At 47.0% G+C, this 144179-nt stretch overlaps 3 protein-coding genes across 3 annotated transcripts in view; 2 read left to right on the top strand and 1 right to left on the bottom strand.

Annotated features, from left to right (window-relative positions):
• Positions 1 to 9557: 9557 nt before the first annotated feature.
• On the top strand, positions 9558 to 13760 carry LOC115327238. The gene is made up of 3 exons (XM_029988198.4): positions 9558 to 9742; positions 10444 to 10706; positions 12728 to 13760. The coding sequence occupies exons 1-3, from the start codon at positions 9653 to 9655 to the stop codon at positions 13758 to 13760; spliced, it is 1386 nt and encodes a 461-aa protein (XP_029844058.4). The 5' UTR covers positions 9558 to 9652.
• A 5337-nt stretch (positions 13761 to 19097) lies between these two features.
• On the top strand, positions 19098 to 67202 carry LOC8025144 (Krueppel-like factor 5). Its single transcript, XM_040208167.3, has 5 exons — positions 19098 to 19590; positions 39803 to 39883; positions 54469 to 55372; positions 58751 to 58810; positions 63362 to 67202. Exons 1-5 carry the CDS (start codon positions 19396 to 19398, stop codon positions 63547 to 63549), a joined length of 1428 nt encoding a protein of 475 aa, XP_040064101.2. The 5' UTR covers positions 19098 to 19395; the 3' UTR covers positions 63550 to 67202.
• A 75473-nt stretch (positions 67203 to 142675) lies between these two features.
• The window catches only part of LOC121835552, a 5961-nt gene continuing 4457 nt past the window's right edge, over positions 142676 to 144179 (bottom strand). Inside the window, exon 2 of the mRNA XM_042289937.1 lies at positions 142676 to 143876. Within this exon, the coding sequence (XP_042145871.1) occupies positions 142676 to 143876 (1201 nt within the window). The remainder of the gene's footprint in view (positions 143877 to 144179) is intronic.

Consider the following 144179-nt stretch of genomic DNA (forward strand, 5'->3'; position numbering starts at 1 on the left):
ACACGCAAAAAGAGCACAACAAAAGTACAATGTTGAGGTATAAAAACCGCAAACTGTATCAGCTTCCGAAGACCGATCGTCTTGTATGGCCATAGACCCTTCGTTAAGGAGTTGCAATTTTCGGCCAGGGGGACACCCCGCCGAGAACGCCAGACAACGCCAACTATTCCTTTTTACCCCCAATGTCTGCCCCCAAATAAAAAATAAAAGAAAGAATATATCTGCAACAATCGGGGAAAAACAAAAACCAGTTTTCTTTTTTTTTAATTCTCTTTTCGTGGTCCGTTGAGTCTTGAGACATTGCGCCGTTTTTTCGGACCACTGCAGTCTCCTCCGCGTCTTCTGTGCAACAAAAAAAAATTTAAAAAAAACATACGGGGCAGAAAGGGTGTTGGCCATATAAAAACAAAAATAAATAAAAAAGAGACACCTCGTTGGACTCGTTATGCTAATTAGAAAGGTCATAATAGATCCCCGCGTCCCCACTGACAAGGGAAATTACGTGCGCATCGTTTGCTGTGTAGCTCGCGAAAGGAACGCGCGAATAATACGAACACAACGAAAAGGAACGCGTCGCAGACGAACACGAGCTACCAGTCCCTTTTCTACACATCTTGTTTTTTTTTTTGTTTTTTTTTCCTGGAGCATAATGAAATGCGCATCTGTAATTGCGGCGTTCCGCCGGTATTGGCGGTAGATGAGATGACTTCACGCAACGCGAGATATCTGATATGGAGACTGGATCTTTTTCTTCTTTTTTTTTTTGTTTCAGTGCTATCTTCTCACATTGTATCAGAAAATATTTCCTTTTTCCAGGTGTACATGGCTATCTCTATGCCGAATAGGCTTATGGCTCTCAAGTTTTGAGCTGCAGCGCCGCCCGTGCGCAAGATTTAATATATTTAGGTCGCGTTTCGATTGTGCGTCTCACGCTCCCTAACGTTGCTGAAAAGCGCTATGAAAAAAAAAAATTAACTAAACAGCTGAAAGGAACGCATTCTTGGCATTTGGATAGGACTCTGAGGCCACAAACTGTATATTTTTTGTTGATTTTTTTTTTTTTACGCGCATGAACAGACGTTTTTAGGCGCTAGCATTCGAGCGTGGTTCGTGCATAATCGAACACTACAACGCCGCTTTTATTTCGTGTCTGCAAGACGCAATGTCTTGCAGACACCGAGGCCAACGTTACATGGTCGCGTCTTTTAGAAGCGCTCGCGTTCCCTTGGCCGAGTGCAACAGGCCTATACACTTTTGCAAGTGGGATCTCGGCTTAACCTCGAACCGCACACAGAGGTCTCAAAGGTCATATCAAGAGTCTCAAAGCTCCTATCTGAATCGACCCTGAGGCTACTTCCACACCCCCATTGCCGCCATCCAGTGTTCTTCCGAAAGGGCGGACAACCCACTACCAAGGTGCACTTCGCGCTGACGTTTTTTGGATATCACTGCATACTGCTTACTCGCAACAAGCAGAATTCGGGCTACACGTAGAAATGAAACACCTTTATGACCTTTGTCCGAACAGGCCCAGCGATCCACAGCCAGGCCCACCCCTCGCGCGCCCTTGGCCGCGCTGACGATTTTGGCCGCGTTCCAAAATTTACTCGATCTTACTCCAGTGTAAGGGTTTTGTACCTTGGCGTTTCAAAACCTACCCGCGTCCAGCGCTTTTCAATCTCTGATGTCACGTGACACGACCCGCCGGAGTAACTCGGATCCATTTGGGTAAGATTCGGAACACAACCTTCCTCTTTCACGTGCCTACACGTCACATTACTCGTCATGGCTCCAGCACTTCCTGGTCGGTCCACATTCGAAAACCCCAACGACGTGTCTTATAGCACACCCCAACATGGCGGAAACGTTATGCGACGCAGGCGTCGCTTAAAATGGCAACGCACAGGAGCATCTCTTGCAAACGTGCATACACCGTTCCCTCATTTACAAAATCACAGCACAGCGTGGGAACATCGCAGCCCAGCACGCGCATGGTCATCGTTTTGGACAAGCGAGCGAAACACGCTCGACACGCACGAGCTCTGAAAATGGCGCCGACCAGAAGCCCGTTTCTTCGTATGCGCCGAGAAGCTGAGGGAGAGGAGGAAACGAGAGTGCACGGTGACGTCAGAACGCCCAGCTCTGGTTGGATAGAATAGTGGGTAGATCTAAAGCTAGCTGCCTTTGTCACCACTGCACTCGTCTAAAGCCCAACGCCGGACGCTCGGCGTTCCAACGTCCACCGCGTGCTCGCGTCTTCCCCTCTCCCTCGGTTTCTACCCGTATTTTAAAGCAGGGAATGCTTTTTAGCGGAACACCCAAATTCCTTCATTTTGTCCGTCTGTCGGTACATTTCCCCGCTAAATTTGGCGGGAAATTTTCGCGGGACATCATAACGTGGTCCATTTGCCCGCTAAACATTATCGAGGAAAGCTTCTTGTGACATCGGGTAACCTGCCGTCAATTTCCTACTTAAATGTATGGGGGGGGGGGGGGGGGGGGGGGGGGACATTGAGCAGTGTCATTCACGTCCCGAAACGACGGTTTAATGCCTTATAAACAAATTCAAACAATCGGTTGCGGTTATAAAGACACGCCCATCGTTTGCTGCAGGTTGGAACGACTTCAGATGTATGGATTGCAGCGAATCCGATCCTCGTTCTATTGGGCGGAAACTTGCGCCAGCCAGCTTACCTACATTTCCTTTCTCTCTCTCTCTCTCTCTCTGTCTCTCTCTCTCCCCCTTTTTATTTTTTAATTTTTTCTATATTTTTTTAACCGTCTACTCCAGTGGTTCTCAACCACCGATGTTTCGCGGACCCCTTGCGGATCGACGGAAATGATGAAGGACCCCGTCTGTGGTGAAGGAAGGTGAAAGGTATAGGGGTTAAATACAATAATGATTTAATAAATGGATATGACTAACGGCTAGTGTGAAGTAGATTTCTCTTATTGACATACCCACGAGAAAACTCGCCTGAAAACTGGAGCATTCCTTTTCGATCTGAAAACAGAAAAACTTTTATCGCCGGGCTTTACTGATGAGGCGGGGCTTCGCGGAGCCCTAGAATGCCTTGGCGAACCCCAAAGGGTCTGGGACCCCCATTTGAGAACCACTGGTCTACTCTATCAATGTTCTGTGTACTTTTACACTTCCCTAGACCTCTCCCAACGTTTTGCCACCTACATTTCAGATAAGTTCAAGGCACCGTTTCTCTGAAATTTGTGTACCTCAATAGCGGCTGTTCACAAACATGCCCGCGTTTGGCCGCACCCTATAGCGTGGGCGCCGCACGTGCGCAAAAACGCGAGACAAGGCGTCTGCGCATGCGCAGTGCCCACAGCAGCGCCACCACAGTAGCGTGAAGACAGAGCCGCAGCGCGTTGGTTCGTACACCGGACTCCTTTATCAGCGTGCGTGCACACGAGTCACGGTCGGACAATTTCACAGTGGCGGCACTGTTTGTAGTATACGCCGATAAGACGGACGGTCCACCTCCGCGCTGACGGCAATCTCCCCTTCGCAGCAGCTAAGTATATTTCTTCGAAATCGTTGCCCATCACTGTTCGGATAAGACGTCACCGGCGTTTATTCATAGCAGGTCGGAAGGCGACGTTGACGACTCGTCAGAGGCTATTGTGAGGAGCGTCTGACAAGCGCGCCTACGCAAATGTTGCCACCTGTTGCGTGCAACGCCACTAGCAGTTTCACCGGGTGCTAAAGACGCGGACACACTGCCAGTGCGTCATGCAAAAGACGCTCCGGGCAGTGCCTGATTAGGCATGTTTCCTCCTGTTATGATGGTCCTCTCCCAGTGGTCGTACAAAAATTGTCCCCGGACATGTTACTTACAAACATGCCATCGGCAAAAATACGAAAGGGAACCTTTCTTTCTTCCAGTTCCACGGCTCTCGCAGCCTTTGCTAAACCTCGGCTCGTCAAACAGTACGTAGTTTAGGATCTAAACCTTCAGTTCTGGGCATCGTCAGGACCATAACAAGCTAAAAAAATTGTAGGTACATAAAAAAAATAGAGGAAATCTGTTCCCTTTCATGTCGTCGACCCGACCTTCAGGTTTTGGTTTCCTCTTATTCCGCCTATTTCACTACATCATTACTACGGCAGGACAGGCCATTGGCACTTTACGTGCTACTGTCTCCTCTAACTCACCATAGGCTTATGTGAGGACACGTCAACGCCCACTTCAGTGGCTCGGCATGTCGGCGACTCAGGTTGGCGCGCGTTTAAAGCGTCTATACACCAACGCAGTGTTTACAAATGAGCCCGCGTTTGCCCTCACCGGGTGTGGGCATTGCGCGTGCTCAGAAACCAGATTCGCGTGAGGCGGAGCTTTTGCGCATGTGCAGTGCCGACGGCAGCGCCACCGTAGTGGCGTGACGTCATAGACTTCACATACTTCTGTGATTACCTCAGCGAACACCGTAGCTTTTGTATAATGTAAGAGCAGTGTTATTACGGCTTTAAAATATCTGGAGCATCTGCTTCTCCGCAAAGCCTCGTAGAGACGATGGCTGCAAAGTTGGCGAATGACGAGTCTGCACTGTGGCACTGGGCATGAGTTTTAGTGCCACCGAGCAAACTGTGTTTTTTTAATGTTTAAACGTATTTTTGTTTTCGCCATTAGTCGAGCTCCATTTGTACATTACATCAACCCTCCCAAGTGCTTTGTGGAGGAAGTAGAAAACCTAAATATTTAAACTCTTGGGGGAAAAAAATAAAGAATCTAGCCACTAGATTGCATTGGCTTGGGAGTAACTATATGCTGGCTTGGAAGGGGAAAGGGGAACTTGGGTTTATGTTATTCTTTTCATGCTAGGTAGCGAAGCTACCGCCCGTCATAAAGGACCGTTATTATTCATACAGCCACCATCCTAGAAGCGCAAGGCGTGGCAATGAGTTCGAAGCATTATATTATTGCTCCGAAGACAATAAGATTGCGACATGATCGGATAAGAACACACAACAATGAATCACATAGCGAGAAGCGTGAACGCGACAGAGTCCAATCCCAACAATTAATCCACCAGGTGGATGGATGGAGGCTAGCGGATGTACATTTTATGGTGGGCAGTAGCTTGCGCCACCTATGCTCCATCTCAGTAAAACCGCGCAACACAGCCAAAGCTACAGGGAGAGAGTGTATCCCGACCTGTCCAAAAGGAGGGAAAGGAGGAACGGGGAAAAACCCAGTCGTCCTGTCCCGTTCCTTTCTTCCCTCGTCTTGAACAGGTTGGCACACGCACTCTCCCCTGTAGCTTTTGCTGTACTGCACGGCTTAGCAGAAAATGGTGTTCGAAGATTCTGAGAAGGAAACAATGCGCGGATTAGAGTTAAGAAAAAAAAAAAAAAAGGCTGGGAAAAAAAACAGAAGCCACATTAGGAACAAAACAGACTTTGGGGGATCCCAATCTAGGTCACTGCAGCTACATAGAGCCAGTAGAATCTTGCTTCCTTGGTCGAGGGAATGCCTGAGTTTAGGCGAGCTCGGGCAAGTATTTGCAGACAAGAGCCTCCTGAACCAAAAATTTTCTAAACTGGTTCATTGGCCCAAATCCGAGAAATAGAAATATTGCACCGCTCTTTTAATAACTCTTTCCCGCATCCTTAGCCCTGCACTGAGCAAATTGTTCATTTACGGTAAACAAACCAGTCGACCTTTTACACTCCGACTATCTTTGCGAAGTTTACACCTTCCCGCAACACATCTTTCCTGCTTCTTTTTTTTATTTTTCTTATTTATCGTGACTAAATCCGCGAAGGCACGACGTGTCAGCCAGGCGGATTGTAAATACGCGCGTGGGCAAAGTTATCTTGTACGCGATAAGGACACCGGAAAAACCGGATAAATCTTATGTCCACATCCTCAGGGGCGCCAAGAAAGAGTTATAGAATGTCACGACTTGGGGCCGCCTCCTGCCATATGCCGCTGCATTCCAACTACCGTCGCTTCGCAAAATGCACAAACACGAAAAACGACAAGATTTACACATTGTTCATCAAATCAATCAATCAGCTTTTGCACACATCAATGTACAACTTGTCACTTTTTGCGACAATGTTCCGAAACAGAGGTGCGCCTCTTGGCACGTGTCTGTTAAGCCATGGTCGCCCTACTAACATGAAATAAAGAAGACAGCCTTGGTAATTCAAAGAACTGTCTGCAGAAATGTTCGAAGCATGCATAAATATGATCGAAGCTAACATGATTGTAACGTGCGTGAGGCGTGTGTCCACAGTTGACTCAGTCATCTCATCTGCAACGAACTCCGCATCTTTCGCATAATGAATGATTAGTGTGCGTGCATGTGCGTTTGTCAATGAAGTTTCACATTATATTTGACATGCGTCCGCAGCAGTGTTCGTAAGCCGCCGCCGATGACAGGAGACGCAAGTTTTGTTAATGCGAAGGGTTAGTGCGCTTAGAAAACTAACTGCTCTTATATATATATATATATATATATATATATATATATATATATATATATATATATATATATATATATATATATATATATGCGAGGAATAGTTTGTTATAGCTTTTCTTATGAACCTTACATCCATTTCTTTTCAAGTCGTAAAGACGACCTTCGTCCGACCGAGAACGTCGACTCAGAACGAAAGGACCGATGAATTCGAATACACTCACCCCGCGATTGTCTCATTGAAACATCGGTATACGCGCCTTCCGGTTACGAAACTCTTTCGGCGTACTCCGCATATCTCTCCGACCGGAAGTGACGTTGCCCGCACCGTAAAATGTCAACCACCACCTTCCGGCCGAAGCCCGGACTTGCGCACGACCTCCAACGCTCGAATGAAAACCTCGCAAGTGTTCCTCGTTGAGCCCTCCGCAGATCCCGGATGGGGGCAAGGATGAAAAGCCAGGCACATGCGATCGTTTCGGCGGTCTTGAGTTCCGTTTCAACTTCCGTTGGACCGAAACGGAGTCTCCACGCCCATCCCAGCCAATCCAGCACTGTGAACCTATCCGACAACTCCGCGCGTCACCGCGAAGTTGTCGCTCACGTGACAGTCGCACTGCGTTGAATTAGCTCCGCTGGCTACCAGTCTCTAGAGCGGTTCATCCTAGGCTGAAACGGAATCCATAAATAATAAACGCGGCCAAAGCTAATTGGATAGGCAACGCGAGCCGTCTGCCGACGATTAAGCCTTATCGAGAATGTAATCGAATAGATCGTTCTGTGGTGGCCTTTTGGTCAACGCTTTCCTTTCTGGCTGCGCGGATGTCTGTCAGCGGAAATGGGGCCAACCGTTTTTATTTGGTACATATTTCTACATATTTCACTCTTTGAGTCCTTCCTAATTGGAGGAGCTCGGTGGCGGGCCACGAGTGTTCACTTCGAAGCGGTTTGACGCGTACGTCCTTATGGACCCAGAGTTAGTATAATAGCAAAAATGGCTCGTTTGATAGCAGAATAGAACAAAACAGTAAAGTGTTCGGCGGTAGATGCCAATCATTTGTAAAAAAGCGCACTAAAAACACAATAAGCCCGTCAAAAATAAATAAGTAAATAACGCGCCGCTTGCCGTTTTTTGGGGAATTGTGGGTATCCAATGTATATCTGCGCTCGGGGACCCGGTCCGCTTGCGGCTCGGTTCGGTGCAGTCGACGACGAGGTGCTCTTACAAATCACTCGAAGCAGAGGAAACAAACCGTCCAGAACTCGATTGTAGTTGGCATCCAACAAGGTGAGTTTGTGTGAGCTCCATATATTCGGAATCTAGTAAAGATCTGTGCTTTCCGAAATCGCCGTCAGTCTTGTCGGTCACGATGGAGGGTAATTAGGCCTCGAACGTTCGGCTGATGTGCTGGTTGCTTTCACGATAATGTTTACTTGCTGGAGAGTACTACGCCTGTCGTAGGAGTAGTTGAAGTAGCAGTATACGATAACACGTAACGGCAGGAGTGAAGAATGATATCTGTTTTCGAGGGCATACGTGTAAGCCTCCGTGGCGTTCACGACCCTGACGGCCGTACAACTAAGGTTCCGACGCCCCATCGGGCGCCGTAGAAGTGGCCGATGAAACGAGCAGCGACTAAATGTTGTCGATGAAACGTGCGTCGATAAAAGGTTGTTGATGAAGCAACACGGACCAAGCATTGCCAACTCACAACGCTCCAAACATATATGACAAAATGCCGACTTAAGCCTCGGATCTCAAAAAGGTCGAGTCCGAACGCCGTCGTCTTGTGGACGCGCGAAGGTATACTAATCGACTAACCGGATAAACCTCTTGTCCACATCCTCAGGGATGCCAAGAAAGTGTTACAGAATGTCACGACTTGGGCCGCCTCCTTCCATATATATGCCGCTAAATTCCAACTACCGTCGCTTCGCAAAATCCACACAAAAAGAAAACGGCAAGATTGACACATTATTGACCAAATCAATCAATCAGATTTTGCACGCATCAATGTACCACTTGTCGCTTTTTGCCTCAATGTTTTGGAACAGAGGTGTGTCTCTTCGCACGTGCCAGTCTTTGTTAAACCGTAGTCGCACTGTTAACATAAATTGCGAAAGACAGCCTTGGTCATCCAAAGAACTGTCCGCAAAAATGTTCGAAGCATGCATGAATATGATCGAAGCTAACATGATTGGAACATGCGTGAGGCGTGTGTCCACAAATGACTCAGTCGTGGCATCTGCAGCGAATTCCGCATCTTTCGTACGATGTATGATTAGTGTGCGTGCATGTGCGCTTGTCAGTGCAGTTTTACATTATATTTGACGTGCGTCCGCAGTAGGGTTCGTAAGCTGCCGCCGATTACAGGTAAGTTTTGTTACGCGAAGGGTTATTGCGCGAAGAAAGCTATAGCTGCTGTCCTTTTTTTTTTTTTTTTTTTTTTTTTTTACAGATTCATTTTTGTTTTTGTACAAGCGAGGAATAGTTGGCGCACCGCCCGTACATCGGAATTCCCCCAGAATGCCATTATGCCGTGCGGGATCACGTGGGGGGGAACCGGACGTTTCGGTACCGGACATTTCGGTACCGGACGATTCGGTGCGGACGTTTCGGTACGCGGTCGTTTCGGTACACGGTCGTTTCGGTACACGGTCGTTTCGGTGCACGGTCGTTTCGGTGCGCGGTCGTTTCGGTACGTGGTCATTTCGGTACGTAGTAATATCAGTACCGGTCTTTTCGGTACCAGTCATTTCAGTTGAATGCGCCGCTGACCTTGACCTGCCCTGCTGACCTATATATCCCCGTCATGCATACACCAAAAACAAGGAGTGCGCCTTCTTTTTTTTTTTAATTCGTACTTGCGACGTTTTGTCTAGCCTCTGGTTATACATGGCTTCAATGAAGTGATGTCATTCAAAAAACTCTTTGATGACCACCAGAGTAGAAAGGAAGGAGATCCCTTCTTAATAGGATCCTCTTTTGTGCCTCCCGGATTTGCACAGACGTCGCTATTCTCCCCCCAGAAGATTATAGAAGATTAACCCGTTACTCAAGATTTTTACAAAAGCAGCTTCCCTCTCCTCCTCTTACATGGTGGTGAAAAGTATGCGATGTGAAGTCGGTGCAAGCCATGTATATAAGGGGGTTAGTTTTCCTGTCCGTCATTGCCTGTTTTCGCGCATCGGGGCTAGATCTTCGGCGATGGCTTCCTTTTTACCGAGCAAACGAGGAGGACTCAAGCTTTTATTCGATGGGTTCGAATACGACAAACAACGAGAGAACGGCGACAAGGTATGTGCGGTCTTATATTTCGTAAAAAAATACATGCTGTATGACTTGCATTTAAATGCTACCCACTTAAGCACGACTTCTGTAGCTATCAGTGAACGTTGATATTCAAACACAAACTTTTCTATGTCGGCTTACACTGCCAAGTACCCGCTATTAGAAAGAGTCGTCCCATCTAGCTTTCACGATGCAAACTTCTTACTTTATTAAGACATATGCAAATACAAAATTTGCCACGAAAGAAATATTTAATTTACATCTATATTGCCACCCGCAGAGCGCAGAAAGCAACACTTGGTCACGGTCTCCTAGAAGATTCCTGTTCATTCTCGCACCAGAAGTAACTTTCCCTCGGCTTTGTTATTCTCGAAAGTGCCAGTTCATCCTCGCCCCGAGCGCGCGACGCTCGAGCCTTCTTTGTCAAACTTTCGAGATAGTGACGCACGGTAGATAAGCAGCTACCCGCGACCTTGTGGAGTCAGTCTCGCTAGCGCTCTGTAGTGCCGCCGAATCGCCGCCCGATTTTCTGCTGCCTCGACGCTCTTTCGTTACTTATTTTTGTTTGGCACAAGTTCACCAATTCAACCTTTATCCTTCAGTTCACTTTTCGGCTTCCCGTCAACTTCATTCGTGACAATATTAAGACCTTCCATGTATATGGCTCCTGCAAGCGGATACTAATGCATTGCATGACGACCTTGCAGATCTACTGGCAGTGTAGTCGAAAGCTCGAATGTAAGGCCCGAGCTCACACCATCAACGGAGACGTGGTCAAAACGGTGAACGACCATACACACGGGCCATCGCTGCTCGAACAAGAGGCGAAATTTGCTTACGCCGCCATGAAGGAAAGGTCCCAACAGACGGAAGAAACTAACCAGTGCATCGTCGGCAATTTCGTGGAAGCAACGTCTGCGGAGTCACGGTGCTACCTGCCCTCCCAAGCAACCATGAAAAGAAGTCTGAGGTGAGTTGGAGCAGTTAATTATCTTCGATAATCAACTCATTATTTGTAGTTCTATGTAGAAGTGAATGTCTTGCACGATTATTGTTTTTATGCATGTGTAGAAAACGGGTCCCTATCAAAACGCCGAAAATCAAGAGACCGAATTAGGAAAAGGCCGAACGTCAGTACACCGCAGGATTGAAATGCCGAAAAATTTAAATGCCGAATAGTCAAAATCTCGAAAATACATAACGATGAAACCCATGTGACACGAGCCTGTTTAACTCGTTCTGCAAAGACACGAGTATCAGTATATCAAACTGATGTAAAATTTTGTATTCTTCTATCTGTCGTAAAGGTAGGCGTATCAGTAGGACAAAACAGCTCTCATTAGCCAGCAAAAAAAAAAAAAAAAAAAAAGCAGTGATGCCCAGTGTTCAGAGTACAAGAGCAGCAGCAATGTGCGGCAGTAATCATTTTATCGATGGAGCGATCAGAGGCCAACCCCGCCGCTCACAAAGCCAGAAGCAAAAGTTGCGCGAAAATCATTTGGCAGCTGCTCTGGGCAACCGGGACGATGTCAACGTTCTAAGCTTTCTTTAAGGAATTGCACACAACTTATCTGTCTAAAATGCAATAAACACGGAATCGCTCTGCTATGCAACGAGATATGCAGTAATACATTTTTCCTTTTTTGAAGACTTGAACCATGCGAAGGGAAGCTACACTTTGGGACCTTTCAGGGCTATTAGAAAAGAGGGCGAATGAGCGCACATTGGCCGGCGGAACTTCTCCCCTAACTTTGATTACATTGCCAAGAAAATTTATCGTGCCAAGAAACTTTATATTTCTTTATAACTAGGTGATGTTTCGGCATCTTGAAACTTCGATGTTTTGACTTTTTGGTTTTTCGAATTTTTGGTATTTTCGGCTTTTTGAATCTTCGGTGTTTTAAATTTCGGCATTCCGATAATTCGGCATTTTGATTTTCGGCGTTTTGAATGCCACTCGTAGAGGACATTCCTCTATGCAGCGTTTTAATTACATTAGAGAGTTTTAGTAGATCGTTTCAAAACCTCCGATAGCCCCGATAACGATACTATGCATGCGCAAGGGAGGCGGTGGCGGAGTATCGGGTATCGTTACCGGAGTCATGAGGACGATTTACTAAAAATCTATATTATGTACAGAACAATTTATAACTGAGAAGCGAAATCATCTTAAAGGGAAACGGAAGCGGTTCTGTATCAAAAAAAAAAAAAAAAAAAGAAAGAAAAAAGAAAAACATAATTTGCCTTCATTTGGCCTCCGGAATCACGAATATCAAAATTATTTTTCAATTTGGTGCACGGGGGCTGCAGAAAATGTTTTAAAGTACCGTTGAAGCCCACCTTCCCGGAGCGTTACGTCATATTCAGAGTTTTCAGAATCTCCGCTATCACGCATCTTCAGCGCCTATCAAAGGTGTGCACGCGCACTCTTGCTATTTTCAGAAAGGTCAGAAAAAGACGTCACGACTGGTGTCAGTGCTGGGGAAGCTTTGCAATAGCACGCGCTGTCCACACGAGCGACACGCGCTTGGCGACCCAAAGGTCTGCATATGACGTCACGAGTGGTCAGAGAGTTTTCGTGTTTTTTCGCGTTGAATTGCAACTTCGGGGAAAACAAACGTGATATTCAGATTCAAGGGATAAAAATACTCTAGAATTCACTTCTAAATCGGTTTTTTTTTTTCAAGAACATCTTTAGCTTCCCTGTAAGTCGGGGCGGGGCGGTCCTGGGCTCGTGTTGGCGTAATCGCCTTCTCTTTCCTCGCTGGCTGATCACTGCACATGGATGTAAACGATGGCGGATATAAGGGAAAGCAGGAGTGCTCGCTTGGAATGAAGAGCGTGCTGGTAGGGGTAAAGTATAAATAAGGGAAGAACATGAAAGACGAGGATGGACAATATGCCACCCTCCTAGCCATGAAACACACCTCTCCTAATTCAACAGTAGTGGCAATACCTTACTAGTATACTGTTATCTCTTTTCGTTTCAAGGAGACTTCGGGCCCACGAGACACGGCCTCATCCGTTGCCCTCCCGCCTGCAGGACGTCGTGATTCCAGACGAATACGCCGTGAATAAGGATGGAGCACCGTTCCTTCTTCATGATTCCGGTGCGACTGACGCAGAGCGCTTCATTGTGTTCTGTAGCCCAGACATGCTGGCGCTGCTAGGCTCTTCACGGCAGTGGTTTGCAGATGGGACCTTCAAAGTTGCACCTGCTCTCTTCTACCAGCTGTATACAGTTCACTGCAAGGTTAACGGCGCGGTCATCCCTGCAGTGTATGTTTTGATGAGGTCTAAAACAGAAGCTGCATACACTAAGCTGCTCTCGGTTCTAAAGAGCAAGTGTGCCGCTGCTGATCCTTCCACCGTTCTACTGGACTTCGAACAAGCAGCTATTAACGCATTTAGGAGGGTGTTTCCGTCTTGTCAAGCTCTTGGCTGCTTCTTCCATTTGTGTCAATGCGTGTACAGGAAGTTGCAAAGCGAGGGTCTTCAAGAGTCGTATCGGGTCGACGGCGCGTTTAACCTGATGGCACGCATGATCCCCGCAATTGCTCTCGTACCCGAAGGAGATGTCTTTGATGCCTTCGAGGCGTTATCGACGATGCCAGGATTTCCTCCGGAGTTGCTACCGGTCTTGGATTACTTTGAGGACACTTTCCTGGGACGTCTGACAGCCCGCGGCCGAAGGGATCCAAGGTTTCCAGCCTCTCTCTGGAACCACCATGCAACCGTGCTCCGTGGCGATGCAAAAACAACGAACTCTGTGGAAGCGTGGCATCGAGGGTTTCAGACCCACGTTCAATGTCACCAGCCAAGCCTGTGGAAGTTCCTGGCCGTCTTGCAGAAAGAAGACGCCCTGAACCTGCACCGCCTCGAGCGTGTCATCATGGGGGTTGAAGAGAAATCGGCGAAAAAATATAGAGACTCCGCTTCTCGGCTTCAGACGCTTGCGGCGCGCTTTGCAAGAGCGGGCATCATCGGCTATCTGAAAGGTGTAGCTAACAATGTTTCGTTTTAGCATACCGTACCATTTTCGAGATGGTCATGTTATTAAAACTGTGTGCCTCCAATGACTTTCATTTGTTTCTCCACGTCATTGATAATGATCGTTAATCCTGGATAAAATTATAGCACGCCTAATACTTTCTAAATTGGTTAGTTTCTGCTTGTAACATGTATGTATGACAGACAATAGAACTGACAAATACGCAAGTTCTCACATTTGCAGAGAACACGCCCGTTTCCCTCCAGCACAGCCCTCGATGTTTATATCAGAAATTGCGTAAATAACATTAGATATTATGTATTTATAAGAAAATAGATAAACTTGTTAAAGTGTTATCTTTTATCTTGAATGTGAGCAGATAAAGTATATCGGCCAGTAATATTTAAATTGGAAAAAAAGAAAAAAAAAATACCTTCTGGCGCTCTCACAACCAAAATTTCCCAATGCACTGTTCGCCGAAATTTTCGGTACCGAAATGTCCGGTACCTAAACAACCACGTACCGAAATGTCCGGTACCGAAACGACCGCGTCCCGAAACGACCGCGTACCGAAATGTCCGCACCGAAACGTCCGGTCCCGAACTGTCCGGTACCGAAACGTCCTAGACCCCACGTGGGGTCTGAGCGATGCATTGTGGGAATTTCCGGACGGGTCCATTTAGATCGCCAGGATCGTGAACACTTCGAATTATTTTGGAGTCGAATCGCATTTGGAGATTTGTTAAACGCCGGATTGGCTGCCTACGCGTTCGGCAATAAAGTTAATTAACAAACTGTTTTTTGCGTTTATGTAAAACAGCAAAGATTTATAAACGCATGGTCATTTTGATACACCAACGACCGGTTGTGACGTCGCGTCATCACCGTTGGCGCTGATGTCGGCTTGGCGCATGTGCAGACGCTTAGTACACGGAAATTTGGTTTGTGCGCATGCGCAGGCCTCACAATAGGCCTCGACAGAAACGATCAGGAACACGTTCTCTCTGTTCAAAAAACGTCTGAACAGCCTTCCGCGCGCATGTCAGTCACACATTTCCGAACACTGGGTTTTCTGGAAACGTTTTATTATGTGTTAGAAAAAAGAAAAAAACATTTCAAATGGATTGATTTGGAAGCTGTACTCACGAAGCGTTATTGGCGAGTATTACTTCCTGAAGGTCGCGAGAAGATACAAAAGTTAAAAAAAAAAAAGCAGAAGAGCGTAACTATTGTGAAAACAACACTTAGAAAGAAGAAGGAAAATATATCAGAAAAAGGCGACGAGGAGAAAAACTGGACTAAAGAGGGAGAAGTTATAATAGAACGGAACTAACAATAACGGTAAGTGGGGGAGGACGCCCACCCACAGCCTTTTATGCTCTGGACCAACCAAGCGAAAAGAGTGTCTTTGTCTTGAGCGACCAGCAGCCCCCCAAAAATGTTACTCAGGCCAGCAAAAAAGAAAAACAATGTATGTGGTAAAATAAAAAAGGGTCACCCCTCTCGCAATACGCAAAATAACTAATTTATATATAAAAAAAAAACAGTAAAAAAAAGAAAAAGGTCTAATCTCGACTGACTGTTAGGCTTCCGGGTCAGATAAGAGAGCAGGAGGCCGGGGTGGACAATACACCGGATGGATTAATACACCGAGAGACGATCCCTCGCGTATGACTTTGCGTCGGGTTTGTCCAGCGATTCCCGCAACTCTTTGAAAGGTCAAATCACGACGGAAGACCAAAAAATAAAGCTTTCTTCGAGCGTGCTATGCTCGCCCTATTTGCAAAAAAAAAAAAAAAACGATTCGTACGTTTTCTTTTTGTACGGGAGCGTTTCAACAAGCTAAACAAAACCCAGAGCCTCGTCTCCTATGTTCCCGCTTCTTGCTTTTGCCCGAGCCCCGCTAGAGCGACAAACAGAAACAACCGACACCAACGCAGTGCATGTGCACGCGATGAAGGTATCTTTGGCAGGCTTATAACGTTGGCTTGCAGTCTTTCGATGCCCGTAAAGTTGGCGCGATCGATGGAATGCGCGCGGTTCGTTGCCCATACAGCCCGGACTACGATCCACCCCAGCGAGCGCGCGCTCGAGAGCTGACGACGAAACACATCACTCCTGCAAAAAAAAAAACAAAAAAACAACAACATAGTACGTTGATTTTGGGACCATTATTGCAGCATAAAGGCCGGTTCTCACATGCAGCGAAGCGCTGATGTAGCGCTCCTCACGTGCCGTCAGCTACTTATCGTCTGCCATGAGCAACAGTTTTGACGGTGCGATACAAAGCTGGTGAACGCTCCCGTCAGCACGCGCTTAGCGCGAGGTAAGCGCTATGCTTGGAACGCTCCGCTGCATGTGTGAACAGGCCTTTATGTTCCCTCTCCGCGAAAAATTGTCATTTTTCGACTACTCTTATTTGCTTTTATCATACACAAAAGCATGCTCATTTTGTAATAACACCGTTTGCAATCTAAACGAAATGTCACGTTTTCATTGGTCACATGTCGTCCTGGCTCCCGGAACAATGCTCTTCCCATCGCCGAAAACGACCCCAAGTTCAAACATTATTATTTTTTTTTTAGGGAAATCTTCGTGCATTGTTATGATTTATGGATTTCTAGGATGCTTAGAGCCCGCAGAGTGAGTTTTCGCCATATTTAGGCGATCTAGGAGCCTCCTCTCCTAATTGCGCTAAAACAATCAACACTAGAACGAATATTTGCATCGTCATCAAACCATACGTATCTGTCCGTCAAGTTTATTCCAGTCATCAATAGTTTTCGAAAAAACGAATTTTTAAAAACAAATTATATGACACTGAAATGGAACAACATTTAAGGGATGCGATCGCCTTGTGCGCGTAGAAATCAATCAAACCAGGACTCTGCTAATCCGGGCATGCGGGATGAGAAGAAAGCAAGGCATCTCCCTGTGACGAGTAAAAGAATATATAAAAGGCCCTAACAGGGATGATACACTCTAAAAGAAGTCTGTGCGTCTACTTTCACGCACAACACTCGGAGAGCCAATCAACGCACTTTAGGGAGGCAGCTCAGCGAATGACGATGCCGAAAGATATGTTTAGACGAAAAAACGCAGTCTGAGTTGTGACATTAGGCAATGCAAAATTTCACGCTTGCATTGCTTAGTGTCACAAATCAGTCTGCGTTTGTTGGTCTAAACAGATGTTTCGGCATCGTCATTCGCTGAGCTGCCTCCGTAAGTTACGCTGATTGGTTCTCCGAGTGTTGTGCGTGAAAATAGACGCACAGACCTTTTTAAGAGTGTAGACAGTTGCGATTAAAACGTCAGCTTCTCCCAGTGGTGTGGCAAGTGCGAGACAAATCGACGGTTTCAAAGTTCCGAGATTCGAATTGGCGGCGCCCGCGTAAAATAAAAGGGTCTATGGATTGTGTCACCCGCGATCCCTCTTTCGATTCGTTCCATGTCAAGTTCAATACGTCCAACTTCAATCTGTCCTCAAGGCGTGACGCTCTGGGTGAAACTTGAAGAGCGCCGCGTCGTGGCGCCGATATTGATCGAATTGTCACGCCCTTTGTTTATTTTTGGCTACCCTACCCATTTGTTTGTTCGTTTCTTGATCACCGATCCAAAGATACCCTCAGTGGAAATTTCAAGCGCATAGAACAACCACAGCAACCACTAACGAAACGAACCTGTGAAAACTAGGGGTATGCGAAAAGTGGTCTAAATTGAATATTATTGCATCGTACACCCTCTTGTACATATCCTATATATATATATAAACATCGGATAATAAAAAGTTTCAGTACATTACCCGATCGATAAAAATTAAACATTTTTCAAACAGCAAAAAAAATATACACGCATCGCGGTGCGGAAATCTGAAACACCTTGAAAACGTGACGCTAGTGGCAAAATACGAAAGCTTGAGAATCTGAAGATAGCTTCATAAATAATACAAGAGAGAAATAAAATTTTTTTATGAGACGCCTAGTTAAGTTTAACATTTATCAAGCCATACTCGCATTAAAGCAAGCGTGTGTGCAAAAACAAAAAACAAAAAAAACATCATTTTTTTTTTTACGAATATAAGTTTTGCAGGAGTTCACAAGGTTATTTCATGGATTGTTTTTGGAATAAACAAAAACATGTTTTTCTGTCGTATCTTCTGATTAAGGTAACGTCACGTTCTCACACTATAGAATTTTGTCACCACCACTCTAGTATCACGTTCTCATGGAGTTTCAGCTTTCTGCGGTGCGCTGTTTATTTTTGCGGGACGAAAAACCGCGTTTCATGTTCTCGATTGACCCCCGTTGATTAGGCAGATTTAGTGGATCGTTCCAGTGACTCCGATAACGATACCCGATACTCCGACGCCGCCTTTCTGCATGAATCGTGTCGCTATCGGGTGTCGTTATCGGAGGTATCGAAACTATCTAATCAAAGTGTCTATGATATTGTTATCGGAAAGATCTACTAAAGCTCTTTATTGTACCGATAACGATACACAATACTCTGCCGGTGCCCTTAAATACGCATCGTAGTACAGTTATCAAATATCGTTATCGTTAATTATAGTCACTGAAACTTTTTTAATTGTGGACTTCCCTGGCGTCACTCTTGGCGGTTTCTCTAAACATCGAATAAGAAACACACAAAACCAATAATGTACTAAAAAAAAAAAAAAAAAAAAAAAAACCTTCTTTGTAGTGTTTTGCAAATGAACCGCAACGACAGCCGAGACGCCGCACACCCCAGTGCAGACAGACTACTCGCAACCACATTGCACACACTGGCATTTTCCCGCTAAATTTAGCGGCGAAAGGTTTCAGCCTAAGTTCAGCGGGAGGTGGGAAACTCTATATCCGCTAAACCGCGTGACGTCTCGACACCGTGATGTCTCGCGACCATGACGTTCGTGCGTATCACGAATGATCCACATGACCATAACGTCGACGTATCCCGTAATACGGTGACGCACGTGTCACGTCACGCGACATCGTGAAGTCACGTGACACGACGCCCCTTCTCTGAACACAGCCGGGGATCCGCTGCGACCGTAAGAACGTTCCGACGACTCCGATAGCGATACCCGTCACTACGCCGCCGTCATCTTTGTGTATGAATCGTACCGTTATCGGGGGTATCGGAGGTATCAATACGATCTAATAAATGTCATTAAAAACAACTGACGCAAAAAAAAAAAAACACAAAAAAACAGGGTTACATATCAACGCCTCGAAAAGTGCAGTTTCCGTCTTCGAACAGCCCCAAGTTCCTGCCGCATTTCTTTGGACCGAACCAACCAGACGAAGCAGGGAAGCCGCACGACAGGATGCGTCAGTCCAAAGCGCGCGCGTGAGCCACCGGGAGAGGAGGAGCGCGCTTCGAGGGAGAGGGGGAAAGGAGCACGCCGCGCATCTCGCGCCGAGGAAGCGCCGGCCACTCCGGCAAAGCCCGGCCGGCGTTGCGCACCGCGCCGACGAAACTCTGCCGCTCGCCGAACACTTGCACGAGGCTGACCATACGCGCGCTGTATTATGAACACCCAGCAGCTCGCAGATGGCTCGATTATCGACGAGGCGACGACGACGCCTACGACTCCGATGAACAAGCGTTCGAGCGTTTCTCTTCTAAATCGCGCAACGGGTGGGTGACGTTTACGGATGAAGTGCCGATGGAGCAGCTCACCGGGACTGTAGCGCCGCTCAACCTGCGGCTGTCCGTCGACGACCTGTGTGACGACGCCGTGTTCGAAGACGACCAGATCGTGCCCGATTCGAGTCTGTCTGTGATATCGCTCAGGGTGGACCGTATGCTGCTGGAGACGATGCCGGTGTCCGTGGCCACGAGTCAGGTCGGGAAGCTACAGGTAAAACCATCCGACGCGAGTGGAGATGACCTCTGGCTTCGCACCAGTGACATTTCTTGTTTTTTTATGTTAGCATTTATTTATTTTTTTAATTTAATTTAGCCGGATTACTTACGATTAACGGTTAATTGATTTGCTTAATAACCGAAAACAAATTTTATAAAAAATGTAGTGATGAGAAAGCAAAATGAAACAAATGTGATGATGATGATGATGATGCAATACATCCTGAGGATGATGCTAAATGTTTTTGCGGTATCACTTTAGCGAATCCCGGAGAAAAGCTCACCGGAGAAAAGCTCACCGGAGAAAAGCTCACCGGAGATAAGCTCACCGGAGAAAAGCTCACCGCAAAACCGGCGGATGCGGAGAAAAGCTCACCGATTTTTTTTTCTTTTTGTTATATAGAGGCTGTTGGATCATGCATAACATATATCAATTTATTATCATTAAAGTTCGTCAGCTTTGTCAAAAAGAAAATGTCCTTTTTGTATTATTTGCCAGGCTTATTAAGTATATTGCTCCCAAATTAATAATGGCGGGCCAGTTTTTCCTGCGGCTTACTCTCAAGGCAACTAAAGCCTAACTGAAAATTTTATGAACTTGAATAACATGAAAAAGTTCGAAAACTTATGTCTCCCTAAAACTTAAAAATCAAAACTGTAAACACCGAAAATCCGAAAGTGTATGTGCAACAACGCGATGCCTGAAATTCTCTTTGAAGCTTTTAATAACCTTTGAAAACAGGATAAAACAGTCAGTAGGATATTGAGGCTTCTTTCTTCCACGGACATGCACGTTTTCTAGCCGTTCGTGCTGGTGTTTCCGCACGTTGCCTTTGTGTGATAGTGCCCTTCTAAGGTGAGCCACTCATGACTTTCAGAGCTACACACTGGCACCGTTGTTACTCGTGACCTATATAAGAAATAGTTTTCTGTAAGGTAGCGAATAGGGCGAGTTGGTAAACGTTATACATGGTGAAAACCGCTCAAACGGCGACGAAGGAGTGAAGACAACAAACTCGACAGGACGAAGCTGTTCTCGCAACTAAAATTTTCTAAGTGAAATTAACAGAAAGAAAACAGCGTAGCCGACACTGATTGCATCAACAAATACCTACTTAACTATTAGGCACTACAGAATATTTGGAGCTGAAACGGTTCACACACCGCTATTCATATTAGCTCACAAAGAACAAACCTCTTAATTCGACAGAGCTACCGACGGCGCACCCTCAGTTGTCAATGAATTGTTGTCTTTTTTTACCGGTGTACGATGTTTTGATAATATTTTTGCGGCTTCATTATTATACAGAATGGGTGATTACAAATTTCTGAGGAATTAGTAAATATGTTTAATGACCTTCAAGAATATTACAAGAAAGAGGACATCTATATATATATATATATATATATATATTTTTTTTTTTTTTTTTTTAATGAAGTGGCGAATGCGAATTGAGTTAAATTGCCTCTTAACGCAGAATCCGCTAAGTTAAAAAAAGAAAAATCGGTGAGCTTTTCTCCGCATCCGTCGGTTTTGCGGTGAGCTTTTCTCCGGTGAGCTTATCTCCGGTGAGTTTTTCTCCGGTGAGCTTTTCTCCGGTGAGCTTTTCTCCGCCGCCCCACTTTAGCAACAGCAGGTATACGTCCCAATTGCAGACGTCCCCCCCCCCCCCCCCCCCCCCCCCCGGTTTTCCTTTTTTTTTTTCCTGTCCTTTTTTACTTTGGTCCCAGGCTTTAGCATCCGGTTCTCTTTCGATGACGTTTGCCCATCTCTTGCGGCGCTGTTCACTTTTACCTTCGTGAACCGTTATCCCCCACACAAAACTCCGTGACGTATTTTGTACATCTCGCACTCCCCGTCTTATTAAAGTATCTTCGCCGGTAAAGGGTATCCAGTGGAGATAATCAGCTTAGCCTCTTCTCTCTCTCTCTCTCTCTCTCTCTCTCTCTCTCTCTCTGCCTTTCTCGTGGTTTGCATAGCCTTCTTTCCAGTCTTCGAGTCGTAAACTTTTCCTAGTGAAGCCGCCACGCAACTGCCCAATTATTAATGAAGCAATTAATCGAAATATAAATATTTGACATTTTGCGCGGTTTCGGGTTCCGTAAATTTTCGAGCAGCGGCACAGTTTGCTAAAACGCGAAAAAAAAAAATAAATGCTTTACTGCCAAGCTTCGCGTGTCACCACAATTTTGTTCTGCCTAAAGTGTCCATCTTTAAGGGCGTAAGACGGTATAAATATCGTAATGTAAAAAAAAAAAAAAGGACTCTTATTTTTCTTATGATATAACGTGACGTATTACATGACACGCGTTTTGAATCATAAAATCTAAAAAGAAAATGACACGCATCAAGTTGACGCTTCTTCTTTATCTGACTCCCTAGTTTGTCAGGCAGAGAAATAAATGCCGATCGTGGTTACCGCGGGTGCCGAATTTAACGAGCGTATCTGCATCCCCTTACGAAGTTTCGTCCACAATACGCAAAAGTATTTCATGTTTCCGCGCTCCATAGCTGAACATATCAACAAAACGAAGAGGCTAGAAAATTATGCGGGCATGGACAGCTGAAGAAACTGAAGGAGGGGCTTATAAAGTTCATGCTTCGTGATTGGCTCTTCAGCGCTCTCATCAGCTTATTGGTCCCGAATCGATAATGAGATTCACAGAACTCGTTGAGCGTCGCATTTCTGAAGCTGGTCGGTGTCTGTAGTGTTCAGCGTCACCCCAACAATGCTTCGGCGATCGCATCGCTCCCTTTACACCAATCGCAATTCCTTCGAGTCGATACCGAACAAAATGTCGTCACTTTTTTTTTTCGAAAACAGCTGGGAAATAAAATGAAGGGCGCATCATAAGTTTCAGTCGGTAAAGATTCGCGGGCGTGTGTTGTGCAAACCCAACCTTTACCAATGTGAATAAGCTCTGTAACTTTAACATTTTCCGTCTTGTCCATACTGACCCACGATCGAACGCAGGATGTTCTTTTTTTTTTTTTTCTTTTTAACAACAATGGCGGACGCAACACTTCAAAAAATTGTAACCTTTGCTTTCTTTTTTTTTTTTTGTTCTTCTGGGAAGTGGTTTAAGCTGGGTTACCCTGACCTTATAAGTGACATTTAGCGGAGGAATAAAATAACAAAAACATGTAACAGTAAAGAAAAAAATCATCGACGAAAGGAAGTTATTATAGTTTACTCGAGTGATTACGGCTCCCCGACATATTGCTCACGGAAATAGCGGTCAAGGTCGGAAGATGCGGAATATTCCAGTATAGCGACAAAACAATGTGTCATTTACGTGAATCGAGAGCCATCCTCATCATCATCATGGGTCGAAATAAAAGAAATAACGCCAAGAAGCCTGTGAAATCTAGAAGGTATGTCGAAGATCCACAGCCTCTTATCAGGTAAATTATAACGCGCCCACCAACGCATTCGTCTTCGTCTCTACTCTCTTCGTTCCGACTTCGTTGGTGAGATTTCGCGTGCGATTCCTCAGCACTCAGGTTTGCCCGTTTCCCATATTTTTCACCTGGTGGTATTTTAAAGTAAACGAGGTAGTAGGATCAAAACGTTACGGTTTCTGTTATTCGTGACTATACAGGAGGGGTTCGTTCAGCTTGGAAATCACGTTGACTAACGTAGAAGTTTGGGCTAGTTGGTATTTTACGATTAAAAATTAAAACAGCACAAGGACACGGACAAGAAGGTAGACGAACAAGGCGCGGACTTACAACTGAAGTTTATTCGCGCTAACATCAAGTATAAATACTGTAACGTCATGACAAACAAATGCGCGCGGCTCGTTGTTTACCGACGGTTCATAGCCTTGCGTTCCCTTTGTTTCTCATGACGTTACGGTATTTATACTTGATGTTAGCACGAATAAACATTAGTTGTAAGTCAGCGCCTTCCTCGTCTACCTTCTTGTTCTTGTCCGTGTCCTTGCGCTGTTTTAATTTTTAATCTTGAAGTCACGCATCGCGGGAAGAGATATCACCCTCGATTACCGTCGGTGTGGTCAAAGCTGCCATTTGCAGCGGGTGCTTCGTGTGGTTAGAGCGGCGTCGCGGTTCGGTTCAAGAAAGCGACATACATGATGGGAATAACTGGCCTAAACGTACAAGTAAGCATTTACTTGGCTCCGAAACATAAGTAAAAATATCCTTCGCTCATTTTGCCTAGCGGCTTCGACGGACGCGACACGCGTCGTTATTTCCAAGCGACAATTTTGTCACAAATGTCTCGTTTACGGACTGGAAAACAATACCCAAGGTGAAATTTTATGATCGGTCAAATGATTGGGTATGTTTCGCCGCGTACGCGATGATACTAGAATTCGTTGTTTGGATCTTATTATCGCAAACGGGTACCGACGCTACGTCTCCGCGTGCATCGTTTTGACGCTCTGACTAGCCAATAGGGAGTTTTCGTAGACCGCGTTTCGCCCTCCGCTAAGCCCTCCGCAACGAAGCAGCCGCTACTGCGCCGGCGCGCCGATGGCCTTCACTATAGAGGTCCGGCTAGCGTATCTGGTTGCGGAGAGCGTTGCGGGACAGCGGAAACGATCTACGAAAACTCCCTAATACCACTTAGAAGCCAAAGCCTGTGCGCTGTCTTCTAAGTTATGCCGAAGTTAAGTACAGGGAGTTTCTGAGAAGACGGAAGCGTGTTTTTTCAGGCTGGGTAAGTAAACTATGCATCACAGAGAGTTCAATCTCTGTGAGAATATGACGCTAGCGGTTGGAATAAAACGCGAAAGTTTGAGAACCTGACGTTATACCTCCGTCAAAAGATAATTGAGAAAAAACGAAATATCTTTGCGAGCCGACGTCTACCTAAGCCTAATGTCGTCAAAACAAGAAGCAACATTATGGGCGCCTGTAGCATCTATTTCAGGGAAAGAAACTTGTCAGCAAGAAAGAAAACGATATTCTCTTTCTTGCTGCCAAGTGTTGCTTTTTTTTTTCATTTACTTGTGTAAATATTACGGGCGTTCGCAATATTCTGCCAATATTAGGCTTAGGTGTACGTCGGATCGTAGAGAAATCTTGTCTTCCTCAATTATATTTTGGTCCATGCAAAGATGTGAGGCTATATAGACGAACGCACTGCTTGCAAAAAAAAAAAAAGTCCGCGTTTTTCCACACCAGGTGTGTGCATTGCGCCTGCGCAGAGACACTTGATGCGCGAGGAACGAAGCGTCTGCTCGTGTGCGGCGCAGACAGCAGCGCCATCCCAGTGGCGTGACGTAAGAAAGTGAAACTATGCGGGGCACGCGTCCACGAATAGGCGCTTTGAGTCACTGGTTCATGGCCGTGCGTTCTCTTTCACGTACGTCCAGAGGTCGAGGAGATAAAACGTATGACCAGTTCATCCGCAGGCAACGTATCCGAGCAACGCACGCCGAAACGCGAAGATAACAAAACGGCAATTCTAAGAAGCGATCAAATGATCCGGTCGGTCAAAAATGACGTGCGGACACGTGTAGGGCGATAAGATACAGTCGATGCCACGTTAAGAACGGATCTTCATCGCGGACTTACTCCGATTGCAACTCATTTCTATAATATCTCGCACGTCACGACTATTACACTCTAAGATATCCAGTGCGTTGACTTTCCTGTAAAGCACTTGGAGGAGTCAATCTCTGCAATCCACGGAGAGAGAGAGAGAGTCTCGGCGAATGACGAAGCAGAAATGATCTTTCGACCCAAGGAAATCGATTCCAATCGTAACGCTTCAAGTGTTCACGTCACTACTTGGTTATTACGCACCATCTGTAGGTACAAGCGACGTCCGCGACCAGAAGCGTCGCTGTCGTCGAAGTTCGCGTTTGGCCAAATTACAGCTTCCTGTTAACTGGTAATGCCCGGGTAATTGCCGGTTCACGTTGACTCCGCCAGATGGAAGCTTCGGCTAGGCTCCGAGTTACTGCAAAGCTGTGTACAGCGACAATAGACCTTTTTTTTTTTTTTTTTTTTTTCCAAAAGAGTGAGCCATCTAGTAGCAGCTACGGCGACACCAAAGTCCGCCATTGCGGGCACACGTATACTCCCCAGATTGGACGTGTTAGTATTCGGTGCAAACTCGGCTCAGGAAGGTGTCGAAAAACGAGATTGGCGTGTGCGACCTATACTTGCAAATTGGCAACATGGAGGTATGCCGTAGTTTCGGCCCTATACGACGGCTCAAGGTTCTCTAAGGGTTACTCCAGCTTAGCGATGGTTCGTCGCGAACGTTACAGCGACGAGAGAAATCGAGCCGGTCAGGCCGATGGAATGCCTCTATCTCCTCAACCTTATCAAGACGCCTGAAATGGGAACCGCAACACCGTTTACCTGTCCGCCTCTTCTCTCTTTTTTTTTTCTTCCTTTATTCACTTTAATACTCTGCAACGGCGTGATGCAACCAATTGACTAATCCATCTTTTGATCATTGACACGATAGCGTTCTTATCGCCACGCATCTCGTAGATCTTACTCAAATGCTTTACAGCCGCGGTAGCATCGCTAGTACGTCGTACAAACAGCAATCTGCAGGCACTAACTGAGGAGTTTTTTTTTTTTTTTTTTTTTTTTTCTTGCATGACATTTTTTGTTTTTTTTGTTTTTTTTTTTTTACATTGTGCACACGAAAAGTGTCTGGGGATATGTTAGAAGCACACATAAGTATGCGAAGCAAACGCTCTTCGAAGATACTCAGGCATGTCCGCAGACAAATCTGTTATTGTGTCCTTCGTACGATGGCGACCGCAGCGAATGTGCAGCGAAAATGCTACGAAAAAGAGGCGAATTCGCCCTCTACACGGGGCGTCGGCAGAGCGGCTGTGGGCGCCGCGCGAAAGGCGAACGTGCCGCCGGGCGAGGTTCATCAGCCGTTCGCCGCGTTGTCGCTTCACGCTCTTTTAGGGGTGGAACCAGTCTTGGGCAATAAGTAGTTACTAGTAACGCGTTACCGGTAACTAGTTTCTTTTTTCGGTAACTTGTAACTGTAACTCGCTACTGCTTCGTGAAAATAGCCTGTAACTGTAACAGGGTTACTGTCTTTCGAAAGTATAACTGTAAAGAGTAAGGTCGTTACAGTTGCTTCTCCGATTTAAGTTCAAAAAATATTGCAAACACGACCGCCAAATCGTCTGGCAACTCGAGAAGAAGTCCAAAGCACTGATACGGGAAGGGCAAAGTAAAAACTGCTGCTGAAACCGTCTGGAGTGAAAGGGGAAAAAAACAAAGAGAAACTAAATTTTGGGTTACCCTGCTTGGCCAAGCCGGTCCCGCCAACTGGGATGATGGGGACGTTTGTGTCCGTGCCCGCCGTGCATGGTAGTTCGCCCACGGCGCACGGAGATGTAACAAAGCGCAGCATCTCTAAAGCGATTCTCTTTCCTTCAGCTGCCCTCAGCGAGTGCTTTTCGCTGAGGACAGTTTTTGGTGCTTGCCGCCCCAAACGCCCGCAGGCTTACGGCACAACCGATTTTCCGAACCTCGTCTTTTTGCCGCCAAGCGCACGTTTCCTTCCCCTCTAATTGGAATCGTCCAACTCCCAGATACACTCTTGCGGGGGGGGTCTCAACTTCAGGTCCATTTGCTCTTCCTTCCCTTTTTTTGCAACCCAATGGACCTTTTCCGAGAAGCGTTCTGCGCACGCGCGAGCGCCCGATGCCAAGCGGAGGAAGTCGGCACGAAAAATCGAGGAAAATCGGAATGAGGCTTTAGATCGACGAGTAGAACACGTAATTGCAGCATATATATAATTGCGTTACACAAACAAAGAAAGTGGACGGAAAGAAAAATACGGCGTTTCGGTGGACGCTACGGATTTCCCTCTTTAAAGTTGCGTTGGGCGCGCGACGCAGCTCAGAGAGCGAAGCAACTGGTAGCGTAGCTCCCATTATCGATTGGTAGCGCAGGTAGGTCACTTCCTCGATTTTTAGTTCGTGCAGCCACCGCCTGGTGCCGTCGGTTTTTGGAAAAGGTCCATTATCGTCCTTGCCTCCCGTCACTTATTTGTGTTCTCCTATTGCTCTGCTTCTTGAGACGCTGTTCTAGCAAGCCGGCCTTGCGCCGGCTTGCTATAAAAAAGGACAGCGTCTCAGCCGAGACAGGGTGAAAGAAAGCAACGCACAAAGGTTGGGGCGCGCGAGCGTCCTGAAACGCAGTTTGAATCTCGCTCAGCTTGTGCGCTATAGCTTTGGCAGTGCTCTCGTTTTCCCCAGTCTCATGTGAGACGCTGTTTCTTAGCGAGCTGGCCCAGTGGCCGGATAGCGTGCACAATATCAAGAACGCTGACATTGACGAGAAACTGTGACGCCACGTGACATAGTGTCAGATGACAGCGATGACACATAGTCACCCCAAGCTTTGTGGCGTCCGTTTTCCCGCTAAATTTAACAAAGCAACTTTGCCACTCAATTTGGTGAGGAAACGCTACACGTGACGTCGCAGAGTCACGCGACACTGATTTCCCTCTAAATTTAGCGAGCCACGCCGCACACACACAAACACACACGCACACACGCACACACACACACACACACACACACACACCGAGATCCGCTACGAAGCCTAGACAAAAACACAGCTGTCGCCGTTAAAAAAAAAGAAAAAGGACTTCCAACAATCTTTATTTGAGAAGGTGATTAATAGAGACATGCGCGCGCGTGCGCATAGAGAGTGCTGAGAATCTTGTCGACTAAATCGAGAAGAAAAAAAAAAAAAAAGAAAGTCTCGCCTTCTGACGCTCTTTTTCGTTCGCGGCCGAAACACGTGAGCCATCCCGACGAAGTCTCGCCTCTCCGGGGAACCAGCTTCGGCGAAGATAACGCGCTTATTTACGACGTTGAGGGTCCCTCTATTTCATTCAAGAGTGGCAAGTAGGCTTACACGGAGAGAGAGAGAAAGAGAGAAGAATAAAGAGACGAAGAAAAAAAGGATAACCGCAGTTTCGGCGACGCTGGCTTCCAAGGCGCCGAAATACCGACCGGGCCGGAGAAACCGAAATGGGCTTTTCGTTTCTCTTCTTATCGCAGCGCGTCCAAGAGTGAGGATAACACGTGTTTGACATTCGCGACTCACGCGATAAGGAGGCACTGCGCGGGCTAACCAGAACTCCTACGAAGTCGAACACGACTTCCCGCCGCCCGGATGTTGGAGCCAACCGGAACCTTAATTCAAGAACACCGCTCTTCTATAATACGTACCATAATGATAAAGATGATGGAGCCAGTTCGTTTCGGTTATATTCAGAACATTCGGGTACTATTCGGACGAAGAGAGCCTCTGCCGAAACAATTGTGCTCGACCAACTGCGCTGGTGCTTTGTTTTCAAACAAGCCCATCCCTTTCCATATCTTCTTTAGGACGCAGATTCAGCCTACACGTCCTAAGCATTTTAAAAGCCAAAACATTAGTCATCCCGTCTTCTCTTTTTTTAAGCTCGACCAAACATTTCAGCACGTTCTTCTTTGCCCATGAAATATATCTCGTTGTCTCCGTTTCTGTATGTATTCTCTCAGTGACGGATAAGTCGCACAGCAGTGATTCCAGAAAGCCTCTAACGCCATAAAAGCCCTGGCCTACGCTTGAAAACTCAGTGCAGGAGGGGAAGAAACGCTTCAGTACTCACAAAAACTGGGTCATTGTTATTGCAAAAATACTATAAGAATTTGTCCTGAAAAAAAAAATGTTTCAAGCTGTAGTCATTGATAGCTTAAAAAACACAGGGCGTGGTTTATGATGTGGACGCTTTCTTACGTTAGTTCTGATTTGTTGTTTTGGCGGTCTTATCGGCTAATGCCGCAATCTCATTGAGTATGGAGTAACATGGAGCTGCCAGGAAGTCGACGCGTCGGGCCCCTAGCGGCTAAGCTTGGAACTAAACCCGTGAGGACGAACAACATCAATTAATGGTTTGCGTTTCTATCGCGCAGCGGTCGGCTAACACAGCCGCGAACGTCGCGTCAGAGTTCGGATAGGGGCTCAAGCTCAAGCATCGAAGCGCCAAAACGAGCACGAATCCAAGCCCAACGCTGACTCGGCACTCACGTCCAAACCCTGCCCCGCGCTCGATCGAGACAGACGACTCAAAGAACGAGCCAGTCTCATGCTTTCCGCTTGTAGAGTTTGAAGAGTTTTCCACATTGAAGGAGTTTGAGTTTCCATGCCTTTTGTTGATAAACAACGATTAAAACACCGTTGACAAATACAGCGCTCGTTTGCCCACTCCAAGTGTGGGCAACGTGCGTGCGCACGAACCAGATCCGAAAGTTCATCCCGGTGATATTCTCCTGATGTCCCACACCGCCTGGTGATAGTTACGAAATTGCAGAGGGCAGGCGAATTGGCGATGAAAAGAAATCATACTCTTTGTTCTTAATTTTTAGGCTAGGGGGCGCAAGCTACCGCCCGTTATAAAGGGCACAGCCGTTAGCGTCCGTCCATCCATCCAGAGAAGTGAGGCGTCTGCGTATGCGCAGTGCCGACAGTAGCGCCGCCGCACGCCGTATAATTCGATCTTGTCGCTAAATGGTTTTTCCGCAGTAAACGCCTCGCGTCAGCTTCATGCCTACATTTCCGCACCTCGTCGATAAAAGCGCGCGATGCTGTCACCACTGAACTTCCAGCAGCAGTATATAAGCCCTTGATTGCGAAACGAACGCAACGTTCCCGTCTCTTCGGCAGCGCCTCGGAGGCAGGCCAGTCAGTCCTGTGAACTTGGCAGAACGCCTGGTTGCGATTAAAGGCATCGCATCGGCCTCCCCGCTTCCACTTCTCAAGCAGCGCTGGGAAACATGTGTGCAAGCTCCATGCGGCAGCTCTTTCGTTCTTTTTTTTTTTTTAAGTTTTCTTTTGTGTATGCGTTTGCCGTTCGCACGAGTCTCTTCTTGTCAAGATTCCAGCGCCAATGAGCAGCTTTCTTACAAACGGAAGAGAGAACTTTAGACACAATAATAGCAATAAAAAATAAAAGAAAAGAGCGTGCATAAGCGTGGGACGACGAAGGGTTGTTCTGAATCGTCCAGTGTAACTTCCTTCGAGTTTGGTATAGCGACAGATGGCGCTGATGACTAAGCAACGTAAAGATGAATCAGAACCACCATATTTTTTTTTTCTTTCTCTGCGTTTTCTTGTTTTGTGTGAGAATAGTTCGGGTCGAACGGGGAAGTAAAGAGAAACGTAAATGGGGATGGAGCACTTGCTGAAGTTTTGTTCTGGGTAAATTTTGACACCACCCGGTATTAGAATAAGCCTAAAAACGACATTAAAGATTAAAAAAGAGAGAAACAAAAAACGCTTGCGAAGAGACATATTTTGCTTTTGTGCGTTTGTAGATTATGATCGTGCTACTCGCAAACGTAATTTTTTTCTTTTTTTTTTTTAGTCCGATGGATGTGAACATAGTGTTTAAAGAGGTAGAGAATCATTTCCTAAGATAGTCTATTTATGCCGGGGTCACACTACTCCAACATCATACAAACAACAGTCTGCAAACACGAGTCACCGCAATACCCGGGGTTCGAATGCCACTTGGCAAGTTTCCTGCTTGAACTCATCGCCACGCGGCATTCGAAGCACGGATCTCGCGGTGACTCGCGTTCGAATCTGTACGCAGACTGTCTTTTGTATGCTGCATAAGCAGTGTGACCCCGGCTTTTGGGGCCATAACTCAATCTGTGGGCTCTAAGCATCCTAAAACAGCAAACATTACAGTCATGTGTGGCCGATTTCTCTGTAAAAATCGGTATGACTGTTCGATTACATTGGAACTGCTGCAGACGCCAGAGGGCGCCGTCGGACGAGAAGAAGCCCTACTTCTTCTCGTCCGACGGCGCCCTCTAGTGTCAGCGATAGTTGCGACGTAATCAATATTTGCTACCGATTTTAATAGAAAAATATGTCACGCATAAATTCTTTTTTTTTTATGCTTTTCGTTCTTAGTTAGTTGTGACCATAAATAGACTATCGCAGAAAGTGGTTTAGAGCCCCTTTATTATCATGCACCCTGCGAGTATGGTTTGTTAAGCGTCGCTCATTTGGTAAGTCATGACGCAACTGGTGAGAATCGATCAAACAAAAAAAACTTTCTTCGCCAGGCTGTTGAGAAACGCAAGGGTGATAGCGTCGCGTTCTTTCGTAGGAGTCGAGGAGATCTGCAACAATCGAAGTACGAAGAATAGCGATCGGCGAGAGGCGATGATGAGCTTGACGACTGTAAAAAAAAAAAAAAAAATGTTTAAGGATCACGTGATTCTACGAACCACCAATGGAGAATTCCGTCGCAAAACAGTCGTTCTTCAGTCAATCTCTTTCCCACTTGGTTCACGGGCAACAACCGTACATGGATGTACGGCATTTTGTTGACGAGACAGTGTGCTCCGCTGTGAATTGTGCCTAAAAGTGTCCGCGAGCTTAGTGTGTTCTGCGAGGTATAAGAAGAAAAAAAAAAAAAAAAAGGATGGCAGCCGTTATTGCGGCGAGTGGCACGGGGCCTCTGCCCGATTTCCGAATCCCGAAGAATCCGGAAAGGAGCAGAGAACCGGTTTATTTCCCTGAGCCCGGATCGGAGGATATCTTTAACTTGGAGCCTCCTCGGGCGACGGCGGTGACTCAGCGCTTTCGGATTGTCCAGGTATGTTCGGCGCTCTCCGATACGCATGTTTTGCCACGGACCACTGCTTGCGCAGCGTTAACAAGGCGCTTCTTGCTACCAGAAGGAGGGGCGGAGTAGCGTCCCGTGCAAGCCATTCGCTACATGGTTTTATTCGGAATAGCCACCTGTATACCCTGTCCCCTGACCATCTCTTCCTATTATCGACGTTTTCGAAGGTGACTGTCCCGCACGGCCAACACCTTCGCATCGTGTTTAGTCTACTTTAAAAATTGTCTCTTCTTTTTTTTTTTTTTTGAGCATCGGTTGTAACTTGTATATCGCGAGAAAAAGAATAAAAACCCGATACAACGGCGCGATGCCAATGTATCCTGACGGACGGGGGCATCTGGGGGCTGCCTACCATTTATAGTTCGCAGACAACGCGCCAGATGGCGCTCGCTAAAGGTCCATTTTATCATACTGCATCGCAGTAGTCAGTACTAGTACACGTTGCATCAAAACAGGAATGGAAGCTCGTTCCTCGTTCCTTTTTACTCTTGGAACGAGTTTCTCTAAGAAGTTCCTGTGGTTCGAAAGGAACGCGTTCCCGTTACTTTTCTAATATTAGAACGTTAGCGCCACCTTTGAGCATTCTAATGAAATATTGGGAGAGATAATGGATAGATAAAATAATAGGGCGAGCTAGGGAAAAGTACCCACATCTAACTACGTGTCGTGTAGCGACGATCACATTCGTGCCAGTTCTTTGTCTTCGGCGATCGCACGGACACGTGTCCATCCCTCGGCGTCGGAGTTAGAAACAGTCGATAACAGAGGGCCTACATGCCTCCTGAAACCGGGTAACATTGCAAGTATACGAACCACAAAAAAAAAAAAAATAAATAAATAAAAACGAAACGCCGTTTCTCGTGCCGTTCCCTCAACAACGCGACGATTGCCCGTTCCACCGATGCAAAGGGAACGGCGGCGTTCCATCGTTCCTCCTACAAGCGACGCGTTCCACGAACGTCGTTCCTTGAAACGCCGTTCCGTAGAACGCTGCAGTCATAGTCAACACTGCATTTTGCCTATGGCATGCTTCTTTACACTGTGACACTTTTCAGCCGCGTTTGTGTGTTTCCTTCTTCTCTACACATTTCATTGAAAGCCAGTCAAGAAATCGATGCAGTCCGTTCGAAAGAGCGCAAATAGAACATATCACGTGCATGTAGTAGGAAACTAAAAATGAATGAAAAGTAATTTAGAAGTTAGAAAAGGAAGTATTTCTTTTCGAAGCTGCGTGTGTACTTTAATGTAACCATGAAACAATTTTTTTCTCTCTCTCTCTTTGGGTTAGCACCGCAAAAATAAACTGTTTGCGTTCATAATGAAAAAAAAAAAAACAGGTAATATCAATATTGTGTTCACTTTTGAAAAAAAAAAATAAACACGTGTTATAGTAGAGACTGACCCCGCTCTCGTAGTACACGCTTTGTTTATAAACACTCGAAGAGGTTCGTGGGGGAGTGGTCAAGACATCTGTTGCATTCAGCGCCGGTCAGAATCAAATAACATAAAAATCGGGCTCAGCGGCCAGCAGATCAAATAACAACCGGGAGCGTCAATCATTGTATTTTTTTTTTTAATTTTACCTAAGCATTTGCGTGCGCGCCTCCACTTGGCAAATACTCAAATTCCGGAGCCAGACTGATGGCAGATTTATCCGCAGATCTCCAGTTAGTTTTTTGTAACCAATGTGAATCTAGGACAGTCAAACAAAAGAAGAAACGCGCCCCAGAGAGCGGGGAGGTTTAGGGAACCGTATTTGGCACGTCCTATACCGTACGATGGGCCCCTCCGGTACGAACTGCGCATGCGCGAGTCTTTTGTTGTAGCGCATGCGCAGTTCTTACCTGAGGTTCCCTAAAACTCACTAGTTCCCTAGAACGGGTCCCTAGAACTTCCCTAGTGTCTGCAGACCGTCTGTTGTAGCAGGGCGACTGCTGCTTAACGGTTCGAAACCGTGTAAGTGAATTTCGTTGTATTCGTCTTCTTTTTCTTGCATTCGCTCCTACGGAGGAACAATCGATCGAAAACAACACTTGTGCTGTAAAGAAAACAAAAACATAAGTCAATTTTTCCTTGATCGCTTTTTTTTTTTTGCCACGTATCGAATTTTTTTGCTGCATTGGAGTGCAATACGCACGAAACCAATGTTTATCAGGGAGTTTTAGTAGATTGTGTCCGATAACTCTGATAACAATACGATGAATGTGTAAAGGCGCCGGCAGAGTATTAGATATGGTTATATCAAGATTATCGCCTACGATCCACCAAAACTACAAAAAAGAAACTTTTCCAATATTCGTGCTCGCGTATGAATATTTGAGGAGGCTCTAAAAAGATTTTCAAACATCCACATGTTCACATTTCTGCTTGAAGCAGTTCTCAGCGAGGTCATTTCGATGTATTTACAACTGTTTAGATTTGCATGTCCAACATCGGGTCAGGCGGTACGTTTCGTCTGTTTACACGTCATTTCTGTCCAATTTTGGGGGAATTTAAGACTCGTAACAAATGACCAGAATTTAACATTGCTATTTTTATTTAGCTTCGAGATATTAACGTGCACAGAGAACCCCATATATACTTGCATGCCGCCGTGGTGGTCTGCCCAGCTAAGCATACCAAGATCGGTATTTTGTCACAGTTGCATTTCTCGTATTTAATTTGTACACCACACGGTAGACTGTCAGATTATATTTGGCTCGGAAAACGAGATGTTAATAGAATGAGTTTCCTAAAACAATATTCTAGAATCCGACACGTATTTATATTGTGGCGTCACTATTTACTCATGTGCCAAAGCTAGCGCTGCAAAGGAAACAGGCATTGCTTCTTTCTTATTTTTTCCATCCTTACAATAAAAAAAAATACACATAAAAAACCTCGGCTGTTCGATTCGGCCAAGCAGCCAGGCGTTTTTCTACTCTCAAGGTTTATTTTTTTTTTTTTTATCTCTGCACATTTATACGTCAACCTAGAAAACACAAAGGGCTATAAGCGGTCGCGTGAGTTTCGAGCCTAAGGCGCACTTACTCGACAGAAAAATACATTTCTTTTTCCAAATTTTTAGCGAAGAAAATGTACGTATTGTGCACTGAGCGGAAGACCTTGCCATTTAGCCAGATATATTTTCTTATTTCCTTACTTTCGTTGCAATATATATATATATATATATATATATATATATATATAGTTTCCTTTTTTTAAACGTCGTGTTAATTTCAATGGTTATTAGAGGCGTGCGAATATTCGAGTTTCAAATTCAAATCAAATAGCGATTGACCAAAAAATTCGATTCCGCTTTCGAATTTCCATTAATTCGAAGTTTCGGATAATTCGTTATATTGAATATCAGTCCTGCTGGACAAAATCCGGGTCAATTCAAGAACGTTGTCCACGTGATAACATAGCCCTCCCACACCTCTGCTGGATCTAAATTAAGCCTGCATTAAGAAAACCTCGGTTGACTAACTATTTCGGTAGAAGATAGTTCGCTTCTTGTAGTTTTCGAACGAAGCAGTCACTCTTGACTAAAACCCAGAAACTTCAAGGATCCACCAAGCAACATTGGTGATCGCCATTTTTGGCGATCGTCAATGGCTAGGTGGCGCAAGCTACCGCCTTTTTATGATCCGTCCATCCAACATCCTGGGTTACGAAGCGTTTGATCGGATCCGAGTTCACGTCGAAAACTGACGTAGCACCTCGTGTCTGACTCCGCCCAAACAATGACATAAGCAGATAACTGGCGCGGTAAATGGATTACGAAGTAACTGTAGACCTCTAGAGATTTGTAAACTGAAGTGTCTGTTGGGTATATCGGCTCGCTGTAAACGGCAGATATAAGGTGACGATCATTATTATCACCGGTGGGGACCGCCGATTTGTCCTGCTTACTATGATCCGATTCTGTTTGCGATTCTGTTTACCAAGCGAGCAGAATGTCATCGTGGGAATCAGGTTTTAGCGTCCTTTCAGCGCCGTCCACGCCGGGATGGATCGCCTTTCGTGACATTATTTACGCAAAGTTTTGCAGCGCAACAAGACAATTGCCCTTTTATAAAGCAATCAAACTAAGCTTGAAAAATGTAGGATAAGCAATTCCAACACAAAAAGGAAAGTGCACGGGGTGCTTACGCGGACGCCGACATCGCAACCCAGTGGTCTGCTGAAGGGGGACGGGTTTGTTTGCATGAGTGGCAAGTTCAAGGTCGGTGACTGGCCACTATCAGAGCTACGTTTTTTTTTCTTCTTTTCTTTTTTTTTCTGCCTTGTTTGCAAACAATGAAATCTTACGCCAACCGACGTTGGGCGTGTCTACTGCACTCGTACATATTGCGGAAGTCCAGCAACTGTTACTTGTGCTAAAGACGTAAACAAAAAAAACAAAAAAGCAAAAAAAAACCTTGACCGAAAATTGACTACGTCTTGAACAGCTGAATGCCCTCCGTTACGTACGGCTGTACGGAGATGCTTGCAGTAGATGGGACGATGATGTCCACTGTTGCTTCGGACGCAAAGAAGCTGCGAGCTCCTTGATAGGCTTTATATATATATATATATATATATATATATATATATATATATATATATATATATATATATATATATATATATAGCCTATGACACTGTTGGTTCCGGCCCAACTGTCCCAGATTCCAGTTGTGCCAACACGTTCTAGATGATACAGACGTAATTCTGAATTGTTAGCGATTTTGCAATGTTAACGTCGTCTTGGCGTCCAATCACCGCAGTGCAAAATGCGTATAAAATAATTTCCCTTTGTGTAAATGTACACGAAACGAATTCGACATCATCGACGATCGCATTATACCTATAAAGAGGAAACCCCCAAGTTCCAATATCCGGCCTAGGTACGGACCTGCAGACACAAAGCAGACGACGAGAACAGGCACTTTCCTTACGTAAGACGACGTAACCTGACAACCCCCAAACCGTTTCGTCTCTACTTGCTCCGCATTTATTTTTTCTTATTTATTATTCTGCACTTTTTCGGCGACAACAACTCAAGTCAAGATAGAAGAGCCGGCACGCAGCAATACACAAACATACACAAAAAAATATCGATTGAAACAACATTGCATACCCAAGTACAACTTAAAGAGAAGAAAAAAATGGGAATAAAAATATTTTAAGTGGGGAAAGAGAAATTGAATAACAAAACGCAAAAGCCTCCCAGTCAAGTACTGCATAAAATGTACCAAACGCAATTTACAGGAAAAAAAAGGAAAGCTGTCGAGAGGGGGAAGAAAGATTTAGGGAACGCAGAGCCAGATATTGTCAATTTCCGGGGAGCACTGCACGCAAGATTGAGGATACGCCGTTCTAATAATACAGGTCCCGCAGCAAAATCCGCTTTATGCAAATCCCGCCGCAAGGGAGAAAAAACCGTTGCGCGGACGGAGCACCATCAAACAAACGGAGCTGAGATTCTCTCACGCTACGCGAAAGTCTCGCCAGAGAAAGCGAGAAGAGAGAGAGAGAGAAGGTAGAGTAATACCAAAAAGGAGAGGAGGATGCCATAAAAGGAAGAAAGGGAAATGGACCTGTCGCTATACCTGCAGCGTCCCTGGCTGGCTGGAATATAAAACGCAGACCCCGCGTGCATAAATTTAAATCCCCGCTATATCCCGGCGGCGGCGGGAGCGAGCACCCCTAGCAAAGAAAGCTCGGGTGCTGCCAAGAACAATAATGCTAAGGCTCTTAGCCTGCTCTCCTTTTTCTCCCCAGCTTCCTTATCCCCCCTCCCCATCCCTAGCTTCTCTATTTCCTCCTTTCTTTTATATTTTATACTACGCTGCGTTCATCCCCAAGACCGAAAGTGGAGTGGGAGCTGGAGCGCTCGCCCGGCCAATAAGCTGACTCCCTTTCGTCGCCCAATCCCGGTACCTCCGCGTCGGTACGGGGCCAGAGTGGGATCACGTGATGACATACAGACGTTTGATTGGTCCATCGGGCGCCTAACTTCCACCACACTGCCAGCCTTGGGGTGAACGGCAGAACGCGATCCCAACTTTCATTCCGGGGTTTAGCGAGAAAGACCGCGGGGAGAAGGGAAGTTAACAATCAAAAGGTGGTGAGGGTAAAGGAACCGCAAAAATAGAAATAAAAAAAAGAAGAGAGTCGTGAACGAAATTGGGTTTTGGTGGCTTAGGTTTGAGAGAGAGAGAGAGGGAGGGCAAGAAACATTCCGTACCCTAGACCGGGAATTGCCGGATGTTCGCTCGTAAAGTTTCGGTCTTCATTTTAGCCCGTAAAGAAAACAGAAAACGCGATAAAAAATAAAATACATATGCATCTTTAGGTTCGGTTAGATCGCGGGAGACGTCGAAACTTTAGATTGTCTGAGACGCCGACATCTCGAAGTCGGAGGTACCGCGACCAGCAGGAGTGGCGCTCGAGAATCAGTTACCGCGCATCTCACTTTGCGTTTGTTCGAACGGCTACTTAGTTAAAGTGGGTCGTGCAAACGCTCACCTCGCAAAAAATCGAGTTTCTTGCAAATTCTCGTACACCCATACAAATTGGAGATCACTTTGCCTTTTTTCGTGGACGAGTTGTGAGTGCGCGTCGGGTCTGGTCCGCATTTTAGCCAGCTGATCTATTCTGTTTTTAAATCCCCCGCGAAAAAAAAAAATAATAGTCGTTATCCCGAGTCATTGGACTTTGGTGGCGTGCGAGGCGTCCACAGATTCCGCAGAAGAGGCCTATTGCGCATGCTCAGAGTGCTTTTCGCAGTCCAGCAGACAAAGAGATGACAGCGTGCGCACTAACACAAAGTTTAGTAAGTGGTTGGGTTTTATCCATTTACCCAACGGTTCATTCGGGATCCTGCGTAATTGTTTTGACCTATTGCGCATTTGGTAACCGTTCCCCTATCCCCCCTCCCCCCCCCCCCCCCCCTTTTCTGTTTTCTGGAACTGTTGCGTTATTTTATTGCGTTCGTGCCAGTCTTGTACAAGTTACTCGAAAGAAAGAAATCGAATACAATGACAACTAGTATCGGTTAAAAAGTATTCAATTAGGTTACTTAAACAAAACTAATTCTCCGTTTCTTGTTTTTTTTTTTTTTTTTGCAAGGCAGTTGTTAGCTTTTTGATTACTTCAGACTTAAAGAAATCGACACGTTTTTCTACTGGTTTGAAGCTGGTTATTCGTGTCGTCCATTATTCGGCTAGAATCACCGAATTACAAGCTACTTATCTTCTTAATTCACCAATTTCGGTGGAACGTCCTCCCATCGGAAACTCGGTTCAAGTATACCTTGGTAGAAGCAAAGAGTGCCATTAAAAGAGGGAAGGGGAAAATAGCAACGGATAAGAGTGCTAAAAGTAATCAAGAGACTCTCGCAATTACTTTTTTTATTAAACGTATACAAATGATTCCAAAATTACTTTACAGACTAATCGATAACGAGTCATTTGATTCCTTGTTGTAATGAGTAACTTAACAAAGTCCGGTTGATGCACTGAGTGTGTACGCGTAGGTGTTCGTTTCAATTTTTCATCCTGGTCTTTCTTTCCCGCGCAGGATAACCTCCGACCGGGACCCAACAACTCCGCCTGGCCTTACTCCAGGCACCGGGAAGCGTCCTGGCAAGGCCGCTATCGGGTAAGTGGATCCCGTACCGAGATCGAAACATGCGTCCTCGACACTCGCACAACGCACCCCCTCCTCGCAAAACCAAACGCATTCACGGAATTTCCCCCGAAATTCGTAAACTATACTTACTGACAACTAAGCCACGCTTTGCTTTTTTGCTCGAATCGCCATTGACTGTAATCGTGCGAAAGCATAGGGAATATCCGGTGTTGTCGCGTTTCGAAGCGTCTAAAGTGCTTTCGAGATTGTTCTTCTTCAAAGCCCTTCGCGTTCCGTCGAATACATCAAGTGCAATTGATTTAGCACTAGCAGCATCGAAAGCTGTTTAATAAGTTACCCAACTCATTATAGCACCCTAAAGTTACCAAAGAGAGACGTAGTTTTCGCACAGGCGAGACAGCAAAGCAGCTGCGATGCAGGAGGAATGCATTATGTTCATGGTTAACTTACGACCAAGCGGTTATGAAACTAACTTTGTTCTAGAAGAAGCAAAAAAAGAATAGTAAATTAGGCTTCGAAGCGAGAGTGCATTGCATAAACGAGTGGTTATGAAATTATCCGAAGTACGTTCACAGTGACGCAACGAGTTTCGAAACTGAGATTTTATTTTATCTTGGTCTTCAAACTCGCACGATGTGATTATGGGCACAAAGGTCATATCGGCTTTAAACTACGAGTGCGAGGACAATTGAGTGAAGAAATCTCGGAACTCTTTTTGTCGTCCTCAAGCCCCCTCGAGCAACTCCTATAACAAGGCCACAGTGCTCGACGTTTTACGTCATCTAAAGAAGGCCAACACGAGTCCAGTTCGAACGCTGACCCAGCGCTCGCGTCCGTGAGGGGTTAAAAGTAAGCACTAGGCCTTGTTATCCACGAGATGTTGTTCCGCTTTCCCCTTTCAACAGACACTCTGGAATATACAAAAAAAACTAATAAAATAAAACATGTAACACTGCGCAGTGCACGACACTATTAGCATGAACATGACTTGGGGTCTTTTCCGCATTGTACTTAAGAAAATTACCGGAGGGCATCAACATTTAGCACTTAGGTTAGTACTCCAACTGAGCACTTTCCACCACAATAGTAGTTGTGATGGCTAGTCCTTCAATAATGAGGGGTAAAAAAACCGGCGATGGCTTGCTCGCGCGCTAACAGCGTCGCGGTGTGAACAGGAGCAACGAGACAAGAGAAGCCACCGCACTGCCGACAAAGAATCATCATCAAATATCATCCCAAGTATAGACGCTCGAAAAAAAACATTTAAAGAAAAACCGATACACGAAATAAGGAAAAAAAAAAAGAAGAGAAAGAAACATTGAACGAGGGAAATCAACACTTCTTGGAATGGCGACGATGGAATAACCTCTGCAAGAGGTCAAATCTTACTTTCGTAACAGCAGATCGCTTAAATACAAATCAATAAACAAAAAAAAAAGGAATATTGTAAAAAAAGAACCGCAACGAAGTCTACTTGGCACAGTGCACATAACACCAGCTGCTAGGCACCGTTCGCTTTTAAATCCCCCTTCTCCCGTCTGTTGCCTCCGATTCGATAGAAGCTTCAACCCATCGCCCAGACCAAAGAAAAGAGGGGGGGAAAAAACACAAAAAAACTCCCGGTTCAATTGAAAGGAAGACCCATCCAACCCCCTCCAACTTCTTCAGACCCATCTTGTACCATTCCTACACATAAAAAAAAAAAAATCACAGCGATAAAAAAATAAAATACCAAGGTCCTTACTCCGATCCAGTTTGTTTACTCCGCCCTCCGGCTCCCTTGCGTCTCTTTCTCCCGTTTTCCCTTTTTTTTCCGAACTCTCCCTTCTCGAAGTTCAACCCCAAGCTCACACAGCAGTGGAAGCTACGTGCACGTTGGACAGGTAATCCGTGTACCTTTCACCACGTGACCACGCTTCCATACCGCCGCGTAGAAATTTGTTAAGTACAGATAAGGGCCTGGGGCCACGCTGCTAATACATCATTAAAAAGACAGTCTGCAGACACTAGGGAGTTTTAGGGAACCGTTTTCGCGCATGTGATACGGTGCGATGGTACCTCCGGTACAAACTGCGCATGCGCGAGTCTTCTGTGGCAGCGCATGCGCAGTTCGCACCGGAAGGCTCATCGTACCGTATCGGATGCGCCAAAAACGGTTCCCTAAAACTCTCTAGTGTGCAGGCGAGATGGCGGAAGTTCACCGTTGCAATATTAGTCTTAGTAGATTGTTCCGATAATCTCCAATATCCCCCGATAACGATACGACGCATGCGCAAAGGCGGTGGCGAAGTATCAGGAATCGTTATCGGAGTCATCGGAACGGTTTAAAACGCTATTAACCCGAGACTGGGGCGGAAGAAGGAAAAACATTTTACGGTAGTAGGCGAAAAAAAAAAAAAAAAAGCCACAACATGGCGAAGACAACGTCTTGAACCCAGCCCTCGGTCTCAGTATCGGCTTCATGTTCAAAGAGAGGCTGCTGATTGGTCCGGCGGGTGCGTAGCTTCCACCGCACTATCAGCTTAGGGTTAAAGGAGCCTTTTCGTCGCGCATAATATCGCGACGCTGAAACCCCGCCGCGCACCGCCCGCAGTGATCCGTCGCCGCTGGAGAAAGAACCATTTGCCCAAACCGTCGACGATAACGCACCATCTCCAGTGCCCTACGTCCGCCAAGAAAAAAAAACTAAAGTCTTCCCTAGAATTTTGTTTGCGCCACGTTTCCTACAACTAAACCCAGATAAATGCATTAAAAAAAAAAAAAACACTGTCGAAGCGGCGGCAAAGGATCGCCATACGGCAGAGGTCAAAGACGTGCCAACGTCCCTTAGGCACCGCCCGCTGACCCTAAGACTACAATGCCGCGCCTGGATCCCCCTTAAATCGCTCCCCGAAGAAAGCTCGATTTTTTATATAATGGGTGCGGGTGGATCGGGGGAGTAGGGGAGGGGGCGGAGCATGTGGCAGGTAACGTGCGCCGAGCACGTGCACTTGACACGGCCCACTTCTCCTTTTTTACCTTAATCTCTGCAGCGTCTTTTCCCTCCCTCTCTCTCGAGGTCACAGTCCCGAGGTGACCCAGGGGTCAAGACCCGTGTTCACCCTCCCCTTAGACGATATTGACGGCACCGTACCACCTTAGCGTGTCTTGCGTTGGTCCTATCTGAAGCGTAAGCTCACAAAGGGCAAGAAATAAGCTAACGCTGCTCCTGACACGAAAAGAAAAAAAGTCGGGCTCTTGGCGCGACCTGTTGCTTGTTCAATAGCATGTTCTCGGGAGAGGTTGCTTTTCTAAATTGTAAATGGAAGTTGGAACGCCCGCTATGCACCGAGTAAGTACGGGAGGGTAAGAGACGATAGCGTGCCGGGACGTCAGAACGCGGACCTCTGATTGGGAAGGATAGCGGGTAGACCTAAAGCTAGCTGCCCGCGTCTCCACCGCATACGTCGAACGCGTTCGAATGCGAAAGCCAAAGACCGGAGTTCTGCGTTCTGGCGCCTTCGACGAGTGCAGCTTTATGCCTACCCGCTAATCTCTCCAATCGGCGCTCGGCGCGTCACAGCGCGCTCTTGTCGCCTAATCTCTCTCTCTCACTTTCTCGGCGCATATTGCGCACTGACGCCGCGTTCACACATGACGACTGAACCGCGTACGCAAAGCGGTTGCGAACCCGGTCGCTTAAAGACGCAATACAAACTTCACGTGTATTCGATTATGAAAACGAGCGGGCCCGCTTCGCGGTGACGATTCGGACGCTGAAGCGTGTATGTAGCCTTAGGCTGCATTCACACTCACTGGCGTGTGAATCGCCACCGCGAAGCGGGTCCTCCCGCTTTTTCGTTGCGCAACGCTTTGCGGGTACGGTTGAAGCGGCTAATGTGAACGTAAGTGTGAGCGCAACCGACGCTACGGTTCGTCCGAGCCAATCGAGCGGCGACAAAAGTGCACCGTCACGACGGGGCTCTTCACCTTTGCGCGTCCGCCGTCACCGGCTAAACAAATCGCGCACTGCGAACGAGCCGTGATCCTGCGGTTTATTTCGTGCGTGATCATCAGTCGAATTCGCCGTCTTGCGATAGTTTTCGGTAGAATCATTTTTTTTAGAGCGCAGCTCTTAGGGGGCGCCTGTTTCCGGGTTTCGCGGCGTCGGTGTAACCGCGCTAAATTTAGCGGGAAGGTTGACGTCATGTGACCTCAACACCAATTCAGTTTCCCCACTAACTTTAGCGGGGAAAATGACGTCACATGACTTGATGTCACGTCGCCTATACACGAATTCAGTTTCCCTGGTAAATTTAGCGGGAAAATTGTCGTCGCGCGACCTCCACCAATTCAGTTTCCTCGCTAAATTTAGCGGGGAAAATGACGATACGTGACTGGGGTCACGTCACCTATGAACAAATTCAGTTTGTCCGCTAGATTTAGCGGGAGAATCGACGTCACGTGCGGAAGAGGAGGAGGGGAAGGTACGGAGGAGGAGGAGGAGAGGGGGCATACCTTTTCCTCCGTACCTTCCCCTCCTCCTCCTCAAGAGCTGCGCTCTAATTTTACGTTACAGAGAGTTGTAAACCTCTTTAATTTTTTTGGAAGGTTCGATCCGACCAGCAAGCTTCAGGAGCGATCTTCAAAAAGCACGCTTCAAATTAACAGTGAAAGAACTCCCAATACCACTAGCCGCTCCGCGAAAACAGAATCCCTTAAGATTCTCCAGTTTGGTAGCTTCGTAACTTACAATAGACAGCCACATCAATTTAGTCGAACATGTAATATCAGAAACATCGGCTCACCTCAACGTTCTACAAAAATAAATAATAAAAAAATAACCACCAGTTTTCCTTTCGATACAACAAATATCGTTTTAATATTTTTTTTTATTTACTATTCTGGAGAATACCTGATATAAGCGGCACTAAGCGAGATCATGACTTCGGATTTGTGATCTCTACTCTGCATAGGAAACAGTCTAAGCTTAAATAACAAAACTGAAAAAGCATAAAGTCGCAGGAACACTGCTTATATCCGTCGTACAAAAGACACGGAGTTTCTCCGCGGACATGCTGACAGAATTATCCGCGAACAGGCCTCAAGTATCTTCGAAGCATGTGCATGGAAGAAACATGCTTCAGACAGAATCTGCAGACTGCCTCTTTTACAATGTTTAGCAGCGGGACCGTGGCTTCAAGCTTGCACTCGTATTTAACTGCGGATTCTACCGCACGCAGGTCTCGTTTTCTTCTATGTTTAAGCCAAGGAACGTTTCAAAGTCTACGCTTACTCGTGAAATAGCAAAAAAAAAATAAAAAATGGGTTGTGTGTGTGTTAACTTGGTCTGCCTCACAGGGGCGACGAGTCTCCCAGCTGTATATACATGTTGATTGATTTTTTTTTCTTTTTTTTTATGTAAACAGACGATTAGAATGTCCCCCGCGTTTTCCCATCACCAGCCTCGTGCTGCTGCATGCACGAGTAGAAACAATTCCGCGCACCTCACACACTTTACACATGCCTTCTTCCTAAAAGTTACCGATCTAGGGTGTTTAGTCTGTCAATGTACGGCCATAACATTCAACTATGAGGTCCGGGATTGTGGTGCAAGTTGTTTGGGCCCCCAGTCCTTCGAGAGCAGCCAACGCTTCAGGTCACCAACGCACAGACAGACACACACCCTATTTTCTATGGTCTACACATCATTTCGCCAACATAAAGTGGTTAGAGCACGAAAGCATGGCAACTGCGATTTATATATCGACACAGGTGCAGCGAATTCCAAAGGGGAGCTCATTGCACTTTGGTTTGGTATGCACCTACGTGACTCGGCGGCAGATGCGCGATATGTCTTTCAGAGTTGATTGATCTCTCTGGTCGTTGATTCAATGGAATATTTTGAACCGTTTCGTCGAGTACTATTCCATACCTTTACTTTTGCTAGGATAAAGTTAAACTGATCCGTGGTTCGGTTACAAAGACAAGCAGGAGTCAACGGCCGCGTGCTACGAGCTGTACAGTCTCTGACCATCCGAGAACCCATTCGACGATGCACCTTCAGGCGTCTGTGCAGGATTCGCTTTCGCCATGCGCGCCGCGCACGTTGCTGACGGCGAGAAAATAAATGATATCTTTGTCTTATACTCGGTCTGAAAATAAGGTGCCTATAAGCCAGCGTGTGCTTGGTAACACCGCATGAGCTGTCTGTAAACGAATGGGTCTTTCATATTGCTGGAGACTGTACGTCTTGTGCGAAACGTTCCGAGGCTGAAAAAGAGAAGCAGAGCTGACTCGCAAATGCGCTGCAAGTTTTGCGTTCCGATCTGCCTGTCAGGCGCCACACATTGGTTTAGGCTAAAGCACGACGCTATTGCGTGTCCCAGGTGCCGTCTTTAAACACCTTGCCAAGAAAACACGAAAAAGCGGACGCAAACATTACACTGAAGGGCATCCATTGGTCACACGCGTTGTACGCGCCGAGAGCATTCTGGAGAAATTCGCCGATGAATTCAGCGCAAGACGCTGGCGGTTAGCGTCCCATTTCGACATAGTCTGCGAAGTGGGTCGCTGGCTTTGTAAGCCTTCGTGCATGTTTCTCCAGAGCTTTCGTTGTGAGCCGATGACATTCGGATAGAAACCGTTTAGCCTGATTACTGAACCAGGTGTTAAGAGCAACACAGGGTACCTATATATGACCTAATAGATCCGTTGTTTACCGGTTAGAATTGGGACGGTTGCAACGGAAACTCTGCCAAGAGTGAAGGCTGCGGCCCTCCTCGGGTCAATCAGAGTGAAGGAGGATCGAACCTCGTTAAAGCTCTCCCCGGTAAGAGAGTACTCCGACGATACGCTGTCACGCTCCCGTCTTCGACGCCCCAATAGACGAATCTCACCAGCCAGTTTGGCTACGCCACCGCTGCCGCGACGCATCCAGGGAACTTATGGCGGTGACACGCGTGCGCCGAATGCTTGGTGAGATCGGTCTTTTGGCTTACTGGGGCAATGCGAAGCGCAAGGCCGTCTGATTGTTTTGCAGGGGTTGTTGTTACGTCATGGCACCGAGCCCTGATTGGCTCTGATTGAAAAATAGTGGGTAAACCTCAAAGCAAGCTGCCTTCCAGGTCTATCCACTATCCTCAAATCACAGTCAATCAGGGCTCGGTGCTATGACGTCACCAGAGCGCCTGCAGAAGCATACGAACTTAGCGCTCCGCATTGCCTTCGCTGCTTGCCAAGTTACGGTGAAACGGAGTTTAGCTCTGTAAATGAAAAAAAGAACAAAAAAAACACATAAAAGTTGGTTTGGGCACGTGCGCGTTGCATATCTGCGACATACAGCCCTACTCGCTTCCTCCCGTTGTCGAGTTACGGTTCCGTGCGCAGTAGCGGACAACCCGCACTAAACGGGGCATTTCCATTGTTCACTGCTTCTTTCGGTTCGGAGGCCATGCACAAAAGAAGCGCCATTTGAGACGCACACAGCTGCGGGCGTCGGGTTCTCGTCTTGGGATAAATGCGCAACTTGTCTGCCTTCCCGTTGAGACGGTTTCAGTTTTCCCGGACTTTCTTTTTTTTCTTCTTTGTGTAGCTCTCCGGAGACGCGGTACATGCTTACGCGGCTGCAAACAACAACGCTACAAGCAGAAAACATATAATCGGCTGTTATCTCCACGTGTAGGTTTGTTCATTTTCTCTCGTTCACTCAAGGACGCGAGGCTGTTGAGCCCGACTCGCACGGAGTGAGCGATCTTGAAGGCGAATCAAAAGAGTGCATTTATTTCACTTATGCTCCCCCATTAGTCTTTAAATAGAGACTATTAAATGCGCAGGATTCATAGGGGTAGCTCTTAGTGCTTTCGTGTATGCGCCCGGAAAGTAACGTCAATGACGTCGTGATTTCCCATGATGAGACCTGACGTCTCGACGCGTGACCGTGACGTCAGGTGACACCATGACGTGACGTCACGTGACCAGAGTGCTTTCCTGGTGCTCACGTGACGCAGTAACACAGGACGTCTAAATTGTATGTATTTACAGAACCTTCGTAACATACCAAAGAGAGACCGTTTTACAAGCAAACATATTACCATTCATGGTGTCAAACGTATTCGTTGTTGTTGTTTTTTTTTTGTTTTTTTTTAATGAATTGTGACATATCCGAACAAAATGTAGAAGCGTCGATGAGCGCCTGCCTGAGTCCGATGAAAATCCACGCATACTCCCTACAACGAGGAAGCAGGGGCTTGCCTTCCGCTCACAGAAAAAAATGCCGGTCGCAAACGATACCAGATGTCCGCCAACCCATAGCAGAAGGCCTACTGGCCTCCATTCCTTCCAGGCGTCGAATCTCAGCCGACAGCCAATGCTAACAGGGAACACACGCACTCCTTTATCAGCTCAGGGGGAGCGGGACAGAGGTCGTTACGCAAGTGGACGCTGGTCCCAGTCCGTAAGCGGAAAACCGTCAGAGCTTCTTCCGGTTTCCCGCTTCGTGAATGGAGGAGCTTCCTCCGCGGAGCGGCAGATACCGAAACTGCCCAAGAAGAAGCCGTAAAGAAAACCGACAACGTAGCATCAGCAACGTAAAAACTGTCCCGAAAGAGAGAAAAAAAAAAAAAAAAAAGGGGGGGGGGGGGGGGGGGGGTCCCGTGCCGATTGGCAAAGCTGGAGGGAAACCCTCCCCTTTCTCGAGTTCCCCCAAAAACCGAAAGCGTCAGAATGACGAAGCACCGCTGGCAGAACTTTCGCCGACTCCCTCGGAGCCTTTCTGCAGCTAGGGCTTCTACGCTGTCCCCCTTCTGGAACCAACAAGACACAAACAGACTCGCGCGAGCGTAGGTGGGTTCATTCTGTTTTCTTTCAACTCGGCCGGTCCGAGAGGGAGGTAGAAAAGGGAGGGCGGTTGTACGTTCCAAACAGCGACGGCCCACACAATTTAGAAAAACGAGGCTTGTTTGGGAATAGCAGCCCCCCTTCCTCCCTTGAGGAAAACCCGCTCGCCGCTCACCAGGAACAGGAAACCAGTCGCCATACCGGCACGAAAGGGGCTCGGGGACTTTCCTGGAATCCCATTTGGCCATCCCCAAAACACACTGACCCTCTTTCCCTTCCTTTCCCCTTCTTCGTCCAGGGGGTATCCATTGTCACTTTTGCGCCTCGTTCCAGCGGTAGGCCCGCTTCTTTTTTGCTTTTTTGCTTTTGCTTCCTGGACCACAACTGACCGAGCTCGAAGCTCAAGGCCACGGCGGCAACCGGGCGCAGCGTGGCGTCGTTTTTGGTCCCCCTCGTAAAACCCGGTTCCTTCGGAACCCTTTTGTGCCAGAGGCGACCTTGAAGTCCAGAGAGCCGACAGTGCGCGTCCAAATCGGGCTCGGGCTTCACCTTCCGGTCCAGCTGGTCTTTGTCCTTTGTGGGCGCCGCGGCCGCCCCAGAGACCTACTGATCCTGGAAGCGCCCTGGTTCTCGTAGCACCCCTGTGACTTGAGTTTCCAGGCCTTGATCTCTCAGATTGCGACAGCACTGAACTTCGGGCTGGCGCAGATGGAAGACTTGAAATGAAAACATATCGAAGTTTTCTCACCTGCCTCAACTCGCTGGCAACAGCCCTCCCTTTCCATAGTGACCCATCTCAAAACGCGGCTTGAGGTACCGAGCTCTTGGCACTCCCAAAGATGTCATAAGTCTGAGCTGCTAGCTGATCAAAACAAAGAATATGGGGCTTTCTGTCGCACTCTTTCTAAATGGCTCATTCAGCTGTTGATATGATGGTTCGAATTTCATAGTCATCACGCGCTTACATTCGGACACGTAATTATTGCCACAGTGTAAATTCAAAGGGATTAATCGTATGCATGTAAGCAAAATAGTAACCGCTCGACTTCGGCTCACACGAACCGATGCAGAGGTCGAGATCCAGCATCCAACACGATCCACAATCCTGTCAGTGCATACGTGGCTGGTATGGGAGCAGTCCGAGAAGAAATCTCTGCCAAGGCCGACAGTGCGGTAGTACGCGCTCAGCAGATCAATCAGCCGCCTTCATTTCATCACCTAACCCAACTTTCCGCGCGTGGATATGAGGAGGGAACGCGATCACGTGGTAACGGATGGAGGCATGACTCAGCGAGCTCGTAGCTTTTACCGCACTGTCCTTTAATACTATTGCAGACACATTGTACCACTCACACACGCAAACGAGGGTAGAGCGAACAAAATAGAGGAGGGCACATTCACAGGCGGTTCATTGAGAAAACAACCCAAAACCGCAAGTGCGTGACCAAAGTTCACACCTGTGACAACGGTTTCGTCCGTCATGCTTGGCCGCTCCGCGAGACGCGGTCGGAGTCGAAAAATTGACATCGCCCAATTAATTGCGTAAGAAACAAATTCCGAAGCTAAGTTACACCGACCACGAGGTCATTGGCCACCTTAATGAACAAGTGCCTTCCTTTTTCTTCTCTCTCTCGTCGCCTTGTTTTTTTTTTTTTTTTTTTTGGCTTCCTGTATTCTTTCTTCGCGCCTCAGAAGTCAATTAACTGACCTTTCATACACGCTAAAAAAAAAAAAAAGCATTATAACAAATACATAAAAATGGCTCCTCAAATAAACGAAGAAGAAATGCGTCGCAGTAAAAACAGCGCGTGATCGACTATACTCCGATGCTCTGGCCCCATTCGTTCATTATCGTGCTCTTTTACTGTTTCACTGATTTATTGCCCTCTTTGCTTTCTTGGCGAGTATGTCGCTCTATCTTCGCTTTTTTCTCTCTCTTTTGTTGATGTTGTTTCTACTCGAGCCTCTACTTTCCATTCGGCAATTTTCCTCGGGAAGGAGAAAGGAGGGAGGTTAGCCGAACCGAGTTCAAAATTAAATTACCTGTCGTCTGTCATTCAGGTCTCTCTAACCCCCCCCCCCCCCCCTCCTTTTTTTTATTCTTCGTTTCTGATACATAAAAAAATATATCAGGAACGAAGATTGGAAACTGTCATGCCACGGCAGGAAGCCGCCGCAAGGAGCTCCGACGAGCCAACGAGAGCGAACTACCATATAAGCAAAATAGATACACAAAATAGCGGCATCTATACGCAAGTATAGAGTAGTAGTAGTGATGAAGCAACGCCGGCGGAATCTCCTACTAGCATGTCGCGTAAGCGTCGGAAGAAGATCCCAATAAATAAAAATAAAGCTCCTTCTTTCCCAAACCAATCTCCCAACAGGTTTCTTCGAGACTGCTCCTTTTCTTCTATTCTTTTTTTTTTTTTTTTTTTCGAAAGCATCTTTTGTCTCATGGGATCTTAGGTTAATGGCGTCAAACTGGTTTGGCTTCAACGGACTGCCCTTTCTTCTTTACTTTTTCTTTACCGAACTTTTATGGACACCCAAACATAACGCCTTACAGCCGCCCCCCGACCAAAAAAAATAAAGTAATAGAACTTACGCAATTCACAAAAAAAATCAGCGACGGGTATGGAAAAAAAAAAAAGCAACATGTATATGAAATAAACCGGTTGGTCCAACCGGCGTTTTGTGGAAAACGAAAGTTGCCGCTACACGGAGGGGTGTGCCTTTCTCTCGAGCATGCGCGGGCGCGCGTGTGTGCGTGTGCTAACCATCCCCACAGTGTTGGCAACCAGTCTGGCCATTCAACGACCTTGACGCCAGAGGGCCCACTACAATGTCTACACGCAAAAAAAAAAAAAAAAATAGGGCGTAGGTGTTGACCGTTTTGACACGTTTCATGCATGCGAACGGCACGCGTGTTTTATTTATTTATTTAATTAGTTTTTGTTTAAGTATTTGGTCTACAACCTTGCCAGAAACCGAGGAAGAGACAGAAACGAAGGAGGAGGAGGCGATCGTTTCCTCGATCAGTCAGCGAAATAACCACCACCGCAGAGAAGCTCGTGAACGGATTGAATGATGGGGAAGGGGGGCTTTTCGGACTTCCAAGGAACGTCCCACGAACCCCCGCGGGAAGATATCGGCTCCACATGGAAACTCGCTTGGCTGCCGCTGCCACTCGTCAGAAAAGTAAAAATACAAGTACTAAAGGTTGCCGGAGAGAGTTATGACGTAAGCCTAGACGGGACCCTGTGATGAAAGCGCCCCTTAACGACGTTTAATGATTCTCGCGCGTCGCGTGGGGGCGGGATGACGCGGATGTCTCGCCGGGATGATGTAACAAATATTTGCAAATACAGTGCTCGTACTATCCCGCAAAGCACGTGGCAGAACCAATCGCCGTAATCTACAGGGACAGCCCAGCGAATGGCAAAAACAAAAATATACGTAAAAAAAAAAAAAAAAAAAAAGCTTTTGCAGCAGCATTGCATGATGCACACACTCTCGTAGCGGTTGATGAGATCAGAAACATTTGCTGAAAATCCAAAACAGCGAGAGCTTCGCGTATCTGGACGCTTATATACGTGCAATGTAACTAACTGTTCAGTTCCTGCCAAATCGACAGACAAGATGGTTCGGCTAACTTCAGACACCAGTCTCGCGGGGTGATCGTAACACGAGTTCTAGCTGTTCTCTTTCACCTATGCCACTTTAATGCAGACTTGCTGGAGTAGTACGGTTTCTTCTGTTTTCTATGCCCTCCGTCTCACACTCTACCAAGTGACTGTCCATCGATAAGACATGCCTGCTATAACCTACAACCCAAAACGCATATAACGAAAAGCCTAAGTACAGCAACATGACCGCTATCGCAATTCAGCTATAAATTTGCCCCGAAGCAAATAGATGAGATTCTAAAACCTCTAGCGCATGTGTCTATATTACCTTCTCGTGCACGGCATTCAAGAAACTCGCGTAACTAAAATAAGTACATGTTTACCACGCGACAACCAGATTTCCTAAAGATGTCCCATATCGGGAACCACGAGGCGTCGCCCTCGAATTAATCGGTCCACCAGAATGATCAGGTATACACACTCATGTGGTACACGCACCATATCACGTCACACGCTATAAAAAAAGAAAAAAAAAGAACACTAAGAAAGAAGAAAAGAAAAACACAAGCAGAAATCATGCTCTCAGTCAGCGTTTTTGCTCGTCCGACCTGCTCTAAAGTATTGAGTCCAGCGGGCAGCTGTGCGCCCAATGAATCACCATAGGAGAAGTCCAATAAGAACCGTATAGTACTCGGCTTCTGTGTACAGGAAACGGCAGATGTCCGGGCCCACGCACCTCGTGCTCGCTTCCCCGCTAAATGTTGTTCCTCGAAGCTCCACGACATTCCGAACGCGATCACGTCACCTCCGCACATTTTCTCCCCCTCGCGACCCTCTCGGGATCAGCGTCGCCAATTAGGAGCTTAGATTTCTGTTCCAGAAGCTTGCGCAACACCGAAGCCGCCTCGGGGACGCTCTGCGCGTAGGCGTCGAGACTTACAAAAGAGATTATTTAGAGGGACGTTCGCGCTACCTTACCAGAAGTCTGTCGCGCGCCTCAATTTGCATGTTTTGTGACGCAGTATGTGTATACACTCAAACTTAGATAACACCCATGATTCACGCCATTATGGATGTTACGAAAGGAGAAAAAAAAAAAAAAAGCTACATTTTAGGACTAGTCGATTGATTTTATATTTCGAAGAGAGAAAGACAACAGAACCTTGTAGTAGAGCGTACGCTGCGGATTGCGCGCCCATGCAGCGAGGGCGAGAGAGGTTTTAGCAGAGCGCTTCCGCGCGCTTGACAAGACGCTTCGAAATTACCGCGCTAGTGTCCTGTATCTTAGGAAACCTCTTAGGAATCACCTTTCCTTAATCGTTATTGTTCCCCTTGAACGCGATGCAGGCTGCACCATATCAAAGTTGATTCACAGAACGCAATTTTATTTGCGATTTGGCAATTGCAATGTCGCTCGTGCGACAAAAAAAAAAGTATTGGGGGAAGTTATGGTGCCCGACGTCGCAGCTGCGAAGTCGCCAGCAAAATTCACATGCGTAAATCGGGGTTTAGAGGAATTATTTTCTTGCCGTCAAAAACCGCCGTCGCACTGCTCGTACTTCATACAAAAGACACGGCGTTCGTTGCAGATGATGAATACAAAATATTATCTGCTGAAACTCTTCAAGCAGACAGTTTTTGTATCATCAATGTGACACGTCCGTCATACAAAGCAGAAAGACGCCTCAAACAGCGTCTGCAGACAAGCGATAACGCAATCCTTCCACCCTGCCCACCGTCGCCTGTTTCCCCCTCCCCCATGGTGGGAAGGATCTTCTGCCTTGCAGAATCTAGAGTCTGGTCGTAGGGCTTTAAATAGGAAATGCCACAAGGAGACAGAAACATTGCGGACGAATGAAGGAAAACTATTACGCCATATGAAAAACAATCTGCAGACAGTCTTTTATTGGCAATGTGACCGCGGCTTTAGCTAACGCGCAGTTGGCACACGCTCCCCGAATGAGCATAAAAATTGCGTATCATAAGTGTTCAAAAAAATAATGAAGCGAAAGGCAACCACGAGGAAAATATGGCTTCTTCAAATTGCGGGAATTCGTATTTGACGTATGAACTCTCGAACTACGGCACGAGCAAAAGCTGACGCGTTCTGGAGCGCATTCTCAGCCATCACCTTCGTCTCTCTCATTACAGACTTCAGCCAAGCAAGACTTGGACGCTTACCTGGATCGCAACGGCGACTGGACCCAACGGCTGCAGCCGCCACCGACGGCGGCCGATACGAGCGCCCAGCAGAAGGCCAGGCGGGAGAGCGCCTCCCAGGTCGACGAGTTCTTCGAGGACCAGAGCGAACCGGACGGTGGTCCCGCTTCATCGATGGCCTTCGCGGCGTACGCCAACTCCCAGGCGGCCCTCCTCACACGCAACGCCCATCCACACCACCCTTACGCCCACCACCACCCGGTCCGACCAGACTACCGACTCTACCATCCGGCCTGCTCGAAACCATCGCCCGATGACGACGTCTTCGCCAAACCTAACCCACCCCAGCCGGCCTCCGGAACCTTCAACGGTATCTGGGAGGACATCACGGCTAGCATCAACGTCAGAGACCCGGACGTGTCCAGCGGGTCTGCAACGAACCAGGCGGACATGGTGCACGTCAAGACAGAATCCTCGGTGCTCGCACCCTGCCAGTACAGTAGCAACGCCACCGACAGTAGCGGCGGTCCCAACAGTGCGGCTGTGGGAGTCAAGCAAGAACTGGAAGCGTCCTGCTATCCTGGCGGAAGCTACTCGCCGCAGGGTGGGAATGGCGGCGCCGCGGCTGGCTTCAAGTTTACGGCCATGGTGGGACCTCATCTCTCCATGGGCCGGGTATATATGCCTCCGACGCCCCCGAGTTCAGAGCCTGGGAGTCCTGCTACGGACGGGGTGCCGCTGAGTTCGAGAAGAACGCCGCCACCGCCGTATCCGGCGGAGGGACCTCCGGGGCCGCAGGGCAACGGCGGGGCGCCGTGTCTGCAGCCCACCCGGTACAACAAGAGGAACAATCCGGAGCTGGAGAAGCGGAGGATTCATCACTGCGACTTTCCCGGTGAGCGCGTGTCCCCCTTCACTTTTCTCGTCTACGCGAGCTTACAGACTAGCTAATGTGCAGCCTCAGCTGATGAGCCAGCTGATGTACCGGCATCGCGGCTCGCTGTAGTGCCGGCTGTGGAACACAAAATGTCCTAATTTGCCATAAAAAAAACGAGAAAAAAAGAACAGATACTCGCGCAGAAGCAGTGCACACAGATCCTGTGACCAAACGGGCTTGTTTATATCATAAATGTTGGTATACAACGATCACGTAAGGTCGGAGCTGAGAGAAACACAACGAACATCCAGCCGATCTGCACACAGCTCAAATGTATAAGTAAGTACTACTCTGCACCTATATATCTTCCATTTGACCTCACTGCTGAGGGTTAAGTAGATGAGTAGACAGCTCTCGGCAGACCGATAGCGAGTATAAAACAAGACAGAGTACATCTATTCATCGCCTAGATAAAGTACACGGTAAGCATCCATTGACCTGACAGAGCTGAAAACACCGTGCCACCATAACAGGGTGAAAAAAAAAAAGAACAACAAAAAAAAAAATACTACTTTTTTGCAAAAGGACGTTGAGTAACTGACGAAGGTAGAAAGAGAGCTTAACGCTGCGGTTTGCTCACAACATTACTGCTTTTTGCTAGTGTTCATCGTAATAATAATCTTCCTCGCTTAATGAATATCGTATTTAAATACAAAACAAATGTTTCATAGGAGGCATCAAATAACAAACAAGCGGTAAACAAAAATACTATTTTGTGGATTATTTTCGCGGAATATTTTTCATTTAAGCCACGTAGTAAAACTGGTCTGATATAAATCAATGTTAAATAATTTTGATTTTTATTCTTCACCCTGCACCACAGGACGTAGCAAGGAAAAAAAAAAAGAATTAGGCGCCAAACAACGATATCGTGCATTGCATTTGACACCGTGGGCTGACCACCTCGGTGGCTGTGAGGCAATGCGCCGACATACGGATCCCCGGGTGGTGGGTTCGAATCCCAGCCGAGATGCCCGCAACCTGACCGAGGCTTATTGCGGGCAAGGCGCTCTGTTCTGTAATCGAGCTTTCGGTTGCACGTGTAAAGATTATCAGGTGGTCCAAATTCGCCAACATGTCGCTCGTCACCGTGTCGCTTTCGCCAACATGTCGCTTGACAGAAAAAAAAAAAGAAGAAAAAACTTGAATCACATTTTGCTTTGATATCGACGACAATTTCTACGTTCATGCTGACAGCAGAGAGACACTTAGATGTCCTGCCACCCCACGACTGAACAGCGTTCCCGACGCCGTGTCACACAGTACGAAGCGTTGCACGTACAACAACACTCTCATTGGGTCTCAAGGCGGCGAAATCATTCGCGATTCCCACGACCCACCGCCCAAAGGCAAACATCGCGGAATCCAGGCGACCCCGGCAACGCGACTTCATCATCCCCCGGTGGATCAGGAGCAACAGGTGCAGTGGGGGAAAGACACCGCTGCAGGCAAAGATCGGACGGCATTCATCGGGTCAAAGTGAAAGCGGGCGGACACATTCCGAAACTTGCCCACCCATCCGCAAAAAAGACAAACGAACAAAACCAAAACAAAAGTTTACCGCACGCGCTCCGATCATTCTTCGCATATCTCTCGTGTTCTCCTCTGCGCCGCAGAAAAAAAAAACAACGACAACAATTATAACAATCAAAAAGCCATCTACGAAGACCTCTAACACAAAACAGAAACTTGTCCTAAACTGATCAAGGCGTTCGTTGGGGGATCGAGAGCAAAAAAACACGAAAAGAAAACCCCGACAAAACAGAAGCGAGCGATGCCTGCGACAGTCGCGCGAGGTAGCAATTTGGTCGCTGCAAATTGTGCCTTCCGTCGATAAGCATCAGTCGCCCCCCTCCCAAGTTTTCCTCACAGTCCCCAAGTGAGGTGGGGGGTGAAGGCTGTTTCCCCCCACCAAAGGCCTTCTCCGCAGTCCTCTCTCTCTCGGTCGGTTCGGAAGGCGTCGCTCGCCGGACCCGCAGAGCGTACCGCCTTCTCCTCGGCGCGGTCGGACTCGCCAGACCGCGTGCCTCCACGCCACGTCCGAGGATAGCACCGAAAAGTACTTCCACCAGAAGAAGAAGCAAACACTCGCGGCGAGCGGAAAACTAGCCTCGGGTAAAACAGCTGCGCAGTTTTAGGCCCGGCATCTCTCTTCTTTCTCGCCGCGCACCTTTTGTGCGCTTCTCTCTTACTACACCGCGTGTATGTGGACGGAACGGGGAGGGGGGCTGGTTTGGACGAAGGGAGGTGGGGGTCCATCGGCTAAACAGACGCGTCGTTTTTATTCATTTTATTTTTATGAAGTGTCTTTTCTCACTCTCGTCTCCCCTTCTCCGCCATCTTTCTGGCATTCCGAGGAGGACGGACGGGAGGTTCGATTCGCTCAGCGAAGGTACCCCGGTGTTCGTGTGTCTCTAGTACGGCGGCCGGCGCGAGTCCCGACGACCAGTTTTTCTCAATGAACTTTTCACTCTCGCCTTCCTTCTCTCTGCAATGTGTGGTGGTAGACATTCCTTATTTTCGTGTGTGCGTGTGTTTTGTTCGATGTAAAGATTTATCCCTAAGCGCGCGCGCGTGCGCGCAAGCAAGCGAGCAAGCAGCGAGCCGACGATGAGATGAGATTCCTGAAAATTGTTCGGGCGAACGATGCTCGTAGTAATCGCAGACACTCCATTTTCGATCCCTCGCAAGATGAACACACCTTAATAAAAAAATAAAAAATAAATAAATAAGCAGCAGCGCCAAAATATATAAAGATAATGTACAAGATTAGCTTTTAGAGACGCCTAGGAATGTGCGTGCCGTTTTGGGTTGGCAAAGAGGGAACGCTAATGCGCACTTTACCGAAGCCGCTTTTGATGTCGAATAACTTTACAGCACTTGTGGTGCTCAGAAACGAATTCTCATTTGCTAGAAATAATTAGAGCTAACCTTCGATGGGCACAGCACCATAAAATATTTAATCGCAATGAGGAGGCCCCCGGTATGAAAGTGTGGACACTTAAATGTGCTTTGTTCTAACTTTGACTTCATCTACCTAAAACGTGTGCCCATTTTCGCTGTACTTATCCGCTGGAAAGTTTTTCTTATGGCGATAATTAATAGTCGCAATGCGGCTGACATAGTTGTTAAGAGTTATTTGTATTGTGTTATGCGCAGGTGTTTATTGACTCTTCCGCTCGAACCACGACAATTGTTTCAAGAATTATTTAAAAAGACGAACCCACACCCACGCAACCGATTGCACCTTGCTCTGTTGCCCAAAGAGATTTAGTTACTGATGCGCGATGTTTTTTTTTTAAACTAATTGTGCGTCATTTTGTTTCATCGTTGCAGGTTGCTCCAAAGTGTACACCAAAAGTTCGCATTTGAAAGCTCACCAGCGGATACACACAGGTAAGCCATAAAACAAATGCGCACATACCTATATGAATGTTTTAAAACCCCGCCTAAATGACTACGTAGAAGAAAACGACAAAAAATGTTTTCGGGTTGCTCTGTTGACAAAACAAAATAAAATAAACCCGGAAAACACTTATCCGCTCGAGATTTAGCGAAGAGCGTTAAGTTTGTCCAATGCAACTGGTATGTGACCGAACCGCCCCCCCCCCCCCCCGCACATACAATCAAAATAGAATAAATTAAGACAGCGACAAACATGCATAGCCGATTGAAATTAAGTCCAATCTCTGCATTTGATAAATTCTTAATCAGATACAAAAATAAAGCCGCTTGTTACCGACAATATTTTTTAAACGCGCCGCTTCTGGTACTAGTTCTTCCTATTGTGTTTGTTCCGTTTTTATTTCTTGCTCCCATCTCAAGTATTGTTTTGCTTATCCTGGTTCTCCGTGCAACGTCTGCTGTTGAATTATTTGTACTTGACGGCAAATGAACGCTGCCAGCGAGTGGTCCCTATCGATATCAGCTGCACCGAAGACCGCAGGTATACCTATAGAGCATCTCCGCGAGGAGATTATATCATCTAGGATCACGCCATGCCGCTTTCCATTGCCCCCCCAACACGCCCCTCCCCTCCAATTATGGCACAATAACGTTCCACAACAAAACCCAAGAGGGGGAATCGGCCTCATACACCGAGTGAAATCGAATCCGGGCACGGCCACCCCCTCGGACCAACTCTCAATTTCTTGCGATTATAAAAAAAAAATAAAGTAAGCGCTCACAACAGCCACTGCAACAAAGAGAAGTAGAGAAAAAAAAAAAAAATAGAAAAGCACGATGGCTAGTAGAATGCCAGAGAAGGGGGGGTTTTCTGTTGTTAACCCTTTGGGTGATTCCAAAACCTCCAAACTTTCATTCGTCGACTTTCGCGGCAGAATACAACAGGCCCGTTCGTTTGCTGCTAAACAACTTCCCCCCTCCCCTTCTTCCTTTTTTTGTCTTTTTTTTTTCCGTTTTGCTATTCGCGTATTTCACTGATGCAGGGGCGGCTTGTTCACGTGGCAAGGGCAACAACAATAATACCAATAACAGCCCTAAAGCGAACCACATCGAAGGTATACCTGTCAATCCGTCCACTCGCATTCCCTTTCATGCACGTAAAAAAAAAAAAAAATTTTTTTTGTTTGGAGTTTTTTTTAACTTTCCGTGGCGAGCGGCCATCTTGGCTCAGTCACCATTTTCACGGCGAGAAACCATCACGGCTAACGCTTGCGGGCGAAGAACTCAGCTAAGCCTAAACATGGCTGCCACCATACCATACCAGCCTAAAGCTTTCTGTCAAGCAGGGTATTTTTTTTTACTATTATTTTAGTTTTTCGACTTCCCCCCCGACCAGCTCGTAAACTTGCCTGACTTACGATCCCCAACAAAGACGTGAGAAGAAAAACGCAAGAAAACAAAAACGTAAAAAGCGCCGACTCATTGTTCGATGTTGGCGGCTGTCGCGTGGTCAAGCTCGAGCCCGACCGGTTCTGAATGTGTCCGGTCAGTCACGTCACCGTAAGTCACCATCTCCGACGTAAAATAATAAAAAAAAAGGTGAAACAAACGGCTTGCATCTGACCCTCCGGAAGTCAAATGGGGATGCACATTTGCCGACTGGGGATTTCCTTTGTCCGGGACGCCGTTCATTCCACTTAATCCACGTCAAGTCGTTCTAAATCCGCAAACATCTTTTAACTGCCCCCTCCCCTCCAAAAAAAAGAAAAAGGGAACCATAATCTAATACTGTAAGCTTTTGACGTTTAGTGTCGGAAGTTGCCGGACCCACGCATATGTATGGCAGCGACGGCCGTGCTATTTTTCTTGCGACGATCAACGTGGCTACTGGACGTCGGGCTTTAAATCGCAACTGTCCGACAGATGACGTCAATAAAAACGCGATCCGTAGGCTCCAGCTGAGGTTGAGGGATGGCCACAGGGATTACCGAGAGTCACGTCAGCCTTCCCGGAAAATCCTTAGATATCCCCATATGTGGTACGGTCCAAACTCTGCCAGTTCAGAACACACACATCGAAAATGTAAAACGAACACAACGTGCTATGTTTTGTTTTTCTACCTTAATTGCGTTCTGGATAGACCGATACGAAGTGCTCTTAATATTCGTGGGTTATCTTTCACGTGCCGTGCACTGGATTACCCGTGATGCATCAAGAATAGGGTAGATCGTGGATGCGCCATATGTTTCTAGACCGGTCTATATTGAGGAGTAGCGGTTGTACCCATGCAAATAATTTTAATGCCGAGTAGAGACCGTCGAACGTATTGCATTTTGCGCAACTACGTGATCAATAAGGGTTCGGAACGCAAAAAGTAGCCAGCTAGCGCAGCATTCACGGTTCCACTGTGTAGCCAGCACCATCTATGGAATTGGCAAGGTGTGATCTCCTGTAAAGAGCTATGTCGTATCGACGTGTCTTAAACGAAAGGCTAGTTGGACTGAAAATCCGAAACAACGTGGCGTTATTTGTTGTCTCGTATTGTTCGCGCTGTTTTTAATTCGTTTTTAGTTGTAAACCCTGTTTTGTAGCAGAGCGTGGTCAATCCCTGTGGCACTTCGCGTTATGCGGGGTACGAATAATCTGCTCTTCCCAAAATGGGTTTCTTCTGCGCATGCGTGGGGGTTACAGCTCCCGCGTAAAAACGTGTTTCTTTGTTAATTGTTACATACTGTTAAACTATATAAGCCAATTATTTTCACTCGGTTCATAACACCGATTCACGATGGCTAAACGAGAGCGTTTTTCCACATAAATTGGTGTATAACAATAGCACCGATGTAACGTCAATAAACAAGACCGTTTTTTTTTTCTCATTCAACGAATGGTATGATACATAAATTATCGCGCGAGTTTCTGTAGTGGTGAAAAGCGTCTACGCAACAGTCAAGACGTATTCGTTCTAACGCTAGGCTCAACGGCATTCAAATTTCTCTAAAAGTCGATATCAGAAAGTGGGTAAGTTCTCCCCCCTGCATTCGTTTCTAAAAACCCAAACGACAAAAAAGAAAAAAAAAAAAGAAGTGACTGGAAAGCCAACTACGAGTGGGTTGGAGACATGGGCGTGAATGCCGCGGTCTTCTTTTCATCCGGAAAAGATTAGCCTTTCACTGGTCACAACACGCGAGTGCGCTCACAAAGACGAAAATAACGCCTCAAAACGTAACAACGGCGAAAGAGAACTCCCAACTTGGGGAAGAGGCAGAACCATTTCCTCAATTTAGCAGACTACTGGTGCTCACACGCACACAAACCGCACACCGGCAGTCCAATACGCATCGAGGGGCGCTTATAATAATAATACTACTATTAATAATAAAAAGAACGAAATGAAAGCAACACGTGAGCTCTTGATCCCGATCGGCTTTGTAGCTTTGTCGGCTCGCCGAGACCTGCTCCATAAATTGTCTGGCCTTGACGCGAGATGGCGCTACACACACTAACACACACGCAAGAAGAAAAAAAGCTGTCCCCGCAGGCCCACCGCCCTTCGATTCCCCTGTTTCTCCTGTCGTTTTGTCTTCCCTTCGCGTATTTCTCTATTTCTAGTTTACGTCTATAGAAATTTCGCACACCTTTCCTTTTCTGTGTGTGTTCGGTGTTGGTGTTGACGAAGGCCAGAGCGGCCCGGGGAGGGGATTGGGGGGGGGGGATCGTAAATGTTCAGTGAAAAAGAAAAAAAGGTAAAACACCGTGGGAGTAGGATTGAAAGGAAGCTCCGATCGGGCGTGAAAACGGAGGGACACACAGGCCCAGACCACATTATTCCATTAGGGGTAACCATTGTGCAGGCTCCTGGTACAAATGGTGTCCACCTCCCGATAGGTATTTTATTTCTCTCGCTTTGCTCGACGTGATTTTGCTTTCTCTCGCAAGAGTGAGTCCCTTTGGATCCGCGGACCGTGTCCCCTCAATTTTCCCTTCTCTCAAAAATAAAAAAAGAAAGAAAGAAGAAATTGGTTGAATAACGGGGAAACGGTAGCGTCGTAAATATTTTCAGGCCACCATCCCTTAATCCCACACAACTGTGGTACACATCGCTAAATACTTTCTTTTAAAAACGGCTATCGAGCGGTTTTCCAGAGTGTCCTGAAGTGCACACTAACGCACGGTTCTGACGTCGCATCGCTGCGGCGACGCTACTAAATAGCTTTAGGGAACCGTTTCTGCACACCCGATACGGTACGACGAGCCCTCCTGTGCGAACTGCGCATGTGCGAGTCTTCTGCGGTAGCACTCTCCGTATATCGGAGGACCAACCATGCGTAATCGGTTGTAAAAGGACGGTTCCCTAAAACTGTCTACTATCGGAGCGGCGCGCAGACGCAGACGCTTCCCTTCTTGCGATTCCGGTTTCTGAGGACGCGCAGTGCCTACACCTAGTGCAGGCAAACGCGAACTCGTTTGTAAACAGCTTGTTCGGTGTGCAACTGCTTGACTTAAAACCTGCTTTCCTTTTTCTTTTCTTCTTTTCCTGCGCAGGAGAGAAGCCCTATCATTGCCAGTGGCCAGAATGCCAGTGGCGCTTCGCGCGGTCCGACGAGCTGACCCGCCACTACCGCAAGCACACGGGCGCCAAGCCCTTCAAGTGCAGAATATGCGAGCGGTCTTTCGCCAGGTCGGACCACTTGGCGCTCCACATGAAGCGGCATCAGCCCAAGAGCAAGTGAACCACCGCCGCCTCCACCTTCCAAGGCTCGACGAAGACGCTTCGTCAAAACAACCAAGCGAGATGAAGAGAAAAAGCATCTGCGCACAACGCAATGTACAACAAACTGCTCCCACGTCACGTGTAACATAAAGACTCTGGTACACCGTGACGTACCAGACGCGCGCACGAGTGTTCCGGAATGGTACAGCTCACATACGCGAGCTCCTGGAGACGGCAAAGGACGCTGGGGACTCGACAGTACCCCAAGTCACCCACGACCTGTCCGCCCAGCTGGTGGTCATCAAGATTGGGACGCCCGTGCACCAGACCGTGCCAGACATTTTGGTCGTTGTGCTTTCAACTAGAAACCGAAAGCGGACGGTCGTGCCAGCAGCGTGCCACGTCATCACCGAGTCCAGCTCTGCAAGCGTCCAGGAACGGGCATCAAAGCACCAGGATGTCTTGGACGTTCCCTACATTGCCTTCCCGATGGCCGACGCTGTTGCAATGTTTGGAGACTGAGGCGCCGGATCATGTATCTGCTGTGTCTCGTTCACTTTTTTTTTTTTTCCTCAATCAGAACATGCGGACGGTAATATTTGAATCCGTGTTCTTCGAGAGATTTTTCTGAATTCATCACGTGCCATCAAAGGCTATTTTGCTGCCACCACAGTGCCAATCTCCAAGTGCCGCGACGCTGGCGAAAGAGCATCTCTCAATTGTAATTAGTTATCTTATTGTTCGTATCTTTACTGTCTTCCATCGTTGACGTTGTTTCTGTTGTTGATACGCTCGATTGTGATGTTTGTTTAATACTACGGCCCCGTTTGATGCCCCACGAACCTTTTTGTACGGCTTCCACTGTTATGCAGAGTTTCTTACTCTCTTCTATTCGTTCGGGTGTGTGTCGGCAAACGCCGGTTGTCTAGCGACAGTAACATGCTCGTACATGGTGCAAAACACACGGTATTTGCTGTTGACATGACGACAAAATCATGTGCGGACACGACTCAAGTATGTTCGACGCATATTTGCTTGATACATATGCATGCTTAGAACATGACTGCATACTGTCTTTTTGAATGATGTACTAGCAATGTGACCGCGAATTTAGGAAGGAATGATGCAGCGTTCAGTACTTAAAACGTTCAAGGGCTAAGCCTTTCAATGCCCCATCATATATTCTTCTATACAAACCGTACATTTCAGCTTGTGGGATCTGGCTTGAACTTCGCAACATCAAAGTCGAGGTGAATTTCGTAAAAAAGAAAAGAAAGATTGCAACTCTGGCAAGGAAAAATGCGCGTGTAGCCTACCAAGGTAATAGTAGCGAATGATTTTAGGTTTTATTTATTTGTTTTCTTTTATTTTTTCTTCGGATACGTATTCGCTGGCTGCGGCTAAGGAAACACACGCGGCACTTTGTGCGCATATGTGCCACGTGTAGCGTCTCTGCGCACTACGCGACGTCAAACCCCGCGGCGTAGATAATTGTTTCTCTCGTCAATCCCAAAGGCCATTGTTAGCCATCAAAATTTCGCTCGTTAACTGTTAAAAATGTTGTTTTGCTACGACTGTTTCCACCTCGCTGAAAGCCGTCAAAATTTACCATTGTTCGTATTGCGTCAAGGTGCAACACCAGTAAAAAAATAAAGACATTGAAAAAACATAAAAAAAGAGCAACAGGTGTTTAATATACCGCCACTTTTACCGCGAGCCTTGTACACTGTTACCGCCTGATCCGAGCCGAGAAAGAATCCAGCTTATACCATCTTCCGATTGTACAACAAATTCGCAGCCGCCTTCTCGTTTACACACCAAGTGCCATACCACAAAACGCATCAAACGCTGTGGACTATTGTTCACGTTAAGCCTAAATATGTTCACGAGACTTTCCACGTGTGCCTTATGAAACACTCGCGCCTGTACGTAAAAAAAATGTTCCAGAAGGACTTTAAACACAGTAACTAATTTAAAGATCTGCAGCGATTTCAGAAAGCATGTGCCTGACGAGGCGGACGCCCTTCTTCTCCTGTGACGTCAGAAAAATATGCTCTGAGTGGCAGAGTGATGTCGTGTTTCCTTGGGAATCCAAGGGCAAGTTGTCTCTTGCCACTCTTTTGGGACAGTTTTCACACTATTCATTCCTTTGTAGTCTAATGAGAATCTAAAAAAGAAGTTTAATGGTCCTAAATGTAGCTTGAAGGAGCCTTCAGATCAGCTGAACCGCACTTTCTCCTAACTATTTTAAAAATGTAAAAAAAGCAAATTGCAAGAATAAAAAATATGTCTCATTTCACTGCCCCCCCCCCCCCCCTTTTCCCCCCTCCCCCCGGAAGGAATGGGACACCTGCAAGATTGCACTAAAAATTGTACTGGTGAATATTATAGGCAGGCGGGTCTTCATCGGGCATGGCGCCCGGTTGCAGTCGCCTTTTTCGCTTCGATCGTCTGTTTTTGGCCCGCGGATTAAGAGTGCGGTAACATTTACACAGAACAAGTAATTGGTGACCGCAATGCAACATTAAATAAAATTAGATGATTCGCCATTATTACGTGTTAATCTTAGTGCTAATCTACCAATCAGAGCACCAATCTTCATAAAGGGACAAGTGAATCACAGTCCTTGCACACGGTAAGTTGCCAATTGTGGCAACAGGTGAGATGTTAAGCTTAAAATAGCGGTAGTTAAAATCAACCAATTAACACATCCTTTTCAAGGTTATTTGTTGGCCAAACCGTTTTGGTTCAAGAATCGAGAAAACCGAATGCATACCGCTTGCTTTTGTCGAAGTAGCAACCACTCACTCAAACCGCGTACACAACGTCAATCAAGTACGCCATTAGAGTTGAAAGTAACGCTACCACAGCGTCCTCAATCTAACTCTTCATCAACTATTTTCGAACCGCTCACTAAAAAAATATGTTGACTGTCCCACTCCGCCTACCATCCCCTTTTTCCCCACTCTCCCCTATCAGTCGTTCAATTTGATGGCCTACCGAGAAAACGCCGCACTCTTCTACACCTCCCGAACAGTGTGACTCGCGCCATTTTGAAGCCCCAGTTCTTGGCTTTGTTTCTCCGAGCAGTTTCTACCCGACCACGCTAGAGAGAGTTAATAAAAAATAGATGACTGTTGTACCGAATCATTCCAAGCTGCCTCCGTAACATGTTATCACATGCGATCTCGTCTCTACGTCATCGTGTCACCGGTCACCATGTTGTCATTTCGACATGCATCGAGAAATATTAGCATGTGTACATAAAACCTGCCTTTATTCTATATATATATTTTTTTCTTGAGAATTGAGTTGAATCTTTGTGCGAATCACACTTGCCGCGTTTTTCGACGCTCAATGTTTCGTCGATGCTCAAGTTGTACTTAATATTTTTCTCTGTTTTTACACGGGTTGTGTACATACTTTTGAGCACAGATCTTTTGGGACTGCAGAGTGAACCGTATGTATAAAAAGGAGGGAAAAGAAACTTGGTATTTTCTCTTTTAAAAGTGGTGCCTTCGAGGGTTTGCGTTGATTGCTCATTCTTTATTCCCTACCTTTTACCTGATGTCCTGTTTTCTTAAAGCCATTCTGTTGTTTTTAAGTGTTGTGTAATATACGACTGTTGTTGCCCAAAACGAAAATAAAAGAGTGCCATTTTTTGTCTAAAAAGGTGCCACTGTGTCTACGTGTATACAGAGCGCGACAACAGCATACGAACACGCAGTCGTCTATATTTTCTGAATTTCTCACACTGAAAAGCTGTTCTTAAAACTAGCAGTGTAATGGAATGCGCTTAAGCGTGTCGTCAATGGCAAACGACACGCCAAAAAAAGGTTCAGCGCTGAATTCCATGACGTCACTAGACCTTTTTAATTGACTAGACCTTTCCAGCGTTTACCACCACCAATGCGAAATATGGTGAGGGCTGCCGATGGCAGCGCGCAGAGCGGGAATATTTTAATGGTCTACAACTGCGCAAAATTTAGACAAAGACCGAAGTACAAAATATTCGCGGAGTTCCTTCGTTTGTGGGGCCTTACTCAAAGGTAGCGCGGCAAGAAACATTCCACCACGGTGTTGATGTGCTTCGCTGAGAAAACCGGGATCTATAATAGCATCAGGCTTTCGGCTAACAGCAACAAGAAGCTCAATTCGATCGTTTTCACAAGTCCATCAAGCACCAATGGCGGGCGCCGCTTTTTGCGAACGAAGCGTCTGATTGGCCCCGAGTCCTCACCGAACACTGACGTAGCCCTCGTGTCCAATATGTGCTCAGATCATGTGCCCAAACAATGGCGGATTCGGATGATTGATGCAGCAACCTCTAGGTGGCGCTGGCTGTCTTGAAAAGGGTATCTTAGATACCGAATGAAAAGGGTATTTTAGATACCGAATGTTTATGTATAGCGAGAGGTCAGTGCAACACGTACGTCACACAGCGGGGACGATACCCGGCAGCACGCTGGTGCGATGCTTATCCAGATAAAAACGTGCAGGGACGGAGATTGAACTGAGGATCGCTGCAGAACCAAGGGATCCTGGGTACAATGCCCGTCCCTGCCCGGGTCGATCCGGATGAGCATCGTACCGGCGTGCTGTCGCGTGCCGCACGTGGAAGACCCCAGGCTAGCAGTGGTACTGCACAAGGGTCTTCCGCTGTCGAAACAGAGGGTCACCACACCTATTTTGTAGAGCTCGGTAATGCTGCAGAAGCGTTGAACGGGACGCCCTACGAACTCCAAAACCTCATTCATACATCGATATCCCAAACGGATGGCCGTACTTGTGGAAAAGAAGGGTGAGATCCAGCTAGGAGTCTGACGTCACGATCCTCGTGGAAGAGTTGAGAATGAAGGGACTCCTCGCTTCGGTTCACCAGCTTGACGGGACGAAGTGAGGATCGATGCGAGCGAATAAAACTCGTGACGTCACATGTCTCGTCGGCAGTGTTTAGTCGCGCATTTCTTTTCCAAAAATCGACATTCCGCTGAAGAGATCTTCTGCGCACGCTCAGAACACATTCAATAGCACACTAGACAAGGATGTAATACGGTGGAAAATTGGGTCAGTCGGTGGTAGATGAATAACAAAAAAATAAAACAACGCCACAAAAAAAAAAAAAAAAATACGGAGGACAAGACGAAGTGTACAAACAGAGCGCTGACTCTCAACCGATTTATTGGAAGAAACCACAAATCGACAAGGATCACAGATCATCATAAAAGGCCAAGAAACATATTGAATCCCCCGCAAGTGTCAAATCTGCCCTAAATGGCAACTCTTCGTCAAAAACTGCTACAAAAAGCAAACTGACCCACCTTTCTTTTTTGTTTCGAAATGTAAAAAGCCTCTTAAATTTCTCTCGTCATCTGTTGACTGGGTCGTCCTAAGATACTCGCTTTTATCGAGAACGGGTTTCACAAGGATGGCGGCGCGCAGAAGACGACAATGCGGGGAGCAAGCCGTCAGCTTCTTGCGCAGGAGTTTCGGTGACGCCAGAAGGACGCCGAGCTGTGATTGGCTCTGGCTGGAAGGATAGTGGGTAGACCTCCAATGCCAGATTCCTCGAGATCTACCCACTCTTTTTCTTCAGTCAGCCATTAAGAGCTCGGCGTTCAAACATTCATGATTCATCGCATCCCCCCGTGCAACAAGCAGACGAACTTGAGCTCCGCGTATGAATCGTCTATTCGTATAGAAGAATCCTTTTCAGAGATGACACAGAACGGACCGCAAGATTTGTTTAAGCCGAGGTCACGCTGCTCGTGCCTCATACCAGCCTGCTGAGGCGTGTTTCTTCCTCGTACGACTGTCCCAATAGTCATGCAAGGACCGCCTGCAGACATGTTGAAATCATGCATATATGTATGAACTTCGGACATGATTGAGCCGCTTCCGCCGATAATTCTGCAGCGTGTGTATTTGTACGACGTATGGGGCAGTGTGACGGCGGCTGTATAGAGCGTGAGTGGGCGCACGTTCCCACTCGGGTGGATACGTGACCAGTCCGCTTTCGCCGGTGATATCCCCCAAGGTTCCCCGACAACTCAATCGCGGCCGAGGGAAGGAGGAGGCCGGCCTCAGAGCGACAGGAGTTCGACGCCTCGGCCCACGCGCGGCTGTCACAGATCGCGTCATTAGCCATGCTGCCCCCTTCAGGCACCGCCTCCGAGAAGGCGGGCAGCCCCTGCCTCACATTTCTGGCGCGACCTAAGGCCGGGGCTGCAGCGGGCTGCTGCAGGGCCAGAGATGACACGCCGCGTCACGGGGACAGACGTTCTTACCTTACCGGTAACTCACGTACATGTTTAATAACCTAATAACAAAAAGGTTTAGGCCGCGGTCGCACTACCGATACATCGTACGGTGCTGGCCGCGGACACGACATCAGCGTTAGGGAGTTTTAGTAGACCGTTTCCGTAGCTCACTAAGCACCCGCATAGCGCTCCGTAATCAGCCACAAGACCTTGAACCATGCAAACAAGGTTGGCGGCGGGCACCCGCTGCTGTGGCGGTTTCTTTGCGGATAACGTAGCGGAGGAGAAAAACGATCTCCTACAACTCCCTCTTATCTGAGGATATGCCTCAAGCACGTTCGAAGCTGTGGATAAGGTTAAAAATCAAATTTGGGGGTTTTACGTGCCAAACCAACGACGGGCATCTGGCACGCCCCAGTGGAGGACTGAGGATTAATTTGGACCACCTAGGGATCTTTTAACGTGCAACCGAAAGCTCGGTTACACGGCGCCTTCTCCGCAATAAGCCTCCGTCAGATTGCGGGCACCTCGGCCGGGATTCGAACCCGCCACATGGGGATCGTGGATAAGGTTAACATTCGCAACACCTTCACATTATTGACCACCATAATGAAGAACAGTAATATTACGAATGATTGCCATGGCGTCAGACTCATCAAACACATCTAAAGTAAGAGTTTTCTGTAAAACGATATTTAATCCCGGAATATAAAATGAAATAAAACAATTCGAAGTGCCCCACGATCTTGACCATGGCGCAATCGGGGTAAGTGATCCTATCAATTCTTACCGAAGAGCACGCCATGCAGCTGTCGCTACACCGCGTGCAGTGACAATGGGATAGACCGCTATTTACGGCGGTCATTGAAGCAGAAACAATCGCGCACAATCTCAAGCCCACACACATAACCTAGTAGTCTCCGCTATAACCAACTTTCTCGAGCCATTTTTTTTTTTTTTTTATCTATCATTTTGTGGGCGGAGAATCCGAACCAAAACGACGATCAGTGAATGGAAATGAACGCACCTTTTGCCTCATCAGCGCCCCTTACACCCAAGCCCAATTCCACCAGCAGCCCTATACTCCGTTCACCCCTAAGCTGACAGTGCGCTGAAAGCTACCCGTTCACCGGACCAATCAGCCGTCTCCCTTTTGTCACCTGACAGCGCACTCTGCGTGCCGGTGGAAGTGTGATTAAGTGGTGGAAACTAGACGCCTGACTTGTATAGAGGAGCAGAAAGCTCCCATCGCACTGTCAGCTTAGGGATGAACGTAGCACTCACGGACACGCGAGCCACGAATAAAACTCGCATGAATCACCGTCGCAACTAGAACTACAACAACCACAAAGCATCGAGCGAGCACCACCGCGAAAACCCGTCAGCGACCTCAATCTCACGCCATGCATTTACTCCTGCGGATTCGCTTTTGCGAAAATCCCGGCCGAATTACAACACCTCCGACAGACTGCGGAAGCCAAAGCCAAAGAAGAAGTAGAAGGAATAGAAAAATAAAATAAAAAAAAGAGGGGGGATACGTTGGCACCCGAAGAAAAGCGGAGGAGGCCTAAACGGTATTCAGGACCATGCTCCACTCGGACCGTCCCGAATACAGAACGCGAATGAGCGATGAGCCGAGTCGGAAAAATGGGAAACCTACGCTATCCTCGGAGACGCCTCACCAAAGCCGATTAACCAATCGATCAGCTTCCAATTAGTAGCCCCCTCCCTTCTTTCCACCCCTCCCCCGTATAGTGTCCCAAAAGAACCAGTCGGTGACATAAGAAAAAGGGCCGACGACGATCGTTCTTTTCGGTGTCTTGGACTCGCAACGCCGGCTGGCTGCTAGACGCTTGCCGACGGCGGCACCTTGGGCCCGAACATTTCAATGGATCTCGGAGACAGCTGACGAATATCCAAGGAATCTCCCCTCCCGGAAGGGGGGAGGAGAGACTCCGAAAGGAGAAGCACATCAGTGACAGAGGAGCCTATTAAATACGCTCGATCACTCCGATCCTGACACCGCGCGCAGAGACGTACAAAGAGAGTATATGGCTTCGACTCCGGCTCCGTAGCGTCGCGGATTCGGAAAAGCGCAGCGGCCATCGGTGATTCTGGGAAAAGCAGAAAGATGAAAAGGCGGGTGTTGACAATGGATAGTACTCCAGGGTTACGCGTGTAGTTTTCAACATCCGCAGCGTCATGTGTGTGGGGTATCGCACCAGGCTGATCGGGTGATGCGGGAGAGCACACGGTCGCGTGACGATGACGGCATGTCGCTGCGGCGACGTTACGTGCTGTTGTTGTTGATGGATCACTTCCTCCGGGGAGGGGGAGGTCGAAACCGTAGGTCGTCTGTTGCCACAACACGATTTCTACGCTTGTTCCTTTTTCTGCCGTGTCCTAAAAAAGACCATAAGCTTTTGACACCGTCGAAACTGTCGTCACCCGCGTATTTGCCTTTCAACCTTTATATACATATATTTTATAATGGTGAGTCGCCGATTTAGGTGAAAGGTCTGTCGTTTCTGAAGGACTTTTTTTCTTTTATGGGGCCATTTTGGGCTTCGTTCACGTAGTTCTTTGAGCGGCAGCGGCATTAATACGCAAATACGTCTCTTTCGCGTTTAGGCATTCACGATATTCATGACATGACCTCTTTCCTCATTGTGACTGTGGGCTTGTAAACATGTATCCCTTCATAACAAGTTCTGCTTCCACGGGGGGGGGGGGGGGGGGGGGGGGGGGGGGGGGGGGAAATATCGTCCGCTTAAGGTCTATTTCCGGGCATGCCGTTGCTCTAAATAGAAGTTAAATTCGCAATTACCTTTGACTATAATACGTTGATGTTACCCAAAGGGCGATTGGAACCGAAGTGGCACACGCGGAAATAAAACGCGAGCCCAGGAGTATATTGGAAGGGTGACTGAAATGGGATTGCGGAAAGGTGTAATTACAATCGATGATACATTGAAGACTGAACCCACCTGAACAACTAACTACCATTCGCGGCGGACTGTGTCCAGTTCGCAGGCGAGCCACGAAGGAAAACCGGACTACGTATTACAATACGAGCGTGGACAATCGGCCATAGAACCAGCTCTCGCCTGTGAAGAAGCTCTAGTTCAGGATGGTGTTGGTACACGAGGTTTAGGTCCAGACCTTTGGACGTTTTGGCAGATCCAGAGAAAATATGAGCTTGAGGGGAGCGCTCACGCAGCGCGGTCAGATCGAGTTTTGCGGCTCATATTCTCAGATCGGGAGTACATCTTAAGTTGTTGCTATCAGGTGGTGCTAGAGCGACCAGAGGGCACGAGGGAAGAGGGCGCCAACGTGAAAGGTACACTGCGGCGACTCCGCTACCGCGAACAAGCAATCGTCGGTAGTTACTCTCTTTCGCCTGGGATCGAAAGGCTGTCATCGAAGCTAATAATGTGTTGAAAATGCTCATGGCACCAACCTAAGCGGTAAAGTTTATATACCCCGAGCAGTGTTGTAGGTGTTACCAAAAAACAAAAAAAAAAGAGTAACAAAATATGTAACTCGTTTCGTGCATATAAGAAGCAGGCGTTACCGACCTATATTTACCCCAAAATAAAAGGAATGGTTTACCAATAAGAAGTAACGCACGTAATTTTTTTTTTTTTTATTTGTGAAATAAGACGTGTTACTGCTCTGACGTTACGGGTATGTGTAGGCGCCATATTTGAAGAAACATGGTGGTCATGCCGAAACGTGACACAAGATCTGTGGGATCGTATGATCTTATACGACGCCTGATTCGATCAAGCCACACTCCACTCGTTGCCAAGGAACTCACACAACACAGCGAGTGCAATCAAACGTTTACAAACTCACATCCCGCCGTCCCAAGTTCCGTACTCCTCAGGAAGCGACAGCAGCTTCTCGACTCTCTCAACGACGGCCTCTTTCAACTGAAGGCCCTAAACTAAAAGCCTAGACGTGACCCCCCCCCAAGTGTGAACACTACATATATATACCCGCCTCTCCTCCTTACGTAACTAGCCCTATCCTTTTATCTCTTGCCCCCTCTTCCTCCTACCGAGGGTATCATGGACATACAAGGCCACCGGTGAGCCCCGACGCACACGGCACCAGTCTGGGGCATTAATCTGAACATTTGACGAAAAGGCCGGTGAAGAATCCGGCGGCCGTGATTGGCCGGCGCCACGCTTGACCATGGCGCTGTCCAATCACGGCGGTCGAATTCCTCGCCGACTTTTTCGCCCAAGTGCCCAAATTCGAGCCCCCGGCGAGTAATCTCGGCTCGTACTGCAACGCGAACCTCGAGAAATTTTCGCCGATGCGCCAGCGGGGCACGCCATCGCCGGCGCTGTTTACGTGAAGGGGTTCAAAGGATTCCAGACCCGGCGGGGAAAGTCGGCTTGGCTCTAGAGACGTTGGAGGAGTCAACAAGTGTTCACACTGGCGGGGAATGTGGACTTCGGCACCGGGCGCGTGGAGGCAAAGCCAAGGGCTCTTCAGATACTTATTCTTTTTCACGGTGTTAAAAAAGCATAATCATATTTAAAAAGCCCTTGAGACAAAGCAAACAAAGAGAGTATACATACCACCACCTTAGGTAAGGCACAGCATAGAGCTGCCATTTACTTTCACAACAGTCTTCGTCTTTGTCATCTTCCATATGAACGATACACATCCTAACTGAAGGCACAAACACTACCGATCCCTTCAGTGTAGTCTATGTCGGACGGAGAAAAATACAACGGAGGCCGCCGTCCGAGAAGTCGCGCGCCACCGCAGGGTGGGGGCTGGCTTCACCTTCGGTAGGGCAGGCTGAAGAGCGTCAATTGAAGAAAGGGTGCATGTCAAACCAGGGGGAGCGTTTGCAATTTAATGGCGGACACCACCTGCGGCGAACGGCCGCAAGTACGCATTTTCGCGTTGCGAGGAGGAAAGTAGAAGGAAAGGCGAGGACGTTTGCAGACGATCAACATTTTCGTCACCTCTTCGTAGGTCGTATTGCAAATGCTGCCTATAAATCACATGACCTCGAAAGAGCAGTAGGGAACTCTATGTAATACAGGCTCTCTATCTCTGGGGCGGGGCGACACCACGTGTCGGGCCATAAAACCCCGACGTTAGCCTGCAGAGAGCATGTATTAAAGAAAATTTCCAACTGTTTAAACATGGTCACGTGGTTTACTGGCCGCATTTGCAATGCGTGCTGTGAGGAGGTGCCGAGAGCGTTGATCATCTGTGAATGTCTCTGCCTTTCCGCCATGCAAAAACGCAGCGCATGAGCAGCACTGCCGACCAATGTCCACAGGAGGCGACCGTCATTAAATTGCGATATCTCCCCATGATTTGTGAAGGACCTTCTCTTCAATCGATTTGCTATATAGCCTCCCAAAGTAGACAGCGTCGTCTCGTGGCGCACAGAGGCATTAGAAGAGGAGGAGGACTCGAATTTGGAGAATGTACTTTGAAGTCGTACTTTGCTTGGAGAGTACCAGAAAAAAAAAATACTTTAGTAAATTACAACTTACAAGTACATGCTGAGAGAATGTACTTCAAGTTTATTTTAATTTTTTTTTATATATATATAAACACGTTGGGGGATTTACTAAGGTTTCTCGAAAGATCTTAGAATGTTAGAAGACCTGCGTATTTTGAGTTTTTGGGAGGTAAGGAAGTGCAAAAAGGTCACCTTTGCGTTGCCCTTTAGCACGCGATTCTTCAAGTATATATATAGCACAAACTACTGGAGCACCAGATGAGCTTCGTAACGGGTGCTATGTTTTGGTGACTCCTTTAAGTGATGATGCAGTCTGTACACCCCCTGTAATGGTCGAGAGTTCCTGCATTGCGGAGAAGCGGGGATAAGCCCTTTGCCCCAATGCGTCGAGTCTTCTTGAGCTCCGGGACACAAAAAAATGCCAGTCTTCGGCGCTAATCCCGCAGTTACTCGGGCTCACTTGCGACATGTCTGTCCGCTCCCTGTGCCTCGCATAATAGCTGTTGCAGTGGGGAACTCGCGAAAATCATAGGGGGTTTCGGACCCTCCAAATCGCCCCCTCCCCCCTTTTCCTCCCTCCTGCCTACGCCACATGCTTCCCCTTCTTTGCAAATATCAGCTTATCTTCCAACACATTATCTATTTTGTGCATGAACGTTTGTTTATAGGCGAGCCAACCACTAAAATTCGAAAATAATTTGTCACTTGAATAGAAGTTACTCGGAAAACGTAATTAAGTAAACTACTAATTACTGAAATCAAAATGTAATTGAAGGTTACTAGACTAAAAGTAGTTAAACTACAGTAACTTGAGTAAAGTAGTTGAACGTATACGTACCTGTGGGTAGGTGTCAGCTTGGGGGTGAACGAAATAAGACGACCGACTCGTCTCGCTCGTGAATGGTTTTAGCAGACGGGTTCCTGTCACCTAAAGGAACGCAGTGCCAGGTTTTACCAGGGGAGGTTTGTATTTCTCGGGTGCCTGCACTAGTGGCGCGTCCGATGGACGACTCGTACGAATTACACTCGTTGTCAACTACCTTGCGCTACATTGGTGAGGCTACCGTAGATTCCACAGTGCCGTACCCCCGAGTTGCTGCGAGAGCACGGGGCCTCTGCGTGTCATTCACATCCACTCACGCAACTAGCTCGCGCATGTAGGGTTGGAGCAAATACTTTACAGGTAAGAATACATCCTATTCCCGAATAATAGAAAGGCCTCGGCGAGGAGACGTTTGACGCAGTTCGAATGGCTGGATGACCAGCAACCTTGGGGTTTTCGGCAATAAATTGCGAGTGGTGGTAGGTGGCACCACCTATTTCCATCGAAGTCGCGGTTACCACGCATTCGCGCCGGTGGCCGAAAGGCGCGCCGCAGGTCGTTCGGCCGATGCAAGTGTCTGCTCAATATGTGTTGTAGCTTGGTCCCTGAACATTTTTAGAGCAAACATCTGTTTGTGATTTTTTTTTCCCCGCGCGGCGAGACGTCTAAAGGGGTGTCCAAACAGGACACTACAAAACGCACGACTCCGACAAATCGTACAAATTGAAGCGGGCGCGAAGCTGGCGCGTCCGCTTCAATTTTCACGATTTGTCGGAGTCGTGCGTTTTGTAGTATCCTGTTTGGACACCCCTTAAGCCTCCAAAGGAGAAATTGGCGCAGGCGCGCCGTCTAATGGAAATGAGCGGAGGAGGATCCCTATACGAAAGTATTTGGTTGGAGCATGGCGCAAGCTACACTCCTTGACAACGCAGCACAAGATAGTTGGTGACAACTGTAGGTTGTCTCAAACCTGTTTGCCTCCTTTAGATTTTCAAAATGGAATAAATGCGGCCTTGCACTTTCGACCACATGATGACCACATGACCACATGACCACATCACGTGAGGTTTGTTTCTTAAAAGGGATGTCTCCATGGCAAGCCGTCAATGACTGGACGTTGGCTCATTGACGGCACGAGCGTTGCGTCCTTTGAAAATCGCTTTTAAGTTCTAGGCTTTACGGTTCAACGAACCGTAAAGCCTAGAAAGTAACAATATTAAAGTGAGTTTCTTTGAAGTGTTACGAGTAACGTAACTACGTTACCCGTTACTCGAAATAGATAACGGAAGTGTGTTATCCGTTGCCATTTTAAAACGTAACGAATACTTTATCCGTTACAGAAAAAAGTAATTCCTTACCGGTAACGCTGTTACTTGCAGCGCCAACACTTACTCGTTTGATGAAAGGTGCGAAAAACTGCGCCTATGTCGTGTTCCTCTTAACAGTGTCGCGTAGTGTAAAACATTTCGGCAGTAAACGACGGAGAAAACAGCGAAGGCGCCACTCCGCCATAAAGTATACGGGATATTCGAATGATGTCATTAGTGATGACCACATCATGTAGACATCTGGTTATATGTCAAAAGTGATGAGTCTGACGACCAGATGTGCATATGAGGTAATCAGTGATAACAATCTCTGCAGGTACACCCCCCTCAGGCGCTATCACGTGGCTTCTGATTTAGTTAAGACTTCGTCCCTTCGTATGAAAGAACTGAAAATCAACGTCTCCTTTTCCGTACTGCCAACATTGTTTCTCTTGTAGTACTTGCACACGCTATACGAAGAAAGCGCGTCGCAGACGCGAGTTAGGACTAAACGGCCCATTGCGCATGTGCCAACTTCGGCGAATTCCGGAAAATAGAGACGCTCTGCGAACGCCAAGCGAGAGTCTCGCCGGCATGCATCCATCTTAATCTGACCGCCGCATTTGAAATGCAAATGTCCAACGGCGACTGCGAGGCCATGTTGGATTCGAGACGAGCTCGACAGGGCTCAAGATGACGCTCCAGTGGCTCCGCAGCTTGCCTTCGCCGTCTCCTTTGTCCTCCGACGGCACAACCATTCGTAACTAAGGCTGTCGCGAACCTTCGTCGAATATCGAGGTTCGACTGGTTTGACGAACCGTCGGACTTTTGGCAAAGTTCGACGAAGTTCGATTCACGGAAAGTGTTGCCCGACTGCTACGCAAACATATCGAATTTCGGGAAATTGTTCAATACATATATATATATTAACAAATTTATTATATTTTTTATTTATTTATATATTTATTTATTTATTTAGTATTACTTTAAAGGCTCTACCACAGGGCATTACACAACGAATGGGCTGCTGAAAATTGTGAGGGTAAAACAAAAGTTGCCATTCAATAAAGACAAAATATATACACTGAAGAACGATAAAGGCATAGATAGAAACGAACAAACGTAATGCATGCAATGATATAAACTTGGAGCATGTTATCGATTTGCTAGTAACAGCCCAGATTCCGAATATTCGCCTATTATAAATATATAAAGTAATTTTTTTTTTACAGAGCAATTACGAATGTTTACAGAATATAAGAACAAATATTTGTTTAATTTTAACGTTTTAGTTAGTTTATTAACGCGAAACAATAAAACGATACACAAAACAAATGTTGCACTTTTCCTCCATCAAATGGCGCCAACACGTCTACTTTTTTTTTCTTCTTTTTTTTTTTTTTCGCGCACGCGCACGAAGTCGAATTTTTGGCGAACTTTTCGCGACGAGTTTGGAGAAAAGTCGAACCTGGGGAAGGTTCCTGACATCCCTATTCGTGAGCGTAATGCGACGCCGAGAAAACCCATTACCCATTGGAACGACGCCAGTGGAATACGTCCCAAGAAGACACGTCAAAACGAGACGGACGAAAGAAAGTGAGCGCGACGGATGCCCGCAGTGTCGAGCGGCCCTTCGCATGACGTGGCCGCGACTCGCGTCCGTCGCGTCGGGAAACTCTCGAACTGATTCGCGAGAAAATTCGGAAACGAGAAAGCGTACACAGCGGGATTGGGCAAGTGTACTGTGCTTGGGCTGAGATGACGTTCACGTTTCATGAAGATGCAACCCGTTTATGCGGGTAGAACTTTATCGTGTTCATAAATAAACAACTTTTCGTCTTGTGAGGCTAAAAAAAACGCGTGATTTACGACGAGCCCCATCTGTTTGCGGTTACATTTGTGTAATCGTTCTTACAACGTGTTAAGGGGAAGCTGAAGCCGTTGTTTGTATTTGAGAAAACGCACTTAAATCATTTTCATTTGACCTCCAAAATCTCAAACATCGAAATATATATATATTTTTTTTACATTGATTCAAGGAGGTTGCAGAAATTCATTTTTCAAGTACCACTGAAGGCCTTCTTTCCTGGAGCATCACGTCACAAAAGTAATATTCGGAACCTCCGCTTTCGCGCATTTTCAGAGCCTATCAAAGCTGCAAGCGCACTTTTGTGATTTTTAAAGAGGGCAGAGAAAGATGTCACGACTGGTGCCAGTACGGGGAAATATGCAACTGACAATCTTGGGATTGCAAGCGCGGCCCTCGAACGACGCGCGCTTGGCGGCCGAAATATACGCTGATGACGTCACGACTGCTTGAAAGTTTTTTCGTGTTTTTTCGCGTTTGGTCACATCACAGGGGAAATGAACGTGATATTCAGTTACGCGGGATAAAACTACGCTAGAATCAACCTCTATCTCATTTTTTTTTCAAAAGAACTGTTACAGCTTCCCTTTAAGGGGGGTCATAAAACAATGCCGTGTTGGAATGTTGATGAATTTGCAGAGGCGTACTGGTCCTAGTTTGGTCCAAGTGTACTAACACGGCCCGCCACTGATTCAGAGGCTTCTTTGTCGTGGTGAAATTGCGAGGATAAAAGGCGAAGCTTGATGACGTGATTGTGGGATCGAGACCACCCGTCTGACCACAGTCGAGCGCGGCTCATGGATCGGACGCCAGAACTGCGGGAGCACTCGACTTCGGCTCGTAACAATCAGTGCCTCGGTGAACACTCGGGTAGCGGCTCGTGTCTAACCATTGCGATGACGAGAACTGCCAAACTCTAACAATACCTGGAGCATAGCATGCTTTTTTACTTTGCCGACTCCAGCGCGTGGATGATTAACGTTGGCGGCATAGGGTACGAACCAGTCCACGAGGCCGATTGTTCTGCCTCCGATTTGGGGGAATGAACGATGCTCATATTTCTCGGTTTTGTTCTTAACGACTGTCATTGCATGAAAAAGAAAAAAAAAAAAACGAATGCAAGTTTATCCGGTTGTTAACGTTAGGGAGTCAGTCTAATTCGTAATGATCGAAAGTAGAAAAATCCCTTAATGGCTCTCTTAAGGCCGGCTCTCACAAGCAGCGAAGCGCTCCTGTAGCGCTGCTCGCGTGTCGTCAGCTACTTATCGTCTGCCATCAACAATAGTTTTGACGGTGCGATACAAAGCTGGTGAACGCCATCGTCAGCACACTCTTAGCGCGAGGTCAGCGCAATGCATGTAGCGCTCCGCCACATGTGTGAACAGACCACATTTTTTTTTTTGTGTGTACGTGTGTTGAAACATTGCTTCGTCCGTTTAAACAAGAAAAAAAAACTGCCTTAGTTTATTATTTTTCAAACCCGAACGAAATTTAGCTGATTGCATTGTTGTTGCTTCAAGTGAGAAAATATTGTATTAAATAGATTCCACAAATGAAGGGACTTATATTGCGTGTCGATCTTCAAGACCGGCTCAGTTGTAAAAAGAAAAAAACAATTGTTTAAACGGATTAATCACGCGTCGATAAATCATGAACAACCCCGAAACAGAGCGGTCGGAAACAACAGCAACAACAACAACAACAAACCAAAACATTCCGCTCTCGCAAAACTCCAAGCACCTGCAGCGCCGCGATGTGTAACAACAACAGAACCACGAGATCCCGTCCGGATTCCTTCCCCGGAGCTGTCAATGGAACTAATGACACGCTTGTGCCGCGGCACAAGACGCAAAAGCGATTATCGCTGACGGGGACGCCCGCATCTCCTGCCCGAACCTCCGACGGCACACGTCTTCCACCCGTGGCCGCCACAGCCACAAACCGCGGATCGGCTCGTCTCGGCTCGAAGATCGGATTGCGCGATGTTCGGCGCGTCTTAGCTTGCAGAAACAAATTACAGCCTTCGGCGGGAGCAGTTTACCTGTCGGCCCCGTGGCACGGCCTCGTGTCTTTGAGTCGGCCTAAGCGCTCTCACCTGTGGCATGCTTCGGGGTCAACTGCCATCCTCCCGCGCTTGTTTCGTGCTCACACGCCGTGGCCGAACGAAGACACAAAGCAGCGAAAACCACTCCCGAATATGCGGGCTATCGTTATTCATAGGCGAATCATTTCAGAAAAGCGGTCCTTTCTCTCCGCAGAACGTTCAGCGATCAGCGGTTCAAACGATGAAGTACGCAACAGGTATTCTTCTAAATGAACCTGCAATGCGCTGTGGGTTTCTGATGTCCGATGGGGGTTTGCGCGCAACATTTATTGTGACATGTCGCATTATGACACAGATTCATATCACATATTGCATCTTGATGTTCTAGTAAAACAAGGTTTTAAAATGCGAAACGCATCTGGTACGCTCCCTGCCACTGCAGGTTGAAGGACAGCGACCAAACTGTGTTTTCGAGTGCTAATGGTTTTATAGTGCAATCTCTATATTGGTATCTCAAAAGTCTGAATACACAGATAAAGAGCCCGCACTGGCATCACAGTTGAATATTTCAATGTGTTGAAGACTCATAGGGGATTCCACTGGTGGATCCGGAGCGGTTTCCAAAATCCACGAGGGAGGCGAAAATCCGCTCCGTAGGACAAGCTCCAGGTCGACAAGCGCGGAAGATGGACTCGCATTGTTGTAGTGACCCGCCGGAGACGGTCTGTCGTTCAAACTGGCAGCCTCTCGCGAGTTATCTAAGCTTGAACTTGACGAGTCGATTGAGCTCTGCGACGACCCATCACTATACTGTCGCTGCCCAGCTGCGGAAGCGACATGCGACGAAGGTCGGTCGCATTCGAGGAGTTCTTGTCACAAGGGAAAGAGGTCCGCGTTCGCCACCATCTCATACTTTTCGGCAGCCTCGGAGCGGTGAAGCACAGCGATCGCTATCGGTGAAGCTAAGATTGCCGGTACTTCAATATACACAGTTATAGCAAACCATCCTCATCATGGTAGTTGCTTAGTCTATTTTTACTTACTTAAAAAAAAAACTCCGGCGGAATACGAAGGCAAACAATCAGTTGCGGCAACACAAACACGCCACTTGCGTCTGCTTCTTTTTTCGGATTTTCTGTCCTTCCTTTCATCGTTCTTCAGCTCAGGATCGATGTCAGCGCTTAGGATTTGCCCCATTTTAGTCCAGCCTCTGCACACCTGATCCACACGGAGTAGGAGCGTTCGAATCATGACAGCCTCGCGTAATAAACCGACGGGATCGGACGGATCCGCCTCGACGGTCCGGCTAGGTCAGGCGACCGCATCGCGGGTACGCATCGTCGAGTGAAAGGAACTGAAGTTGCGCTCTTTCGTAGACTTCCGCCAAGTTCCCCCGATTTCCATTGGGCAGCTTCGGCGGGGTTAGACCTTGGAAGCGCTCCACGGGGTGGGCGCTGTCACGAATCTACGAACGTAAGACAACCATTTTGAGTCAGATCTGCCAACAGAAGATGCGCGCTCCATATTTGCGAGCGGAACTTCACCATTAGACAGCAAAGGTTTCGGTGTTTTGCTTTAGGTGAGCCATAGGAGTGAGCTCATGAACCAGCTTGTTAGTGCAGAAACATAAATAAAAACATTACACCGTCTGATGGCAGATACTCTTGGTAATGGCACTACCCAACACTTCGGCCTCCCGTCAAATTTGGTCTGGCTTTGCCAGCACGCTTTGAATCTCCTTGATTGGTTAGGCAAACAGGGAGCTTCGCGTCAAAACGGCAGAATATTCAGCACTTCTACACAAGGCTTCGCTTGAAGTTTCTTCATGCAATTAACCATGGGTTAAACTGAAATTAATAAAGCAAAGTTTATTCAGCCATCCAACTTTGTATCTAGCAGATTAGACCACTCAGAGAAAAATTAGGGAATTGACACCCCGAACCAACGTTCTGAAATATTTTTTTTCCAAACACTATTTAAGAGTGGAATGACTCACAAAATGATACCGTTTCTATCTTGTCAAACTTACTTTTCTTTGACAGACTGCCACGTGACAGCTGGGCAGGCAGACTGACATGACTAGGAATATGTTTTGATCCTTGCGATGAGGATTCGAGTGATTACTGGGCGTGATACTGTTGCCTGTGTAGCTTTTCCTACCTTCATTATTTTATTACTCTTTGAAAGTAGTTGCTAAAAGTACATCTGAGTTTTTTACTCATGTGTCACCCGGCAAGCAAAAGTTATTGTTTTTGCTGTTAGCGCATATCTTCCTCGGCTGATGTTATTATTTGACAGGTACCTGGAATGCGAGCAAACCAATGTGGCTTTTTCTTATTCTGGGCTCGCTTTTGTTATCAGTGTGTTTTCCTGTGTGCTTGCGTTTCTTGTAGTTTTTTTTTTTTTTTTTTTTTTTTTGGTACGTATGCGGGAGTGTGTTTCTACCTTCACGACTGACTATGTACCTCCCCTCCCCCCCCTCCTCCCCCCCCCCCTCCCCCCTCCCCTTGCAGTAATGCCTTCGGGCGCTGCGGGGTAACCCGAAAATAAATAAAGGTTTATAACTGGCAGTTACAGAAATACTTCAAATTGTCATAGCAACCCCTAAAGCCGGCCGCCGCAATGACTAGAAGTAACCTGAAGCGTAATGGAAGAAACTGACGCTGTCTACGCGTAAACGACCACAGGACTCGAAACAAAAAGTCTAAGATCACAATACAGAACGTGATGCACTCAAAAACCGAAGTGACTCTATGAACCGAACACTACCCTCATGAACTTCGCTAAACGAATTCCGCTGTTCATCCGTCAAACCGTCGGCAAGACCCGCCGAGACCGGGCGGTGGAGTTCGACGTGTTCGACGAACTTCCGACGCGCCGGAGAGGCCAGGCAAACTGTTCTCTCTATTCATTCCTTGCAGCGCGAGTACCGGATTCGCAGTTCACAACTGGTCATTAGGCAAGAGGCGGTTGGTTCTCGTATAGGCCGCTTGAAGAGCGCGCGCGCGCGCGCCACCTCGTATCCACTTGAGGATACTTAGTTCATAATGAGGGGTTCTTTGCGATACATATCCCCCTAATCGTTCTAACCGAGCCGCTGGTTCTTCTAAAAGACGAGCTCTGCGTGGAGGCTCATTTGCGCAGATAGACGATCCTTGGGTCTTTGGCTTTTTTTGTGTATGTGTCTATCTGCATACCGCTTCCGGTCGGCTGGTTCGGGTCAGCCGCCCACCGAGAAAGATTGCTGTTGTAAAGTGCGGGCCCCTCTACCGCGGGACATCGCAAAGAGATGTTTGCGTGTATGTAGGCGGGTTATAAGTGCAGTTGCCTCGTACGATTCTTGCTCTGGGGGAAAACAGGCTTGGAGTCCCAGAGGTCCGCATGCTGACCTGTCAGGATGTGAATTCTGTTGGACAGTTTTTCCAGCGTGTTCTACCGGAATGTTTTCTCCATGGTGGTCTGAGGCTGCTCTCTAGGGGTGCTCTGTCGGCGCGTTCTGCGTCGGGGTGTCCCGTAGTATCTATAGATACTACGGGACACCCCGTAGTATCTATAGATACTACGGGGTGTCCCCGTAGTATCTATAGTATATATTCCACAACGATCTCGAGCCCATATACCACGAAAGTGAATTTCCGAACCTCTACAAAAAAACTTTGATGTATCGTGTTTTGGTTTCTAGAAGAACATTAAGCTACCGCGCGCTGCAGCTTATTTACTCTATTTTTATTTTGATCCAACATGGAGTACTTAACTTGCCACCGTGCTAGAAGTATAGTTATAATTTCGAAGATCGAAGCAGACGAGAAGTTCCATATACAGCTAAAATCCTAAAAACTGTCTCTATGATATTTTGTTCACTGCGTATTTATGCAACGTGATCACGAGCTTTCGAATCAACAACCTTAAATCAAGATCCAATAACCCAGTCCTTATTAGATCACCCGTCCACTCGATTCATTCCTGTATGCCCACCTGCCAAAACAACGACAGACGCAACGGTTCTACTTATCTTCATCATGTTTTTCTTAGGATTTGAGCACTCCATCCGAACACTATAAGTATAACAATCATCTGACTTTAAGAATGCGAGATCGATAGGAATACGCTCGAGAGCGACGATCACATTGTGCTCCCTTTAAGTGCGTTCCTATTGGTCACCTTTGACCATTTGGACCGTTACAAAGTTTCATATTGAGAATGTCAAGAAGCCAAACCGAGAAGAAAACAGCTGACAGTGGGGCATGCTCCGTCTTGTACACGTTACTTAAAAAAGTAATTAATTACAATTACAGTTACTCTCGCTTAAAACGTATTCCATTAAATCAACCCATTTCTTAAGAAGAAAAATAATTGCACGTTGCACGAAAAAAAGTAATCGTTACTTTTCCGATGACTTTACTTTCGTTACTTTTCAAAACGACAGATTTTTCTGCCGGTTTGACAACAGCTTTTTTTCCTACTGTCCCTTAGAGCAGTGGTTTTCAAATGGGGGTCTACGAAGGCATCCTAGGGGTCGGCGAAGCCCTGCCTCATCAGTAAAGCCCGGATATAGAAGTTGTATTTTTTCAGATCGACAAGAAATGTTTCAGTTTTCGGACGAGTTTTCTAGTGTGTATGGCAATAAAAGAAGTCTACTTTACACCAGCCCTTAGTTCGATCCATTTATTAAATATTTATTATATTTAATCTTTACTTTTCCCCTCCCTCCACCACGAACCCTCCACCCCCTCCGCCGATCCACAAGGGGTCCGGAAACACCGATGGTTGAGAACCACTGCCTTATAGGATCAGAATCGCCCAACTATAAACTACTTGTCTTCTTAATCCATCAATTTTGGTAAACCAACCTACTAAAGGCGACTTGGTGCCAGGATTCTTAGGTAGGTAACTTACACAAACAAATTCGGGCGCCATTAGGAAAGGGAAGGAAAACAGTAATGGACACAAATAATTTTGGTACTTCCAAAAATAAGCACATTACTCTTGCGATCACTTCGTAACAAAAGTAATCAAAAGAGTACAAAATTAATCCCAAAAGTAATCGATTACTAGCAATTTGATTACTTGTAATGAGTACTGTACAAGTCCGGGCATACCCCGTGTGAGACATTGTTGCAAAAAACCGAAGTGATCAGACCACCCCGCCAAGTTTCGCCGGCTCCATTGCACGCGTATTGACAAGCCAAACTTAGCGTGAAACGAGGAATAAGCATTTCTCACGACTACTCAGATCCCAAGAAACCGAGATCGACAACGAGGAAAGAATAAAAAAAATATCGAATAGCCCAAGCGTCATTACGCCAAAAGAACAGTGAAAGCCTCCTCCTGTCCGACACCCCAGCCACCGGCATTGCAACCTTCGCAACGGGATGACGACTCGATTCATCAAGACCGCAATTACCCAGGTACGCCTTCCGAGAGGGGGTAGGGGCAGTCTCTTTTTCTCTCTATCGTTCTCTATCTCCCTACGATCCGCGCGACACACGAGACAGATCACACCAGAAACACTCGGTTCACCCCTAAGCTGACAGCGTGCTGGAAGCTACGCGCTTACCGGACCGATCAACAGCCGCCCATTCACCACCCGACCCCAATCTCTGTGCGTCGGTACGAGCAAGAGCCTCATCACGCGACGGAAGATAGAGGCATGACTCGTCCAACCACGAGCACGTCGCTTCCACCCTACTATCAGCTTAGGGGGTTCAACGACATCCTCCGTCCCCTGCCGGGAGGAAACAACGAACCGACCATCCTCTCGAGCGTCGTGAGTTGCCCACCGGCTGAGCAAGAGTTTTCCAGAAAGCGACGTCATGGTGCGCGTCCTGAGCGACATCGCAGCCGCTCCGCGACGCCGGCTTCGACCTTGGGGTCGCCCGCCGCCGCACGTCCGGCCGTAGAGCATCCGAGACGGACAGCACGCGACGATCGCATGCCAGACCAGGAAGGCCTCGTGCCTTTCGCTCTGGTCTTATCGAGACGGGACCGTTATCCGGACACGCTTTTCTTCACGGCGGTGACTTCCGTTCGGGGTCGTCTGCGGAAGTTGGCTTCCGGAGTTACCTCGGCGCGGCGTGCGCCGCACAGACTTCGTAGCGTGCGGACGCTATATACTTCATTTCAGTTTAAGAGGGCACTCAAGTAGATTCTGAGATCGTCTATTTATTGCGATAACTTAATCTTAAGCCACTCTATAAACATCCTTAAAAAAGGCCATTACACTTATGAGCAGCCGATATCCCCATACAAAATCTAATCAATGATCGTGCCATGCCCCTCTTTCTGCGCCTTGGAACAGACACCAAGGGCACTTCCGGACGGCGTTTTCAAACAATGATTGCAGTATTAAGTCATCTAGACTCAAATATTTGACGTTTTTGTCCAAATATATTGCACAACGCACCCAAAAGAGCAATAAAAGTAACGTTCGGAATCTCCACTCAGTTAACTATTTTAATTGTTCAAAATTTATGGTGGCGGTGGGGACTCTAGGATGAAGGAAAAAATAGAGCTCGTGTATTTCTATTGCTTCAACAAACAACATGCCATAAAAAAAAAAGCGTCTACGAAGACCATTCGAGCACCCTTTTACAGTCTGAGCGCGTTTAATGCTACGACTCGACGAAGTCAATAAAAAACCGCCGAAAGTGCATCGTCACGGAGCTTGTTGTCTCTGTGGGTTTGTCCACGACTGGCTGGACCAATTACGCACAGTAGAAAGCGCAGTATCGCGGCACATCCCACACCAGTGCCCGGTGATAGTTAGGGGAAGAAAATTGGCTTACTAAGGGCGGGAGGAATCCTATGTTTGTCGTTTTAGACTTAGGTTAGGTGGCGCAAGCTACCGCCCGTTGCAAAGAGTATGCATCCATGTGCATGATTGGTTCAGTCGGTAATGGAGAACAAACGGACGGGCATACCAATTAAAGGGAAACATGAAGAACGCCCAGGGGACGCGCGATGACAAGGCATTTAAGCATGCGCCACTGTTGGTTAAAGGCCGACGACCAGACAAGAGATTCTGCAAGGCAGAAAATCCTCGTCACCCTGGGGGAGGAGGAAACAGGCAATGGTGGACAAGGTAGAAGGGGGAGAGGAGGAAGCGGGGAAAAAGTGGAAAGCGCGAACTGGTCGCCGGTCTTTAGCTCGGGGGGGGGGGGGGGGGGGGGGGGGAGCAAAAAAAACGTGTGCGCATTTGGGGGGTTAAAATATGTCCGAGGTGAGCAAGGGGCAGACTAACTTGTACGTCATGTAGGAGAGTCGCTGCACTCTAAAAAAAAGTATGTGCGACTACTTTTCCGCAGAAAGTGTCCGTGTGTTTCCTTTTACTGGTTCTTCGTCTTTTTGCGTTGTTTTACCCCATTCAATGTAAACCCACAGCCAATATTAAAAATGTGAAAGGCCACGGCCCCTCAATTCCCACTCCCGATGGGATCGAGCGGCCGCGGAAGGGCAAGGCGTGTCAAAAAGCAACCCAAGCCGCTAATGTGCAGGCTGGTCATTTCCCTCGAAACTGTACTCGTAATAACTTCAAAAACTGCAGTAAAAAAAAAAAGAAAAAGAAAAGAAAAGGAAGTTTGTGTTTACTTCTCTATGTAGTGAATTAAGATATATGTGGGGGAATTTTATTTAGCTTACCAATATTTTCTCGAGACGTACAAGCATCCAACGCCAGAAGCATGTCTCGATTGAGATGGTTTCTTATTTCGTTTCCAACAAGCGAGCGCCAATTTTTTTTTTATTTATTATTCTTTTAGGAATGAAAAATAAAAATAGTTAGGAAGAAGAATGGGCTTCTTATGCAAGCACGATCTTCAAAACTCTGCTTGCATAACGTTATTTCGGAGGATCCTAAATAGCTTACTGGTGAAAACAACGACGCTAAACGACCCCTTCGCTCGAGCCAAATATCAAAATATCAGCATTCTAAAATATCAGCATTCTAAAATACATTTTTGACGAGTTATTCGCGACACTAAATTAAAGCTCAGACAACTCCCGCACCCCCCCCCCCCCCCTTTAAAAAAATAGGCAAAAAGTAGAAAAGTAGGCAAAAAGAAATTGCTTCTAATATCTCCGATCCACTTTTATAGTCACACACACAACTTAATCAAGGCGTGGCGTCTCTCAGAGCAAAATATTATCGCTTCGCAACCAATGACATTACAGCATTAGCCCATCAGAACGTCGAAGAGCCAACCACAAAGCTGGAAGCGGAAACATAATAAGCCACAGTCTGCGTTTCTGAAGCTATCGATGACTCTAAAAAAAAGCGCACGATCCCGTAAAGACAAAAAGACAAAAAAAAAGAAAAACACGGTTCGAATGCTGCTGCTACGTGGGATCCGCGTTTCTCGGCGCCGGAAACACTGAGACCATTCCGATAACCATTCCGGTTCAGACTCGCACATCTCTCCTATCCGTCTGTGTGTTTAAGAAAGTCACACTCGGCGATAAATCAGAGCGGTTATCTTCCACTCGAAACTTTTGGCCGTTTCACCCTTCGAACCCTTCCCGAGACCCGAAGAAAACCAGCGCGGTCATCGTGTAAGCCAGGGTTCAACGGACGCCCCGACAACACAACGCGCGGCACCGAGGCAAAAATGGGCGCAGTTTTTCGGCGAGAAGCACCCTAAACTTCGACGAAAAGGAAGGAAGAAAGAAAGTCTTATGTAAAGTAGCTCGATGATCCAACGGCGCGACTTCGGCCGGAGTACGTGTAGTTTAGTTTCGCGGAAAGAGCAGGACAAAAAAAAAAAAGTTAGGGTTAGGCAGACATTTTTCAAGCCGAAACTTAGTGAAAGAGAATTCGTTGAGCCGCACTTTTTTTGTTGAAAGACCGCGCGCGCACGGCTAGAAGGGGGGTGCCCCCGACGATGGTTCTTGGGTGGGAAAAGGGGTTTCTCCGCGAAGAAAATAAGGGTGAATAGGCAAAAAAAAAATCGAGTAAAGGGTTGGGCGCGGTGGCGGCACCGTCACTATTTGACGGTTAGGACGTCTAGTCGCAAAGATTGACGTGCACCTCCCCTTTTTGCGTGTTTGAGGAAACAGGAGACAAAAGCGCTTTGACGTTCCGTTTCGGCGTTCCGCGACATAAGGGAAAATAGACTCCCCTCCCTCTCCCCCCTTCCCCTTTTTTCTCCCTTTTACTCTTCGTTTTTTGGTCTCTTGTGTGTTTCTTCCGCAAAAAGAATGATGCGACATCCCTGAAAGCCATCTTGATTAATGGTCAAAACGTCCGCCTGCCCGCGCGCATGCCTGACCACGGTCAAATCGGGTGCTTGAACACAAACACGCCAGGCGGCAGAAGGTGGATCGTTAGCTGAGGCTGACGTTTACTTTTCTCACGGCGTAATGCAAACAATCCCGCGCCACGTTGTTTTATAAGTAACATTTTCATTCGTGCGCGTTTATACGAGCGCGCGTCTGTGTGCGTGTGTGTCTACACGGAAGTCCCAAAGGTGCACGGATGTTCATTGTAGTAAGAGCGCAAGTGGGCTGCCGGTGCCGACCCAAACATGAAGGTGGCGAAAGGGCCAACATAGGCAGTGACAAAAGGGGGAAAGGGGGGGGGGGGGGGTCGCTTTTCATGCTTGTTTTTGTGTTGTGTCTTGCGGGAAAGGGGAGAACCCTTGACAGTTCGCACCGCCCCTCTTAAAAGGGATGCTGAGATGCGTGCAACGAGCGAGGTGTATACGTGGCGCAACCCTTCAGAAATGTATACATATTGTCTCGAGAGGCGACGCGCCCTGGGGGAACTCCGTCCGTGTGCGTCACGTCAAAACAGTCGATACAACCGGCCAAAAGACGGTCGAAGTACGCGAGCCCCCAAATAAACAGGTTCTTTTTTTTTGTCGAACCGCACAGCTTCACGGATGCGTGGTGGATACGGTTTGTCAAGCGGAGTAGTGCCGATTTGGGCTGTGCCTGGACGCAGCCAGTTCGTTTCTCCTGGTCCGTTGTGGTCTGCTGTTTGTCTGGGCGCACTACTGCGCAACCTGTTTCTTGGGTCTCACCTATACTTTGTTTTGTTTCCCGTTCTTCTTGCTACAAGATTTCCAGGTTATCTGAGTTGTTCTATCCTTCGCGCTAACAAGCGATACTTCGCTGTAAAAAAAAAAAAATATGAAAGTCGTTTGCAAATCTCTGTAATGCGAAATTATAGCGCAGCCCTTGGGAGGAGAAGGGGAGGGAAGGGAGGGGACGCTATGACCCTCCTCCTCCTCCGTACCCTCACCTCCTCCCCCTCCTCCTCTTCCTCCTCTACAATCGCTTCCTTTCCCCTCCTCCAATTCAGTTTCTCCGCTAAATTTAGCGGGGAAAATGACGTCACATGACTTGTTGTCACGTTACCTATGAACAAATTGAATTAGTGTTGAGGTCACGTGAGATGTTAATTTTCCCACTAAATTTAACGCGGGTACGTCGACGCCGACGCCGACGCCGCGAGACAGGGAAACGGGCTCCTAAGAGCTGCGCTCTAAAACCAAAACTTTCCAGGACAATGTGGCTAGGACCGGGAAAACTACGATTTGTTCCGCTTGATTATATAATGTCACTTTTACCCTCCTATACTGTTTGGCGACATTCAGGTAGCAATTAAGAATACTTCGCGAAAGGCCGACTGCTCGAAACTTCATTAAGTCGCGGCAAAACTCATAATACGTCATTAAAAATTAAAAAAAAATCTTTGTTGACATTGTTTGAGGCATATGTTTTCTCCTTGTATGAGAGTCTTGCAACATTGGTCATACATAAACTGTCAGCGGACATGTTGGAAGCGTACATACGTAAACATACCTCAAACCTACTTGAGGCGAGTCTGCAGACGGTTTTGTCGTCATGTTCGCGACGAACACCCTGTCTTTTGTATGATGTATAAGCGGTGCGACTTCGGCTTTAAAGTGAAAAATGCATACTTACAACGAGCTTTTTTTTTTCTTTCATTGTAACCCAAACTACAGCACAAATTTCGGTTTCGTATTTTAAAGCTCAATAACAGCGACGGCCACACTGCAAAAAATTCGGTTGGAACTAAGCACAACCGTTCGAATCACGCGAATAAATAAAAAAAAAAAATGGCCGCGCCCAGGAACCACAACACTCCCCGACCCTCCGTTGGAACATCCGGACCACCGCACCACACACCAGGGAGAACGTGATTACGCGTGCAGAGACCAGTCCTCCTAACCACGGAGCAGCCCCGCGCAACGAATCCACGCGGACAAGCTGACATGTCTCGGTCATCGCAGCCGGATAGAGCCGCAACACCTTGCGATCTTCTCGCTTCCTCTTTCGGACTCTTTTTCATATTCCTCCGCAGACCCTCCTCAAGGTTCTATCGACGTCAAAACGACCCGGCGGTTCAGAAGGAAAAAGAGAGAAGACCCAAGGATCCTTAATTTAGCACGCATGTCTCAAGACAAACCAGGGGAGTATCCTTCCATCATGGAACTTCACTGCTCAAACTTGACAAAAGCCCGCGTCTCCGATCTCAACAATATGGCGCCCACCTACATAGCAGGCGGTAAAAGAAGAACCATAAACCATAGCAGCAAAAATGACCGCTAAAAGAACGCCGAGGACGGTGGAACGGAGCGCAACCTGGAGTCGAGGGGGGGTTGGAACCCTCCTTTGCTTGCTTCTCTCGGCGTTTCTTCACTTTCTCGGACACGCGAGAAGAACAGCAATGAGAACACAGGACACGCAGAGCAGCGGCCCCGGTGAGCTAACCAGGAGTGACAGGCGTCTCAAGGTCCGTTTGGACCCCATGACGGATGAAGGTTCTCTTCCCCTAGGGGCCTACGTGTACCGCGTCGTGCGTGCATCCACTCAAAAGCGGAGGAACTCTGCATAATGTTGGCCTCGCGTCCCTTTGTGGACGCGTCTATAGCGAGCCTGGCGGCGGTACAACAGCCGACGAGCAACGACATCGCTCTCACTTTCTGCCCGGACAGCAACGTGTTTTCGAATTCATAACAGGGTCTTCCTCGGGGTGCATACATATATATTAAACTTCCATTGTTTGTAGACGACACCATAAAGCAACTTGATGGCGAACTACGGTGGTACGCTTCAATGCAATTACCCGACCACAATCAATATTTTTTGCCGTCCGTGTGAAAAGGCGACGCAAGCACCGACCGGACCATAAGAGAGATGTGTTCGTAATATGTACAGGGTCGGGTGAATGTTGACTAAGTGAGACTCAGGTTTCCTACAGGCAAAACATGTGGCACCTGATTCTACACAATAAACTAGCCTATCTCTCGCATGGACACCGCCGTGCGCCGAGAGGAAACGTTGCCGACATGACCCCTTCAACTTGCACGGAGATGTAAAAATAAGCAAACGGGGACAATGAGAACGACGTTTAGCTCAATGTTGGCTACACCCACGCCGGAACCTCGACTGCACTGTTGGTTGCGCCTCGATTGGCCCGCTGGGGTCGGCCGACATCAGGTAGTGCGTTGTTGTGTATAGGCGCTTTGGAAGAGCTGTGAAGGGCGCCGCCATGATTGACCTTATGTTTTTGCTTTCTTTGAATCCGTTTACTTCACTTCACCATCACCACAGCAGGCCAGGTTGTTGCCGTCTTAGATTCTACTGTGTCGTTCTCTCCAGCATAGGTCTTTGTGGAGGCTCGTGAACGCCCGTCTCAGTGGCTCGGTATCTCGGCAAGACGAGAGAAGGTCGGCAATGGCGAACGTAATCTGGCGCGTGTGCCAAGCCTCTATATCTTCGAAATCCCGATAAAACCCATAAGTAATAAATGGTATAAGTCCGAGACAGCTGCTCACAATGCTTATCACTCTAAAAATCTGGACTGTCTACTTTTCCCGCAATGCGATTGGAAGAGCCAATCAGTGGAATCTACCAAGGGAGGCTCGGCCAATGACAAGGCTAAAAAGACGCCGAGTTGAAACGAGGTGGCGCCAGTTTATAAATAGAGCTTGAACGCTCCCAGATCCCGAACTAAATTAAAGGTTTTGCGGTATTCACGAGATCAAGTCTACATTTTATTATAATTTTGTTAGAACTATATATCGAGCCCGTGTCTAAAAAATGACGCGTAAAAAATTAGGAAATATACCCAAGTGTTGCCGGGAAAACCGATAGATGGCGCCAGTGTAGTTTGTCTCGTCGTAAGCCTGTCAAAATCGGTCGTGACGCAGAAGGTCACAGTCCAACGCAAGTTAGCGAGGCTAGCCTTTGGAGTTTATACTGCGTTGGTGCTTCTTCAGCAAGCAATACTGGCTCGCAGATTGAGCTCTTCCCGTTTAATCACACACACACGTTCCACAGGACGCAGTTGCAGGGGAACGCGCGCGCTCGACCAACCGGCTGCATCCAATCCACCGGACACCCAGCTGTCCGTTCGAGCCAAGCCCAGCCGCGTGGGAAATAGAGCTGACGTTCACAACTCCGGCGGACGAAAACACGCCACGGCGGATCGTATACAAGCCGCACAGCTACCGCTGTCGGTTACGTGCATACACACACAAAGACACACACACGGGGCCTACGAAGCGGAGAAACAAACGGGTGCGCCTGGCGTTTTGGGGTGAAGGACGTGGCGAAGACGTGGAACCGAGAGAGACCAAGCGGCGGAGGCCGCGGCGGCAGCATATGCAGCAGCAGCAGCGAAAGACGAGTGGATTGCTTGTGTTCTTTCGGCCGATGTGTATGCCGGCGGTGACTGACGTCCCCGCTGCAACGAGAAATCGCTTGTCCGCGGCGTCTGATGGTTGTGCCGTGGCACCGAAGGTGCATGTATATGCACGCTCTCCCACTCGTCTCCCGAGATTCACTCGTTCGCGTCCGTCCCTTTCGCTGCGACGGAAACTGATCTATACGCTTTCGGGCAGAACGAAGACGGGACGGGTTGTATAAAGTGTGATAGTCTGTTCGGGGCTCTTCAGAGACGGATGCTTCCTGCGACTCAATTAACTGACGCCTTCCTAGAAGAAATATAGTAATTCTGCCTAGCGGCTGCTACCCATACACGCACGATGTTATTAGCGCGAGTACGACATTGAAGCTTTCTCGCATCCACTTCGAAAGGAGATTGCACCAAATTGTACGGCTTAGGTTTATTCCCTAAATTAGAAGTTCCCACAGCACTAGTGCAGTTTTATAACAGTTTTTTAATAAAAAAAATATTAAAAACACAAAAATCTGGCAGTGACTTGCTTGTGCTAAGTGCGCCGCGCAGTGCAGATTTTTATTACAGCAGGCAAGAAAACAGCAAACATGTACGTCAGTTCATCTCCCTTTCCTTTTAAAGACTCAACGAAAACCGATCCTACAGAACACCGGGACAAACACTGCTCGAAACACGTTCTCAATGCGACGACAACTCACAATGACGTGTGTCCATCACTTTTTCTTCCTTTCACATTTACGCCGCCAGGCCGCGCCAGTTTTCACTGCAAACTTGGATAGGCTCCGATATGGTGCCCGCTCCTCGCTTTCTTTCACGTTTTTTCCGCTTGGGGGCGTGTCTCTGCTGTTGTGATATGGCTGAAGCTATCGGTGAACACTGGAAGACCCATATAGAGTGTCAGCATTATTGAGCCAGTTACGACCACATTATTGGCAGAATGATGCCCGGAGCCGACAAATGTTTCAAACCCGTCCGTATGAAGAAAAACAAAGACAGCAAATATCTGCTTCCGATTAACCAGACTGAAGTCACGTGAGCGAATTGCCTCATTGGTGTCAAAACGAGAGGTCAAAAAATGTTTACAGATGGTCAGCAGAATACAAATAAAAGTACGCGCAAACCAATTCCATGGGCGAACTTGGGTCGGTACAACACCCGATCATGCCCAGACACCGAACAAATCAAAGATCCACATCTGCTCCTGCACAAATACCTAAATGGAGTGTGTTACGGCTATTTCTGGAAAACTAAAATACAAACAAACGAGAAAAATTCAATCCCCCTCAAAGTTGTTGACAAACAGGGAACGGCCTTAAAAACACCTCGCGCGTTCCGCGGTGTATCTTTGTAACGCTACTCGTACCCAGTGTCCTGAGCTTGCGCATCGAATTTCTCTTTCTCCCATAGAATGTAAAGAAAGAAAGAAGAAGAAATGAAAAAGAACGATTGAGAGAAGAAAAATAAATAAATAAGAGTCAGTCTGATCCTTGGATATCCAAACAATGAACAATACCGTCTCCCCAGGACCACACGCGTCGATCCTCAAGCGAGTGCCAGTGCAAAACACCAAACCACAATGTTCTTTTTTTTTTTTCTTCTTCTATCCAAAACATCGAAAGATGCGGAGAAAAGATCAAAACTATCCGAAAAAAATCAATACCTTCAACCATTTTCGCGTCACCGGGTTTATGAGAGAAGTTATGAAATATTCATATGGGCACGAACCATATAAGCGCCCCATGAAACGCGGACGGAGACGCGCACTAAGCCTAACGTGGCGGCTCCCTCCTTCTCTCCCTCCAGCAGAAACCTAGCGCATTTTGAGTGGAGGGGTAGACAGATACTATACGGGTTAAAAATAAAATATAAAATAAGGGGACAAAAAATAAGACGCGAAAACGCTAAGAAGAATCTTTTGGGCTATCCAGCGGGGAAAGTTGGAGCGGTTTTCTCAAGGAACGCGAGCCACGAAAAAATGTTAAGAGACCCCTGAAAAAAGAAAAATTGTTTCATCGGCTGGACACAAAGGTTGCATCACCGTAGAAATAAAAAAAAAAAGAATTAAAGTGGAGTAAAGGATCAAGGAGGAGTGTACGTGGGTCTATTATGGTTTGTTCGAAAAGCTCCGCACCTGGACGCTTGCTAAAAGGATGGAGAAAAAAAAAAAAAGGCTGACCCCTCTTTAAAGTGGTCTGGCGACTCAGGTGGACGGCGTCACAAAGAAAAGGTTTTAGTAAAACTCAAGTATATATAAATATAATAAAAAAGAAAAGAAAAAAGAAACTGAAAATAGTTTTCGGTTAACCTTGAATTCAGGCCACGTGTTCGAACCCACAACACATTAGGCTCGAGTGCAGGAACAAGTTTCAGTGGGTGGAGAGCCTTGGACAAGAGAAGAGGATTGTAGCAAATTTTACAAACAAAACAAATAAAAAAAAAGTTAACTAGGACGGTTCGCGTCTTTATCCCCAAATGCTTGCCTTTCAGCTCAAGTTACTTCTGCTGCTCAAGATAACGTATAAAAAGATGACGTATAAAAAGAAAAAAACGTTATTGCCAGAGTTTTTTGGTTCACTGGCACACCTTGACTGAAATCGGCTTTTAGGGGAAGCTATTACAGCTTCTGGTTTGTCCGGCGCAGCCTAAGGAACAGGGAAGGATGGGTGACATCTGGGAGAAACGCATCACTTTCTAAGGAAAACAATTAGTTCAAGTAGCATTCACCTACCAAGAGAAAAAAACAAAACAAAAACAAACCTGGAGGTGGATGTTTTACCTACATGGTAACTAAAGAGCACTGTAGCTTTTTGTTTGTTTGTTTTCAAATTTTCAGAACTTTATCAAGGGCACATGACAAATTTTAATATCGGGAATGTTCTTATCTTTTTATACTCGCAATAGCTTTTTCTTTTTCCTCGTGTAAATAGAGCCCGAGTTCAGCCTCACTGTCATTAACGGTTACAGTTCTTTTAAAAATACAGATAATGTGTTATTTAGATCGAACAGATACTGGAAAGTGAAACGCAAAGTTATAGCGTACGGTAAGCAAAGGCTCGTATACCTAATGTACAAATCTAACAATTAAAAAAAGTATAAGCCAAACACAGAGATAGTATGTACGAAAATAGGAAAAATAAAAATAAATAAGCATACGTAACACATCATACATAGGTAATTCCACTTTTTATGAGATACAACAACAATCCAGCGTGGTAAAAAAATAGACAAAGAAAGCAAACTTGCCGAATTGTCACTTCCGCATGAGAGGGATATATGCCCGCGGAAAACGCAAACGCATCTCAAGTCAAACAAAACTTGGTTGTTTCTTTTTCCATGATTTTTAAACACGTTGTTAACTTATACGATATTTATTCAAACAAAAGTTTCCGAAGCTTAAAAAAAAAAAAAGCTGCTAAAGTACCCGTTGGTAATACAGGGTTAGTTAGCCACCAAAAGTTAGCCCATCATTTAACTTGAGAAACAACATTGTGAATAAACGAGGACTAATTGTTACACAAAGTAAAGGAGCAACACACCCTTTTCAAAAGTCCATCAAGCAACATTGGCGGTCACCATTGCTTGGGCACGAAGCGCCCGATTGAATCCGAGTCCTGGCCGAACGCTGACATCACACTCGTGACCGATAAACGCTCAGAGTGCGTGAGCGAGCAACGGTGGACAGGTGTCGACGCGGACTTTTGAAAAGCAACTTCGTAAAACAGCGCATAGGGAAAAAGAAAAATAATAAATTCACCCGATATCTTGTTTGCGGTTTCAGTGAAACGAGTGTCACTCAGCAGCATCGTGACAGCGTTGTGAATGCGCCCCTTGTGTGTTTTTGATCCTAGGTTTTAAAGCGTGCTCAAACATCAAGCGTATACAAACACCGAGGCTGACTGTAGCGAACACCCCAGATCAGCTCGCCTCTCTTTTAACCTTTTACGACGCAGCTGCCTAAGCCGAAATTAAACAAAATTAATTGACAACGTGCTCGACGCAGCAGGCTCCTTTGGTTATAATGATAATGTTTTAGATAGCCGAGACCCGGTATCATGACAATTTCGTAAACGCGTCCTTTACCAAAACAAAAACCAAAAAAAAAAAACGTTATAACGACGTGGAAACGCCACGCTAATACATTATACAAAAGACAGCCCGCACACACCGTCTGAGGCCAAGATATTCTACAGTACGAAGGTCTCGTCATATCGGTCATACAAAAAGGGTATGCATACATTCTCCGACGTTCGAATCATGTTCAAGCGTAAAGAAAGCGTGCTTGAACATGCTTGAACATGCTTTGCACGATGCATGAGCAGTGCGACTGTGGTTTAAGATTATAATCGACAAACTTATAAGAAAAAAACAATTTTTTTTCGCGATTTCGAGTTTATTAGGTTTGCAAGGTTCATTTTAAGAACAGAACTAAACCACCACCGGCTTTCGAAAGGAATCCGAAAGTACCACAATTCGCTTTGACAGCACGTGGATCTTGCTCTCATCGACGGGTCTCCGAGCCCCGGCCCGCGGACCAGATTCGACCCGCGGCCGGCCGCTGTCCTTCCAACTAATCGGGGCCTCCGCGGCCCGCTTTCCAGCAGACCTGCCGCTACCGGCACTGAAAGTAGTGCGCGTGAAGAAAGGGCGGCGCGACGCGCGGCAAATATGCGAACGAAGATACTGGAAAGAACTAGAGAGAAACAACATGGTACCGCGGGTCCTCGCGCCGTAATTTTCCTCGAGCACCGTCATCACCATTCTTAGTCTCCTGCTTCGTGTCTTCGTAACTAAGTGAACATTTCTTTGCGTTCCCCCGTGCATTGTGCTTAGTGTTCTTTGTCACAACAATAGCGCATTGTCAGTCTTATTTTTCTCATTCGCATTACTTTTTTGCACTACGCAAATATATGCCAAAGTTCCCAAGCGCTTTGATTTATTCCTAGTGAGATTTCTTGTGCCCAATTGTTGTGTAATGTCATAATTAACCATATATTAACTTTTAAATAAAAGTCAATGAATTCATCCACCTTACGGTTTCTTTAATACTTCAACATTCGTTTTCGTCTTTGAAAGCTCATCTATATTTATCTATCTATTTCTTTCTCTTTTAGAAACACCATTTTGTCCCGGCTCTCAAGACTGCGACAGATCCCTAATCTGGACCACTTAGCCAAAACGGTTTAGAGAGCCCTGTTCTAACCAATACGCAATTGTTGTGATATAGCGTTTACAATTTCTACTTCTTAAAATACGCAAAAAGATATTACAAGATATTTTCGATCTTTGATTGCCGATGGCGAGTTGAAGATGCCGTAGTTGCGACAAGTGCGGCAGCTTCAACTCGTCCCCGCCGACAACCGGCTACGTCGCAATGCGGTGAGTAGTGTACGGCCACTACACGTCAAGCAACCATCCCACGCGTGTATACGAGTGAACACGAAGCCGCCGTGAAATGGTGGGGTCAATTGGCACGTCCGTTCTTTTCGGCTGTTCCGTTCAAACAAACCAGGACAAAGTTCGCCTACAGTCACGTCGGTTACAATCACGCCACAAGAATATACACATGTAGCCCCGCGAACAATTCGAGCTGAAACAAGTTCTATAGCGTCTCAATCTGTCATACAGTTCGTCCGAAGTGTAGGACCTCAACTTCGCATTCCATTCCTATAGTTCAGACCACAGCCCTCTCAAGAACCGACAGATGCGTCCAAGAAGCATGAAGCACTGTTTCAGCTCATATCGTCTGCGATAGTACGACATTGCACGGCAAAGTTGACTAGAACAAAAGTCGCGCGGCAATAATTACATCTAAAATTACCTTTGCCCGATACTTTGTAGACTGATTTTGTAATTGCTTTATTACTTTTTTACATACTACTCGCACGACAACTTGATTACTTTTTAGAGCTCAGCTCTTAGGCGCCCGTTTCCGGCTTCAGCGGCGTCGACGTCGGCGTAATTACGCGGTGCATTATGGACGCGTAACGTCACTGATGACGTCATTAGTGACGTCATCGGCATCGTCAATGTCACTGATGACGTCATTAGTGTCGTCACTGATGACGTCATTGTCACTGATGACGGCATCCGCATCGTCATCGTCCCTGTTGACGTCATCAGTGACGTCACTGATGACGTCATTGTCACTGATGACGTCATCGGCATCCGCATCTGCATCGTACCTGTTGACGTCGTTATCGGCACCCGCATCGTCATCGTTCCTGATGACGCCATCAGTGACGTCACTGATGACGTCATGGGCACCCGCATGTTCACTGATGACGTCAACGTCACTGATGACGTCATCTGTGACGTCACTGATGACGTCATCTTTATCGTCGGTCACGGACCCCCGTGAGGTCACGTGACCCCGGTGACGTCACGTGACCCCCTTGAGGTCATGTGACCCTCGTGAGACGACGGCGACGTCGCCCGGATGGAGGAGTAGCAGACAGGATATGAGGAGGTTAGGAGGAGGGAGGAAGGATATACCTTCCCCTCAGTACTCTTCCCCTCCTCCTCCTCAAGAGCAGCGCTCTAATCCGGCGTTACAGGGAGTTGTAAACGGCATTCATTTTTTAAGTAATAGAATTACTAGTAGCGGTTACGCTCGTGCACGCCCCCTTCCCTTCTGCAGCGAGCCTTGGGGTCTTGTCTTCACCATACGGTTCGGTTGAACAAAAAAAAAAAAGAAAGCTTTCAGCCTTTTTATTTTGGTGAAGAAGGAAGACCAACGAAGCTGTACCCTCTCGTCCCGTGCGTTTCTTCTTCGTCATCGTCTGTTTTCTGCGCTGTTTCCTACGATGAATTCCCACCAACTCGCCAAACTATCCATTGTTTTATGATAGCTGGAAAGGCTGCCGTTATCTGTGAGCGACGGTGGCAACCAGACTGGTTGTCTGGTTGCCGCCGTCGCTCTTACATGGAGGTAGCTGTCCAGAGTTTTGAGTAGTTTTGTGTCGAGATTTTGTTTCGTGCCGGACACGAAACTGGGGAAACTAGCCCTTAAAGGGGCGGTGCAACAATTTGCGGACTTTGGCTAATTAATTGCGGGAATTGATCCCGGCCACATATAAAACGAAGAACCGAAAACAATTCTTTCCTGCTTGCCCTAGTTTTCATTAAAAAAAATAAAAGAAATTGGTATCTCTGGCACCCCTCAACTCAACATTGAAGCGGCACCAGCTTCGCCTGTGACGTCATTCGGAGTGGCTTTGGTTTCCGGTTGGGTGCTTCTGGCTTCCGTTTCCCCAGCGCTCGCCGGCTCGCCAGGCTCGCCGCTCTCCCGCTCTCCCGTCGATTCCCGACCAACATGGCGGCATGGGCGGACGGCCTCAGCGACGTCGAGCGCAAGATGCTTGCGTATAGTAAGTCAGTTGGACTTGTGCGGCGGGCAGTCGAAGTCGAGGTCGAGACACCAGGAACAATAACGATACCACGGATCACGACCAACGCACTCCGTCGAGCGAGGGAAAGACAAAACGTCCGGGTTGCTCGTGTAGCCGCCATAGGCGCCTCGGGCGTCGACGGATGACGGCGACGGCAGGTTTGGTTGACTTGCGGTAGATGGCGCCACAAATCTTTTAGCGGCAATATTAGGCTTTTGAAGCGTTTCTGCATGCCTAAACAACAAGCTTTTTTAAACTAAACCTTAAATCAAGCTTACAATTGCCTAACACTGTCACTTACAAAAACCACTCTGAATGACGTCACACCACAGGTTCCATTTGCGGCCACCATGTGGCCGCAGCTTGTGAAAAAAGGCGTTTTTTATTTTGCGATTACGCAGCGAAATAGAGGTATTTTGGGGTGTGATGGCACTTTTTCTCTTACTTATGCCGAAGTAAACAATATAAAAAATACAAGCTGCACATTCGTTCAGTGTTAAAATCATTGCACCACCCCTTTAACAGCTTCGCTGCAGAAAGCGCGTCAACTGACGACAAAGGTATCACCAGACTAGAAAAATATGAAGGCGCAAATGACGATCTCTGCGCCGTGAGAAGCAGTGCCGAAAACAAATAACCAACAGAAAAGCAACCATGTTTTTTTGTTCTTGTTGTTTTTTTTTCGAGAGAGAGAGATCATTTAAAGGGCAACTCCGGTCTATACTTTCGATTTTGGGATTATGGCTGTTTTTAGTGCAGTTAGCGCCCCCGAATTGCAAGGTGTAATTTTTTTCTCGTTATTGTGCGTAGTTTTAAAGATATCGACGTCTCAAAGTTTTGTTTGGGGCGCGGCCGACAAAACCGAAACCAGCCGCTCGAGGTTCCGGCAACACTGGAAATCAGCCGCTATGTGGACGTGACGCCAAGATCGTTCTCGTTCAGCGAGTACGCAGTCCAAGCGGCACCTACCTCTGTTGCGCTAGCCGTCTAAAAATAAAAGGTAAGCTGATTTTGTTTTAATTCTGTATACGTGGTAGTTATCCAGCATATGTAGCAAGAGTTAGTGCGTATACCCAAGAGCTAGCAACTGGAAAACCCGTCAACTCGTTCGGTGGCGTACTCGGCGGCCGCCGCCGCGCGTGCGCTATGCCGTGCCGTATCCGTTGCTTGTATACCCAAAAGCTAGTGACTGGAAAACGAGTGAACTCGTTCGGTGCCGTACTCGGCAGCTGTCGGCGTGCGTGCGGTCTTCCGTACTCGTCGCTAGGCCTAAATTGTCATCGGGGCTCCGCGGATGGAGTGGCGTTGCTCTACGCCGCGCTGCCAGTGACGTACAGTGCTGGCGCTTTCGCGCGGCGGGTCAGTCCTAGACACGAAGCTTTGAGGCTCTCCGGCGCGTTCCGCAACAACCGAACAGACGTGTGTCAAGCTGTAGACGTCTGTTTTTTCGTTATATTTTCCTCATGCGCGTAAAAGCCGAATTTGTAAGCTACGACACTAATTCACCACATAAGTTCGTCCAGGTAACAAATCTTTGTACAAAAAAAAAAAAAAAAAAAAAAAACTTGCCGCACTAAAAAAAAAAGTTTTTTGGGCAGTCATTTTCTTCTCAAAGCTAGCAAAAGATTTTGTGGGTGATAACGGAAAACAGAGAACGTTAGCAAGGTGAGAACACTTTCTTTCCCTTCCGCATTCCCACCCCCACGCACAACAATTTTTTAAATTAGAATACATAGGATTTTAAGTTTTCCTTCGTAACTTTTAACTAAGGCAAGTGCGTTTTTTTTGTTTTTTTTTTGTTTTTTTTTGCATTTTTAAATATTATATTTACCTCCAGCCGAACTCGGGCAAATTAAAGAGTTGTAACTTACAAATCCGAACTATCGCGATTTCTTTAAAGTCCCTTGTGGTATTCACAAGCGCAATGTTAATTAATACTAAAAAATAGTCAGATTGCAGGCGAGCTGGTGTAAGTTGAACATGATTGTAAACCTGAGACTGGGGCAGAAAAGAGAACACAACAGAAGGCAGTAAAAGAGGAGGCAATGTCTCAAGCAGAAGGTAGAAAAAGAGGAGGCAACGTCTCAAAACGTTGCCTCCTCTTTTACTACCTTCTGTTGTGTTCTCTTTTCTGCCCCAGTCTCAGATTTACAATCATATTTAATTAATACTGCTGCGTAACGGGGTCGAACGATTGGGAGGCGAATGTTTATATCGCATGAGCTTCACGCGCCGGCTATTCGCTAGTAGTCGTCACGGACCTGAATACTACGCACGAAATTGCGTAGTAAACTAGCAGTGACGCAAAGCAGAACATTGTTTTCGTTTTCATTACAAACTTCAGTGTTTGGAGCTAGTTAGTGGTTGTACTCTACATGCCCACCATTCCCCATTCAACAGACATTCAATGGAGAGTGAATGCTCAATCTTCAACTCTGCACTTGACAATGACTGTTTTCTTTATTGATCAGGATACTTTTATCATGTTTACCTTTTCTGTACATGTACGATGGGCAAAGAGCGACGGCACGGCATTCTTTTTAAGCCTCGACCCCTTCGCTGACAAGCCACAAGCAACCAACACCTGTAGGTTTCGTTCGTAACTCTCCGGCGAAAAATGATCGGAGCAGAGCTTCGATCAGGGGGTCGACTTCCAAGGCTATCCAAAGTCCACTGGTCGAACAGCGTTCACCCACACCTTCTCCAATTTCCGATCCGTTGGAAATTTGTGAAAAAGCACCTCCGGGTTGCAGCGGCTTGTTTGAGCAGCCCACAGCGCTACAAGTTGCACTCGGCATCTTTCGAGGAACAGCTGGGCAGTCTTGGGCGCACCGAGTTGCTCGCTAAAACGAGTCTAGGAGTCCTCACAAGCAAATTAACAAAAGGCTATACCGAAGCTACACGGGCTACAGGTAAAAGCAACGGCTAAACACGCAATTACAAGCCGAAGTAGCGGTAATAGCGGCACAAAGAAGCGCGCGCGACGGCTGCGCCGTGCGCCCGTCCGGAACGGAGGAAAAAAAGAGGACGATGTTGACATCACGGCCCAATGTTGCTTTAGCGATCGGCAACCCGCTGGCCGCCCGCTAAGGAGCAGCGGCTCGCGGCGGGTCGCGTTTTTATTATCGGCATTAGTTGAGAATGCGGCGTCCCACGGACGTGAAATTTTGGCTGAGGTCGTATTTTGTGTCACTAAAGCGATACCAGTAATTTAATTCATATTGAGTTTTGGCCGGAGTTGCCCTTTAAGTTGTTTTCACCACCAAGGTGTGACCTCCTTGTCTCGAGTGAATCTCAAATATTAAAAATCAGTTAATTGGTGATAAAAATTCAAGCCTTAGTGACAAAAAAAAAATGAGACGTTCACAATTTCCCGGCTAAATTTAGCGGGGAAAATTTCCCACCAAATTTAGCGGGAAATTTTTTCCACTAAATTTAGCGGGGAATTTTTTTCTGCTAAATTTAGCGGTGAAATTTTTTTTCGCTAAATTTAGGGGGGGAAATCTTTCCGCTGAATTTAGCAGGGAAGATTTTCCGCTAAATTTATCAGAGAAATTTTTCGCTAAATTTAGCGGGGAAATTTACCCATAATGCAACGCGCGGTGACGTCATCATGGGAAACTTCCCATAACGCACCGGCGACGCCATTGAAGAAGGAAACGGGGGCCTAAGAGCTCGGCTCTAAAAGAAAGCAGAGACGTACCTACCTCACACAACCCACTTCCCTCAAAATATCGTTCAAGCGTTCAAATGAAAATCAAAGAAAAGGGCGCACGTAACCCACCCCAGCCACCACATAACTCTGGAAAGTAGCCAAAGCTATAGGAAGAAAAAAAAAAGTTATGTTTGAGCCTTAGTAGTTTTCGTATGAGCCGTCAATCTAATTTGTACTATAGGGCACATTCGTGACATACAGTAGAGATGAGTCCTGTCGTAACAATTAAAATGGAAGCACTGGCGCACTTTGTGTCCTTCTTATGTATCGTATACACCAATTTAAGCTGCAATGTACATAGGCTCCTATTAATAAAATATAATAATTCGCATATAAAGACTGCCAGCCGCCGGGCTCGCACTTGGACGGTATTTGGTCGAACAAGCTGTCTCCTCGAATATAAAACTGTATCAGCCACGTTGCTGCAACGCATGAGCACATTTTATTACCCTGGCCTTTTTAGTCTTTTATCCTGTTATCAGAAAAAGAAGAAAAAAATAAACCTGAAAATTGCGTGCTCCGGCAAACTGCCGCTTTATACGCAAGGAACAAGTAACCGCGTTGTCTGCACTGATTAATGCACACTTCCCTACAATTTAAGAAATGCCTGCGCGTCTACTTACCCGCAGAACACTCAAAGAGCCAATCATTGTGATCAAGAGAATCAGCTCAGCGAATGATGAGGCGGAACATCTGTTTAGACCTTAAAATGAAGTCTGCGCTGTGGCATTACGCAATGCAAGCATGACGCTTTGCATTGCGTAATGCCACAGCGCATGGCTTCATTTTTAGGTCTAAACGGATGATCCGCCTCATCATTCGCTGAGCTGATTTCCTAGACCTCAATGATTGGCCCTTTGAGCGTTTTGCGGGTAAGTAGACGCGCAGGCATTTTTTAGAGTGTAGTAACCGCTTAATACTTGCGAAACCCCCCCCCCCCCCAGAACTTCTTCGCCAAGAAACTGAGGAAGAGGAGAAGACGAGAGAGCGTGGGGACGTCAGAATGCCGAGATCTGGTTGGTACGATCAGTGGGAAGACCTAAATCTGGCTGACTTTAGCCGCGTTTACATCGTCCTTCGAATGAAGCCGAAACGGCAACGTTTACATGAATGCGTACTAAGCCCTACGAGAAGGTGGCGCCATGCCATGTCGAAGCTCAGAGTTAAAGCTGCGTTTCCGGCACCAGCCGCACCATGCGACCAAGTTTTCCGGACCCGGTGCATCGCACGGTGAAGGCGTTTCGACGCTTTCGGCAAGCGTAAAGATCGTGCCCACTGTCTTCGGTGCTGTGCAAGAAGTAACGAGACTGTAGGAACATCAAATCCTAAGCGTTTGGGGCTCCGGGCCGGGCCACCGGGCCACTCTGGGCCAGAGGCGACGCGTGTGCGCATGCCCTGGCGAGCGAGACCGTTTCCAAACGCTCTGAGGACGCCACCTCGCTTCGCCTCGCCAAAACCTCGCCGACCGCGGCCGGATCAACCACACTCTGAGGCCAGAAGGCTCCGGCGCAACCAGGAGCAGCACCGTGGTAGGAGCTGCTCGTTCTGCACTATCATGCGGTGCTCGGATCTCTCGGCGTCATTCGTGCTTGCGCCGAAGCCTTTAGGCACTCCCTCGGACGCGGAAGTCGTACTTCGCCAGGCTTGGACAGGGGCCGCCCTCACCGAGCAGCTCAGCTATATTCTGCTCACTTATGATAGCAATAAAATCTCGCGTTTCTTCTCGACCACCGCCATGTTCTCAGCTGTTCACTCGCTCCCGCAGCGAGCGCCTTCCCATAATCCTTGCCGTTCCAAAATGCTATGTGACCTCCGTTTACATGGGCTGAATGATTGCGCATTCACCATATCGATCCACCTCTGTCTACCGACTTGAATACTAAGCGTTTCCTTTGCGCATTACGCCGTTTACATGACCGCATTGAATACGAATCGCGGAGGGCTACCGCCCTGGATGCCACTGACCCTAGCGGCGCCACTGAGCCAAACTGAAGCATCTGGTAAAATTTGAGTTTCTAGCCAAACTGGACACTTAGCCAAATGGGAGTGACCGAGTGTTATGGCGGAATCGGATATTCTAGCGAAATTGGACATTCAGCCGAATTGGAGCGTACAGCCGAATTGGTCCTCTCAGCCAAACTGAACCACCAGTCAAATCGACACCTCAGCTGAATTGGGATGACACCGCTTTCAACAGGGGCCCTACCACAAACCGATGTCGTCCTCTCTCTTTGCCTCCCTCTCTAGACAACCGTCGCACGGTACTTTTTCCTAACTTTCGCGACCTATCCGCGGCGAGAACAAAGGAAGGGGGCGCCACTGAGCAGCACGTGAGTGTCACGTGATACCCGGAATGTGAGGATGCCCGGTTGATTTACATCACGTGCGCCACAACGGTGCGGCGTGATCGCTTGCCTTCGGACACGGCGCGGTAATTCGTTATTGCTCTGTCCCCAGTGGCGCAACACACGCGACCAAGAAAGGTGTAAGTTTCCATCCAAATCCAAGATAAAAACAACTGGAGAAGCAGAGATTGTATTAAAAGAGGGCAAAAAGGTGTGGGAGAGCGTAATGGTGGTGCTCGAACCACTTATCGGGTGCTTTCACGGCGAGTCGTGTATTTAGTATCATGTTTTGATTTTCTTCGCGAGTGTCTCTTTCGTCCTCCCTACGGATTTTACCGGCGGGACTCGGCGCCAACAATCATACGATAATCCGCCTTTCTTTTTTTCCCCGCACCCGAATTTCTTTCTCCGTGTCGTCCGTGTCACCTGTCGCGCTGCAAAGTTGGAAATAATGAACGGTCCTTTTTATGTCGTCCGAGACGAAAGAACGCTCCTCTGTTTGCTCCACAAATCAGGTTCCAAGGATTCCGTAGTCGAACAAGTCTTGCCTTTGTTACGGTGCAGTAGCCGCGGAGCAGTGTTGATCGAAAAAAAAAACACACCAAAAAACACTTATGCTGAATGTTTCACTTTTTCACCTACATGTAGACGCCGTTGTTTTCTTTTCTTTCTTTTTCTCTTTGAAAGAAAACGTGTTTTATTGATCGTTAATGGTGAGTACTACAAGTGTTAATTATTCTAGACGGCTTAAATGGCCAGAACTGAATGTCATGTAACGTCCCAAAATACTGGCTGTGATCCTAGGGTTTGTTGTGTTTCATTGATAGTAATTATAATTGGACCACAAAGAATGTTTTCTTCACTCGCTGGTCAGATATAAAAAAAAAAAAAATCCCCCATCTCTCTTTTTAATTACATTTCAAATTACGGTAATCACATAACAATTTTAACAATTATTTTAAATCAGTCTTTCTGCCTCCAGAAGATACAACACTAGAAATGTGTTCAGGCAATTACGATGTGATGCCACCCGTAGAAATAAGTATGGTAGGTGTATTTAATCTTTTGGAACATATCGATGAAACCAAAGCGATGGGCCCAGTTAAAATTTCCCCTCGGGTTCTAAAGAATTGTGCAGACGCAATAGCGCCTTACCTTTTCATAATATTTAACAAGTCATTACTTAAAGGAGCTTTGCCAGGGGACTGGAAATTAGCTAATGTTACTCCTATACATAAGAAAGGTTCCAAAAATGATGTCACGAATTACAGGCCGATCTCCTTAACGTCGGTTTGCTGCAAGTTGTTTGAGCACATTTTATATTCCCAGATAATGCAACATCTCACGTTTCAAAACTTTTTTATTGATTATCAACATGGATTTAGAAAGGGTTATTCTTGTACTACACAACTCACTGAATTTTATCATGATCTTGTTACTACCGTTGATAGGGGTGAGCAAATTGATTGTGTGTTTCTCGATTTTAGAAAAGCGTTTGATACAGTATCGCATTCCCTCTTAATCCAAAAATTGGCACTTTTGAATCTAGATACTTCGGTACATAATTGGATACAGGCATATTTGTGTTCGCGTCGGCAATGTACGGTTCTAGATGGTGAAACATCCGATTTTGTTGAAGTTACCTCTGGCGTGCCACAGGGGTCGGTACTTGGACCTTTGCTGTTCTTAATATTTATAAATGATATTCACGTTGGCGTGACCTCTCAGCTAAGATTGTTTGCTGACGATTGTGTTGTATATAGATGTATAAAAAACGATGAGGATTCCACACAACTGCAGGCTGATTTGGATCAAATTGAACTCTGGTGCAGTCTATCAAAATTGCAGTTAAACGTCAGCAAATGTGTACATGTCACATTCACCCGCAAAAAAAATAAACTTCACACTCAGTATTATTTAAATAATGAACCACTAAAAAGTGACGGTAAAGTAAAGTACCTGGGGGTGACCTTATTAGCAGACTGCAAGTGGAATGCGCAAATTGACGATGTCGTCATGAGGGCGGGACGGGCACTCGGTTTTATCCAGCGTAATCTAAAAAGGTCTACACAAAAAATGAAATAACTTGCGTACCTTACCTACGTTCGACCTCTTACAGATTATGCTTGCACTGTGTGGGATCCTGCTCAGCAAAATCACATAGACGCTTTAGAGAGGATCCAAAATCGTGCGGCACGCTTCGTCCTGGGGCTGTACGACCGCTTTTCGAGCGTCACGGACATGAAGAGTACATTAGGCTGGGATTTGCTGACATTCAGGCGGAAAAACTTGCGCTTAAAATTTCTATATAGCATTTATAATAAACACACTGGTATTAACGGTTTTCATTACCTTCTACCCCCTTACTATATTTCCCAACGTAAAGATCATATCCACAAAATACGCGAATATTCCACCAGGACGGAACTGTGCAAAAATTCTTTCTTTGTTAGGACCATTAGGGATTGGAACAATTTAAGTGTTGAAACTGTTTGTGCCGCAAATGCAGAAATGTTTTTTTCTATGTTGTTCGCCCCCTGCAATAATGCCTCAACGGCGCTGCAGGAGCTACCTGAATAAAGAATAACACCTTCATCTGTGCAATGACTCAAATAATTGTCATTGTAGCGTTAGTTTTCGATCAAGTGATTTCTTAGTTTAAATGCACGAGCTGAACAAAATGACTCGTTGATAAAGATAATTAGACAAAATGACTTCAACTAAAAGCTTTCCTGTGTTGTTGTTTTTTTTTGTTTTTTTTTTTAGTTTATATTTGTATAACGGTTTTCGTTTTTGTTTTAAATTCGAGTTAGGCTTTTAAATTCTGTCTCTTCAGAATGCAACCTTTTTTATTTTGTTGTGCACTAACTCTGTAAGGACTCAATCATCCAAACTTTATATGCTGGGAGCATTCCATAATAACCAAAAGAATAAACGCGGTGCTGCTGCTGATTTGATTAAGCTTGGTGAAGTCCAGGATGTGTTTAAAAGTAAATGGGTTAGGAATGCCCCTGATTTTTTAAAGATGGAACAATCAGAATAGAGAACTTGTAAGTTTATCTCAAGGGAGGAAATTAGGAAAGCAATAAGTCATTGATTGTTTTCCAAGAAAGTGGGCCAAGGAATTTTTTTAAAACCGTAAATTAAGTTCCAAGAAAACTGTAAACTTAAAACATTAATGAGCTCAAAGTGAGAGTCTACACCGTGCTTTACCCAGGGAAAAAAAAATTGTTAGCAGCATTGAAGCCTGGGATGAAGACAATGTCAGACGCAGGATTTGCAATTGTCCGCGATAAATGCAAAAATATTTTATATAACAAAATAAAGACAAAAGGAAGAGTTACTAGCGAGACAGCCAGACTGAACGAAGACCGATTCAGCCCCGAAGCGGCGCCAGGATCGTCGGGAGTCTTCACATTGGATTCTGCCGGGCTGCCGCTAGATGGTGACACCGAAATTTCTCGCAGCGAATGGAATGGCGCGCTGGCAACTAGTAAAATGGTTGCCATCTAGATGATCAATGTTGAACAGCTCTACGAGCTTAGATCTGTGACGCGTGAGTAATTTTAATTGTGTTAATTACGAGAGATATTAGAGACTCACGCGATATTTTAGGTCACGAGGGTGTAAGCAAGCATTTTTATTGTGAAGTCAATCCTCCACGAACTGGTTCCACCACCATCGCTGAAAGCTACGAATATCCTGCGACTTCGAGGCTAACATTTTACTTTCGTCACAGCCAGGTATGTGCATTTTTCCATCCGTATAAGCAGACGTTTGTATCCCCTACATCGGCCCCCGTATGCGTGTACATATATATGTGCGTATTTCCGTGCGTACATTTGTTGTGTGGGCATAGAGTGCACTCGCAAAAGTGCATACCTTCCTTCCCTCCCCCTTCCCTACTTCTTTTTGGTGTGTAGACAGCGCCATCGAGTGGCGACCACTTGGCGTACCAGTGCTAATTCATCCGGCACTTGTGGACTCGCCTGCGAGCAGCCCTAGAAGTGGCTCCGTCAACGAGGTGCTCGAAGATCGTCGAAGACGTCTTCGAAGGAACGCGAATCGCTGCAGCGTCCCGCTGGGGATCGTCTTTTCGAACAGATGTTTTTTGATGGGTCTAGTTACTTTGTTCTCCGATACACGTAGGTTGAATTCTGAAGATTTTTTGTTTATTTTTTCCTCTGCTTCCGAAGTAGCGTAGAAGGCCACTCTTCGGGTGACAGATGTTGGCGGCACTTGTAATTCCAAAACTGGTTTGTTGTGCGGCTAAACGTAATATATCCTGTAGAGAAACTGCGATGGCATCCGATAATTCGAACCACCGCTTATTGAAATCATACAAGCTGCTTGATCGCTCAAATTTCTAAGTGCCCCCTATCGTATCGTCGTAAACTTCACTTTAACGACACCACTTCATTAAGCATTATCTCTAAAAAAACGCTAATGGTAAAGTGTGTTCCAACCAAACGAAATATTGAAGCCGATAGCTATTGCGTCTATTGCAACAAAGTTGCAGGGAACACGACAGCGTCTATCACATTGAATCGACAAAGACAGCAGGTAATGTTACCATTAGGATTCCTTTAAATTCCCCTGCTTCGTAAAGATCATAAAACAAAAATAACGCGTCAGAATATACCATATAATAATCGGCCGACAACTCCGTAAAACATTACAAGCAACGCGGCAATTATCTGCCCCCAAACGAGGCGGCGGAAACGCTGCCACGCGCCCCACCAAACAGAAAAGCAAACCCCAATACGCCCACTAAAAATAGAGAGAAGAAAACAGTAACAAAAAATCATTTGTTTCTCAAAGATCACAGGCGCCACCAGAACACACTCCACTTCCCGAGATCGGGCTTCCCCCGTGGACGCCGTTCCTAACAAAGTCCACCCACCTAGACGGACGTCTCTTACCTGCACACCGCCGCAACGTACGTCCTTGGCAGTAAACGCAAGTAAAACCGGTGACCCCCGCCGTACGACCCTTGACCCCACGTGACCCTCAGACAAGACGGCGTCGTGTGCCTTCCCCGTGGCTTCAACAACGCCTCTGGGTCCGACTCCAAAAACAAAGCCGCCGCTGCCGCCGCCGCCGACGACGACGCCACGCCACCACTCAAAATGGCGCCTAACGTGGAGCACGCACCCCCCTCCCCTTTCCAAGCTAGCAAACACTCTTTCGGAGCACATTTACTCGCCCCCATGTACACCCTCCCTCCACACCCCTATTTTGCCCCACAAGTAACCGCCTCCTTTACCTTAGAGCGCTCGTTTGCACCGCCATACCGCACCGGCGTTCTTTCCGAGAAAAAAAATCTACGGCTCGCTAACTTGCGTGCGGTCTCAACAGGAAAAGCAAAACAATAAAAAAAAAACAATCTTTTTTTGTCTTAACCAGTAAACATTTCATTTCTGTATGTTTCCCTGTGTGGTTATTTACGTTATTGTAGGGGATGATGCCCTTTGTTTTATGTAATTTTTTTTGTGTGTGTGTGTGTGTGAGTGCGAGTTATACATACGACTGTCGAATGCACAAAGCCAAACTATAGTCAAAGTGGGAAAGGGGGATTGTTCGGGGGAACAAAAAATCAAGCTGGAGCCTTTTTTTTTTTTTTTTTTTTTTTTTTTTTCTCCTCTCTTTTCCGGTTTAGCGCTGGCGGCATCTCCTTTGCGGAGTGCTTTTTTTCTCGGTATCGAAACATCGAAACGAGATGATGCGGGAGCTTTTCTCGGATTTCGGTGATCTCATTTCTGCAAGCGACGTTGATGCGTCTGATTCTCATTACGGGCGGCGAAGCCGACGGGTACTCTAACGAGTGCCTCAAGTGTTTCCTGCTTATGAAAAAAAAAAAAAAAAAGGCAAATGGATAAAAATTATGCACGGAATTTCCCGCCAACAATCACTCAACGTAATCCATCTCCGGTTGTCGGAATTCGGTCGCTACCACGCGTTTCCTCAGACACATGCGAATTCACAGAACTTTTTTTTTTTTTTTTTTTTTTTTTTTTTGCGGAGCTTATTTTGTGTAATTCATAACAACGTGTAAATTCGCTTCTCAAGAAGATGAATGAACGTAAAAATAAATAAAGGCTAAGCTTGACTTTCTGAAAAACAAATTCCCGGTGCCTTGTCGTGTTCTTGCAAACGAACTGTGGCGAGCGACAACCAAGATGCAGCACACTGCGCTGCGCAGACTACACGCACTCACACTGCACCCTAACCATGACGTCATTCAACGTCACGCCTTTACGGAACGTAATGGTATCAGATGCCGTGACATATCGATATCACGTGACGTGAGCCTCATGTGACGTTGCAATGCCACGCGATGTCACAGCATAAGCTGACGCGTCAGGCGACATCAATCGACACGTGCAAAATTTCTCCGTCGGTGAAAAAAAAAAATTGTTCCGCAAAGTTTAGCGAGGATATTTGCTCGCCAAACTTAGCGGATCGATTTTCCACAAGGTTACGTGGCATTGCGACGTCACATGACGTGATCACGCGACGCTGTGAACTGAAGTCACGCCGCGACTTACACAACTCTACCCCGGGATCCACCGCGAAACCTTCCGAATAATTTGGTAAAAAAAAAAAATGCTTATCACAGGAAGACAAAAGAATAATATTAACTTTGCGACGTCGTTGTTGGGACGTTGAAGAAACCCACTTAGAATGAAACGACTTGAAGCGCCTTTCGGAGGTCCGACGACCGCTACCAAGGTCGCGGCCCGGCGAGTAAAAGCGGACGATCTTCAGCCGACGGAAGGCCTTCGGCCCCGGAGTTCACAGAAGTCTTCTAGCGGGCGGTAGGGACCGACCGGCCGGAAGCTATCGCGCACGCCCCCGACGCGGCCTCAGCTTTACCCTGGCTCCGCATACAATCCGCAAACCGGTTAAAGCAAAAAGGCAAACATACAAACAAAAATATGTTTCATCATGGGTATACTCGAAGTGTGACGGTAGGCGGAGTATCAAGCGGAAGCGCGTATTTACTGTGATTGCCAGATTTGTATAAACTTGAAACCAAATTACAATAGTAGGTGACAACACTTGCTTGTGTTTAGATGTAACTGAAGGGTTGAAGAGCGAGAAAAAGGCGGGGCGGACGGCTGAACCGTATTTTGGGTTATTCCAGATGTGCAGACAGGCAATCGTTCCAATTAAATACTTATTTCTTTAGTTAGCGATACCGCAGCTCTCCGCTGGAGGCAATAGCAGTAGTGGTCACAATGTTAAAACTACAGAGAAAAAACATGAACACACAAAAGCGGTCTGAGAAGGTATGCTCTTCAGTGCATGCAGTAAACTTTTTTATTATTAATGGAAGCGAATTATTAGGCAACAATTTTCAAGTGAATCCCCGTTTTGTAAGAATGTGGCGGGTTGGGCTAGTTGGTTTGAGGGGAACATCTTGGGAAGAAACAGTGGCAAAGTAACATGGACAAGAGGAACAAACACGACAGGACGGCGCTGAACTAACAACTGTTGTTTATTACACAAAATTGGAAGGAAGAAAACAAGAAGCATCTTAATCAGATAAAAATATATAGACACACACAAATGTGCCAACCAAGCAGCATATTATGTCACGATAGGGCCAATCAGTGGCTACGTAATGCCCGTCATAGTCGATCACAGGTACCCGAACTCTTTGTCAGATAACGCCACTGACGGTTCGCTGAAGCATCTCCCGCCAAGTTCTGAGACAAAACAGGTTTCAATAATTTCCCTTGTTACCCTGTCTCTATGTCTGTCCAAAACAGTGGCCTCACTAAAATTAGGCTGGCACATGCAGTTTTGTATTGCATTTATCAGTTAAGTTTAATACGCTTTTGTAAGGGGAACAATCGTACCGCGTGATTCACTTCGCCTTATCAGATCTCGCCGTGAAAGGTGTCTAAACTCCCCATATTACCAAGACTGAATAACCAGAGAACTCCCACTCTTGCCCACACTTCATTTACACCGTTCTACAAAGCTTGACTGACCACTGAACTGCCAGTGTGGCCCAGGCTGCAGCCTTTTGAATAGAGTCACCACGATTAAGCTACGTTTAGAGTATCGACAACCCACGCCCCGATTATCTTGTCTACGCTGCCATTTTTGTGCTTAGTCCAGAACGGACGGAAGTGGCGATCGTTGCGATCCGGCAGTGTGACCTTCTGGCCGTCTTGGCCAGGAACTAGTTACTAGTAACGCGTTACCGGTAACCAATTACTTTTTTCGGTAACTTGTAACTGCAATTCGTTACTGCTTAGTGAAATTAACTTGTAACTGTAAAAGGGTTACTATTTTCCGCAAGTAACTTTAAGGAGTAACTTCGTTACATTTACTTCTCAGACTTGTGCGCAAAAAATATTGCAAACACGACATCCAAATTGTCTTGCAACTCGCGAGAAAGTCCGAAGTCCTGATATGGGAAGGGCACAGCAAAAACTGCCGCAAAAACTGTCTGGAGCTCGACAGGAAAATAAAATAAAATGAAATAAATTTGGAGCCACCCTGCTTGGCCAAACTGGTCAAGCCAACGGGGATGATGGGGGCGTCTGTGTCCGCTCCGTACCCGCAGTGTATAGTGCATCGCACACAGCACACGCAGATGTAACAAAGCGCGGCATCTCAAAAGCGCTTCTCTTTTCTTCGTCCGGCGGAGGAAGCAAATGCTTTTCGCGGAGGACAGTTTTTTTGTGATCGTCGTCTTAAACGCCCGCAGGCTTACGGGACAGTTGTCCGAACCTCGTCTTTTTGCCGCCAAGCATACGGTTCGTTCCCTTCTAATTTGAATCGTCCAGCTTCCATACGCACTCGAGCGAGGTCTCGACTTTAGGTCCATTTGTTGTCCCTTCCCTTTTATTGCAACCCAATCACCGGCCTTACCTCCCGTCGCCCACTTGTTGCACCCATTGCTATGCTTCTTGGGTACCGTCACTTGAGAAAGAGTATTCGCTCGAACCGTCTGTGGCGTTCTGCTTCTTTATGTGTTTTCTTGAAATTGAAAGACTACCCTTAGCCGGGACCAGGACCGGCACTTGTCATCACTTGATTTGTGGATACTCACCTCACGGGCTCTCCGGGTGGTCTCTTCCAGTTGGGGTGGTGAGATGGAGGAGCGCAAACGTGTTCGATCTGATGCGGAAGTGGCGGAGAAAAGATCGCGAAAGTCATTTGAAATTCTACACGCCGTGACCGTTTGTACCTCGATCAGTACTTTTTTTTTTTTTTTTTGCACCGCTGCCGTGTTTAGCGGATTTGACGGAGGAATGTTGCCGCAAAATTGCTCTCCCAGTTTTCAAGAGAAGTTTCGTGTTTCATGAAAGATTGAGCGCACGCAGTAGAAAATGACTCTATTGACGACTGGATTGGAGTGGCATAAGAAAACATCTACAAAGCTGATTGCACGGTATGACTTATATTATTATTGACTTGACATTTGCACGATTTTTATTGCTTCCGTCCCATTTCGCCCCACCAAAAAAAAAAATTGGAATTAAAATTGACCGATTGTAAACTCGCCCCATGATTGTATATACACGATATCTAGACGCGTGTTGTGCATACCTGATGGTAGTCGCGCTTATTTTAAAGTTCTTTATGTATCCTCAGCAGGTATATGCTAGCTTAAGATTTTGAAAAACTAAAGTTTCCTGTTACTTTTGCCAGAGAACTATAAATGCTTTATCATACAGTGGATTTACCTAATACTGTTTTAAATTATGATCTCGTTCAGGGAGATTTATAGTAAAAATTGAAATAGGAAGAATGAGACTCACTGCCCTGAACAACACAATGTCTTATAAAATATCCATGCTAATTAAAATCCATATTAAGGAAGGCTCCTTTTGAATGTTTTCTAATACCTTGCTTGTAATGCAGCGACGAAGTAACGGCGTTACTTTAGCGAAGCAACTGTAACTGTAACAAGTTGCCTTTTAAATTTTTCAACTGTAACTGTAGAAGGGTTACTTTTTTTTCCCTGGGTAACTGTAACGGAAACATATGCACTGTAACATTTCAGCAGTATAACGTGAGCATGACTGCCTCCTGGGCTTTAGATATACGCCAACACAGTGCTTACAAAACAAGCCCTCGTTTGCCCATACCGTTCGCTAGTGTGGGCCCTGCGCATGCGCAATGCCACGCAGCAGCGCCACCGCACTGACGTGACGTCAGAGGGTTGAGTTTGTTTTATACGGTTGTATAAGACAAACTCAACCCTCTGACGTCACGGTGTCAGGATTCTCAGAGGGATTATCGTGTTGCTATGTCGCGGATCATTTTAATTTTTCCGAAGGACAGAAAACCGCTTCCTGCGAATCCGGACAAAGCTCCAACTAATTAGCAATCATGACTTTGATCACCGAAAATGGCGGCCATTGCTAGCAGCAATACGTGCAAGTCTATGGGGAGGAATGAATGCAGATGAACAGCTTGCGTGAAGTGTTTCGTAAATAAACTTTTATGAGGTTTCGCAGGAAGGGTAAGAGAGAATTTGCAGTCGCCAGTAACTGTTAACACGAGCAGCGTGCCAATCTCTATCGTCTGCTCGACTGCTCCAAATCGTTGTCGTCATGCTTCGAATGTCGCGTTTTTGCTTAAAATATATAACTCGCAACGCGAACGCACTTTCTTATGAGAATGTTTAAAAAATGGAAGTTACTTTAGCGAGCTAGAGTAGATTTGTCATCAGATATCGTGCGCTTTGATTTGGGTACAAGAATGGTGCATCAAAACCAATCTACGAACCTTCGTAAGTAAAATTATAAAAGTAAGCACGGCATCGAAACAAACCTAGGTGTTATGAAACGATATCGGGTTGGAAAGTTCATGACGTTACAGAGGCATACTGGTTCTAGTCGGGTCCAAACATACCGGCACGGACCGCCACTGATTCAGAAGATTCTTGGTCACGGCGAAATTGCGAGGATAATAAGGGAACTATTTCTTTCAGTCTTGCCTTCTCAGAGCTCATTCGAGATGCATCACCGGTTTCGCGTATCCAACACGTTTTAAGCACGCAATTTGCTGACATCGATAGTTTTAGTACAAACCTCTTGTGGGAAACGATTAATTTTTATGCAAGAGTTAATTGGTAAACAGACATTGTCGTGTGCTTTCATACTTTACTCAACTCTCTAAGGTAATATTTTATATACGAATTGGCAGTTTCGGCCCTAGGAGTTTACGCGTGCTATTTATTGCGTATTTCAAGTGCGTGTGTGCTTAACCCAGTCGGCTTTCGAGGTGCTGGTTAAACATAAGAAAAAATAAAGATGGATTGATTGATGGGTTGATTGATTGATTGATTGATTGATTGAAACAGTCCGCCCGACGACAGTCGAGTGCGGCTCATACACTGGACACCAGAACTGCGTAAGTACTCGACATCGGCTCGTATACCAATTAATTCCTCGGCGGACACTCGGATGGTGGCTCATGTCCAACCCGGTAATGAGAACAGCCGAACTCTAACATAGCCTGGACCTCGGCACGCGTTTTATACTTTGCCAACCCCAGTACATGGCTGTGATTAACGTTAGCGGCATAGGATAGGCACCAGGCCACGTGACCGCCTGTTCTGGCTCTGAGTCAACAAAATTTTGTAAGAACTACTTCGCACAGCGCACGAATAATGCACAGAACTCCCCTTTTTCTTGATGCGACACCGAGCATAGCTGTGACTATACGCGCAGTTTGCCCTCTGTATGTATTCACCACAGCCAATTATAATGGCTTCCAGGCATCTTATCTCATCTCCTTTTCGAACATTCGCTGGTTCCCAGCTTTTTTTGTTTCTTTTTTATTAACCGGCGGCCGGTGATCCGACCTCCCACCGGTCAAGCTCGCAACGGCTGGGAATGACGCCGTGCACGCGGGAGTCACGATATCATGCCGCGGCGGGCACGAGGTACACCGGAAGACCTTCCTTTACACCTCACCATACGGAACCGGAGAGGTTGAGGGTGAGGATATGCTATATACGGCGCATACGTGAGCTGAATGAGCGAGGAACCCGACGAGCAGCGTTACGAGCCTCAGGTAGAAAGACAAAACAAAGACAGAATGCATGTCCCTGCATCTAATTTCCCCCCAGAACGCACGGAGAACCAATCACTGCAATCAACAGGCGGAGGGAGCTCGGTCAATAGGCCCTAAAATATAATCACATAAATTGTATTTTATTTCATTTAAACACGATTTATTCGATTCTGACCAGAATAATTTACATCTGGTTAATTTGGTTTTGAGTCAGTGTACCTAGGAAACACTGAGCCTTTATTACTAGACGCATTTTCAAACATGGCAGATTGATTGGTCCATCGGTCCGATCACTGAAAAACGTAAAAAAAGAATTATATTGCAAATTTAAAGCAGTCCAAATAACGAATTTTTATTCTTGCGAGTCCCACCGATCTAGAACAAAAGCGTTATTTATATTTTTTTTTCTTTGCACTACCATTTTGCTCGTAATAGCACATTACGTAGCTGGAAAAAAAAAGTTTTGAGTTGCAAAAAAATAAAAAAATAAATACCGGCATTTGCTCGTGTCCACCCGATATAAATATTTTGGCGCTTAATTTTTCATTGTGTATAGCAGGTGATATTTTTTTATTCGAAAGAAATTTAACAAAGGCGTCATTACTGTTGCGCGAATGCCGTCTTTGCTATACGCGTGTCTTGAGCTCGGCGGACATTCGAGAAGCGAACAACCGTCATAGTCCGATGAGATATTAACTAAAATTCATTAATTAATTTTTTTGATTATAAAAAATGATCATATCATTTTAATTAAAAATTTACTGAGCGTCATTTAAGACCACCAAATCAGTAATTTTCAGAAATACTTTGAGCGCGTGAGAATCGCAGCAGAAACCCTACATGTGCGATAAGGGGCCCGAGCGATTTGGTCGTCTCTTATCATAGCCCCAGCTTTGTATACCTCTTTCACAAGTGGTACCTTTAGCGCATTACCACCCCTCCCAGGCGCACAAAGTGTTTCTAAATAAAAAAATATTATTTAGTGGTTTTAAATGACGCGCAACAAGTTTCTAAGTGCAACCATGCGTCTATTATCACTAATTAAAAAGTTAAGTTAGTTTAGTTTCAGTCGCCGGTCTCCTCTGATACCTGGCCTCCTCTCTGCGCTCGTTGCTTTCCACCCTGCTCTGACTACATGTGCGTGCATGTTCGAGGCTCACCAGACGCCGAAGTGTCATCGAAGGTGGGAAGCTCACGTTTGAGACGGGACAACTGAAGGACCCTCCTGTCGCTCTTGTCGTGTCAGTGATTAAAAAGATATGGTGAACCGAAATTTTGACTTTAGAAAACAATGCAGGGGCTGTAGGCGGGACGCTACAATCCCTACAACACTACTCGTAAGGCGGCATCTCGAATGGATGGCCGTATTTTTGGAAAAAGAGGTCGAGATTGAACGAGGCCGACGAGCCACGTGACGTCAACATATCTGTTTTCCTCCTCTCCTCGCTTCTCCCCCTCAAGGCGGCGAGGCGGAGAAGACGCGAGGCCGTTCCCTCTCCTTCTCGACTCTTCTCGGAGAAACAAGACGTCAACATATCTGTCAAATGCGCCTCCTTTTATTTTGAGGAAACTTAGGTCGGTAACGCGCTAATTCCTTTCTTTTTTTCAGTAACCTGTAATGTAAGTCGTTACTTTTTTTGGTAACGCATACAACACTGATCTCCGCGGCACTTTGTCGTCCTATCTTGTTGCCCCGCTTCCCGGTGCGTTCCATTTTGCGATTATGAATAACAAGGGCCGCCCTCGGTGACGTCCTTAAACTGGATTGTGCGCCCGTAATTGGCAATGCTAATGCGAACTCGATCTGCTCCCTTCCGATCCTGGTCTGCCTGCCCGCGCCGTTCTCCGAGAACGAGGTGATCGTTCACGGTTTGCTTGGCGCACGCTCGGACACGCAGAAACAGATACGTAATCACAGTCGCAACTCATAAAGGATGGTCTCCGAAGGAAACTCTATACTGGACGCACACTTCGTTAAGTGTGCGGTCGGGAACACGGTTTCTTTTCGCTTCAAATCGATCGCCACACGCGACAAAGTTGCTGGCTCGTTCGAAGGCTGAGGGGGAGTCAGGTCTGGACGTTTAAAGGCAGTCATCTCCATAGAGCGGTGTGGCGGGATGCATTTCCGGCAGCAGGTCATGCACTGTGGCCAAACTGCTCGCAAGCAGCATGCGGCTCCGGCTAGATTCAGAATCCAAGATCCAGAATCTTGCCATAATAGATGCGTGCATGGGGAATTCTCAATCTTGCCGGCAAGATTAAGAATCCTTCTATGAAAGCACAGTGTTTTGTATTTTGTTTAACACACATAGCTCACTTTTTTTTTCTTTCTTTTTTTATCCATATGTGTATATTCCCCATTTTAGAGGTCAAAAAATTCGTTTTTTTTTTTTTTTTTTTTTTTTTTTTTTTAGTTCGGAGAAAGCACGCAGGAAACGCAGGCCCTATTACACCAAACATGTTCTAGCGCTCACCACTCTAAGATTCTGATGCAACGAAATGAGCGGTCAGGCCAACTTGAGCTCAACAAAACTATATTGCCCGTTACGAGCTCACAGCCAGGACAAAGAGGTAACGATACAACTCGATTAATCTTTCCTGGTCTACGGCGCAACATCCGAGACGCATCGAACGTAAACACGCACCCCCCGTAGCGCGCATTCTCAAATCTTCTAACGGGGAAGAGCCACGAACGTTGAGACGAAGTCGCCGCGGCCGTCGAAGAGCGAATTGCACACGGCATTGTGTACACGGGTACTCACGTGACCAATTGAGCGGAGCGGAGCCTGACGCGCGTAGCACTCGGCGGGCTAACAAGAAGAAAAGCGACAGAAAGAGAAAGACAGAGACACCAAACCTACGCTTCCTCCTTCAGATGCCAGCAACCCCGCGTGACAGGAGGGATTCTAGAAATGCGCGTATGGGACGAGCAGCGTCGAGTGGTTTCCGGTATATTGTCATGGCCGTAGAAGAGGCGTATCGCTTACCTGCTGAGATGTTTCGATTATTAGACTGAATTAAGGTGTAAGGGTCGAAAATCCTCTTACCCGGGCAGTCTTGTACACGTTACTAAAGAAAAAAAAAAGTAATCGATTATAATTATTACTCTAGGTTAAAAAGTATTCATATAGATTACTTGATTACTTGAGGGGAAAAAAAAAGGAAACCGGGCGTTACCTGATGAAGTAACTGTCACTTTTTTCCGATTACTTCAGATTTTTAAAACGAGTTTTTCTGCCGGTTTGAAAACGCGTGGGTATTTTGCAGTGTCCATTGTTAGATTAAGATCAGCGAATTATGAGCTTCTTCCCAAAAATTTTGGTAAACTCTCCTCCTGTCGAAAACTTGGTTAGTTGATTCCTTGGTAGGAAACATTTACAAAACAAAGGGCGCCATTAAGAAGGGGAGGGGAAAAAAGAACGGTTAAAATAATTTTAATACTTAAAAAAAATATTCAGATTACTTTTGCGATTACTACGTAACAAAAGTAATCAAACTATTTCAAAATTACTCCAAGAAGTAATTGATTACAAGTAATTTTATTAGTTGCAGTGAGTACAATACGGGTCTGCACTGACGTCACAGGAGCTGTGCCCGTACTCCCGCTAACTGTGATTAAGGTAGTACATAGCTGCTGTCGATAAGCCATCGTTGTCTACACTGTTAGAAAATTTCATCCATCTACGTGGAAAAACCTAATAGAACATGTCCCGTTTTCTGGCAATGCATCTAATGTGCTGTTTGCTTTTAAAAACGGGAACTGTACCTTATGCATTGAAATGATGTGCCCACTAATCATTCCAACCGGAGCAGGGTGTTCAGACCGTCCGCTCGCGTCTTCTCCTTTCCCTCACCTTTTCGGCGCACAGCCCGAACCACGGCTTGTTCGAACCCTTCCAAGCACGCCATAAAGCCTGGCGGATTGTTCACGCCCATATTAGAGAGTTTTAGTAATACGTATAGGAGCAAACGCAGACCCCATACGTTAACGTTAACGTTGCGTCCTCCACACTGCGCATGCGCCATACGTACGTACTGCGGCGAGCCTTGCGTACGTACGCTCGCTATCGATTTTTGCGAACGTACGTAGCGGTCCTCTGCGTGCCATCTCGTTGCTCTCGTCGCGCACGGGAGAGCGCGAGACAAGTCCAGTTTGAAAAATGGCGGCAGTGAGGCAAACCAGCGGAAGTGCTACGCGCATTGTACGGGTTCGCTTTACCATTGAAGATGACATCAACCTCCTCAAAGAAGTCAACGCGACGAACCCTTTCGAGCACCCACAAAGATGGGTGTCGATAGCCAAGAACGTTGGCGACGCCGTCAAACCCAAAAAGGTGTTCACCGTGCGTTCGGTACCAAAGAAAAGACAAAACACGTACACAACAGGCACACGGAAACGCGCAATCAACGCACTGCCGTAACAAAGCGAGGAGAATCGGGGCTTTGGATTGGCTTGACCGAATACCCACCTTAGATTGTTTGAAGCAGTTTACAGGAGCACATCTAGATGGCGCTACAAGTCTTTACGTATGCGTTCTTCTTCCGCTGTACTAAAAGTGTGTATACGACGCGCTCTGTAACGTTCCGTCGACGCAACGTTAACGCTAACGTAGGGGGTTTGCGTTTGCCCCTATACGTATTACTAAAACTCTCTATTGTCCGCAATCATGCAACGCATGCACCCAACGATTTTATAGGTAGCGATGGGCGTTTTATAGACGTACTTAACGTGCATTTAGTATCTTGTATTTCGTATTTAATTACCTATTAGGGGGTGTATTTGTCGATTGTATTTAAACACAAGAAATCGAGTATTTGAAATGATTGCATTTCAAGTGCCGCCCAAATACAATATCGTGCACTGTTCTTCGCAATCAGACGCGATCTTTGGCCCTCTACGATGAGAGTGCTAGCAAAATCATAAAACTTACTGCGCTATGCGTAGCAATAAGTGTACTATCCTAAGCCAAGTAAACTTTACTTTAAGATTGCAACTTTACCTTTTAAGCACTTCATTCTTGACACCGGTAGACTCCACTCTTTATTTTGACAGACTCCTAATTTATCTTGGGTTATATCAAAGTCTAGGATATATGTCAGAGTATGAAAAAAAAAATTGTATTTGTAAAAAAAAAAAAAAAAACTAGAAAAAAAACTATTTCAAGATGATCAAATACTCCTCGACGCATTTGCATCTTGTATTTAACGTACACTTATAAAAGTTTAATCGGATACGTAAATAAAAACATCTTTGCCCAAGCATATTTTGTATTTGTATTTCGACACATGTTTTTGCGAGTATTTTTGCCCGTCCCTCCCGAAAAGTAACGACAATTCAATCCACGACGACGGCACGCGGCACTTTCAGCGTCGTGAATTCAATACTCGTATTTACAACGCGGGAAACGCAGTAACGTAAAAAGAGAGAGAGAGAGAGAGAGAAAATCTCCTCGCGAAGCTTAAAGCCGCGTTCACACCCTGAAACGCATCATGCAAAAGAAGACAGTTTCCAGACGCGACGTGAGGCGTGTTTGTTCCTTGTACGACGAACCTGTCTCATTGGCCATACAAACATGGTCCGCAAACATGTTCGAAGCACGCATGTGATTGCAATGCAATCAAATACAAAGGTGCAAGCGAGCTGGTCAAGAATGACGAAAATAATCCCTGGAGAAGGGGAACAAGCGGGACAAAGGACAAACACAAATCTCCAAACACAGCGACCGAAAAAAATCCGCCTGGTCCGGGTATCGAACCCGGGACCTCTCCGTTTCCAGTGGAGCGCCCTACCAGCTGAGCTGACCAGGGGTTAGACGTCAGAAGAGCAAACAGGTTTTATCAGCTACCACCAGTCTAACACCAACAAGAGTGAAACGCTTGCCATTGTGTACGAAGCAAACAAGCTCCCAAGATGCTTGAGGCGTTGTGCGCAGATAATACTGTCACGCATCTGCTGCGAATGCCGAGTGCCTTTTGCACAATGTACACAAGCTGTGTGACGCGCGGCTTTTACAACTTTTCTCCTTTATGCGCGGAGGTGAACTATACCCGCGTGTACATTTGAACGAATGAGCAAACGGCTGAATGGATGAGTGAATTAACGAATAATAAAGACGGTATTTGAGCGTTCTACGAGAACACCCAATGATGTTCGCGTGCAACTTACTAGTTTCGCGAATTTCGCGACTTGGAAAATTCTCGAAAAATCAGGGCAGCGCGAATATTTCTATATTGTCTCGGGAGGCGAATGCTGCAGCCTTTAGAATTCCCGAAATTTGATGGTCGCAAATATATCGGCCCGCAACCAAGTTGGGCGGAAAGATCGGGGCCGCGAGAATAAAGGGCTTTTTCGGTAAGAGATCGCAAAAAGCCGCAGCAGCACTCTAAAAAAAAAGAGAAGAAAAAAAAAGGGTGTAGTCTTACACCCTTTTGGTCCCACACATAATAAACCCGAAAACTTCATTTCGACGTGCAGCGCACTGAGGTCTAACTGCCGGCCCCAACTTGTACGAGGGGCTTGAAAACGGTGCGATGCAACTGAATAAGCAGCTAAAGTACGTTTCAAAGACTACAGAAAACAAAACACCGAGGTTTTGCAGTATAACGAAAAAAAAAAAAACGATTAATTTTTTTTTTTTTTTTTAGTCAGTAACCCGTAAATTAGCTATTTTAGTAAGTTGTACCCCTCGGCTATCCAGCCGCTCGTGAAAGTTGGTACCGTCGATTCGACGCCAGTGCGCAGTACGTTAAGTTGAAGTTTTAAGGTGTATATATGGGACAAGGGGTGTAAGATAATACTTTTTTTTTTTTTTTCTGCGAGTATGGCCCAGCTTGACGTCGACAACTGCCAAGGTCTCAGCGGTCAACAGACCGGTCAGCTGCTGCTTCAAACACGGTATACAACGATATTTCTTACACAATTCAACGCGAAAACACCGAAGCGAGCGTTTCAAACGCCAAACGCATCTTTTTTGTGTGTGTTTTTGTTTTTATTGAACAACGACTTCTAGCAAGAACTATACTTCGGACAGTGAGCTGCGGCCAAAAACGTCTTCCATTTTTGTTGTTGTTGCTGTTGTTGCTTTTTCTAAAGGACAGGTAGTGTAGGAGCGTCGTGCTTCCCAGATTACGCCCTATAAGCTTCCCAAAGCCAATGACGCCGCGATTCCGGGAAAACAAACCTCCGAGTGTTTTTGTGACATCACGTCGAGTGGCGCACGAGTCTCCGTGCCTCTCGTCGTTATTTTCGGAACACCGTTCAGAGTCTACGCCCTTATTATTCATCGCCGAAGTTCATCCTCGCCGTCTTTACCCCCCCCCCCTTTTTTTCCCCTTACGTCGTCCTCACAACAACAACAACAACAACGATCAACAGCGCCAAAGACGACGCCAAAGCGGCAGCACCCCCGCCGCGCACGCCAGCGCACCGCGACAAATCCCATCACCCACTCACTCCCCCCCCCCCCCCCCCCCCCCTTCCCACCACCGCACGACCGAATAAAAGCGTCGGCCAAGAGACGGACATACCAGGACCGCATAAACACCGCTCGAAAACACAACCGACACGACGCCGCGCACGCGAGCCAAAATGGCAGCCCCCAAATACACCACGACACACTCGGTACAGCCCGCGCGCAAAGCACGAGAGAGAAAATACAAACAAAACAAATTCTTTGCGCTGAGCAAGACGGATTTGAAGTGGTCCGGAGGTCAGACGAGGTGGACCTGGCGACCACGCTCGCCTCAACTTCGGAACGACTGTTGTCCACGGGGCTCGCGACGGGTGCACCGCATGGTGCCTCGGCGAACGCGTGGCTCATTTGACGCCGGATGATCCACCAAGGCTGACTCGCAATTCCTCCTAAGCACGCGCTACAATAAGAAAAAAAGTGAGCGACCGTAAGCTTACGTGGTTCCCCGCTTCGTTTCCTCCGCGTTGTCTTGGCAGGACATCGGCCGCGTAACGCACTCAAAAGGAAGGTACCTACGCTACTCGCATGACCTCACGATATATCGCAAGAGAACAGTACGAGCCATTCCAGCAAATCCAGCGCTGTAAACGCATCACGTGATTGCGCGCTCCGCGCGTCACTGCGTCCCTCCGGAGGGTCACGTGCCACTTACACGGCATCCGATTGGCTCCGATGGCTCGTAGCTTCCTCCGTGGTCCGTGTCGTAAAGTGAAACGGAGTATAGGGAAGGAAGAGAAAGAATAATGACATAGCTCAGCGGTGACGTCCTTTGTCGCGTGGTGCTGGAATGTGAGGAGTCGTTTCGGAAGGAACGCGGCTTGCGACGTTGGCGTGGTTCGCGTCCGGCAGGTCGAAAGCGTTCTCCTGGCCGCTCACTTCAGCAGAAGGCTGCGGTGCATTGCGGGGGAGCTGACCGCTCCACAAGCAGGAACGCACGTGACCGACTATACGATAGCGCAGGGCCGTTCGTCGGAAGGAGATTCTCTGTCGTTCTAATCCTGTCAGTGACTACACGAACAAACATATCAAACTGCCGGAGCCATATGTCACTCACATGTTCCGCAGAAGAGTGCCACTGCGCGTGCTCGGGAGGTGCTACCACAGCCCAGTGAAGACGTTCTTCGTTTCCTTTCCCTCTCAGTCACACGAGTTCCGTATCTGGTACACGGGACGAAAAAATAATAAAGCAGTCCAACCTGCCCTAAGCGAAAGAATATAGGTGAGGCAAAACGAGGATGTGTGAGAGTCACGCATTTTTCGTGAAAACCTTCCAGTGACGTGGAAAGATCAAAACGATGCTTTGACGCTGACCACACGTGGATAATACCACCGGCTAAGTTATATCGCCGCGTGCATGACCGGAAGGGACGATTTTCCTTACATCTATATTCTAGAAGATTCGTGTTTACTCTTACTCCTAGTGTAGAAAATAATGAGGCTAGAATTCGAACATTCTAGGTCAAATCCTAGAATGTTCGACATCTCGAACATTCTAGGTCAAATGTTCGAGATGCCGAGTGTGATAGATAAGAAGTCGAAAATGACCTTTACCGACTGACTCAAATTCTACCGACGACGATCGCACATTGACTCTCACTCCAGCCAACTGTCACGCCGACGCCCCGACGTACGCTGCCGCCGTTTCGACGCATCCCTTATTTTGGTTCTGATACTGGATAGCTGGATAGGGGCGTAAAGGATATATGTTACGGACACTTCGTTCGATCGCACAAATCTGCACTGGAAAGCTGTGCTCTCATGCAGAAGTCCTTGAAACGTGGACTAGCCTGCACTTCGACCTTGGTACACTTCACTTCGTTATCGTACGTGATTCGGCTTCACGAAGTTTTAATTTCCTCAAATATCGTGGAAGCGAGCTCCGCGGGAAGGGGTTCGCGCGCTCGTTCACCTGGAGCGTTGATCAAAGCTGTGTCCGGGCACAATTCGCTTCCGAAATCCACCGGAAAGTTGACCCCGAGAATAGCAGTTTCGTCGATCGTTACCTACTTCAATCAACGCAGTCGCGTACTCCTTCAGAAGGAACCACTGAACCCGCGAAGTCATCTTGTCGTCTGCTAGCAAGGCGAAACCGGCTGTGAAACTTTATCACGCGTGCGTTTGTCATCGCTTTATGGTAGCAAAGAAACGAAGATAAAAAAAGTCTCTATGATTACATATTGAGAAGACATAAGGCCTATAATGCTTCTTTTTTTGCATTTTTGTCGGAAAGTTTTCAACCTCACCTACGAGTCCCCATATATTTGTCCATAACAACGGCCCTAGCAACCGTTTGTTTGGAGCGGAGCGCCATGTCGTGACGTCATCACTTAACGGGGTCCAATTTATGACATCCTGTCACGAACAACAGTGAACGCATTTTCGAGTATGTGTCACTCCTTAATCATACTGGTCCCGGGCCTGCAGAGGTGTTTTAAATATAATGCTAAAACAGGTTTTTTTTTTTTTTTTCTATATTGGTGGGTTGGGGGGGGGGGGGGGGGGGGTAGGGCATGGGGGTACTCCCGACGTGCCATAGCTTGCGCGTAACTAGACACAGGGCGTAGTGAAGGAGTACACTGGACTATCATCCTGTTTTGTCGTCTCAATGGTCATGCTGCTCTCTGAAGGTGTAGCCAGGTTGCCAGACAGGTATGGGACGCGGCAGACCTCCGTGCTACTCCTCGCTATATCTAGGCAGGTCCTTAGTGTCGCTATAGGACCGTGTTTCAACCGGGGCTGTCACGAAGATGAATAGGTGCAAGGAAAGCGAGCCCCGAGCTTATTTTCATGCAGTTCTGGGACGCACTACCTCGTCAAAGGGGCAATCGAAGCCCACTCCTCTCCATGGCCAAAGAGGTCCCATAATGAAACTCATGCAGTGTTGCGTGGATGGATTTTCGGTAGGCTATTGGCCTACCTCCAAAGCGAGCTGTCTTTGATGGTGTCTCCGCGCAGCGTGAGCCGCTTTGGTCGGCGAGCACCCGTGGATAAAGCACCCACAGGAGATAGCGATCATTCGCGCTGAAGATTGAAGACCCGGAAAGACATAGTGCAGGCTTTGCAACGTGTCAGTGGCAAAAATAAACGCTTTTACTTATTACACTCTTAAGGCGCATTCTATACAAGAAGCAAAGTCTGCGCTGAGTACGGAGTGCGTTTGCAGTGGATATGGCCGACAGAACTGGTTCGCTTTAGGGGAAATTCGTCGAGCGTTGGGTAGCAATGGCTCGGCATTTCCGAGAGAAAGGCAACGGGTACGGCTTTTCTATTCACGCGCAGGGCGCGGCGGGTTCCGAGCTGATCCGCAGCCAATCAGATGGCGGCACCAGCCGATCAGAACGCCGAGGAGCCAATCAGGAAGCTAAAAGCGGGGTCATCACATAGGCCACACTCTGCGTTTCCTGGAATGCTGCAGTGACTACGGGTTAAGAAGCTACATGGACTATCAAGTAGCAGAAGACGGCGTGGTAAAACCGAGTCAGTCGAACAAAATACGCAAATGCGACGCCGAGGTACACGCAGCGTTTTCTCTACTTACCACCGGTGTATATACACCTTTGTCTTCTGGAGCGCGAGCCGGGCTCAAAAGTGGTTCATATATATGGAGCTAACGTCGCAGTGACCTCACGAGCCGTTTCGTCGCCTTTCCTCCGCGCTGTTCAGCTCCTTGGCTCCTCCCCCTCTCATTGACGTGAACGAGAACAAAGGAGAGGCTTGCCCGTCCTCGCGTACCGCGTTGGTAACACCTTAAAAAAAAAAAAAAAAAAAAAAAAAAAAAAAAAAAAAACTTTTGTGCGTGCGTTAGAAAAATGCGCGCAAGCGAAAAGAGGAAAAGAAACTTGACTCTACAATTCGTCTTTTTTTTTTTTTTAAGTAATTGCGTCGTGCGTTTGTTTCAAGGAGGTTATAAGTACTAGGAGGGGGCACGTCGCAATATTGGTGAAGTCTGATCATAAAAAAGTTTAAACGATGTTGTGTCCAGCGTGACCGCAGATCTGTCTGGCGATTGGTGCGCGTGACATGTCACGTGCGAGATGGATGGTTGATTGTAGGAGGACTCCTCGCAGGCTTGCGCGCGCTCCGTCCGGTAGGTTTTATCAGGTCGAAGGCTAGACGGAGGCTAGCGACGGTCACGTGATGTGGTCACGTTGGCCTGATAAGTGAGGAGGGTAAGGAGGAAAATGAGAAAGAGGCGAGGCGTCGAGGGAGCATGGCTTGTGGAGGCTACGCGGCTGACGTCATGCCCTCTCCTACCCTTCTATCTTCCTTGACTTGTTTAGACGGCGGGAATGTAAGCGGCCTGAATGGACGTCTCGTGCCTCGCTGCGGATGAGACACTTAGCCAGTGCAGTACGTAGCAGCGTAACGACGATCATTGTCTTTCTGCGTTTGCTATATCACTGGCTGCACCGATCGCGCACAGTGAATGAGCCGTGATCCTGCGCTTTTTCTCTGTGCGCTATTAGCTCCGCCGGGGAAAGCACAAAAAAGACGAGCTCCGCGTGGAGATACGCTTTGGGCATCACTCGATAGGCTCAAAAGGATTGTAGCGGCGGCTGCGGACGCACAATAGAGAGTTTTAATAATACGTATAGGAGCAAACGCAGACCCCATACGTTAACGTTAACGTTGCGTCCTCCACAATGCGCATGCGCCATACGTACGTACTGCGGCGAGCCTTGCGCACGTACGCTCGCTATCGATTTTTGCGAACGTACGTATCGGTCCCCTGCGTGCCATCTCGTTGCTCTCGTCGCGCACGGGAGAGCGCGAGACTAGTCCCGTTTGAAAAATGGCGGCGGTGACGCAAACCAGTGGAAGTGCTACGCGCATTGTACGGGTTCAATTACCATTGGAGATGACATAAACCTCCTCAAAGAAGTCAACGCGACGAACCCTTTCGAACACCCACAAAGATGGGTGTCGATAGCCAAGAACGTTGCCGACGCCGTCGAACCCAAAAAGGTGGTCACCGTGCGGTCTGTACAAAAAAAAAAAAAAAAAAAAAAAAAAAAAAGGACAAAACACGTACACAACTTTCGTAACAAAGCGAGGAGAATCGGGGCTTTGGATTGGCTTGACCGAAAACCCGCCTTGGATTGTTTGAAGCAGTTTACAGGAGCACATCTAGATGGCGCTACAAGTCTTTACGTATGCGTTCTTCTTCCGCTGTACTAAAAGTGCGTATTCGACGCGCTCCGTAACGTTCCGTCGACGCAACGTTAACGCTAACGTAGAAGGTTTGCGTTTGCCCCTATACGTATTACTAAAACTCTCTGTAGTCTCGCACAAAGTCGCGTAGCGAGCGTCCCTCAATTCGCACGTATCGTCTGGATCTCATCGCGAAACGGGAAAGGTATGACATGCATCTTCCGCGCGTCTGTGAACAGCGTTGAGCGTATCTTAGACGCCCATTTCCGCGCATAGCACGTCGCCGTCGGCGTAACCGCTCCGCTAAATTTTGCCGGAAATTGAATTAATGTTGAGGTCACGTGACTTCAATTTTCCAGCTAAATTTAGTGGGGAGACTGCGGAAAAAGAGGAGGGTACGCGGCAGAAGGACGAGAGGGTACGCAGGGAAAGGAGGGGAGAAAAGGAGGGGAGGAGCGGGAGCACAGGAGGAGGACGGCAGGACGAGGAGGAGGGAAGGGTATGGAGGAGGAGGAGAGGCATACCCTTTCCTCCCTACCCTCCCCCTCAAGAGCTGCGCTCTAATTTCGCATTACAAAAATTTGTAAACGTCTTTCTTTTTTTTTTTTTTACATCACATTACAAAAAGTTTGCTCTAAAGTTAGGATGATTAGCTTTTGTTTCGAAACAAATAAAATAAGTTATAAGCGTAAGCAATATTTTTAATTAATAAGAAATACTACATAAAAAAATTGTTTCCAACTGTAGCTCAATATGGTGCCAGAAATTGTATTTCATATAGTCATCGTTCTTTATAGTTCAGAAGACAGGTTGCAACTAGAATATAGTATTACAGATCGCTGTTTTTTTTATACCGTGAGATGACGTGTTCTGGTATGTCTTCGCATCGCAAAGAAAACCTTTTACTTTCATTGACGATTCTTCGAAACGTTTCTGTGTTGGCAGATCCTTCGTCAGTCCAATATATACTCGTTGCTGATATCAACTGCGGTATCACGATGTGCATACCGTGATTAATATTTTCTGACGTTTCCTTTCGCTTCACTTTATGCTTAATTGAAAGAAATTACGCATTCTTCATTAAATGTTTAATTTGTCATGCTCAATGAAATATCGGGCATAAACTATCTCGGGCACCAGGAACCACGCATGCATCTATGCTCCTAGGCAGAAAAAAAAACAGAGAAGAAAAAGAAATAAGACTTTTAAAGAGCCAGACACAATTGAGAGCAACATACCTCACAGGCATGCAAGCCATGTGCCACTAGCAAAAGAAACTAAAACCAAACGAGCCTCAAATAGAACCATGTAAGTAATGCCGTTCCTTCCTCCCTTCATGCCTTGCAAAATTGTCGCGGAACCACCTATGACCAGCAACTGCCAACACCGACTCCATCAAAGCCTCCGGCCGGGCTCCCCTTTGGAGGTTTCCGACTCCGCAACACGCGCGGCGACCAATTTCCCATACGAACCTGACCTAGAAACAAGCCCGACGCTTGCAAGCACAAAAAGAACCAAACAAACACAAAAGACCACAACACTAACGCGCTAGCGCCACACGCTATCTATGGCTATAGCCACCGCGCTCTTTCCCGACAACAATTCCCAGTTTAGTATATATGTAACGCGGGTGCATTAATGCGACCCGTAACAAAACAGTTAACCTAAAAAAAACACACACACACACAAAAAAGGCTAGAGAACATTTGCTTCGCGTCATCGGGCACGCAGGATGTTTCACTAATGCGCCGAAACGCCCCAAACCGGCACCATAACGCGTAACGCCAGCTAGTAAAGTTCAGCGTGCCACTATCAAAGGACAACACGTTTCAAAAAGAAAAGGCACTAGCTCTATAAAGGCGCGGAAACACGGCTATAACACGAAATCGCTTATTCAAGAGTCAAAAACTCGGTACGCGAACGAAAAGAGATAAAAAAAAGAGGGGGGGAGGGAGGGGGGGAAGTCGGCGGTTTGATCGTTTGCATCTCATTTCCATACTTTCCAAATCAAGTCGGCCGCGCGACACAAAGAAAACCTTGCCGCGACGTCTTTCCAGGTATGCACATGTGTATACCTCTACCGCGCATGCGCACGCATCAACGGATAGGGGAACGGGAATTTCGTCACCGATACTCGGAGCAACTCTCGTGTTGCTGGTTCTTGTGTTTGCTTGTTGGTTTCATTCTTTTTCCCCTGACTTTCTATCCAAGCCGTCTTTTTTGGATCGGCTCGGCTTCTTTAAGTCAGCTTGGCTGTGAATATATAGACTGTGACAGTGTGTAGAATGACGAACGGTGCGCGCGAACTAGACCGCAGCTCCTGTGTTATTTTTTGTCATTTTATATGAAGGGAAGTTTATATGCTAACGATGCTGCACACCAAACAAACATAAGCGATTTCATAAACGGCGTTTTGAAAAGGGTACGGGACGCACGAAAGAATAATCTAAGGCACAATGAGTCAATGACAAAAATAACCTAAGAAAAACTCAATGTTTGCATCGCGCTGTATATGACAAATAAAGAACGCCTACCGCCAGGGACAAGTTATACCCGTGGATAGCTGTCTGTGCCATTTTTGACACATTGAAGCGCTCCCGTACCTTTGAGCGCAGAGCCATAGAAAGTTGCCCAAGATCATAGAGGCCTATGTGCCCATGTTCGAGGGTGTCGGCGCTTTACCTCAAAGTGTCGAGGGTACAGACTCTTTGCCCACGCGCCAGATTACATCCGCCATTGCTGACCTTCTCTTGTCTTGCCGTGGAGCCACTGAAACGGGCCAATGCTGCAGAGAAGGACAGAGTAGAGTCTAAAATGGATATAACCTGCCCCGCTGAGGTAAAGATGAAGTGAAGTTTAGCCCACTAAGAGAAAACAAAAACTGAAAGTCGGACATGGCGGCGCCCATGCACAGCGCGCTTGTGTGCAGTACAAGCTTACAAATAACATGCATGCTGCGCATGAACTTTTGCTTTGACCCTTTTTCTTTCTCTAGCAAGATAAATTACAAAGCCATACTATACAATCAACTCAAGGAAAAAGAACAAAAGCCATACAAGAACTCAAATTTTTTATCGCTCTTTGTCCAGGCGACGAAAATAGCCCTTGAGCGCGTGATCGTCATACACGCAAGCCAGAAAACATGCGCTATACGAGTAATTAAGACTACTGACAATAGAGACACGGCGCAGATACAGCCGAGGAGGCAGCCAGCACTTGGTTGCGTACGCGCTTCTGCCCGTTGGCTGCGTCAGGCACTCGGCTGTGTGGAAGTTCTGCCAATAAACGCCTGTAACACCTTTAACCCAAAGCGCATCTCGGCAGAAGTACACCCCATTAATTACTACGAGCACTCGTGAGAAACAGACCCGTTCTCTAATACCAACACCACACAGGACCATCACCTTTCGGAGGCTACGCATAGCCCAATAGCGCTCGGCTATCAAGGTGTGTACTCAAGGGTCCACAGGAAAACAACCGACATCTGTGAGGTAAAGCGCTTGCACACACGCACCGTGCACACAGCAGCGCCCCCGGAGCGGCGAGACGTCGGGACCGCACGTTGGTGTGTATATACCGCATCCGAAAAGGTACCGGTCACTGCCCGGCCACGGACCCTACTTAAGGCCATGCGGACGATATACCAAATTAAAGGTTGTAAGACGCCCCTTACTTTTTTTTTTCCTTCTTAACAACAACAACAAAAAATTCAAAAAGCACAGCGCGGAAAGCAAAGGGAATGAAGCCATCGATCACACCATATTTCGTCGAGTCGACCTGTGCAGATTCGTCGTCATAGCGTGGCGGACAAACAGCGCGTCTTTCCACAAACACAGAAAGAAAAAAAAAGAAAGCTTTTCCTCTCCCAAAATAATAATAATAAAAGGAAAACGCAACCAGGTCCCTCTTTTGAGGCTCCACGTAGCATGGCGCACACACCGCGAGCACCACGGGGTTCCACCCCTCCGAGAAGACGGATCGTTACATAACATCTGGAAACTGTCCGTGAAGGACGCCGTAATCGCTCATAGATGGCGCGCACGGCGGAGGGCGTCGAGGATTGCTTTTGTGTGTGCGCGCGCGCGGGGCTGGCAGCGTGACAACGTGGAAATTCGGCGTCATGAATAATTTGGTGCGTTTACCGTCGAATACGACGACAACGAGCACGGCCCCGCGTATGTTTATATGGATTCCGGTGGGCAAAATATTATAAGTATTCAGACGCGGGAATAATCTTCGCGACTCGTTCAAAACGGACGCCACCTAGTGGGAAAACACCGAACTGAAAGAAACAGTCTCTTTCACAATTTCTGCTCGTCCCTCGTGGGTTTCGCGATTACATGGTGCGTGCGGTTGGCGCGATCAACAGTTGCCTCGGTGACTCTGTCGTTACTGTCACATAAGCGCGTTGTCCAATTCGCTCGGAACGCAACCGATACGCTACTGCGTCAATCATGACATCTTGCGTCTTCTATCAACGTTCATCAGAACCGCAGTTCTTCCATCGCTTCCACGAAGACGGCCAAGGCCGCTGGAAGCTCGCCCACGCCAACGGATCGCCGCATGTTTGAAACGTAGCGAATAAAAATTGGGGCGAATCGTTTTGAGTCAGTACTGCTCGCCTTGCTGAAACCCGAGCTTCGCGGGTTGATCTGGCACATGCCATTGCACAACCTGTCCAAGACCGCCATATTTGCCCCACCATAGTAGCGACTCCTCTAAGAGAATGCGATTGGCGTATACCAGGCTGTATTTTGAGTCATGTATTGGCAGTGTGAAGGCGGCCAAACGATACCTGCATAAAAAAAAACAGTACCATTGAAATTTCAAAAAACAAATAAATAGGAATGTAATATTGAAGCCGAAGGACTTAGTAACTAGACCGTGTCCGACACGTTTTAACCTCGTCGGCAGATTTCCGTGTCCTCTCTTGACAACCCGCGCACGGAAGCGTCCAAACCGTCTTCGCTGTTGGCCCGTTTTCCAGGTCACTAAGAGGCGGGTGTATGTTTACGTACACCCGGACCGGAAGACGCGCGTCGAGTTTCCACCAATCGGACGAAACCCTCCGACCAGTGACGTCACGTATCGGAGACAACCGGCCGCCGCGATTGCACGACACCGAACGTGCGCACAACGGGGTCGCCGGCTGAGGCCCCGCCCACCCTCGAGTTGGTCGATGACGGGTCCGTCGAAGCGTGAGCTGAAAGGAAAACTTTTGAGCGACTGACGTGTATGATAATGCGGGCCGAGATAAAATGTGACGCGAGGATCTATCCCGTGCGAGAGATGAGGAGACCTTCGTCTCCAATCGAAGAGTCGCGAGAGTCTGTTTCGTTGCTGGCTTCATGCACCGAGAAACTCGGGGAGGTCTGAACGCCGAGCCCTGCTTAAAATTACTAGCGAGGGGACCTAAAGCTAGCGACCTCTGTCTGCACTGCGCTCGCCCCACACGTTCGAATACGAAAGCATAGCCTCCTCTACAGTCGCACATCTTGGCAGTTCGACGACGGAGCCATAGAGTGCCCCGTCGCAGATTTGGAGCGCGAGGTGTGTGTGTAAGCGTTGAAATTTATTTAAAAACCAAGAAAGGGGAGGGGGAAGGAAGACCGGAACAGTGTGGCCACTCCTTCTAATGGGGGCCTGCCAGTCCCGGTCTCAGCAACAAAAGAAAAGGGAAAGAGAGAGAGAGAGAAGGAAGAAAGGAAAGGAAGGTTCAAACAAGACACACACTGATCAAAAGATATTAAGTGGTGTCTAGTCCAGCACAGTCAGGTCTGCCACCTCAATGGCGGAAGGTCATGTTACCCGTCACAGTCACAGACCTTGCGCCAAGCCGGGCCCGCCGTACTGGAAACTGGAAGGAACGCCAAGCATTAAAGATGGTCAGCCAAGCCGGTGTCTTCCAGGAATGTCAGGAGCAGCGCGAATGTTTTCGTAGCGATGCGCCTGGGACCTGGCGGGAAAAGCAGGTGCGAAAGGCTCTGCCTTGCTGCGCCTATTTGACGAAGTTCAAGGTGGAGTCTACAACGCTGAGCGTCTAAGATTGGGCAGTCGCAAAGGAGATGTTCTATATCCTCGGGAACTTGGCATGTCTGACAGTGTGGGCTGTCCACGCGTTTGATGCGGTAAAGCCAAGAAGCCGTAAAAGCTGAACGTGTTCTGAGTCGGTGAAGAAGGGCTGCTTCTGGGCGGCCGAGTTTAGTGGGGACCGGTGACGGTGGGGTTCCTCCAGCTACGCCCACGTCCGGGTGTCTTTTTTGCGTCTCACGTGTGATGAGAAGCCTGGCCTCGTTGATCTTCGGCACGTGGAGAGTGCTGTTGGTGAGTTCATGTGCCTCAGCTGCGATTCGGTCGGCCCTTTCGTTGCCGTCGATGCCACAGTGAGATGGCAACCACTGGAATGCTATAGTCCAGCCTTTCTTTTCTAAGGATTCGACTTTGAAAGCGATGATGCGGGCAATCGGAGGTGCGTCTTCCAGATTGGTGAGGATTTGAAGTGCCGCTCTGGAATCTGTAAGCAAAGCCGCCTTTTCTGGGCTCTGAAAGTCGTGGAGGGTATCGAGAGCAAGTTCTAGTGCTTTTAATTCTGCGATGGTGGATGATGTGTGGAAGTCGAGGCGACCGGACTTGATAATGGCGAGTTCAGGGATAACTACAGCAGCAGTTGAGGATTTCTTTTGATGACAGACAGAGCCATCGGTGAAAACTTTTATCCAACCGTCGAAAAAGCTGTCGACGTGTTCTTCCGCAAGATTACGGGAAACCACATCCGAGACCAACTTTTTGCTGCGTAGTTGGGGAATTTCATCCGATATATTCAGAAACACAGTTGTATGAGGGGGTGGTGGAGGAGGGTCTTCATCCAATGTACCGACCGACTCCTTAAACTCTGCGTAGACTTTTCCTAGGCGGGAATTGGGACGTCTATCGAAGCGTTGTAAGAGGTTGGAAGTAGACCTTGTGAGGGTCTGCCGGGCGAGATGTCGTTGTGCCTGACGGAACGCTAGATTGACTATTGTGTTTTGTCTAGCTTCGACCAAAGTAGGGACGTTCGGCGCAGACGGGGGAAGACCGAGGCAGATTCTGAGGGCTTTCCTTTGAATGATCTCCATCTTCGTGAGCTGAGCGTCCCGTACGAGTACAAGTGGGAGCGCATAGAGCAACCTGGATTGTATCAGTCCCCTATACATTTGCAGAGTCATAGATTGCGAGGTTCCCCAGGTTTGTCCTCGGATCCTGCGAAGTACGTTGAGGTGCAGATCGCACCGAGATATTGTTTGTTTCACGGCTGGACGCCAGGAAAGGCAGTCATCAATAACCAGTCCTAGGTACATGTGGTTGCGCATCCGTGTTATGGGAGTACCGTTTACAGAGTACGTGAAAGAGCTGGCCTTAAAGCCACGTGGATGGTGAGCAAGTACCGCGGTTTTAGAAGGCGAGATAGTTAAACCCAGTCGAGTAATTTCCTTTGAAATACCGTCAAGAGTCAGCTGTAAACGACGTTGCATTTTAGCATGCATGGCTGTTGGTGACGTAGCCCAAAGGGCCACATCGTCCGCGTATATTTGAATTCTTGGAGATCGGTCATCACGGGCGAGAGTTCGGGGAAGAGCGGCCATTGCAACGTTAAAGAGAAGCGGGTTTAGTACGCTTCCTTGAGGAACTCCTTGAGTTATGTGTCTGATTGTGCTGCGATCGTTTCCGATGCGAACTTTCATAGTCCGACCAGTGAGGAAGGCCTTGATAAATGCCAAAGTACGTCCCGTGACGCCAAGGACTTGAAGCTGGTTAATGACAGTAGCGTGAGGAATCGCATCAAATGCTTTGGTAATATCAAGGAAAATGACGGCGTAACCGTGATTAGCTTGTTTGGCTTCCTCCAACGCTGAGACGAGATCCCCAATAGCATCTGTCGTGCAACGTCGACGGCGGAAACCAGAGAGTTGTTCAGGGATCGCGCCAACTGTTTCTAGTGCCCAGTCTAGTCTTCTAAGTATCATGCGTTCGAGAACTTTTCCAAGGCAGGAGGTGAGTGAAATTGGTCGGTATGATGACAAATCTTCTACCGGTTTGCCTGGTTTGTGGATTGGTATGACTTCGGAGTTGAGCCAAGCATCCGGCAGTGCCGCCGTGCTCCAGACTGAGTTTAGCTCCTCCAGTAGTTTAGGCAGCATGACGGGGTCTATGTTGTTTAAAGCCTGGTACGTTATCCCGTCCGGCCCTGGAGTGCTTCTACGACGGGTGGATCTTCTAAGTGCGTGCTGCAGTTCTTTAAGCGTGAAGTCGGAGTCTATGATGGGCAGTTGTTAAAGGGGGGTCACTGATGAGCTAATTTGAAAGCCTGAAGGGGGAGAAATTGGACGGGAGAATTGATCGGCCAAAAGCTCGGCAGTTCGTGCTAATGTAATATTTTGCGATATAGCAAACGCTGAGATCTGAAGCCGAGGAACTACCTCCGATGCGAGAGCACGTGCCATCCTCCAAGCCTGTCTTGCGCCACCGGGAGCACCAAGAGATTCACATTTTTGTCGCCACTGTTTTCGCTGAAGTCGGTTAGTATGGCGGCGGAACGCTGCGTCGATTCTTCTATAGCGCTGAATGTCCTCCATTCTTCTTGTACGTAGCGAACGATTTTGGGCTTGCCGTCGGCGGGCCCTCAACTTGAGGTAGAGGAGGTCAGGATTCGGGCGGGAGACCGGGACCTGGACCAGCCTCGTGGCGTCATATAGGGCTTGTGAAATAGCCGTTGTAAGATCGACGTTTCCTTCAGAGAGAAGGTCTTGGAGGTGCGAGCGATATTGGTCCCAATTGACGACTCTGCAGGTCCTATGTGTAGCGCTTGTAGAGCTTGGGGAGGAGATAATGATCGGGATATGATCACTACCCCAGCTGTCATGTTGAGGTTGCCATCGCGCGCTGAGTTGTGGTGTAGCGAAGCTGAGGTCAAGGACAGTGTTGGAGACCCCCGGTCTGACAAATGTTGCGGTTCCATCATTCAGTGGAACAAGCCCTAGCGTGTCCACTGTGGCCTCAAGAGCAGATCCGCGCGTCGTTGTGTGCTTATCTCCCCAGGTGTGATTATGGGCGTTAAAGTCTCCCAAAAATAGTACGTTTTCTGAGCAGCGCGGCATAATCTTCATCATAATCGTAGGGTCCCATTTGGTTACCGGACGGACGTACGCAGAAACTATGGTAGTGTCGCAGTCCCCTTTACGTATCGTTACACCGGTGAACTCAGCAGCATCGTCACATAAGTCTGTCAAATCTATTTGATGCTGATCCAGTTCTCTTCGGACAAGTATCATGGCTTTCGGCACTTCGTTCTTCGTGTTTTCAGTAACTGGCAGTAGGCCCTGATAAACGACGTATGGAGAAAGTCTGAATTTGCCGTATTTTATACGAGTTTCTTGAAGGGCTAGGACGTCGTATCGGTTGGTCTTTAGATGTAGGCGTAGATCTGAGAGGCGTTGTTGTATGCCGTTAGTATTCCATTGAAGCACTGTTGGACATGCAATATTTCGGGTGCGTCCCTTTGGGTGGATGTTGGGATGCAGCATTATGCTATATTCAGCAGTGGGAACGCTGCCTGAATGAAACCGCATAGAATGTGTGCCCACGAGGCATCAATGCCATCAAGATAAGCACACGCCATTTCTGCTGCTATTCTGAATAATTTTATCCAATTCGCCGTAGGTTTTTCCGGAGCATCTCGGGGTAATGTTTTTGAAGAGTCAGCCGTTGATGTTAGTTCAATATTGGTGACTCCGGTTGAGTGTTCAGATTTTTTGATAGATGCTCCGTTGCATGTCGACTTTTCAGTGCCCGTCGGAATAGTGACACCGGGTTTTGGCTTATTAGACGTTGTTGCAGAGTTGTTGTTAGGTGGTCTTTCAATATTTTTTTGAGGATCGGTCTTGAGTGCTGCGGCATAGCTTAAACCCTTATCGTCAAGGGCTGGGGGTTGCCTGTCCTGCACTGGGGCTTCTCCACTTTTCTTGGAGGTGCTGTTGGCCACCACATTGAGAATGGGTTCTGGTATGACTCCCGACGCCTGCTTTACAATAATTCTGGCAGAGCGGTAGTCAACGGCATTTCTCTTGGCGTACGTGACGACATTTTGCTCTTCTCTCCATTTTGAACACGCTGGAGATGTAGCTTCATGTGCTTCTCCACAGTTGACGCACTTGATCACTGTGGATTTACATTTGGTGTTGCTCGTGGTGTTAGTTATAGGATGCGGCTCTGCACAACGATAGCATGCGGAAGAACGTGTGCATGAGACTGCAAAGTGCCCAAAACCACCACAGTTGCGACACTGGATTGGACGGGGTTTGAACTCCGTCACTTGGTGTCGTACTCGTCCTAGCAGCACGAAGCTTGGCAATGGTGAACTGTTGAATGTCAGCTTTACCACACCTGTCACCCCAAGACGACGTACTCTGGCTATGCGGCCATCCGATCGCAGGTTTTCTAGAATTTCAGGATCTGACAGTTCTGCATCGACATTTTTTATGACACCAATCGATGTGGGGCCCTCGAGGGATTGGTAGGCCCTGACAGAGACACCACAAAGTTCAGGACATTTCAGCAGCGTCCTTGTTGTTTGTCCATTGCGCACATCAACGGCGACGACGTTGAGGCGCTCGTTGGGGCGGATCTGAAGGATGCACTCTGGACAGAGCTTCTCTAGGGCGTTGGAAAGCCTCAAGCTGCTTAAAGTTGCTAGCTTTTGGTCAGGCTTCGTACACTCTAAATCTCTGTTGCGAATATATAGCGAATAAAAGCGCTCGTAGCGAATATATTCGCTACAACAGCGGTAAAAAGCCGGCTTCCACAGTCCTGTATTCGCTACAGACACAAAAAAAGTAAGATACCAACAAAATGTCGAGCAACCTAACATACAAAAAGAGGTACGTAGCGAATGAATCCATCAAAAAAGATACAATCCTTTCGTAGCGAATATTTTTTCCCCACGCTGTTGCGGAAAGGATTTTTCAAGGTTAAGGGACCTTGTTTTTTTTACATTTTGCGTTTTGGTTAAAATAGATCGGTAGCGGATG

Source organism: Ixodes scapularis, unplaced genomic scaffold, assembly GCF_016920785.2.
Source record: "Ixodes scapularis isolate PalLabHiFi unplaced genomic scaffold, ASM1692078v2 PGA_scaffold13__105_contigs__length_92229423, whole genome shotgun sequence".
In the NCBI taxonomy this organism is placed as follows: domain Eukaryota; kingdom Metazoa; phylum Arthropoda; class Arachnida; order Ixodida; family Ixodidae; genus Ixodes; species Ixodes scapularis.

Excerpts from the sequence above, each read along its gene's own strand:
- LOC115327238 (XM_029988198.4), top strand. The coding sequence starts at position 9,653 with ATGGCTTCCTTTTTACCGAGCAAACGAGGAGGACTCAAGCTTTTATTC. Across the intron at positions 9,743-10,443 it reads AACGAGAGAACGGCGACAAG|ATCTACTGGCAGTGTAGTCG; the intron begins GTATGTGCGGTC and ends ACGACCTTGCAG. Across the intron at positions 10,707-12,727 it reads ACCATGAAAAGAAGTCTGAG|GAGACTTCGGGCCCACGAGA; the intron begins GTGAGTTGGAGC and ends TTTCGTTTCAAG.
- LOC8025144 (XM_040208167.3), top strand. The coding sequence starts at position 19,396 with ATGGAGCAGCTCACCGGGACTGTAGCGCCGCTCAACCTGCGGCTGTCC. Across the intron at positions 39,884-54,468 it reads CCTGGCAAGGCCGCTATCGG|ACTTCAGCCAAGCAAGACTT; the intron begins GTAAGTGGATCC and ends CTCTCATTACAG. Across the intron at positions 58,811-63,361 it reads TCACCAGCGGATACACACAG|GAGAGAAGCCCTATCATTGC; the intron begins GTAAGCCATAAA and ends TTTCCTGCGCAG.